At 37.9% G+C, this 119,247-nt stretch overlaps 12 protein-coding genes and 1 long non-coding RNA gene across 31 annotated transcripts; 7 read left to right on the top strand and 6 right to left on the bottom strand.

Annotated features, from left to right (window-relative positions):
- Window positions 1–2,826: 2,826 nt before the first annotated feature.
- Gdi (GDP dissociation inhibitor) lies at window positions 2,827–6,584 on the bottom strand. The gene is made up of 3 exons (XM_018004470.2): window positions 5,767–6,584; window positions 3,811–4,286; window positions 2,827–3,748 (listed from the first exon to the last, which is right to left on the bottom strand). Exons 1-3 carry the CDS (start codon window positions 6,158–6,160, stop codon window positions 3,287–3,289), a joined length of 1,332 nt encoding a protein of 443 aa, XP_017859959.1. The 5' UTR covers window positions 6,161–6,584; the 3' UTR covers window positions 2,827–3,286.
- Window positions 6,585–6,828: 244 nt separating this feature from the next.
- LOC108611610 (phospholipid-transporting ATPase VD) lies at window positions 6,829–44,702 on the top strand. 9 transcript variants are annotated; one of them, XM_089465297.1, is made up of 16 exons: window positions 6,829–6,985; window positions 7,562–7,737; window positions 17,457–18,703; window positions 37,999–38,179; window positions 38,314–38,493; window positions 38,560–38,684; window positions 39,831–40,904; window positions 40,973–41,304; window positions 41,379–41,751; window positions 41,810–41,977; window positions 42,035–42,374; window positions 42,447–42,632; window positions 42,697–42,897; window positions 42,961–43,148; window positions 43,223–43,363; window positions 43,593–44,702. In XM_089465297.1, exons 3-16 carry the CDS (start codon window positions 17,625–17,627, stop codon window positions 43,639–43,641), a joined length of 4,617 nt encoding a protein of 1,538 aa, XP_089321423.1. In that variant the 5' UTR covers window positions 6,829–6,985; window positions 7,562–7,737; window positions 17,457–17,624; the 3' UTR covers window positions 43,642–44,702. The 9 variants fall into 9 exon arrangements, with proteins under 9 accessions (XP_089321423.1, XP_017859831.1, XP_089321421.1 ...); XM_018004342.2 differs by having other exon boundaries at window positions 17,454–18,703; window positions 43,223–43,308; XM_089465295.1 differs by having other exon boundaries at window positions 17,454–18,703.
- On the bottom strand, window positions 43,932–48,489 carry D12 (YEATS domain containing 2 homolog D12). Its single transcript, XM_018004905.2, has 2 exons — window positions 47,316–48,489; window positions 43,932–47,259 (listed from the first exon to the last, which is right to left on the bottom strand). Exons 1-2 carry the CDS (start codon window positions 48,270–48,272, stop codon window positions 45,367–45,369), a joined length of 2,850 nt encoding a protein of 949 aa, XP_017860394.1. The 5' UTR covers window positions 48,273–48,489; the 3' UTR covers window positions 43,932–45,366.
- Window positions 48,490–48,523: 34 nt separating this feature from the next.
- Window positions 48,524–49,293, top strand: Chrac-14 (DNA polymerase epsilon subunit 3 Chrac-14). The gene has a single exon (XM_018001535.2). The coding sequence runs from the start codon at window positions 48,648–48,650 to the stop codon at window positions 49,044–49,046; it is 399 nt and encodes a 132-aa protein (XP_017857024.1). The 5' UTR covers window positions 48,524–48,647; the 3' UTR covers window positions 49,047–49,293.
- Window positions 49,294–49,429: 136 nt separating this feature from the next.
- mus201 (rad2 superfamily protein mus201) lies at window positions 49,430–54,178 on the top strand. The gene is made up of 5 exons (XM_018004799.2): window positions 49,430–49,781; window positions 49,868–50,043; window positions 50,102–52,333; window positions 52,401–52,842; window positions 52,896–54,178. Exons 1-5 carry the CDS (start codon window positions 49,694–49,696, stop codon window positions 53,771–53,773), a joined length of 3,816 nt encoding a protein of 1,271 aa, XP_017860288.1. The 5' UTR covers window positions 49,430–49,693; the 3' UTR covers window positions 53,774–54,178.
- A 144-nt stretch (window positions 54,179–54,322) lies between these two features.
- On the top strand, window positions 54,323–56,974 carry LOC108611949 (uncharacterized). The gene has a single exon (XM_089465309.1). The coding sequence runs from the start codon at window positions 54,654–54,656 to the stop codon at window positions 56,829–56,831; it is 2,178 nt and encodes a 725-aa protein (XP_089321435.1). The 5' UTR covers window positions 54,323–54,653; the 3' UTR covers window positions 56,832–56,974.
- Window positions 56,942–60,779, bottom strand: Aasdh (Aminoadipate-semialdehyde dehydrogenase). 2 transcript variants are annotated; one of them, XM_089465308.1, is made up of 7 exons: window positions 60,625–60,779; window positions 60,139–60,558; window positions 59,738–60,076; window positions 59,390–59,671; window positions 58,865–59,316; window positions 57,462–58,801; window positions 56,942–57,380 (listed from the first exon to the last, which is right to left on the bottom strand). In XM_089465308.1, the coding sequence occupies exons 2-7, from the start codon at window positions 60,516–60,518 to the stop codon at window positions 56,970–56,972; spliced, it is 3,204 nt and encodes a 1,067-aa protein (XP_089321434.1). In that variant the 5' UTR covers window positions 60,519–60,558; window positions 60,625–60,779; the 3' UTR covers window positions 56,942–56,969. The 2 variants fall into 2 exon arrangements, with proteins under 2 accessions (XP_089321434.1, XP_017860291.1); XM_018004802.2 differs by having other exon boundaries at window positions 60,139–60,540.
- Window positions 60,780–61,064: 285 nt separating this feature from the next.
- Window positions 61,065–67,408, bottom strand: Agpat2 (1-Acylglycerol-3-phosphate O-acyltransferase 2). Of its 5 annotated transcripts, none has more exons than XM_089465312.1 (3): window positions 67,248–67,408; window positions 62,314–62,528; window positions 61,065–62,247 (listed from the first exon to the last, which is right to left on the bottom strand). In XM_089465312.1, the coding sequence occupies exons 2-3, from the start codon at window positions 62,487–62,489 to the stop codon at window positions 61,608–61,610; spliced, it is 816 nt and encodes a 271-aa protein (XP_089321438.1). In that variant the 5' UTR covers window positions 62,490–62,528; window positions 67,248–67,408; the 3' UTR covers window positions 61,065–61,607. The 5 variants fall into 5 exon arrangements, with proteins under 5 accessions (XP_089321438.1, XP_017860406.1, XP_089321437.1 ...); XM_018004917.2 differs by lacking the exon at window positions 67,248–67,408 and adding an exon at window positions 66,302–66,443; XM_089465311.1 differs by lacking the exon at window positions 67,248–67,408 and adding an exon at window positions 63,351–64,215.
- On the top strand, window positions 66,832–94,265 carry dachs (unconventional myosin-IXb-like dachs). 5 transcript variants are annotated; one of them, XM_089465305.1, is made up of 9 exons: window positions 66,832–67,175; window positions 79,741–80,200; window positions 80,264–80,475; window positions 87,133–87,431; window positions 87,510–87,983; window positions 89,064–89,768; window positions 90,406–92,086; window positions 92,162–92,331; window positions 92,902–94,265. In XM_089465305.1, the coding sequence occupies exons 2-9, from the start codon at window positions 79,779–79,781 to the stop codon at window positions 93,265–93,267; spliced, it is 4,329 nt and encodes a 1,442-aa protein (XP_089321431.1). In that variant the 5' UTR covers window positions 66,832–67,175; window positions 79,741–79,778; the 3' UTR covers window positions 93,268–94,265. The 5 variants fall into 5 exon arrangements, with proteins under 5 accessions (XP_089321431.1, XP_089321432.1, XP_089321429.1 ...); XM_089465306.1 differs by lacking the exon at window positions 66,832–67,175 and adding an exon at window positions 70,586–70,787 and having other exon boundaries at window positions 87,513–87,983; XM_089465303.1 differs by lacking the exon at window positions 66,832–67,175 and adding an exon at window positions 70,587–70,787.
- prg (piragua) lies at window positions 67,550–69,844 on the top strand. Its single transcript, XM_018004918.2, has one exon. The coding sequence runs from the start codon at window positions 67,879–67,881 to the stop codon at window positions 69,733–69,735; it is 1,857 nt and encodes a 618-aa protein (XP_017860407.1). The 5' UTR covers window positions 67,550–67,878; the 3' UTR covers window positions 69,736–69,844.
- On the bottom strand, window positions 93,771–95,325 carry LOC108609576 (C-type lectin 37Db-like). Its single transcript, XM_018001295.2, has 2 exons — window positions 94,713–95,325; window positions 93,771–94,659 (listed from the first exon to the last, which is right to left on the bottom strand). Exons 1-2 carry the CDS (start codon window positions 94,852–94,854, stop codon window positions 94,196–94,198), a joined length of 606 nt encoding a protein of 201 aa, XP_017856784.2. The 5' UTR covers window positions 94,855–95,325; the 3' UTR covers window positions 93,771–94,195.
- A 1,448-nt stretch (window positions 95,326–96,773) lies between these two features.
- Window positions 96,774–118,775, bottom strand: Dh31 (diuretic hormone class 2). Of its 2 annotated transcripts, none has more exons than XM_018005034.2 (5): window positions 118,632–118,775; window positions 118,444–118,548; window positions 99,175–99,284; window positions 98,114–98,236; window positions 96,774–98,019 (listed from the first exon to the last, which is right to left on the bottom strand). In XM_018005034.2, the coding sequence occupies exons 3-5, from the start codon at window positions 99,264–99,266 to the stop codon at window positions 97,884–97,886; spliced, it is 351 nt and encodes a 116-aa protein (XP_017860523.1). In that variant the 5' UTR covers window positions 99,267–99,284; window positions 118,444–118,548; window positions 118,632–118,775; the 3' UTR covers window positions 96,774–97,883. The 2 variants fall into 2 exon arrangements, with proteins under 2 accessions (XP_017860523.1, XP_017860522.1); XM_018005033.2 differs by having other exon boundaries at window positions 96,775–98,019; window positions 99,172–99,284.
- LOC149269961 (uncharacterized) lies at window positions 104,670–105,385 on the top strand. The gene is made up of 2 exons (XR_016269209.1): window positions 104,670–104,761; window positions 104,846–105,385. It is a non-coding gene; the product is annotated as an uncharacterized LOC149269961 (long non-coding RNA).
- Window positions 118,776–119,247: the final 472 nt, after the last annotated feature.

Here is a 119,247-nt window from a genome sequence, read left to right as displayed (position 1 = left end):
CTGCGCCGATGACGATGGCGACGACGACGACGACGACGACGACCAAGTCAAATTTTCACTCCCTTGTGTATGTGACTTGCATGCTGCGATGGGCGCCAAACTTTTTGACTGGCAGTTGCCCAGTTAACAAAAAGCATCCATAACAAGTTTAAACAGAGCAGTAGAATCATACCGACTACGTAATACTCACCGTGTGAAAATGTGGGAAAATTAAAAAGAATATTCTTATCATCATCATCTGATTTTGTGAGTCACTTATTATTTATGCCTTTCAAATTTATTAGATAATCTATAATACCTATATAAATTGTTTATCAAATTTGCCGAATATACCCCTTTTGCTTTTAAAGAGCGTGTATCGCAACGAGTGTGGTCAAAGACCTGTTCCATTTGAAGGACGTGTTCTGCAGTGTCTGCAATCATGCAGCGCAACGTCGTTAATCCCAATCAATTGCCCAAGGACTCTGCACAACGGTTTTGAACAGAAAACAGTTCGTTTCACACTGAATAACATCGATTCATCTATATTATATTATTATTGTAAACACACTTACGATTGAAATTATTTTAGATGATCTAATAATATCTATGTATTTATGGAATTTGAATGAGATAATTTAACATAACAATTAAGATCTTTTAAGAATTTGGTCTAAAACAGTATTTGGTCTCAACAGTTTTATTATTAGTCGGACAATCTGACACTTCAGATTCAGTTTTTGAGATGGATATTTGGGCACATGAAATTGCATACAATCGTGCATGCTTAGCTGAGGATATTTAAGAAAGATCATGTATTTGATACGATCCATATTTCATATATTCCATGATATTGTTAACAATGGTTTTAGACATCTGAAATGCCTCAATCTATAATCATGCAGAAGCTCTAAAACAAATACTTAATAAACTTCCCATACCAAGACACTTTAATATGAATTTTATGTTTGAGCACCTCTTATCTTTGGAGCTTTTATTTGTACCACCTAGCACAGAGTTTTTATCTCAATATCTGATTTTTCATACCATTAAAGTAAAATCTACGTAATCAACATAACTGTCAGCTATTCCTTTACTGACCTTTCTGACTTAAAGTAATCTACAGTCAGCAGACTAAATTATTTTGATTTTGATAAACCTGAAAGCTGAAGCTTTATTGACCGTCTTAAACGGAAATCGAAAATCTTGGCCTTTGCTCAAGCAAACTGTCAACGACAATATACACGCAGACCCAAACACACACACACACACAGGCCCAGACAGGTAACCGGATGTCGTTACTTTATCCTTTGGGCTATAAATGCAGTGGGTCGCTTTAAAGTAAGCTTTAAGTGAATATAGAGCTCGATAAGAGTCTTTATATAGCTGTCCATTATTTAATAAAAAATATTTTATGTAATTATTTACGTATGTCCAAATGGACAGATTTTAAATATATAAAAAAAAAATAATTAAATAAAAAAATAATTATAGAAAATACACTTTCAGGAAAATTTGTTTTGAAAATACCCATAACAGCCAGAAGTATTCTGCCACGCCTTCTGTCATAGCGGCCAACTGAACCTCTTTTTCGTTGTTCATATGTACATATGTTCTCATATATATTATGAAAATAATACACATGTATATATTCAAATATATACATACGTATATATTCATGCACTAAAAACTGATATTAGCCCTGGAAAACTCATCTCACTTACTTATAACCCCTGACTTGGATCCAAAGCTTGAGGACCATTTAAGCGAAACAACCAAAATTATAAAGAATACATAGGATAAATATAGATAAGGATAAAAAAACAAAAATAAATAAATAAATTAAGAATAAATAAAGTATTTAATTTGGAATTTTAGCTCATTCCATAAGATTATATATTCTTAATGGGATATGAGAATGAATGAAAGGCCAGAATAATAAACCTGTCCTATATAAATATATGGAAAAATATATTTTATATTCCTGTCTCCTAAAATTTCACATCAGTTTATGAACTTCCACCAACATGCTTATTTTATAAAAGTGGAGAGCATGGAAAGGAATTCTTCGTCTAGTTACGTTTTTTATCTCACTTACCCTATACAACAAATGAATTTCTTGGAATTTTTTTTTATGTAATTTTTATTAAAAATGTAAATTCAGAAAATGCGGAATACCATAGTTTTGTAGACCTGTTCTCGTATCGCTGCCTATATATATATTTATACAAATATATATACGGATGCTCAAATAATAATTTCATGTTTACATTTTCCGACGATGCAATTCGATTTGCTTTTCATTTCTTCTTTTTTTCTTCAGCTTGGCTTTGGATTACAAAACTTTATTTGATGCATTTTGCGTGTACATAGAATCGTTTATAATATTTATATATATTGATATATATATATATGTTTTGGGTCTTTGTGGTTTCTTGTGCACAAATCTTCAATCACAAAACAAAACCAAGCAACTATTGATAGCAATATACATATACATATACACATATATGCATATATTATGGGTGTTATAAATATTTATCGTTTACAACTGATTCGCAAGCACATCGAGCGTAGCACATTTCTTTTGGGGAACATTCTCTATATATGGTTGTTTAAGGAGCAGGCGCTATATTGGATAAATCTGGCTGGTTTTTGGGGCACGAGGGAAAGTGTCTGCTAAGAGTGAGTGAGAGAGATAGATAGCTAGGGGTATATATCAATATTTTTCACAACAATCAATTTTTGCTAATACATAATTTGCTCCACGTATGTGACTCGAGATGTATTAGGCTATGTGTTCTATAATGCGCCGTTTGCTGTATATTTCGTATTATAATGTGAGTGTATTCCTATGCATGTATATATATATATATGTATCCAATATTGCGATAAGCAAGCTTTTTTTTTTTTTTTTGTTTTTTTTTTTTATTACATGTCTAAAATTTCGATACACACAAAAATATTATGCGTCTATGAACTGATGGAAAAACATGTTGCGGATTTAATACAATTTGTTTTCGCAATTATTTTGTTGTTTTGTGTTTTTGAATTCTTCGAATTGTTTTTAAATTTGTTTTTGTTTTTGGGTATTTATATCGCTTTTGTTTTTATTGTTGTTGTTTGTTTTGTTTTTAATTCAATTGTCGGGTCATTGCCGCAGAGCGACGCAGATGTTTAAGAGATGCTGGTTGCAGTTGCTCGAGCTGAAAGATGGTCTGAACAGCGTGACCCTTGTGTTTGCTTGAAACGCCCTTCCACCCATCCGTCCATCCATCCATCCACCAAAGAACCGAACCGTTGCCATTTACTGTTCCTCATCGCCGAGCTCGTGCTTGATTTTGGAGAAGTCAAACGTCTCGCCAGTGCCGCGCTTGAAGATGTTTAGAACATCCAGGCAAGTGGTCTCGAAATGCGTGGTGGCATCATACGATTCAGAGATAAAGATCTGTGAGTCGAGCCCATCGTCGACCGGCTCCAAGTAATCCGAAATGGTGACAAACTTTTGTGCAATCGGCTCCAACAGATCGAGGCCGGGCTTGATTTCCGCCTCCGGATTCTCAGTCTCCACTGTGGTGGAGACCATGCCCACAAACCAGCCCTTGGCGGCCACCTGATGAGTGGAGCTGACCAGCGATACATAAATGTCCGATTTGCGACCGACTTGCTTTTGTGGAATGATAATTTGAGTGGAGAGGGCATCCTTAGTGCTTGCCACTGGATGGTCCAAGATGCAAATGCAACGGATGACCTTGCCACGCTTGCGCACCTGTTCAATGAAAGGCATCATATAGAATTTGTAGACGACAATTAGGTCAGAGTTCCACTTACCTTTTCGGGCACATAGCTGGGATCGCAGTACACCTGCTTGCATTTGGCGATCTCTTCACCCGATCGCACGCCCACCACCTTGCCACCCTCGCCCAGCACAATCTCGTCAATGGGCTTGTCCAGCATGTAGGTGCCGCCATAGATGGCCGAGAGACGGGCAAAGCCCTGTGGCAGCTCGCCCAAGCCGTACATCGGATATAGATAGGGCGACTTGCCATATCTCGCCAGCGAATCCGAATACAGTTTAATTCGTCGTATGGTATTAACAGCCGGCTCATTCAAATACTCATCGTCACGGAACAGTGCCAGGGCATGGCCCGTAAAGTCCTGCGTGTTCTTGTCCAGACCGAACTTGTCGTACAATCCCTGCATGTTGGACTTGGTGGGATCGAAGTCCTTCCAGGTCTTTGGGTCATCCTCTCTGAAGTCCTGCACGTAGATCAGGAAATTGCGGAAGCGGCGCTTCTCGAACATACCTGATGTGGATATAAAGCAAATTCAGAGGCAAGTCAGTATTAACGGATATATAAGTAGTATCAATTGGGATACTATATTAACTGTAGGTTAATTTGTTTTTAAATTTTGAATATCTTTATATATTACTTGTTGTATGTTAAGCAATATGCTCTTTCTCATGAACGAGCATAAAATCATCTTAACTGATTTGTTATATAAAGCCTCAAAGTCTTTACATGGAAATTTCTAGAATAACTATATAATCGACTAGTAAATACCCAAACCCACTTTCTTATATGCATAATGAGCTTTTCCTTACATTCAATATAGGAAATATGTCCACATATTTATAATTAATTGAGCTTACACAAGTTATATTAAAAAATACCTTGCTGACTACGAATTTATGATATATGTACTTTATGGGGTAGCATATGCACACAAACACATCAACAACAGAAACCCGCAATATACACATATGAACATTTCGTTGTCTTTAAAACTCTCATACATCCAAATGGGGACACACAATTGACAGTGCTAATTTAAGGGCTAAAACACCACCAGCCGGCCAGTCGAAGTCGGAGTGACGTCATTCTGTCGTGAAGGCTCTAAGTGAAGGGTTCAATGCACCTTGCGAGCCTGCTCGCTATGGCCAAACTAAAGAAATTGGCAAATCAACTGAATGGAGGAGAAATTTACAGGGAAATAAACAAATTATAAAATAAAATAAATGAAAAAATGAAAAGAAAACAAAATTAAAGATAGTCATAAATGGAGCGTGATTGGCTAATTGCGTTTTGTAGTTGGCAACTAGTAATTGTTTAAACAATTTCATGCCAAAACAAAAGCAGCAACAATAGCCACAGAGCCGCAGCCATAACACCACACACAGGTGTAGAAAAATGAATCAGCGCAACGGTTAATTGCCTGAAAGGTATGCACAGGGTTGCCACAGAGCGCATGGCAAACAGCTGGCAACTCCATAATTCTAATTGGACTGCATATATAAATATATATATATCTAATACGAATATACATATATAAATATGTATATATAATTATAAGAAAAGTAATTAAATTTTCTTAGACATTCTATAAATCATTTTATACAACTAAAACTAAATGTATTAAAAGGGGGCAGCAAACAGGAAAAAATGGGAGGCTTTAAATGCTGAAACGCAGACAACACTCACACACACACATGCATATATGCTTAGAACACAGAGAGAGACCCTCTACAAATACGTGTCACAGTCAGAGCAAAAGCAACACCAGCGAGTGCCAATCGCCGCAAGCAAGCGTAGACAAAGAAACATGGAGAGAGAGAAAACGGAAAAGGGGAGCGCGCAGCTAAATGCGAAGTATGTATACACACATACATACATGCATATAAATTTTCGCATGTACTTTCTGCTTTCACAGTTAAAGGTCCAATCGGATAGGGGTCTTCCGGTTCCTGATTCCGCTTAATATTGTTGTAGTTCTACTTGCACTTACCCATGAGATCGGATGCCAGCGCCTCCTTTTGATCCACCGGCACTTTGGCAATTTTTCCACCCTTGTAAACGTAACTGCCCTCAATCGACTTGAATTCCAGATAACGGGTGACGCCCGTGTGTATCAGTAGCTTCACCAGTTGGCCATTGGCCATTAGAAACTTGGGTATCAAGTCCACGTTCCAGTCGCGGCCACGCCCAAATTTCTCACCAGGCGGCTCCAGACCGTACCGCTGGAAGAGCTCCTCCAGCGGCGTAATGGAGGCCGACTCGCCGCCATAGTATTTGTTGCGATCAATATGCAGCACTTTCTTGCCAGAAACGGAGAGCATGCCGCTCAATATGCACTCCTTGAGGCCAGTGCCCAGAACTATCGCATCGTATTCCTCATTCATGTTAGTTTTTTTTTTTTTTCTTTTTCTTTTTAATTAGTAAGCAGCAGCAGCAACTCTTCTTAAAATTGAAAGGTTTTCACTTTGCGACGTTGTCGACGTTTTTACACTTTTCGTTCAATACGGATTTTCTCTACTCGCTAGAAAATGCCAACAACTTCATTTATCATCGACGGATTTCAGTATTTCTTGCAGATGGTCTTACTACATGGAACAGCTGTTAACTTAACAGCTGTTAACTTAACTCGCTGATTTGTTAAGCGTTTTGAATAAGCTTTCGGCTTTAACGTTCATCCTACTATTGGCGCGTTACTGAAAACAACGCATTTTGCTATCTATTCAAAACAAAAACAATACAAATTCCAAAAAATAACGCTAATTTTTTTACAATTTACGTACAAGACATGTAATATAAGAATGTTTAGTAGGTGTGTAACAATATTTCATTTGATTAAAATCGCATACTCCGTTTATATAAAAACTTAACATATTTCTCAACTGAATATTTTTATTCAAAGCATTGATGAAAATAATCTTTAGATTAAAAAAGAAATAATTTAAATTAAATTACTAACACTACTAAATTTAATGTTAACAAGTATCGCTGAGACGAGTATCGTCGATACATCGATATTTCCGACCATTGCATCGATGACTTAAACGAAAGCACATCGATAATAGTAGTTTTGGTCAGTCAAAAAAAAACATTGAACGGGATGGACGCGTTTGTTGTTATTTTTTAGTTCTTACATTTCCGTCGTCGTTTGTTGTTTTCTTGTGTTGCCGAAGATATAAATAATTTTCTGCAAATAAATTACACGTTGCAATGTAAATGATTATGAGTTTTAATCAAAAGCTATAATAAAAATATAAAACTACTGTTTATGTGTGAGTGTGAGAGTGTGTGTGTGTAGCGCGTTTCGCGTTGTGTGTGTGAAAAAGTGAAAATGAAAATGGGCCAAAATTGTATTTAAATTCTTAACGCCAACAACAGCGATCGAGTTAGTTAAGAAATAAATGTACATACATACGTGTTATATGAGCCAGCCAAAGAAAAAAATAAATAAATAAAAAGTGAGCGGCTTGTTCGCGCTGTGTTGCGTGTTATTTGTTGTTTGTGGCGCGATGAAAGTATTGGAGGAGAGGCGCAAACCATAATTAAATTTATTAATTGAAAAAATTGCATCTAATGAAATTTGACGCCAATTTCAAGGAATTAACAACGTCGGCACTTCTCTCACTTCTCATGTCTTGTCTTACGTTATATTGCTCTGGCTCTAGCTGTTGCATTTCTTCTTCTTCTTCTACTTCTACTTCTTCCTCTTCGTGTTGCTGTTGTTGACCTCGGCTATGATTTGTTGTTGCTATGCTCAAAATATCGTCTCATTTTTATCATAAAAATAGCAAATACATATATCTATATAATTAATACGTGTGTGATTGTACAAAAAGAAATACAAATAAATAAAATAAAAAATTATATATATATATATATCTATATTCAAATAAAATCAATTAAAAAGTGACTTAAAGGATTACCATATCAGAACTCTTCAAGAAGATTTATTTATTTTTATTGGGTAAGTTTCGAAAGAGAAAAATACAAATGAAAAACGAGTTTTTATATATTTGCTAAATTAAACATATTTTTATTGCACTGTACGCTGAAGGCAGCAGCGCAAAAAGCAACTTACAAAACGAGTTAGTTGCTTAGAACCAGTTCCACAATCTCAGTCTCAGCCTCAGCAGCTTCTTGCACGCTGCCAATCGCCATTTGTGGCCTACGCGAACTCAGTTTTATGTTGACGGCCTCATCTACTGTGTTACTTTGCTGCCTCTATCTACTTCTTCCACTTCCTCTTATACGTATAAGAGTGTATTTCCTTATGACGATGGGAACTAAGTAGTCAACCGTTTGTATCTGGCAGTGAGGATAACACGATACCAAATTTGGTATGGTGGGCTAACAAAGTTCCACTTCATCTTACACGTATCGGAGTGTATTTCTCTTAGTATCAAGATTTTCCCAAATCAATATAACATAAATTTCTGGTATTCAATAAATAAACTTTTAATCAGATCAGCAACAAACAAATTTCTATTTCCTCTTATACGTATAAGAGTGCATTCCCCTACATAAAGATGAACTAGCTCAAAGTAGAACCAATATGCCCATTTGTGTATGTCAGTCATATGAGGCTAACACGCTACCAAATTTGGTATTTATTTAATAAACTTCCAATTAAGTTTGCAATTTGTTCGAAATGGGAAATGGATTCTTCCATTGGTATTACGGAGCAACCTTTGTGATCCCATAGAACAATGAGCGTGTCCTGTCTACAGTTGCGTGACACGGCACACAAACCGCTTAGCACGAGAGACAAAAAGTCTTGAGCAAATGTCAATTTCTTAGAAAGGCAAGGCTAATACGCTGCCCGCTTTGAAATTAGAAATTCCCGAAAAAAAAATTATAGCTAAGCAATAACAATCGGCATTAGATTGTGTACTGGAATTTTTATGCAGGTATAAAAGTAAATATTTTCAGAATATAAGAATTAATTAATGTTTAGCAAATAATTGCTAAGTAATAAAAATCGACATTGCTTGACAGCAGACGCAATTTATCTTGGGTAATGGAATTTTTATGAAATTGAATATAAGACTAAATACTTTTATTTCTTCCCATCTGCCTCTGTATTAATACCTAAGTTTTAAAAGCTCAGTAATTAACCTATATTCTTATATTATACTTTTTTTATATTACTATCTACAATATAGTAAGTAATTCTCAAGTATTCACATTGGAACTGCTCCAACCAGCTCCATTTCAATGAATTGCAACGGCAAACAATCTGAGTAAATTAAGAATGAAGATAAACGAATAGAATTTAATTTAGTTTACCCAGACGTAATCAATGCCCCCTTTGCGCTATTCGACTGCAGAAGCACGTTTGCAGTTCATTTCACATTCCAAATGTTTTTATTGCTCTTCAGACTGTCCATCTGCACCAGTGCTGCCAACTTTTTATCAAAAATAACTTATTTCTTAAGGTAATGAAAGTGAACATTCTAAAAAAATTACAAAAAGACTCTTGTACACATTAATCAATTACAAAATAATCGAGCTCTCAATTTTGTCATATACATATGTATAAATATATTTCTAAAAATATCCAGATTTCTTGGTTCCCAGTCATAATAAAGCTAGATTTGACGGGAAAAAGCAAAATGAACAACACTGATCTGCACATTGTAAAGATGTCGCTCTCTCCCTCTCTCTCATTTTCTATTTGACATTTGTTGTTCTTTCCATCTTTGGCTATGCAACCTACTTGACGTTATCGCATTCGCATTCGCACTCTCCCGCTCTCAATCTCCCTCGGGCGCTCGCTGTACGCGTGGCTTCGGTAACTGTAAACGTGGCGCTGCCAATTGACTCCAATTGCCGCTGCAGCAGCAGCAGCACACGACAGCCGCCGATTCACATACTGACACACACGGCCACACACACATGTGTATAAATAGAGATATATTAGAAGCGATACGCAGCTCGCATTCGTTCCGTTTTCTGCTTTGTTCAAGTGTTGCGCGCTTTGCTTTAACGTCTGCAATTATTCTTGTTATTCGCCAATTTTAGGTTCGCATTTGCTTAGCAGATAAATACCAAAATAGACAAATACTAATTAAAACCGGCATTTAATTTATTTGTATTTTGTTGCGTTTGTTATTGGCGTACTTCTAACAACCCAAATGAACTACTCAATTCGTCTTTCTGTTTACTTACTGATAAACAGTGCACGAGTAAGAGATACTCTTTAACATACATTAATGAAATAAAAAGGTTTGAATAGTTCTCCTATTTACCTACACTCTATTTCTCCAATTTGTAAAAATTAAATCTCAGTTAGATTTGAAATATTTGATTTGTATATTGCAATAAATTTATTAATTTATATATATCTATTAGATTATATACATATATAGTATATGGACTTTTATTTATTTCAAACTTATTTTTCTAAACTTTGAGATCGTTAATTTTTCATGATTACCCACTACACGTACAGTTAATTAAATTCTCTATACCCTAACAATTATGTGTGTACGGTATACTTGGTATGTTTTGAAATTCGATAACTCGCCTGGAACGAGTGATATGTGGCTGACATTTCACGCGAATTTCCTTATCTGAACAGTTTCACTGAATTCCCTATTAATGTATTTTATAGTACCCGGAGCTGGCGTCATAAACCCTGAACTGCGCTTTTATTGAAATATTACGCATATATATTGCAGTTAGAAACCTGAAAACTGAACGATAATTGATAGTTTTGAGCGATCTGATAGTCATCGGACTAATCTAGTTTGTATTTAAAGGTTATTAAAAATAAAATTAGCCTGGTTCTGAATCCATTGAGAGACATTTATTAATGAGCATGGTTCATCTGAAATTCTGCAGATAAAAATAATAATAACCTCAATTAGATTAATCTGCTCTTTAATCGACTGCTATTTAAGAGTAAGATTACTATAACGGGGCGTCTACAACTATAAAATACCCTAGCTGCAGTAGTCGTAGTAATTTTAAATGTATGTATACATATCATTATATTCTAAATATTTTTTATATTTATGATAATGTTGTTCCTGTCTGCTCTATAGAGTTGAAGCTGTCTTCAGCATAATCTTCTTAAATGAACTAAACAAGCAAACTTGGAAATATCGGCAATATTATAAGAGTATATATAAATTGGAAACCAGAAAAAGTCATGGACTGTCGACTTTTGACATTTTAAAAATAATTCTTAATTAACAAATCCTGTTGACCGGTATAATCAAATATGGAATTGGAAGGAGGCCAGTGTAATTGCATTTAATGGTCATAAAGTTCGCTTCGATTGCATACAAAAAATGTATATTAAACCAGATTGCTGAAGCTGGTATACATATATATGTATATATATAGTATACATATATATTGTGTTTAATAGCTTCATTATATATAGTATATATATCGTATAAATATATCAACTTAATGAACAGCAAAATAATCGCTGATGGCAGGGCACTTTGCTGATAAGTCGAAAGTGACGGAAAATAAACTTTTTAAACTTTTGTTGCTAGCTTGATATATATAAATATTTATACATGTATCTGAGTATATTAATGTACATATATACAAACCACTCACATCCGTTTTTTGTATGATTTTGATATATCCCGTTCAAGTATCCGGTTCGTTTTTTGCCAAACAAGATTAATTGCTGTGGCTAAATCGCAAGACTTGCTTTCAAAGCTTTACTTTGAAATGAAGTTTGCCTAACGGATCTCTTTTTATTTATTTTTTTTTTTAATTTTTTTTTTATTTAGCACACTCTATGCATAAATGACCTTAGCTTCAAATCCGTTAGAAATATTTAAATTGACTTGGATTTTTATCCAATGGGTCATAGCTTAAATAAACTGGGGCATTTTTTTGCATATTCTGTTCCAAATTTTTAATAAAAACAATATAGATTGACATATTTGAGGATGATAGACTAGGAGATACTCAGATTTATATCTGCATATATAGATTTTTATTAAATAAAATATAGCTAGAAATGGGATATCTAAATGGTTCAGCAATTTATATAACTAATAAACTGTTTCTTGTTCAGTGTCAAAGTATTTTCATAATCCGCAATGATATATTGGTTGCTTATCATTTCATCTAAGCTAAACTTAATTGGAAACAAAAATTTATCCATAATTGGCCTGAACTAATACAAGTTCCGTATCCCATGAATAGCTAAAGTAGGATCTGAGTCTTATTGGCAAATAATCGAAAACGAATCGAAATGAAATAATTGAATAATTTTCTAGATTAATTAATTGTACCAAATTGCACGCTTTTCCTCCTCATTTTCCTTCCCCCTTTCCGACAGGTAAACTCGGCCACAATCTCACGCAGTGCCCAGCGATAGTCCACTCGGCGCCTATTGACTGATTGAGCCCCGCCTCCAGACCCGTTCGTAGCAACCGTTATTTATTAGTCGTGCAACTTTTGTGTTCGCGTTTCGTTGTTTTGCCTGCCGCAATGAGGGGGCTCTCACGCGCCCATCAAACAATTATTCTCATGCTCTGTCACATGCGACACCTCGCAGAATGACTCCATTGTGTGTCTGTGTGTGTGTGGGTGGTGGGTTGGCAATTCCGTATTCATTATTTTGCTATCGACAATTAATGGACTAATATTTATATATATTTATATATATACATACATATATTCAATTTAAATTTCTCACAGTTGACAAATTCTTTGTTATTTGTATTGGAATTCTTTTTGAATTTGCATTTGAATATTAAATATATAGATTATTTAATTGTATAAGATATGCAGATACTTTCTTAATTTAATATGACTGAAGTAAATACATATGTAATTAAATCTGTCAAATGATAAATTGTAGTTTTATAAAAAATATGTAGCCAATTTATATACTCAAATGTATATACCCTGTAAATTGATATATCCTCAAGATTCGTCTTAAAGACTTTGACAGTAGTATACAATACTATTTATATAAACTGTAAGTGTGATAGAAGCAAACTTTTTCTAAAAACTTTAAAAAACATTATATAAATAAATATCATATAAAATGTAATATTCTAACTAACGTTGTATTTACCAAATATGTATTTGCCAATTTTTTTCATTTGTTATTTATTTATTTATTTATTTTTTTATTTTCTACAATACAAGTTATAATGTAAATATCCCTATATATATTATATAAATAGCAATATCACCAATAGCAACAATAAAATGATATATATAGATATCGTATAAGCCTGTCCACAATCGTTTATAAGTAATGTTTTCTGTCATTGTTTTCAATGCGGTACGCCCCTTTTCTATATATACTATAAATGTTATTTATTCAAAATATGAGTAATAAAGAGTTATGAAGCGATTTACTACAAACACGTTTTTATTCACACTCAACGCTATTCTATCTGAATCATTCCTAATGGGGTAACAGAAACAAAATATAATAAGCATTCGTTGATGTGAAAATGAATCGCTTGACCGGTTAATGGCACAGCTGGCATAGCTCAAGTGCATTAACTGATATATATATAATAGAAGCACAAAGCCAAGAAGCGTTCAATTACCAAATGTGTAGAGAAAAATGCAAAACAACAAATAAACGAATTTAGTATCTATTCTGTAGTATAAAAACCCAAAATGATTTATTTTTAACGTCGCTAATTATGTTCTTATTTTCTGGTAATTTATTTTCAATTCTACACAATGAAAGATCTAAAGATCATTTTAGCAGAAAATATATGTGGCATACCCTCAGGTATATATATCTCTAATTTGTAACAAACTTTAATTGGAACAGACAGCCAGAGGCAATTAGAACAGCTGTTCTAACAGATGTTTCATCATGGCATATGCCCTCTGCCATGCCCTCATCTAAATTGAATTTCCCTTACACAGTAGCTTTTAGAGTGAATGAGGAAATATCCGAAATGCAATTCAAAACTTTTCATAAGATTGATGGATATAGATCAAAGCATTTACTTGTCAGGTACTGATTATGCATATTTCGTATATAAATTTGAGAAATATATTATGGTAACTCAGATTCAAATATAATACAAATATTAATTTATGGTTTGTCCAATAGTAGTAGAATAGTAGTAGTAATAGCAATACCTGTAGTATTAAGAGTATTAGTATAGTAGTAATAGTACTAATAGTCGTAGTAGTGGTTGTAATACTAGTAGTAATTTTAGTAGTAGTAGTAACAACATTAGTAGTATTTCTAAAAGTAGAAGTAACAAAATTAGTAGTATTTCTAGTAGTAGTAGTAACAATAGTAGTAGTAGTAACACTAACGATTCGAAAAAGCAGTGAACATATTTAGTAGTAGATAAGTAGAAAAGTCTAGGCAACAGTTATTCGACAAATATTAATATGACTCTTAGTAAAAGTAATTGGATCAGCAATAATACAGTTTCTTTTAGTAATTGTAGTAGTGGTAGTAATAGCTGTTAGCTATTAGTTAGTAATTAACACAAAATTGATTTTAACTAATCACAGATAGCTCTTAGACCCAAAATAATTACTCAATTCTATTTTATTGCGAATATATCTTATATATAGGATAGTCAACGCTAGTTGCCTGCCTTAATGTAAACCGACTTTTCGTCGTAAATTCTCTCATATCTGGTCGCACCCGCGCTTTAGTTAATTTGCTCGAATCGTTTTTAATCACTTTGTGGCCTGACTTCAAAGTATTTGGCCCATTTCAACAGATGAATTGGGTTCGATTCGTTTCGTAAGTTTGTTCTGTTCGCGATTTTCCCTTTTGGGGGTAATGGAACTCTATTTTTAGCCGGAATATTGAATACAGAGCACGCAACACCCATGCGAAATAAACTGCGAGCGGTAAACAATGCCGAGAGCTCTGCGAAATGCTAAAACAATATTATTGTTTATCAGTAGGCCAGATGGAATGGCAATTGCTAGGGCATAAATATTTATACAATATTTTTGAAAGACTGTAAAGTTCAATGTATTTATATGAAATGCAAAATTATCGATTTCCAGGCAATAATAATACATTTTCGATACATCTTTTAGTACCTCTAAAATTGGGACTTGGTCGTAGAAGTTGCGCACATACAAAATTAACAAAATATACAATGTGGAACGACTGTGTATAGAATCGTATATATATATACGATATATGCAGTTATACGCTTCAATGCGTAGGTTATTTGAAAACCGATTAGCCTTGAATCGCTGACAATTATAAACTAATCTATACATAAATTAGAATTTATACATAGAAGGAATGCATAAAAAATACCATAAATTATTATCAGAATTGGCCGCTGAAATTTACTATACATTATTCAGATCAAATTTTGAATTATGATATAAAACTGAAATTAAAGTGAGTGAAATTAGAATGAGTTCTATAATTGTCCCAATCATACTATATAAAAAACGTATCTTTATTTTATAAGATCTTAATTAGTAATATATTTTCAGTTGATGATCTATATAGTTAATCATTATCAATAATACGCCTTGCAAACAATTTTAAGCCTTCCATAATTGTTTCTTTGTCTTCTGCCATCTTATCGTACATTCACATTATTTTCGATAATTGCAATAAAATATAAATAAATATAATAATATATAGATGAATCCAACTTCTTATCATTGATCAGCGATCAATCATCAATAAATCAAAAGGCTTTTGCATTTGTATTGCCATCTAGTAAATGTTTATGAGTGTTTTATATATAAGCAATAATATTGTTTTTTAAGTCTCGAATTTTTCTAAATACAACAATAAATCATCGATAAAGTTTCGTATAGAAAGGAAACCCAAAATATATTGATAAATGCCTTAATAAAAAAATGTTGAAGAAGGATACGAAATAAATATATAATATATAACACACTCTGTATAAATTTTATATAGATATATTCATGATATAGAGAGATATCAGAGCATATTTACGTATATATATTTATATATAAAATAATCAAGACAAAGAGGAAGGAAGAATCAACTTTTGTTAAGTAGACAAGCAAATGAATTGTTTAAGAAAAATCTAAAGTAGTTCCTTAGGTGTGCATACATATTATATATACATACATATTCATCATGTTATGTCTATATATATGTATATATATTCAAAATATATTTTGCAAGTGTATACAAAACGCCCAAAACGTGAAGAAAAATAAGCCCAATTTGAATTTAGATTTTCGTGTCGACACGCGGTTCAATTTTATTGTTCGAAATTCGAATAGAGCGAGAGCTGCGTGTATATATACAAATATTTCTTTTGTTTTTCTTGTTGTTTTTTTTTCCTAAACAGTAGCGGACTTAGTTTATCGCCCTATAAAATTAAAATAAGAGAAGTAGAGGAATCAGTGAAGTTAAATCAGAAAATACTCTGTAAGCAATAGCAATACTTACGCTTTAGACACTCGGAATTCATTTTATTATAAAGCTCAAATTCTTACTGAACTATATAATATATATTATATAATATGTACCCAGTTTGGACTAGGGTCAGACAGTTCTCTATGAATTTGCATTCCCATAAGTAATGAGTATGTCATTTGCCAGTAGTTAGACAATTTTAAAATCTTTATTGTTGTAAGCGTTTTGGATATTGATTGTATAATTTTATAAATTTGTTTTTTTAGTAGAATTCCTGCAGCTATTTATAATTCGCAATTTCCACTTTGCCGATGATTAATATGGGTGATTTATGTACATATATTATGTATGAGATCATACGAATACATATATAGACAATCAGGAGAACAAATTAGTTATATTGATCTCTTTTTACGACTCTACCGGAGCTGCTTCTCTTGCTTGTTGATTCGATTCTCTCTACTCAAGCAAAGTACTTCTCGTACCAGGGTTGCCGTACTGTTAAGAATGTGTAGCCAGGATGCCACACCTTACGACAAAGCTCCTTAACTAACTACGTTTATCTTTGTATACTTATTTATATATATACCTCGTCGTTGTGTATACATAATTATAATTTTCATGGGATATTTCATACCAAAAGAAACTCGTGCAATAAGACATTGGCATATAATTCGTACATTGTCGCATTTATTTCGATGTTTTTCATGGGCGTGGGAACTGTTAAAGTTGCAAAATTTTTTCCAAACATCATTATGCAATTTTGAGTGTATTTTATTTAATGTAATTTATTTAAGAACTTGAGACTTGTATTTAGTATTAGTGTAAAAATTATGTAAATTTCATCAATTCACTTTGTAAAGACTTCAACTCATTTGCTAAGACAAAGTTCACACGCAACATGAACTCTGTCGCTCTTTGTTATAAAACGCAAAAATTTATATATTATATAGCTTATGTATATATATAATATATATCCATTTATAATGCCTCTCCACACTGCATGGCCTCGCTTTACTCTTTGACCTTGTCAGCCGTTTAGGTTTTTTTTTGTGTGCGCAGTTTGCTTTTCGTTTTCGTGATATTTTACGCTTTGTGGAAGCTTATCGGAAGCTCGGAATCAAGGGCACGCTTTGCAGCACAGCAGACATCTGTTCGAGTACGGTCAGGGGCGGGAGTGGGAGTGGGAGTGGGCGGGCGGTCGGTCGAGCGTACTGTGGGTTCGACAAACCTTTAGGTGCAATTAGCAGTACTTGTAATCTTATCGCTGACATAAGGATCTGTTAATTATTTTAGTCTAACTAATGATTCCGGCTCTTTTCGTTCATTTTCAGCAGTTGGTCATGACGACCATGGCAGAGGATGGGCATGGCACTGCTTCTATGAGGTGCTAACTGGACTCTTCCCGCTGCTTAAAACACGCAAAGCAAAACACATAAACAAAGAAATAAGAAAGAAAGAATTATCGCAGAGCAAGAGGAACCTCATGGTGTTGACGCTCGAAGATGCCGTCAGCAAACACCGAAGACTTGCGCCGAAAGTTTCTAGTTGTGCAGCAGCAGCGCTCCGCGCCGCCCAACCTGGCCAGCGAGAACCTGGCCCAGGCCCAGGCACAGGCTCAGCTCCAGCTCCAGCAGCAGCAGCACCAACACACACTGATGACGACTGCACCGACGGCGACGACCAGCGGGGAGCCCGAGCGCACCTATGTGTTCCCGGGCACTCATCAGGTGGGCAACACGTCGGCCGTGGGCATGCCGAGTGGGCCGGGCATACCGGGCGTGCCCATCGTCTCCAGCCAACCAACCAGCACGCTTCACCCGGGCGGTCCCTCGCGTGGGGGTCATGCGCGATCGGTCAGCCATGGGGGCGGCGCCATTGTCGCTGTGGGGGCTGGCGGTCGACCCATCAAATCGGCCATGAAGGGCCACCAACGTGCCTTTTCCCAGGGTCAAATAACAGACTCGCCGCCGGGCAGTGCAGCGCCGGCGGGGCGTGGCCACAGTCGGGTGGGCTCCAAGACGGACTTCATACTGCCGCCCGGCCACAAGGACGAGCCGGTCAGGGAGCGTGAATTTGGTCCGTCGGCGCCCAGTTCGGCGACCGGCGGACGTGGCCATTCCCGTCAGGCGTCCCGCTCTGAATCGATATACACGCTGCGTCGCACCGAGGCGCCGCCCTGGTGGAAACGTGTCACCCTGTGCAACTACAACACCAACGACAAGTTCGAGGAGCGCTGCTACCGCATGGTGGTGCCCAATCACACGGTGCCGCCGAAGACGCCCAAGCGGGAGCATCCCAATGGCCACTTCGTGGGCAACAAAATACGCACAACCAAGTACACGCTGCTCTCGTTCGTGCCCAAGAATCTGCTGGAACAGTTCCATCGCGTTGCCAATCTCTATTTCATTTTCATCGTTCTGCTTAACTGGGTGCCGGCCATCAATGCCTTTGGCAAGGAGGTGGCCATGATTCCGGTAATCTTCGTCCTGGGCGTTACGGCCGTCAAGGATCTTTTCGAGGATCGGCGTCGACGAGCGTCCGACAAGCGCATTAACAATACCACTTGTCGGGTCTATGATGGGTAAGTCATATCTTAAATATGAGAATTGGTTGCAAACGTATACGTTTATTAGATAATTATATCATTAGGTGAGGGTGACTAATTTTCTAAATACGAGAAAATGTATATTCATATAAATAATTAAATCTATAATCTACTAAGAATCAGACTAAGTTTCCATTAAGACTCTACTGAATCTGAATCTAAGGCTAGAATTTTCTTTTATCTTCAAAATGCAAGTCAAGTTTTAGTACAATTTTGTTTTCTGGAAATACCTTTGCGGTATCTAAAACCTTTAACACAATTTTAGACCTATAAAATATCAAATTTGGATTTCAGGACGATTATCATATAATTAAATACTAAATCCTATTGGGCTGTGTAAGGTTACTGCTTTATCTTTCAGAGTGTAAAATAGAGTAATGAAATTCTTAAAAATATTTAGTCTAACTGATTCTTGGTTATGTTTCAAAAGATGATTTTTCTCCTTAAGCACACGATTTCAATACATATTTAAGATATTCAAATACCTGAGATAATTATGTAAGTTTAAATAACTACTAACTTTTGATAACTTTTACAAGGATATATAAAATAGAAGTCTGTAGGGCTTGCTTAAATATATTCCATATATGGTATTATAAATATATATTAAACATTCAATAAAAGTATGTTTTCTCAGTATTTACTTAGCTTCACTTAAACTTAACTTTTACAAGGATATATAAAATAGAAGTCTGTAGGGCTTGCTTAAATATATTCCATATATGGTATTATAAATATATATTAAACATTCAATAAAAGTATGTTTTCTCAGTATTTACTTAGCTTCACTTAAACTTAACTTTAATTTTTGATATGATTAGGGTATTTAATTTGGCTGACAGAAGTTTTACAATATCTCTCTCTACTATTACGTCAAAAAAGCTGAAGAAATTTTCAATAGATCGCATTCTCAGTCGTAATCTCATTTTATTACATAAACAATGTTCTCATCCGTCTTATGTTGATCTCTGATCTTCATTTCAACGAATTTAATTGGTTGCCTATGCCAAGAATTCGATACCATTGAAGTATATAGCATCATCTTTTGCTTTGTATATTCCATTCCATTTGAAGACTTGATAATTGCTTCGAGCTGTGTTGAGTCTTGGCAGTCAGTCAGTTCGTAATTTATTTCTCCTTTGATTGTGCAGAGGCAGCATAATGAAGCAGAACAGAGACCTAATATGCCAGAGCAGAATGCTTCGTATTGCTTATTAATCACTTTTGTGCCAGTATTATTTTGCACTGCACTGCAAAATTGATATAAACACTTATCAATCACATAGAGTTATCAACAAACAGTTGAATTTATAGTTGACTAACTTATAATACTTGTCAGGAATATATATAATCTTTCGAAATTCGTATGCGCGTATACATATCAAATATAAGAGACGTTGGTCGTATCACTATATGAATACTACTGAAATCAAAAATCTCAATTTTGAATAAGCATAAGATACCACTGACTATAAGGCAGCTTTTATGGGATCAAAGCATCGTGTTTACTATTCCTTTATTATTATGATGTCTTGTTTGAATAGTTTTTTAATTAAATAGATTCTGTAATAATATAACTGTATAGCTGTATACCTAATAAGCGAATGATAGAATGACTAATTCCATCAGAATCAAGCATATTTTAGATTCCAACCAAAGAATAAATTTTATATTTTCACTCTATTTTAAGGCATAAATATCTCAGAAGGCATAAGAGCTAGAAATACTAAATTGTTCCATATAGAGAATATATATCGGAATATTATATACATATATCCAAGTCGATACTCCCATCCGATATATACAAAAGGATATTAAATGATTTTGATTCCTATTCGGATTGGTTTTCATATGGGCTAAAAAGGTAAAAACCCAAATTATTATTATGCTTAACAGCACTGGATAATTCTTTTGTATATGAATAACTTTCCCTTTGCCGCAAAATCTAAGCCAAAGAGAACAAGCAAAAACGTTCAAGCTCAAAAGTGGCTTGAATAAATGTTTGTCAGGTGCTCGAAAACAATCTGAATTCAGTTAACCAGAAGAAGTTGGAACATGCTTTGGCTTAAACAAGAGTTTGGCTGGCTGGCTGACCTATTGCGCATGCAAAGGCAGCGATATGTTCGCACAGATTATTTTTAAATGCAATCTAGAAATCGATAAACAGACATAAAGCGTAAAGCCATAACGGCGACAACAACAACAATAGCAAGAGCAGCCTAACAAAGTTGGTAAACTTTCCCTCAAAGTTACTTCAAGTGTGCGTGCGTGTGTGTGTGTGTGTGTCTATGTGTGTATGCGTGTGTGTGAGTGTAGCTGCCCCCCTTTTCAGCTTCTTCTGCCATGTCTGCGGTTCGGCTGTGTCCCACATTCGAGTGTCGCCGACGCTCGCCGCACCACCGCCTCTTCGACGCTCCGCCGCAGCGCAATTCGCCGCAAGAGTTCCGTTTATTTATTTGCCTTGCACGCGTCAACTTTCCAACCAAGTGACAATTTAGTTAGTTGCACTGCATTCGCAGCTGTCGCTTAGCCCGGCCTCTCCCTTGCTGCCCAGTGCTGCCTAGGCGCAGCCTTTACCGTTGGCTAATTACCGTTAGCTTCCAGTTTGGTTGCCGCCAAATCCTGTTGCCGCTGTTATAGCTGTTAGAGTTGTACTCTCTATTTATACAAATGTTGAAAAGGAGTATATTGGTTGTGATACAAATTTTGATTTGACCTTTTTTTGTGTATAGTAAATTAATAATCTAATTAATTAAATATGAGTACATGTTAATTACTGAATTACTGAATTAATACATAGGCTTATGTATCGGGTTGTAGTTTTAAAGATATGCAATGAGAGATATTTTAAGCTTATCTATAGTACTCTATATTTATAATTATATCATATTAACATTCATTCAACTTTATCATCCATTCCATATTCCCAGCTGCTCATCTTTTATATTAATTTCTTTAATTGCACTTATCTCTTTTCATTCTCGCTTATTCAATTTATAATCAGCTGCATTAATTTCGAATTACATATGTGCACTTTTAACAGTGTATTCCGCAGTCAGCTACACTCGACCCAAAGAGCTTTTACTTGTTGCTATTGTTTTCTGCTCGGCTGATCAATGAACTTAGCAATTGTTGCTGCCCATTAAATTAGCATTTTCCCGTTTTGCTTTGCACAAATTGTGATTAGCCTTAGTGATTGTATGCCCTGACCCAAAGCTGTTTTGTCTTGAGTCATGAATAATGTCTGCGGTATATCTTAGCATATATCTACTATGCAGTGGGACTATTCCTCTGTTTCTTTTATTTTGTATTAAATATATTTTATATATATGTTGTGATATTACATATAACTGAATTGTCGAACGGAGAAAGCCGGGTTGTATATTGTACATCTTCTGTAGTGCTCATGATATAACACTCTTGAGTGATACACAGAATGGGAAAATCTCATGTTTTGCTAAAGAGCTTTAGCATATCATATGAGATTTTTAAATGAAGAGTTAACATAGATAAGCACAATATTAAATTTAATATGTTCTCTTGTTCAGATTCTACTAGTAGGTTATATATACTCCCTCTTCACAAAGAAATGAGAGTAAACGTTTATGTTTCTGTAGCTTATTTCACGCGTATTAAATTGAGGCGTTTGAGTGTTGGAATAAGTAATTGATGGCATAAAACCTTATTTAGTTGCGTCTATTAGAGGCGTGAAATGAACAAAACTTCCCTATTGTACAGTTTTACAATTAAAATCACAACCGTTAACATTTTTATTTACTCACTCTGAAAGCATAACAAATGCCAAGGAAATAACTAAATCGCGCTCAGTTATAGAACTATAGAGGATCTTTAAAATGAATAACATTTTAGCTATAGTATAAAATGAAAGCTTAGAATTATATAAATATAACTGCAGTTCGTATACCTGAATTGTGGAGTCGCTTACGCCCGACTGTAACATTCTTGCATTGTAATGCATGGCTTTCAAACCGAAAAGGTCTACCCGTACGGGCTTTACTCATGCCTTCCGCGCATCCAGCGCAGTTACATGCAAATCAGAGCCATTCATGCGCCTTGGCATACCAAATGCGGACGCTGAGTGGCAGCCGCAACAGGTAGCAGGCCCAGTGCAAACGCCCACCCGGCCGAGGGCTATATGGCCAATGGTAAATGGTAACTGGCCAACGGGCAATGGCCAATGTCCAGCAGCGGCCCTGATCATCTCAGGGTCTTTGAATTTCGCGCTTGCCATGAAAAATGCTATCGAATTCGTGACCATGTGAAATGTTTGATAAGTTTCAGTGAGTCACTGGCATGAGTCGTGGGGTCGTATCTGAGCTGGGCTCAACTGACATTACTCGGCCATTTCGCAAGTTATTTGATTTGTGGCAATGTCAGTCGCAGAGATAAATTGTTGAGTTGTTTATTCAGTGGCAGGCGTGAGACTTGTACTTCAAACACACCTCCAAAAACCAATTCTCAAGTCTGCCAAATCGCATTAAATGTGATAATTAAAATATGTGGTTCAAACTACACGCAAATGTCTATGAAATTGGAATAAAAAAGGGAAGCAAAATGTTAACACGATTTTTAGAATACTTTTACAGCACATTGAACCTACGTGCAAGAATTAAGAAATAAACCTTTCCAGATACTGTTATTCATTTGAATATTGAATAGCGCCCTAATTCTTAAAAAATTGCCAATGTTGTTTGGCCTATGTAAATTATTCGCTTCGTTCAGAGTTATGCGGATGGATTCGCATAAAACTTTGATTAGATAATGTATTGAAATGAACTACCAAATACATCTACATCTGAATTGATCATGAACTAGCTAAACTATTCCTTTGGCTTACAAATTTATAATATATAGCTGGCTATTCTTGATCAGTTAGCCTGTACCTGTATTCGGTTGACTGATCGAATAAAATCACTCCTAATGGAATTTTTTTTTTTTTTTTTTGCCAATAACTTTCCTTTATGAACTGATCATGGTTGATTGAACTAGTTCATGACTCAAAAATTAGCAATTAGCATGATTCGCTTTATACGTAAGCAAACAGAATGAATGCTAAATTTATATCTGATATTCAAGTCATTCCAGAAGTTATTCTTGGCTGGTTATATATGCTGAGCCCTAAAAAGCCAATCCCCAAATCAACAGGTCTTAAAAAAACTTTTATTATGCTAATGTTGCTGAATATGATGCAGAGAAATGATTTCCTTAGAATATCTAAATATAGTATATGTCGCCTCTAATTAAAACTAATTAAGACTACAGTTTTTTCTTTGAGATAAACAGGCTTTAATCAAGCTGCTCTGTTTTTGACTTAAATGTTGATTTTTATTGCTAGCCCAGACGAGCGCATGACTCGATCCTGAAAGCTGTGAAAATGACAATAAATCACAACATTCGCATCGTAGCAGTGCAATAAAAATCATGTGACAAGATTGTTGTACCTACGTCACATAAGAAAATTCCATTTTATTGTGGGGTTTCTTCGAATCCGCATTGCCTGGGCGTATCAGCAATGATTTTCGCAATCAATTGCGAATAAAAAATTCCATTTACAATTGAAGAAGCTGGAATGGAAGAAAATTAAATAGATTACATTATATATGCAGAAGTTGAAGATGGTCTCGTAATAAATTCGTATAGATTTTTGTAGAAGTTAAGGAATAAAGAAGTATTATTAACTATAAGATATGAAGTTCATTAACATAATTCAATTTATATTTTATTCAATGAAAATTGTGTAAAGCAGGGACCGTAACGATTATAACTTTTATAGGAAAAAATTAAAAAATAATTATTATTTTTTGATAAATTAAAAAAAAATTATTTTTAATAATTAAAATTGATTTTTATGATAAAAATCAAAAATAATTATTACAAAACAATTTTATATAAAAATCAAATCATAAGTCTTATATTTGATTTTTATTATAAAAATCAAAAATAAGACTTATGATTTGATTTTTATTTTAAAAATTGAAAATAAAAATTGAATTGATATATCTCTTGAAGTAAAGGAGCTAGATCATATATCGGCATATATATATGATCTACGCATTATTACCTTTCAGATGATATATAATATGTATGTAAATATGTACATGTATACGTACATATACATTAATTATATACTTAGACGCTTTCCCAGGGCACTTGCGCTGTGCACTTGCTCGTACCTATTCAGCAGATAATGTGAGGGGGAGACAGATGCAGATAAAGCATAATCACTGTATATATGTACATACATATGTTTATATGTATATATACGTATTATTGTCACCTTTCCCTGCTCCCATAGATATAACACTTGGTATAAGTTTACTATTTATTTAGTTTTAAGAACATTATTTTTTTTATAGAGTCTGCACTTAGGTTAGACCTTAAGTCTGTCAGCCCAAGCTTAAGCGCAGAAAATGCCCTTTCCACCGAAACCTGCATGGCAGGCACCGAGTGAACTATCTTGGCAAGACGGTACAATCGTGGATATATAAACTTTTTGTCCTCCCAATAGCACATAATATCCACGTTTAAATCTATTGGCTTTGGGGAATATCCATAAATCTCCGTTATAGCCAATTTGAGTTCCGGTTCGTCCTCTTCCTCAGACTCTTCACAGTCAGACGCAACCTCAATAAAGTTCAAATAGGCGTTTAAAAATGAACATGTGCTTTGGGATGTTATTTCAAGGCCATCGTCCGGTTGAGTCGACGTTGCCTGTGAGGCTTCTGGCGAAGTATCTTTATCAATTGTTTGGCTGTCCTGATAACAAAAGCCCACTGTTCGTATGTCATTATGCTCTAGTTCAATCTATCTCTATATATATATATAAACATATGTATGTACGTATATACAGTGATTATGCTTTATCTGCATCTGTCTCCCCCTCACATTATCTGCTGAATAGGTACGAGCAAGTGCACAGCGCAAGTGCACAGCGCAAGTGCACAGCGCAAGTGCCCTGGGAAAGCGTCTAAGTATATAATTAATGTATATGTACGTATACATGTACATATTTACATACATATTATATATCATCTGAAAGGTAATAATGCGTAGATCATATATATATGCCGATATATGATCTAGCTCCTTTACTTCAAGAGATATATCAATTCAATTTTTATTTTCAATTTTTAAAATAAAAATCAAATCATAAGTCTTATTTTTGATTTTTATAATAAAAATCAAATATAAGACTTATGATTTGATTTTTATATAAAATTGTTTTGTAATAATTATTTTTGATTTTTATCATAAAAATCAATTTTAATAATTAAAAATAATTTTTTTATAAAAAATTACCAATAAAAGTTTATTCTTTTTTTGAACTCGCCATAAAAAAATATCCTTATGTGTGTTTTCCTCTCTCTTTTTGGGAATACTTTTGAGCCTCAATTTTTTTAAATGCGTAACACTTATTTGCGGTCCCTGGTGTAAAGTACTAGTCTTTTTCCTCAAACATCGTGAAAAGCTGAAAGATTTATAAATATAAAATTATATAAACATCAAAGGTAAAGGTAAAGGGGCAAAATGATAAAACAAAAACATTGTTTATTAGCAATATATCAGAAATTGATAGAAATTGTATAAAATAGCTATAGAGCTGAATATATTATAAACAACTGTTAGTTGATGTACCGGTCCACAAAGTGTATAGATCACGATCAGATCGTTCAATGATATACGATCTATGAAAGTATAAATATATCTAAGCAGAATAAAATTATAGCAGATAATCGATCAATTTTTCCCTATAATCCAGTATTATTGAACACGATTAGAGATCATAATGTGTAAGACCCACCCACAGCAATATTGGGTCAAACTCAAAAAAGCGTTTCAATTAATGGATAGCTTCGAGTTATCGATCGTACTCAAACTGCAGTAATATCTGCTAATATATAAATTCTAGAAACTGGAATCCTAAAATGAAGTGAAACAATATTTCAAAAGTACACTCAGACATACGAGCTGTTCCATATTTAGTAGATCACACCCAATTCGGAATAAAATGTTCATACAATTAATTTCAACATGCTTGCCATTAATTCTGTAGGGTTTGAACCCTGTAATAATGGGCTGGACCTAAAACCAAAGTACATTTGTTAATACCTACAATTTTCATATTTTTAATCGTTTCACTAACTAGTTAATAAGCGTGCTAATCATGTCATTACGTAGTTGGTTCTGCTAACTTATTTATGTGAGAATTCCGTGTTAACCACAACATCTGTTGGCTATCCCAGAGTTTAGCGATGTCAAGTGTGGACTTTCACTGAAACCGCATTAATATTCTAAAGCCCAGCCGTAGGGCGACAATACGCAGCACCTATTCGATTCTACTGACAAAATAGCACATATGCCGAGTTCACGGCAATCGGTAGAGTTTGTGTGGGCGAAGGGCCTTGAGTGGCATTTGATATTTGCATAGAGAACACAATTGCATATCGAATAGAGATATTTATAAATATATAAAAAGTATCGCACAACTTGAGCCGGTATTCCCGGCGTTAGCCATGGCAACAGACGGTGCCAATATCCTCCGTATCTTCACATATATCACATAGCTAGAGGCGACTGGCAAAAAGGCCTGTCTGCTTCGGTAGAGTCGTACCGGTTTCTAGCGAAGCCAGGCGATTGACATTGAAAACGTTTTAGTAACTGAAAAACGAGTTTTTCCGAAACCGGTTGACAATCGACTTTATCGACGGCCGCTGCAGCTGATGCCGATGCCGATGTTGTCTAGTAAGAATCGCTAGCGGGCAGCCTCAGATCATAAGCTTCGCTATCGTTGCTGACGGCTGTGATGTCAGCGATTCATATTCAGAGCTCCCAATTGGTGTCAGCTGTGGCAGACACATATATTCGCCCGTAGACTTTTGATTAATCACAATGTTAACAAGCTCAAGCTTATTATACGGCCGGCATCGCTTTTTATACCCTGAACCCATTGAAAATGGGAAATCAGGGTATAATGGTTTTGTGAAAATGTATGTAACGGGCAGAAGGAGGCGTGGCAGACCCCACAAAGTATATATATTCTTGATCAGCGCGACCAGCTGAGTCGATATAGCCCTGTCCGTCTGTCCGTCCGTCCGTATGAGTGCGTCGATCTCAGAAGTTATAAGAGTTAGAGAGCTGAAATTTGGCATGCATACTCGTGAGTACCATACGCAGTACGAGTTTGTTTTATTTTTTCGATAAATTGTCCGATAACTTTTTTATCGAGAATAATCGAAAATTTGATTTTGTTTTTTCAGCCTAATTTGAACATTTTTAGACCTGGAGTCTTCAAATTTGCGTTGTATATAAAGTTAATCGATACAAAGATTTTGTAATTTACAGATTTTGGATACCACGCCCCCTTCTCCCCCAATTTGAATAAAACGCATTTCAAGTACTAGAGACTTGGGCTTTGGAATGTACACACATATTCACCATATAATTACGCTCTGAAAGTTTCATTAAGATCGTATGTCTACAAAAGATTATTAATTAATTAATAATAAATTAATTATTCAACAAATAAACTCTCATAATATTGCCCACACTGCAGCGCAGCCCAAGCGCAGTCGCTGCTTACTGCGCAGTTAGCAGAGCGCAGGCTTATGCGTGCGTGTGGATGCATGTGTATGTATGTGTGCATAAAATAAGTGCGGAATGATTAGAATATCAGCTTGGAGGGTTCAGGGTATCTCCTATTCGAGCAGTCTCGGCTGGAGCTTTCTTACTTGTTTGCTATAACTTGAATTCATTGCAAAGGGGTAAATAAAGGAGGGTATGATGATTTTGTGCAAATGTATGTAACAGGTAGGCTGGACTTAACCCTTAAAGTGTATGTTTTGTGGATCGTGAGTAAGAGCTTAATCGGCTTAGCATTAGGTGTGCATTTACCTAATTCCGTATTTCGAAAGAGCTAGAAAAGAGAGCTAATTGCTTGGCATATTGGTTCGTTTTTAAAAAGTTTCTTTCTGATTCAGCGATTCATGATTATTTGTTTTTTTTTTTACATTTATTCAAATTCGATTTAAGTTTCAGTTATTTAGGTTCATCTCTTAAAGATTTGCTAGTGTTGAAAATTTCACAGAATTCACAAATTTTACGGAAATATTGTATCAACTCTAGTGAAAGCTAGTCCCTTTCATTGAAAATATAATTTCAGAAGATAACTATGTCGGGATTTCTTGAATAAGAGGTACTCTGAAACCTATGCTTTTACAGTTTTTCTATGCATGTTTTTTAACAATATGTGAAATTCATAGCATAAGAAGGAAACAAGATTAAATCAGAAAGCCAGACTACCCGTCTATAAGTGAGCCCCGGACTTATATTTGCTATTCACATTTGAACTCTTTACCAAGCGGACAGAAATCTATATAAATCTGCGCATTTGACTATATCTTCTATTCGATCATTCCCAATCAGCTGTTTCGCTCAGCTCAGTATTCCATATGTTCTATGGTTTCTATATTCCTATCGATTCCAAATACTCGCATACGATATTATCTCGTGATATACGAAGTAGGTGCGACACCTAGCGGACAGACAGTTTGTCGTCCTTTATTCTTATTCTATCTATATAAATCTGTGGATTTCACCATAACTCCTAATTGGTCACTCTCAACAAAATGATTCGCTCAGCTCTTGGTTGTATAACATGGGGTGGACCATGGTAGACCACGGCTGTATGTATATTCCAATCAATTCGATATTATCTATCATTCAAGTGCACGTATTCAGCGTGTAGAGTGCTGACACGTTGTTAAGCTCGTTGCCATAGGTAGATAACATGTTTGCCTTATTATCGAAAACTTAACGCTTTGGACAGTTAGCAGTTCGTTGAGTTGAGTCGAAACACCTGCACTAATATTTGCCGATAGACGCGTCAGCATTTAGAAAAGACACATATGTAGATACCCTATGTCTTATATAATATAGCCAACTCTGACATCTGTTGGCGATTTCCTCCCTCTTTTCATATATATTTATGTATGCACATCTGAATAGCCCATCTTGTTCGTTGCTTAAGTGGCACTAATTGTTGATTTCGACCACTGATTGAACTTAAACAAAGAATGTGATTGTTATGGATGTGTATTTGCATAAGATGTGCCCAGTGTTGGTCTATTTGAAAGGGCAAAATTGTTGATCATTTGATAATTTCCTGGAATTTCGAATTCCGAGAATTCTTATGCAGCTGCCGTAAGGTATATTTCTAGGCGCGACTTGATTCTGACTTCTTCAATTTGTTCAACAGATATGACCTTTTTGCTTGCCTCAGAAAATTAAAAACCTAACACGAAATAGCAATAGTTCAGAGAGTGCAAATTGATGTCAATTTTGATAGATAACATCTGGAGTACTACAGAGACTTGCATACAGGTAATTACCAAGTAAAAGATTTCGATAGCAAATCACACATATGCATGCCACATACAATTACGTGTCCAAGTGCCCTTTCAAGTTGACATATGTAGCAGCTGAAATAGGTCTGGGTCATGGCGCCCTAATAACCCTAATTTGAGGCCACCAGGCATTGGAAATTATTCCCCCAGCGAAACAAAACAATAAACAACAATGAAAGCTTGCCATCCAACCAACTCCTGCCAGTGTTAGCCATGGCTTTGTTGTGGTAATCACACATAAGTTTCGCTTTCCGACTGTGGAACATTCCGTTGCCTGACCGAACGCAACAACAACAACAAACAGAAGAGACTGTGTTATTAATTATTAATCGAGCGTTTCAAAAGGCCCAGCAATTGTCTCCATGTGTGAATGCCTCTGCTTCCCCTTTAGCTCTGTGTCTGCCCCTGTCTCTATATCGTACCTCGGCTGCCACATTGCGTGCAGTGGTCTAATTACTTGGCAAAATTGTCTTTCCTTTGTCGAACGCGATGAACTTAAGAGGGCGGTATAATAGATATGATGACGATATGGGTCTAACGGTAGTTTGTGCTCCAGCGAATCGAATCGAATCGAATTGAACCATACCCAACGCCTCTCGCCTGTCGCCTGTCGCTGAGCAATGGGCAAGTGCTTTAATGGCATTTACATGATTGATTCGTGTACGGGGGCTTTTAGCCAAGTTAATGACGGGGAAGCGAAATGTGCGAGTTTAAATATGGGTAAACTTTTAAAATCGATTACAAAAATTACTATCGTCTGGTTCTGTTATCTTACTGTTAATTGCTCTCGATCCGAGAGAAATGTTCTGTCACTTGTTTTTGATGTGTGGTCAACTAATGCAATAGACAAATCATAGGGTCGGACACTTGGTTGCTCACTTTATGGGTAATTCCCAATGGAGGTTTAGGTGTGGGAGAAAGGTATGCTCTCTTCAGAGAGAGAGAGAGAGAGAGAGAGAGAGAGAGAGAGAGAGAGAGAGAGAGAGAGAGAGAGAGAGAGAGAGAGAGAGAGAGAGAGAGAGAGAGAGAGAGAACAAAATAGCATGAGATGAAACTAGAGAAAAGAAAACTGAGAGGGGAGAGGAAATGAAAAATAAACTAACAGATAAGGGTAAATGTGAATAGTTAAAGTTAGAAAAGGAGAGAGGCAGAGAGAGAGTATGAGAGGTGGAGCGAGACAATGAGAAAGGGAGAGAGAGAGAAAGAAAGGTGGAGTGATTGAAAGAGAAAGTGAAAGAGGGAAATAAATAAAGGAAGAAAAAAAGAAAGAAGAAGGAAATAGAAATCCAGAGAGAGAGAGAGAGAGAGAAAGACAAAGAGACAGAGAGAGAGAGAGACAGAGAGAGAGAGAGAGAGAGGAGTAACAGTATGAAGCAGAGTAACAATTATCCAATTTGAACATTCTACTGATTGCTAATTATATATATGTACATGATAATGATATATCTCTATATCCTTCTGTTCATATGTTATCATATCAGGGTATTATAGTACAAATAAAATACTATCAATATGACGAATTCATATGCCAATGGGATAAACATTGCCAAATAAGTCACAAAAAGTACTTCTGCATTTTTTATTATCTTTGTATTATTATTTCTTTATTTATTGCTCCTTAACAAATTTGCTAAAAGCACAATAGCAGATTGATAATTTAATCGGCCGGACATTTGATAAAAATATTTACAAAGATTAGATTTCTTGGAATTACTCAAATTGTAGACGGTAAATAATTGTGAATATTATTGGGGCAGATTGTATTATCTATAACTGGAACCCTTGAACTAATTTCGCTTGACCTAACTCTACGTATAAAGCAGATCAAATAACTAAACTATTTAATCGTGGCTGCGTAAATATGTAATTTACCGTTGAATAGATTAACCAAATTAGAGTTTAGTTGTCTGACTGACTGCTCATAGCCATAAGCATTAATATATGTCTACCTCCTGTCGACGTCTCAATGGCCCTACGTTATGGGCTATCCTACCCTCACTAACTGCTTATAACATCCATAGGGACCTGATTGGTCCGTCTCGGCTTTTGGTATTTGCTCTGCTGTGTCTGAAATTCGGGAAAGCTTGTGGAGTAAATATGTACAACACCCGAGTCTAGCCAAGGAGCTTAGCCTAGGGGAAAGTTACCCACAGGCAATCGTCCCCTAAGGAGCCCAGCCAGAACATACCTATGGTGTGCATGGGTATTTTTTGTTTTTATTGACCCATTCGGCTGTGAGGCATGCGCGTGTGCTCAGTCGTGACCAAGTCAAATGAACTTTAAGTAAACTGCCTGCGTACAGGGCGTTCTCGCAGCTCATCAATAGCAGTAACAATAACAATAACATTAACAACTCCAAGCCAACCAACCACCCACATGACCCACTTTGGCCAACATGCATATATGTACATGGATTTATATTCAGCATGTACATGCATCACATTTCTATGCTGTGTTGTAACTGTGGCTTTCGCTTATCCATCAAACAATCTGTTTTCCTATAGCAGAAAGTCATGTGCATTGATTGAAAAAAATCTTTAGGTAAGACTCAGTTTTCGTATAAGGCAATAAAGCAAATCAAGCTTGGAAATTTACTTTTGGCTTTTTTTTTGGGCAAAAGATTTTCCGTAATGATTTCTGATTATACATTATATGCACTATAATCAGGCAATAAATAGTAGCATGTCTAAATTGTTGATTTCTTATTCTAAAAAGTTGGATGAATGTTTAATGTGTATCGCCCAATATTTACTACTACTACTAGATATGGGTATGCATAGGCAATACGAATTTGACCAAAAGACGTCTGTTTTACTGCTCATTGCTGCTAATGCAATCATTCCAGACTTTTTGTATACATGTAATTATGGAAGCACAATATGCTTTTTGCTTGGGGGAAATGAATAGATGTATCGATTTTCTTTTGATGATAAATGAGAAAAGTTTTAGCAGTAAAAGCTGATTCGTGTGTATCCCAAAAATATATTACATGTAAGCAATTCGTAAGACAACTCCCATTGAATTGACAGACAGCGTGTGTTCATACAAAATTGCTGGAGTCTACATAAAGTATTAGACATTTCATACGAAATGGAAGATGTACTATGGATATTAATTATAAGTAAAAAGAGCGATACTTTAATTGGATCTGTAAGAGCATAGCTTGATGTTAAAGCTTACAAGGGAGAATATCGCTCTACCAGTGATAGCTCTTCAAATGTACAAGTAGGGCTCGTCCAACCTATGCTCATTCTCCCTGTACTCTGTTTATACACATTCTCCCTATGCTCGCTCTTCGTGTGCCCGCCCACTCTATACGTATTCCTCTTATGTTAATCTTGTTGTGCCACCAACCAGACTTGTACAACTCTGCGCAATTTCGTTATCCTGCTCAGGTGTGGAGAATCTTGGTTTGAGATAGTAATCCATGGCATTACCTGTACTCCCAGAATATTCGCCCAATGATTCTAGTTTAAAATCTTCATTGGGACCGCCAATTCGGAAGTTATTATATCGTATCATATCGAACTTCATTGTGAAAATTCTTGAGAAATATCAACAACTCATGTTGTTGGAATGTTGCAGTGAAGCCGATCGAGACCAATGAGAAATTCTTGATTTAATTTTTTAGGTCAATGCACGAGAATATACATATGTATATAATATTAAATATATATTAATGTTAGGTCCATTGCAATAATAAAATAGTATATTATTCGTATATATACAATTTATATACATATTTATTAAAAGAAATTATAATTTTAAAAAATTAAAATAAAAAATAATAATAAAATAATAATTTAAAATAATAATAAAGTATAAATAATTAAAAATAATAATAATAGTTTTATTTTTAACCGGTGTTACCCTACAAAATTTAAAAAAATCTTTGCAAGCCTGCTTTCAGCAAATACACGTAAATCAATTTAGCAATTAGCACTAAAAACTTTACAATGTTTCCCAGATGATTTTTGGTCAACGACAACAGCTGTGGGGTTTAGCAATTTACTGAAACCCATAAAAATGGTCAGATCTTGAAAGAATGGCAGCTGTAAAAAAACATATATATATATTCTACAGAAATTTGCAATCATAATAAGAAAAAAAAAATAAACACATAGAAGGTTAATAGAATGACCTTCATATTGTTTACGGTTTCAAACAATTTTCTAAGCTTAAGCAAAACAAACAAATCTTAAAAGATTTTGAGTTTACCCAAATTTATTTGGCAGACGTCAATTTCTCCCTATTTGGAAATGGGAGTAAGGAGACGAAGAGAGAGAAAAAATAAAGTGAATAAGAGAGGACAGAAAGACTGAATATTACAGAACAGAAGAGAAAATGTGAGGTGAAGAAGAAGAAGAAAAACGATCATAGAAGAAAAGGGTACAGAATACGAGATGAGAAGTGGAATAAGGAAGAGACAAGGACAGAATACAGCGCGAAATGAGAATAGAAAATTAAGTGAAAAATAAAGAAGCGTACAAACGAAAAGAAGAGCAGAACAAACAAGAGAAAATGAAGAAAAGTGATAACCAGAAAAAATAAAAACAGAACGAAAAATAAGTGTGGTAAGGTAAAATTTGAAAGAAAAAATTAAAAAAAAAATTATATATTATATAAAAAAAAATAAACAAAAAAGAAGAATTAAGAATCGAAAAGAGCAAAATTTTGTTTTAGAAATCGCAAGCTCTAAAATATTCTATATATCAAAAATTCGTATATATAAATAAATATTGATGATTGTTCTCTCCAAAGTTAACTTGAAGGTAACAATCAATCTAGATTCTGACCTTACGTCACAACGGGGACGGTAAACAATATGAAATATTATTATTGCTTTAAGCAAACATGTTTCAAAATAGCCATATCAATATCAGTTATGTGTTTCTTAACTACATATATTTGCAACATGATCAGCAGATAATAGAATAGTTGGACTTGCATCGATATCTATACGTAGCGCAATCAAAACCTCAGATAATGCTGCAAGACATATTTCAAAGGTAATTCAGCACTGTATACTATGCTCAGAGTGGATGGAATGTACGTAGGCAAAAAATCGAAGCATTGCGTGCCATTTGCTCTTAGCAAATAGTAATTCAGCAATCGGCGGTGCTCATTGGCGAGGTAAACAAACATTAATTTTTGATTTCGCTAAAAACGCCCAATAAATCGAGTGAGCTCCCAGTGGGGCCAGTCGAACTTCTTCCCCAGGGCTCATTAAAGATTCAACATTTATCCACTTTGGCGCCGCTGGCAGCAATCGAGCGACGCCTCCAGGCCAATTAGATGACATGCAATATGCACAGAATGCTACATACATACGTATGTATGTATATTCAGCCCTGCGCTGGATTGCTTCTCTCTGGAATATGTTTTCTGTTCTCTGCCTCTTTTAATCGATTTGACACTTGATAAACAGTTTGTCACGTTCCTTAATTGCACGACTCAGCAGACAATTGTTACTCGTACCTTATTTCAAGACCTGGTACCTTAGCGAATAACCCAAATTTCAAGTGAAAGTAAAACACTCATTCGAAGTGCAAAAATGGAGGCTTGAGTCATTGGCACAGATATAAACTCAGCTAAAGCGAAAGTTCTTCTCAGCTTGACGAGTGCTTTGATGTCACACCCAGCTCTCCACAGCATGTTGCTAGACCTGGCAGATTTTGAATGTATTTATAAAAAGTAATTTCCGCTTCTACTCATTCAGATGCTTCTAATAGGTTATTTATATTTATAATTAATAATTGCTTGATTTTGTCTAATCTTCAACTTGAAATTAAAATTTGTTGACAATGTTGCCAAACAGGTACATAAATATTTTAAATCAAAGCTTTTTTGGGCTGAACATTTCTCATTTGAGGAACTTGGGATGTTTTTAAGAAAAGTTTTTTTTTTTTTTTTTTTTTTTTTTTTTTTTTTTTTTTTTTTTGCATATGCCAAATACAAACTGAAGTAGTATGAACAGAAATACACTCTCAAACAGCAGATATTTTAACTGGGTGGCAAGATCTACATTCTTAGCCTAAAAAGGTTATGACTTTCCTTTCATACTGTCAATAGGTAAAGTAAATAGTGATTGCCTCATTCATGACAAGCGCAGATATTATTATCGTTGAACTGTCAATCGTTCAGCACTAAATTAATAAATACATAAAAAAAAAAAATAAAATAAAAATATATAAGAGAACTTTGTCAAGTGGGCGCGTTTCGCTTATTAGTGACGGTACAATCGAATATCTTATCGGGTAGGTCCAAGATAAGGCTCTGGCAAAAAGAAAATGCCACGCAATGGAGTAAACATAACCTAGTTCGTGTAACGGAAAAGTGTTGCCTCCGACTATTGCCAATTAGAGAATTGAAGTTGGAAGTCATCCGACTAAACAACAACAACAACAACGTCACTCACCTACAATGCGACCTAGAGACCCACAGACCCAACGCGCCCCACAAAGACAACAAACAGAAATTTGCAGGGTCTGATAATTATATTTGTTTAGAGCAGAGCTGGAGTTTGTTGTTGTTGTTGTTGTTGTTGTTGTTATTGTCATTATTATTGCTATTGTTGATGTGGCAGTGGTAAATTGCTTTAGAATGCGCAATCTCGCTAATGACCCAATTAAAATGATGGCAAAGGCTTTCACCGGTAAGTCGCGTTGACGTTGATCAAAATTTCAGGCCGCCTGGGTATGTTGGCACATTAATCTGAAATCAGGCTGTACAAGGACATGACAGACAGACACGAACAATGCCAGGGCCTGTCCAGAGCTGAATCGGGGAAACCCTTGACACGCAAACCGCGCTATACACATGGAAAAAAAAGACGAATACGAAAAATACCGCTATAAAACAACAATTTTTAGTCGCAATCACAATTTGCAAAGTGAACTTGGGCGGAAAGTGAAGTGACCCAACACAGTGTGGCTTCTTTCATAAATAGCTAAGTAGATACAATGACCGCATGACGCCATCCGTGACAACACCAACAACAGCAACAAAACTGAAAGCTTTTGCCATGATTCAAGGTCGACAGGTAGCAGGAGTCGCCGATCCTCACTCCCCTATTAGATAACCTTGAACTGGAGCAGTTTTCTGCAATTTTCCTGAATATTGTGGCTGTCCTAATGGGGCTCACCTTGATATTGTGTGTGTAGAAGCCTAACCATTAACCTGTCCCGCTGGCCAACCCATTCGCGTTTGTGTGACATGCAAATTGTCTTGACAGCTCACAGTTGACACCTTAATTGATAACTCGTCCAACTAATGGACACAAAATCCACGTCGATTCAATGCAAATTACCAAAGCTTCCATCTGACATTTCGCGATTTCTAAGAATCTGACCCTTAATCTTACACTATATACGGAAATTGTTAGTAATCGAGGAATCGGAAATCAATTGGGCTTTGTGCACAAGATTATAATTCTGGCAAATTAATTTTATTATATATTATATATATTTACTAAAATAGACCACGACTATTAATAAAAAAAATAATAATGAAAATAAATAAATAAAATATTTTATTAATAAAAATGAATAATAATAATAATAGTTCAAAATATATTTAAAACAAAATAAGTTGATATATAAAAAAATATATAATTATGAATTATAATAAAAATAAAATATTTAATTTAAAAAATATGTAATATAATTTTAAAAATTAAATAGGTATTTATTTTTATATTTATTTGTACCTTTACCAAAATTTATAAAGTAAATAAATACGTCAATAAAATAAAGTAAAATAAATTTAATTTTATAACAAATATCAAATATTTTTGTATTCGAATTTCCTGATTTTCAAAAATTTTTTCTTCTATATGTTCTCTTGCAGTGAGACGGAGCGTTACAAGAAAACAAAGTGGCAAGACTTGCGTGTGGGGGATATTGTTCATCTGTCGAACAATGAGACAGTGCCTGCAGATATTTTGCTACTGCGCACCAGCGATCCGCATGGCGTCTGTTACATTGACACATGCGACTTGGATGGTGAAACGAATCTGAAACGCCGTGAGGTATGTATACTTAACTATCAAAGGGCCGTCCACCTGGCGTATAACTGTGCCACTGTTCTGTGGGGTTACGTGAGAGTGATATGAATTTGTACTCTAATTTTTTTTTTTGTTGCGCTTGTTTTGTGGAATTGCAGGTTGTACGTGGCTTTACGGAAAGGCAGAACATGTTTGTGCCCAGCAAGTTTATAAGCTGCGTAGAGGCGGATGCGCCGACAACAAAGCTGTATAGATTCCATGGGGCCTTAATACATCCAACTGGGGAACGCGTACCCATTTCGACCGAGTGCCTTTTGTTAAGAGAGAGCAGACTGAAGGTTCGTTCGTTCGTTCGTTTGTTCATTCATCTCTCAAATTCTAATCAAACTTTTACGTTCCTGCAGAATACGGACTACATTGAGGGCATTGTCGTCTATGCCGGACATGAAACAAAGTCCATGCTGAATAATAGTGGGCCAAGGTACAAACGCTCCCAGGTGGAACAGCAAATGAATATTGATGTGATATGGTGAGCATTAATACTTGAATACAATTTCTATCAGGACTGCAGAAATACCAAATATCGTAGCTGGGAGGGATCAATATAATACTATATACCAGCAGTACAATTTCATTTGAATGTCAAACCAAAGCTAAACGGGATCGCCAAATCCATTGAAAATCAAGTTTCGATTAAACAGTTTGAATAAGCTTATTGTGAGCCGTAATTAATTCTGTGCTTAAGATTTCAAAGCTGAATTGATAGTCTCTCAAGGTCTACAGATGGAATATTAAGTTTATTGGTCAATATTGTGAGAATTTCGTATTTGTTTTTCAGAATTGTTAATGAAAAATGTTAACGGTTTAATAGATCTGTTGAATGTTTGAGAGAAAAATCTGAATGAAAGCCAAAAAATTCCCCATTGAATATTTTTCAAGAGACTTAAAATTTGCTTCGAGATGTTGAGTTTCAGCAATCGATTCGCAAGCCTGAAAGAGATAAAAAAATAAAATGAATCAAATCAAATCAGAGCTTTGAGTATACTCCTATGATATTACAGAGAAATATGTTACATATAGTTTATATTATTTTTATGTAATTATAAACTGTGCTTTATTTTTTATTAATATTGCATTATATACTTTCAATCATCTACAACTGGACGAATTCTTATAATGAACTTTGCAAATCATGCGTGTATTTTTTTTTACAATCAAGGCAAAAGTATATGAATCATGTCGTTTTACTATCAACAGTTAGTAAGTCATGTGAATAATACAATTACGAATGCTCTAAGCTAATGAGCGGGGTGTAATATATTATTGAGAGGTTATAACAGATGGTAGAGCAGTTAAGAAAATATTTTATTATCAGGAAGAAAACTAATAGATATGCTAGTTAAACTTTCATAAATTACAATTAAAAAAGTCTTGTAGGCTTGAAGAATACTTTTTATGAGTTTGTTTTGGTAAAGCCTAATTTGAAAAGACGATTCAGTTGCTAAAATTTTAAGATTTATATATATTTAGGGCATTACAATTTAATACATATTTAATTGAATTGAGGCTGGGGTTTCATAGATTTAAGAATCCAATCTTTTAAGTTATATAACATATATAATATAATGTTGTAAATATTTTATATTTATTCCTCTGAAATAATTTCCATTTACAGGTGTGTGATAATATTGTTGATCCTTTGTGTTGTTGGCGCCATCGGGTGCACAATGTGGCTGCGATCGTTTGAGAATTTCCCCGTGCCCTATTTGCCGTTCGTCGTGGACGCCGCCTATGAGGGCATGCTGACCTTCTGGACGTACATTATCATACTGCAAGTGATGATACCGCTCTCGCTGTACGTGACCATTGAGCTATGCAAGATACTGCAGGTGTATCACATACACAACAACCTCGAGCTGTACGACGCGGACACCAACAAGCAGACGGAATGCCGCGCCATGAACATAACTGAGGAGCTCGGCCAGATACAGCACATATTTTCGGATAAGACCGGCACACTGACCGAGAACAAGATGATCTTCCGCCGTTGCGTGGTAAACGGCACCGACTACAACCATCCGCCATCGGAGCTGGAGAAGCTGTACACCAAGCCGGGTGCGCCAGCTCCCCCGCTCATACCCAATGAGACGCTGCAGGATGATATGCAGAGATTGGCCGGTGTGAGTGGCGGTGCCTATCTGGCGCCCCATGCACAGTGCATACAGGAGTTCCTTATTGTGCTGGCCATTTGCAATACGGTCATCGTGAGTGCGGCGCCGCATCGAGATCTCATGAATGCCAGCGGCATCATTGAGTTGCAACAAAACAGCAGCAGCCCAGCCACAGGCCCCACGCCGTCCACTCTCAAGCACCTGCGGCCGCGCAACAAATTGGTGACGACGACAACAACGACGACCACTATCATCAATGGCGTGCCGCAGGCCGGACCGATGGCTCTGCCCACGGATCGTTATACACGGCTGGCCGAGTCGCGTTCCGTGACTCCGTCACCGCCGCCCAATCTATTGTTTGCCATGCCCGCACAGGGTCATCAGCCCACGCTCTCGCCGATTAGCAGTTCGCCAGAATCCACGCCCAATTCGGAGTCCCCGTCGCCGCCCATGAAGAGCAAGGCGCTGTCCAACAGTATTTCGCCCACGGGTCGAGCCAAGGCTGTGATCAACTCCAAGATAACCAGCATAGCCACGTTTCTAAATGCCAAGACGCACGGCAAGCGCATGAAGATCGAGTGAGTGTTAGCTGAGGATCATATATAGAGTTGATCTCATATTTATTTATGCCCTGTTCCATTTTCAGCCAAACCAAGACTCAGACCATTTACAGAACTGCCGATGGACGTCCTTTGTACGAGGCAGAGAGTCCTGATGAGCTGGCGCTGGTAAATGCTGCCTATAGCTACGACTGTTGCTTGCTCAATCGCAGTCCCAATCACATCCTAGTGAGCATGCCAACCGCTGGCGCGACTCTGGAGTATGAGATACTCAAGATACTGCCGTTCGACTCAAGCCGCAAATGCATGTCAATAGTTGTTAGGCAGACGGGCACCCAGGAGATTGTCCTTTATACAAAAGGTGCCGACAGTTCCATTATGCCCGTCCTGGCGCCCTGCGCCCAAAACAGTCCCGAAGGTAAAATAAATAAATAATATATGCTTTAAGTAATACCCAATTTATTGTAAACTTTTTTCCAATCTCTCTTGTAGCCATACTGCGTGAACAGACGCAGCAGCAGCTGGATCGCTATGCTCGTGAGGGTCTGCGTATTCTGGTCATGGCGAAGCGTACTTTGAATGCCTCTGACTATACGGACTGGTGGGCTCGTCACCAGGAGATTGAAATGTCGCTGGAAAACCGCGAGAGACGTTTGCGTGAATCATTCGCCAGTTTGGAGAGCAACCTGACGCTGCTGGGTGCCACGGGCATTGAAGATCGCCTACAGGATGGTGTGCCCGAGACCATAGCTTCGCTGATCTCGGCGGGTATTTCCGTGTGGGTGCTGACGGGCGACAAGCCGGAAACGGCCATCAACATTGCCTACTCGGCCAAGCTCTTCACCCAACAAATGGAGCTGATCAAGTGAGTGAATCAACAACATTTTCGTGACCACAAATTCAACCACTTTCCATCGATGTAGACTTACTGCTCGATCTCGCGATGCGGCTGAGACGGCCATCAACTTTTACTTGACTGAAATGCGGAATGCAAAGGCGGTCAGCTCCACAGGATATAGCTTAGCGCCGCGCTGTAAGCCGCGCGCCTTGGTCGTGGATGGCAAAACATTGACATTCATTTTGGATCCCAAGTAAGTTCGTGCATAAACCCAAACTAAGTTCCTGGCTTCAATGCTTGCTTCTTGCAGATCCAAATTGACTCTGCCTTTTCTGAAGCTGGCCAAAGGCTGCGCTTCGGTGCTTTGCTGCCGCTCGACTCCATTGCAAAAGGCATACCTGGTGAAGGTGGTCAAGGAGGAGCTCAATCTGCGCACTCTGGCCATTGGCGATGGAGCCAACGATGTCTCAATGATTCAAATGGCCGATGTGGGCGTCGGTATCTCTGGCCAGGAGGGCATGCAGGCAGTGATGGCATCTGACTTTACTCTCTCACGTTTCCGTTACTTGGAGCGGCTGTTGCTCTCGCATGGCTATTGGTGCTACGATCGCCTGGCCCGCATGATTCTCTACTTCTTCTATAAGAATGCGGTAGGAAAAATAGACAGATTTAAGATCTAAGCATCGGTTCGAGCTCTAGTGGATTTGTATTTGGTCTTGCAGGCTTTCGTTTTTCTTATATTCTGGTATCAATTGTACTGCGGCTTCTCCGGCTCTGTGATGATGGACCAAATGTATCTAATGCTCTACAACCTATTGTTCACATCCCTACCTCCTCTAGCGATTGGCGTCTACGATAATCGTGTGCCGGAGGAGTTGCTACTGAAAAATCCCTATCTCTACAAAAATGTAAGCAACGCAACTGCAGCACATTTATTTATATAAACAATAATATAATATAATAATATTTTAGGGTCGCTTGGGTCTTGCATATAGGCCGCATGACTTTTGGGTAATTCTGCTGGATGCGCTCTACCAATCACTTGTCATCTTCTTTGTTACCCTCTGCGCCTATGCGGAAAGTGAAGTGGGGATCTGGGAATTCGGCACAACTATAACGGCGAGCTGTCTGTTTGCAAATTTAGTGCACTGTTGCATCGAAATACGTTCCTGGGTAAGCGATGCTTGAACACATATTCCCGAGAGCTAGTGACATATCTTCTTTTCTTCTCTACAGACGGTGCTGCATGTCCTCTCGATTGCAATTAGTCTGGGCCTATTCTATCTCTTCTCCGTTGTGTACAATTCTATGTGCGTTAATTGCTTCGGACTGCCCTCCACTTACTGGGTCATCTTTAAATGCTTTGCATCTCCGGTGCACTGGCTGGTTATAATGCTGTCCACGGTAGTTGCTGTGCTCCCTCGGTAAATTAACTGCATAATTGTAACCTTTGTTCGTTTGCTAATGAATGCACTCTCTGTCGACTCTGTCACTCCAGCCTGGTCTTTCGCACTGTGTGTACCTCGATATGCCCCGACGACAGCACCAAGGTCATACTACAGAGTAAACGCGAGCGCAGCAGAGGTGAGGGTTTGTTAGTAACGTGGTCGCGCTCGACGTCAGCCTCATCAATTTATAGGTAAAAGGCACAAATGATATCGCACAGGATTGAAATTGCAAGTTGCATTTGAATGATTTGATTATACTTTAGCAATGCATGCATGCACCATTACGTAAATGCGTTTCATTTTTAATTTTTATTATTTTGTGTCCTTTTATTTATATATTGTAGCTCTCTTAATTAACTGAAAGCCAACTTGTATTTGTTCATCTTAATATAATGATATCTAATGTTTGACTTCTTGCAGAATCGCCGATTATGGGTCTAAGAATCAGATTATAAATACGATTACCTGATCCAGTGCCAAACGGCGAAACTTTCAGCCGCGACATTCAAGCAAAAGCAAACAAACCAACCGTTCAGAACCGTATAACTATAACAAATGTACTTTTAGTTTTAATATGTGGCCTTTCGACACCGATTAGCATAATTTGTATTTTGCAATTAAATAGACTAGCTCTAACTATTTCGTTTATCATAGATACATTTAGAAGCAATTTGAATAGAATGTAAATGAGTTAGCGACATAATCCCCATTAGAGAGCGTAATGAATTAGACGTTTTAGTTCGAATTTTTGCCTTATAATTCAACAACAATTATATGTATGTCTTCATCAATTAATATTTATTTGTATATAAGTAGGAAGTTAATGTATGTATGTATTTGCCTATGCGTATTTAGTGCACTTAGCCACCTAGCCTAGCGCAATCCTAACACTTGCAACGGAACTCTAATTAAACTCAACTGATTAACATAATACCCTATGGATTAATGTGTACGCATACAATGCCATTGGATTAATTAGGCATAGATTACACATATGTATGTACTATACTATATATATATGTATATATTTATATACATCATATGTATAGAATAGACGAAATCTTTAAATACTGGACAATTCAAACATAACCGAACTGCAATGTTCAATGTTCGTGAAAAGGCTGTGATTCTACACTCATGAGAAATATATCTATACATAAGAGACACCAATTTACAATTTTTAGTTTCACTATGTCAAGTATTACAAACAAGCAAAACAAAAAAAAAAATAATGAAAATAAGAATTTTGTTCATAGTTTGATGCGTAAGCAAATGAATTTTTCTATATTTTTTAATTACATAAACGTTTAAGTTAATATAATCATTACATAGCTGTTTTAAACTATTTACCTTAATTATATGTATAACGTTTGATAGAGAACACAATAACAACAATTAAAACTACAATAACATTGTGTGTGTTAAAAAATAAACCTTAGCGGAATATATACATTGTTGAAAAGCAAATCAAAAACAAAAACAAATAGAAAACATTTAAAGCAAAATAAATGTATATTTACTTAAAACCGATTCTACATTTCGAATTTTTATTACATCACAACTCACAAATTTGAGTTTTATGTATATTTCCGGATGGAGAAGGAATACATGCCTTAAATGATCGATTTTCATGTATATTTACCTTTGCTTGTTCCCTTTCCCCGTAGTTCATTGTATTAATTTTTGGTCTGTTTAAAACAAGTTTTTTGCTAGCTTTAGTAGAAACGAAATCTAATTTTGCATTAATAAGTAACAAGTAGTAAATTATAAATGATTTTATCGCATGTTGTCCGACACGAATTTCCGCTCTTATACTTGCCATTTTAATTATTAATTATCTAGTTTTTCTAGCAATGAAACATTTTATATTAAGTTACATGCCTTTTTGGAATAGGATCAAATACATTTGTTGCAAAGTTTTCATTCAGAAATAATTTTCTTTTTATTAAAAATATAAATTTGCTAATATAATCTTGCTCTGCCGATATTAATTAGGCAAAATCGTTCTTTCATAAGAAAAAAAACGAATTTTCATAAGAAAATAAACGAATTTTTAAAAAATGTATAGTAAATTTATTAAATACATAACATACGTATATTTAAAAATAACTTATTTATCTATACCTAATATCCCAGAGGATTTTGAACTAGAGAAATCGCCAGTGGCATCAATGTAATGCATAAATTAAGCAAATTACGCATCGGACTGCGAGTCCTTGTGCTCAACGCCAAGATAAGAGTTGCCGAGAAAATCAAACTCCGCACTTTTTGCGATCACACGGCCGATGTCGTGAGGTAGCAAGGTCATTTCTAGATTAGCCGCCGGCGGTGGCAGCGTCTCGATTGCATGCGGCTGTTGCTGCTGCAGCAGTTTGGTTGCAGCGGAGCGACGGACCAACTTTTCTATGAACATTCGAAGCACGTGGGCCAAGAGCGTGAGGGCCAAAGACTGGGAAACTCCTGGCACGCTTTGCTCTGGATGCAAGATGATGCCAACATCTTTACACATGTCCCGCACCAGCTGCGTGGCAGCATCCAGTTCCTCGGGCGGCGGTAAATATAGCAAATCTTGGTTTAGTCTGGTGTCGAATGCGTTTGCAGGTCGTTGGATCTCTGAGCTGGATGGCAACAGGTTGACCACTTCGATTGGCTCCTCGTCGTCTAATCTTTGATCACGACATTGCAATCCAGCAATCCGGTTTGCTAACCAGCTATCCAAGTTGGATTTCGAGGTGAGACTGAAAAATTGCAACAACTGTGCCTGAGGATCTTCCTGCAGCTGTTGTTGCACTCGCTCCGACAATGGCAACGCCGCCGACTCCGACTTTTGTCTAGTAACGCAGAGCATCTTTAGAGGCGGCGTGTATCCGTGCAGACGTGCAAATGCCACAATCTCTCGCGTACTCCAAAAGGATTCCTTTCCGCTTGTGTGCAGATGCTGCAGACTTAGATGCTGACGCATGCAACGCAGCAACGTGCGCCCGCGCATAAATTCGAAGAACCGCTGACGCAAAGCGGGCTGTGCCTGGAATGTCGCTAGTGTCTGAGTGCCAAAGGGAAACTCATTCCCATTTAAGTTGCCTTTGTCCAATGCGTTTGCCAATGGCAGCCGCCGTAGCAAGAATTCCACAGCACTTCGCATGCTCTGGAAGGGAATGCTGCGAAAGAGTTGTTCGAGCGTCAGGCGCTGGCTCAATACTGCCGGCGCAGGAGGCACCTCATTGCTGCTCATGTTGGCGTAGCCGTGATCGTTTTGGATGCACTGCAGGAGGTGCCATCGCATGGACAACTGTTGTTTTGGCTGCTTGAGCAAACTGAGTTGAGGCTTGAGCAGCGACTGCTGCTTGGCAGCCTGCTTTAGCTTGGATTGCAGCGGATCGATGATATAGAGTTTGCCTTCCTTTTGGAAGACTACGTTTTTGGGATTGCCTTTGCGCAGTTGTGCAACCATTGCTGTTGGCTTTTTGCTGTTTCCATTTATGGTGGGAAGAGCTGCGGGCAGACTGGTACTAACAGCAGGCGCAGTTTCAATGGAGTTGCGGGGGAGTGGGCTTTTATTCGGAGCTGCGGCTGCGGGCATTTGTTTCTTCTTCGGGCTGCTCAACTTTAAGACCTCCGAGACAAGCACCGTCGGCTCAATATGCTCAATGTCGTCGCTCAGCTCGATCTTGTTGATGCCTGCAAAAAGATTATCATCCAGCTCCTCCTTGTTCTGCGTTATTGAAATGGTGCGCGGTTTGGAATTGTTCTCGGGCGAGAGGAGTGCATTTGCCGATGTCGCGGCTGTTGTGGGCGGCTCCTTCTTAATAGGTTTTGGCGGTGGCGTAATGGGAACTGTTGCAGGCACATCGGCACGCAGCCAAACCTCCACAGTTGTCTCGCTGCCCATGGTGTGCAGGCCGCACCTGGTCTTATCCAGCACAATGTTGTGGATAAGCTGAACGGGTTTCTGCTGCAGATGCTCTTGGAAATAAAGCTGAATGCGCATGGGGAACTCGCCCCAGCCCCGACGTGTCAGCCGAAATGGTGGCGCATGAACGTCCACAATGTCGTTGGGCCGGTACGAGTGATGCAGTTGGAAACGCACCTAAGACAATAACTGTTAATGAATTGCCAACAAGTGAATTGACGTTTACAACTCACCTTTTTTATGTACGACTCGAGCGGCTGAGGTAGATTTTTGCCGTGGACATAGACAAGCCATTTGTATACAAGGGATTGACCATTTCGAGTGTCCAGATCACCACCGCCCAGATACTTGGAGGTGTTGCCCACCACAAAGTGAAACTTGTTTTTGTTGTTTAAGCGTGAGGCATTCAGCGCTGATACTGAGGGACTGTCTAGTTCCGTTTGGTTTTGATATGCCTGCTTGCTAGTGCAGGGATGTTCCTCGTGACTGGCCGCGTCTACTTCCCTCTGTTGCTCCTGGGTGTGATCCGTAACAATGCCCTGATCACGTATCTTCCGTTGTCGCCTGCGTTCCGCCCGTCGATTTGCAGGATTTCGTAGGCGAATCGTCTCCTTGGCCAGCGTTGCGGCTGTGCGCTCCGGCAGATGCAGCTGCAGAGGAACTGGCCGCTTGCCAACTATTTTCTTGATTGCCGGATGCAGTGGCAATTGGGCTCCATTTCGTTCAGGCCCTTCGCCGAACAATGTGTCGCTAGATCGCACTTTAGCCACATCCGCAGCTGTCAATGGCACCTGTTGCTTCTTGTAGTACTCGCTGACCACATGGTATCGCAGCTTGTCCAGTAGCTGGCGTGCTTGATATAGTCGTGCATCAATCTCGTTCAGCTGCTGCTCCTTTGTGCTCAATTCCCTCTGGAATTCCGCGCGGACGATTTCCTCAAAGCGCTTGAGTTTCGCCACGCTGTCAACGGTAAAGGTGATTCGGGGTGTACTGCTTGGCTCATTCCCCTGATTCTGGTTGTCATTATTCTGCTGGTATTCTTGCTCGAGCTTAATGCGCTTCTTCTCTTCGCCCGCAGTGGCGGTTGGCGGGCTCTCATATCCGAACCTATAATCGGGATCATGATACTCGCTGCGTCTTCGCTTCTTTGGCGTTGTCGATTTCGTCGGCGACGCCGTCAAATTCTCCATGTGCGTGTGGACGCTATTGTTGGGATTGCACACCCTGAGGCTTTATATCACCTGGGCTCAAAATAAAACAGCTGGAATATATTTGTAAACTGTGTTTTGCACATTTATGCTGCTATTGGCACCAAATGACCAAACTAAATAAATAAACGCGCAAAATGTTTGTGTTAGCTATCATCATCATTGTTGATGCTATTGCGATACATCGATATTTCGATATACCCATCCGATATCCAGCACTCCCGCCTCACGTGCTGCATTATACAGCACTGACTGGGATCATCTGTGTTTAACGCGGGAAAGAACAACAAGACGCATTCGTACGGAATATAAACATTATTGGTATCCTTTCGTCCATTGAAATAATTAGTGTACAATATGGTCGAACGCATTGAAGACTTGAATCTGCCCAATGCTGTGATTGCGCGATTGATCAAGGAAGCCCTGCCCGATGGCTCCAATGTCAGCAAAGAGGCGCGTGCCGCAATCGCAAAAGCCGCTTCCGTATTTGCAATATTTATAACATCGTCCTCAACGGCACTGGCGCACAAGCAGAACCACAGGACCATTACAGCGAAGGATATTTTGCAAACGCTAAACGAACTGGACTTTGAGAGCTTCGTCCCATCGCTCACCCAAGATCTGGAGGTCTACCGAAAGATGGTTAAGGACAAAAAGGAGAGTAAAGCCAACAACAAGAAAGACGCTTCAACTGGAGATGCCACAGCAAGTAGCAGCTCAGCGGTAGTAGCTGTCGATAGTGAAGAAGCCGCCTAATAATGGAATGGAGCAGTCAGCGTGTTTAATAATAAACTTGTTTTATACCGGGTTTATTTACAAATAAGAATACTTAGTGCTAATAATAGCAACGCATATTTCTCTTTAAGTATAGTGAGTCTAGCTAATAAATACATAAATCATAAGATGAATATTTAAGTCATAATGTGTTTGGTACTGATTGTAAAAGCCATAGACCTTAAATCATTGTAAAAACTAAATTTATAATAAATTACTTTGAATAAAAGTGGTGTAATTCGTGTTGAAAGATTATTTTTACAAATTAATTTAACTAATTCCGATATCGCGATTAGCTTACGCATGAACGTGGTCACTGGAACGCATTTTACAACACTTCTGGCACTAGGGCCAAATGGGACGTGGAAAGGTGTGATTTCTAATAATAACATGATTTTGAAATAAATTTAGTACAGTAAATTCATTCATAGTTGAATGTTGTGAAGTACTTCTTCTCTTCGCAGTTTAAAAGTAATTTTTGTATGGTTCACTCCACGTGCACGTGTGTGTGATGGATATAAGTTCGGCACGAGTCCATCTCTAGCAATCGGCATTTATCAAAACTTCTCGAGTTCAAATTGCTGTTTGCTTCATGTAGTACGCCACAAATCTGTTGTATTCAATACAAAATGGGTGTAACTGGCCTATGGAAGTTGATAGAGCCCTGTGGAAAGCCCGTGCCCGTGGAGACATTGGAGGGAAAAGTGCTGGCAATTGGTAGGGATCATTAAAAAATATTGTGAAATTCAATGAGATTGTCCTCCACTTTATTGATGAAATTACCTTGTTTTATATGTTGGTAGATATTTCCATATGGTTGCATCAGGCTGTGAAGGGCTTTCAGGATAGCAAAGGATCTGCATTGAATAATGCGCATCTCCTGGGTCTCTTTCATCGACTATGCAAATTGCTTTATTACCGCGTGCGGCCAGTGTTCATATTTGATGGCGGCGTGCCGCAATTGAAGCGCGATACAATTGTCAGTGGTTTATTGGCTAGTTGTATTGCTACAGGTAGTAAAACTGTTTTATTTGCAGGCGCGTCGCCATCAGCAACGCAACAAGCTGAGCAACGAGGCCGATCGGATTCAAGCACTGCTGCTCCAATCGCTGGCCAAGGAGAAGGTCGTGCAGCAGGCATTGGGTAAAAACGCGGAGCTGCTGTTGAAATCTCCCGGCAAGCGATTAGTCGCAGAAAAATCCAACAAAAGCGATGAAGATGATCTCTTTAAACTGCCAGAGCTTCCAGCTGCAACCGCTGCACAGCTCAACGATTCTAACGAAGATTATGATAGTGAGAATTATGATGGGGCAACCACCACATCAGATAGTTCCTTCGACGAGTCAAATGCCCGGCGTACATATGATGCCAGCTTGCAGGCCATTGATGTGCGTAGCCAGCATTTTAAGAACCTGCCAGCTGACGTCCGCCACGAAATACTCACGGACATCAAGGAGACACGCAAGCAATCGTCGTGGGGTCGCCTCCATGAGCTGCCAGCACGAAGCGATGAGTTCTGCTCATTTCAAATGAAGCGTCTCTTAAAGCGCCGCGCTGTACAGGAGAGCCTTGAGGAAGCGCAGCAAGAGATGGGTGGCCACACTCTCACCTATGCCGAGTTGTCCGAGTTCTTCAGCGAGGAGGGCATAGTCACGCCTACAGCCATCGCCGGAAGTACACGTCAAATAAGTTCCGATGAGCACACCAGGTTCTTATTGGTTCGTGATCTTAAGAAAAAGGCTATGGCAGCAGAGAAGAGCGCCGAAACGAGCAGCAAATGTGAGACCATCAAAGAAGAAATCGATGAAAAACCAAGCACCTCAACAAAAGCATTCGCCTCAACAGAAGCATCCACCGAAGTAGAGAAAAAGAAGGCGCCCGCCAAGTGTGACGTTGATTTGGAATTGGCATTGTCCCTATTTCTGGACGAATCCAAGAAGGTCTATGACGACAAAGACTACGAGTACGATGCTGATCAGAACTTGCGTTTGAATCGCGAGCAAAGCAAAAACTTACGCCATGCTGCCAAGGGACCCGCTCGCTCATATATGATTGAATATGCTGGCATGAACGAGGAAGAAGTTGGCAACATTATGGAATCAACTCAACTGAATGATACTCAAAGCATAGAAAGTTTGCTACAAGATCCAAATGGAAACGATTATATAGGAAATACGGATATGGCAAACAATTCGATTGAGGAAGCGAAACAGCTCGCATTGGCCATTGAGCTAAGTCAACAAGTGCAAGTTAACAGCCCAGATAAGGCTGACACAGTTCAAACCATCGATAGCGACACTGATTCAGACCTGGAAGAAGTTGATGAAGCAACGGTAGTGCCTGCAGGAAATGGTCTTCAAATCCGAATTGACGTAAAAGATGCATTGAATAAAGACGATGATCTTTTTGCGGACATTTTCGATGAAGAGTACAAGGTAAATACCAGCATTAAGCCGGAAACTGATGGAGAAGATGCAGAAATCAAGTGTAAAGATGTATCCAGTAATGAAAACATCCCGCCGAAGGATGCAATAAAAGTAAATGAGAGTATGATAGAAACTAAGAATACGAATCAGTTGAAAGAAAGCGAAAGTAAAGAAGACGAAACACAAGAAGATACAAAGAAAATTGATGAAGATAAACTCGTTGTCTCGGAGGTAGAAGATAACTCTAAGAAGGATTTGCTCAGCTCTATACTTTCTGATCTTAAGAAACAATCAGAGGAAGTTAAAAATATAACATTAGATCTCACAGAGGAAAACGAAGAGCCCAAGCCTCCATTGAGCTCCATACTTGATGAGCTTAAGCGGCAAACGGATGAAGTTAAAAACATTAAATTGGAATCTGTAAAGATAAGCAATAGCATGGTTATCGAACTATCTTCTGATGATGAGAGTGCAAAAGTGGCAACCTCTCAAGCATCTAAAGATGTTATTGATCTTTGTGATAATGAAAGTGAAGTGCGTCGCACATCGCCAAATAAGACACCCAGCAAGACCAAGCCTATAACAGATTTCTTTGAAACTACATACAAGATTAAACGTACGCCCGATAAACCAGATGCCACAAATGTTACACCGCCTGCATCTCCGATGGTAGCTAAGCCGTTCTTTGTTAAGCGCACACCAAAATCGGGACGGAAACGTGCAGGTGAGGAGCCCAGCGATGATGATGTTTCACCCAACAAAAAGTCCAGCAAAGCAGCCAAGTCCCTGTTTGGAAATGAAGCCAATGAACAACCGGAGAAGACTAAGACAGTTAACCCCGAGGTAAGGAAATATGGACCGATTTCATAATTAATCTGCTATATTGAAATTGCTTTATAATTGTACGCAGGAAATTCTCAAGGACGCAGCAGAGGCCTTGAAATCTCAAAAGACAGCAGAGGAACTGCAGGAAATGGCCAACAATTTGGCAGGTGAACGCCGCGAGCTAGAGGCTGAACGCAATCGTCAGGATCGCATGGGCTTGTCAATCAGTCAGCGCATGAGCAGCGATTGCCAAGACCTGCTGCGTCTATTTGGGATCCCATACATTGTGGCGCCAATGGAAGCAGAGGCGCAGTGTGCCTTCCTCAACGCCGTTGGCATCACGAATGGTACCATAACGGACGATAGTGATATCTGGTTGTTTGGTGGTCGTACGGTTTATAAGAATTTCTTTGCTCAAAATAAGCACGTCCTTGAGTTTCGCGCTGAGCAGATAGAGAAAACCTTTAACTGCAATCGAGGGAAACTCATACAGCTTGCCTGTCTCGTGGGCAGTGATTATACGACAGGTAAGTTGCAATAAGGCGCAGCCAACACGAATTAAATGAATTTGATTCCGCAGGCATACATGGTATAGGCGCTGTAACAGCGCTTGAAATCCTTGCATCCTTTTCCACATCAACTCCGAATACTGAATCATCGCCGAACTCTTCGTCATCTGGTGTGTCCATGCAGTCTGTGTTGTCGACATTGGAAAAGTTTCGAGAATGGTGGCAGGCGCATAAGAGCTCCAATTTACCAATTGGCAGCTCCGCACGCCTTTCGCTGCTCAAAAAACTGAAGAACATTGAGTTGCATGAGGGCTTTCCCAGTTCATCCGTGGTGGAGGCCTACTTGACACCTAAGGTGGACGACAATCGCGACGCTTTCAGCTGGGGCTCCCCTGATGTGGAATCCATACGAGAATTTTCTCGTAAATCATTTGGCTGGACTACATCGAAAACGGACGATATTCTTATGCCGGTCATGAAGAAAATCAATGAAAAGAAGATACAAGGCTCCATACGCAACTATTTTACGGCGAAAAGTGCGCTACGAGTGCAGCAACCGAAGGTCAGCAAACGTGTTCAGACGGCAATCGATAAAATGTCTGGCAAGATCGATGCGGAAACTCCGGAGAAACCGACTAAACCAACACGTCGTACACGTGCCAAGAAAACGAAAGCAGCGGAACCGGATGAAGCGAATGTGAATGATGCAACAGATGATAATCAGCCCACTCGACCAAAGCGAGTCAGACGAAAGACAACCACAGCGGCAACTGAAGAAGCGGCTGAATCGTCTTCTACACTCAATGCAACCATTAAGCCGGTGATATCGTTAAATTCACACCATACCAAGGAGATAATACTGCAAAGAGAACGTGATATGGAGCAAATGCGTCAGAATAAGGCAAAGGCGGCAGCAATTTTGAAGGCAAGCGCTAAGACTTCGAAATAAAAATGGTCGCATCCCCACTATGTAAATATGCATGACATAAATATATATACATATATATCTATGGAATTACTAGGCTCAAATATCTGCAAATAGTTTTATAATAATTTATGTTAAGTTAAGATGGAAGCAGAAGTAATAACCTAGTTAAGATCAAAGATCATAGAAAACACTGTTATATGTTGTACTTAAGCAAATTTATTTTAATTTCTTTCAAATCGGAAATGATTATTTCGCGTTCCAGTTTATACACGGAATATAGTAAATTAATATTTTTGTCTGCTTTCATCATGCTTTTCCATTGAAATATTTCATATAAATAAATTAATTGAATACCATTAGACATGTTAACAAAAAACATTTATGTTTTCTGCTACAAATATGAAATGAATTTGATGCAGGAATTAATCGCATGTTTCTGTTTTTATTTATTTATTTCTTTTATTTATTTTATTTTTTTTGCTTTGCACTAATGTAACAGCAGAGTTCAATTTTTAAATACATATCCAGAAATTCAGAGCAATTATACCTCGAATGTATTACCTTCAGATGCTATCAATATTGATTATATCCATCCATATAATCTGTAATTATACCGAGCTCTTCATAATGATTCTTTCATAATTGATTCTTGATTATGGGATTTACTTTTGTTTCTTATATCTTTATTTAAAAAATGATTCGATTTCCATAATTTTTTAAGGGATAAGAAGAAAGATAGTAAAGTTAAAAATACTGTAGAAGCCAAATCTATTCAGCTCTGTCTCTCAACTCTAAATAAAAAAATTTCGATATTATCTTATTAGCTTGTTTAATTTGAAATAAAAGTCAAGTATTTGTAATGCAAATTTTGGTGTACATTTGAAAAATTACCCCTGGGAAAATGGCCAATGCTACTTTCCATAATACACTTAATCGTCAGCATTCCAGCTGCACAACTAGAAGTCGTACATTACCGTTTGCGGAGGATTGCCGAAAACGAAGGAAAGTCTTGCTCAAATCCATTTTTAAACTTTTAGCAAAAGCCGAGGTCAGTGCATGCAATGCGAGAAGTAATGAGACAATTCAATCTATACAGCAGTGTAAAAATTGGTTGGCTGATTTCTTGAAATCATTGCAACAGACGAAACAAGGCTTAGTTCAATTTGGGCCGGTGTCTTCAAATATTGAGGTTATGCCGCATAACTCAAGGACCGGGCGAATATACATTGACAATCTAAGGAAGTTAATACGTAGCTATAATAAATATCTAGATTCTAGCCATCCCAGGGCGCATAAGGTTAAAATGAAAAGGAAATTTAATAGAGTTTTGACAGAAAATGTGGAAGCTATGCGATATGTTATTCAAATGATGGAAGTCTTCATCCGTAAAGCTACTAAAATAATGAAACAAAAGAAAGGAAGTTCGGATTCATTCCGAAGCGAACCGCTAATAAAGATGTTCAAATCGCAACTCAAACAGACAAAGTCCCAAGAAAGTCGGGATTATAGCGATAACAAATCTGAGGATGAAAAACAGAGTGTTTGGTCATCCGCGAACGTTGGGGCATCAATTTATGATTTACATAAAGCTATGTTACTTTCGGGAAATAGGCCATACACTTCGAATCAGGACAGGAGGGTACGTCTTGAAAACTATTATAACGTAATGAAGAGAAAAGAAAAAATCTCATTAGGTTCCTTTGATGAACCGATGCTTGCCGGAAAAAAGCCCATGCTAACGCCGTCTTTCACTAAGGGAACCGCATTCGCGGAACAAGTTGATTTCTATTCAATGGAAAAGGCAGCCTCTGTCATAATTTACTATTTATTTGCTAGCAAAGCAGCGCCTTTTGAGATAATAACCAAAAATTTGCATGAGCCTAGACCAGGTGACGAGCATCTGGAGGAAGTGTGGCGGGATTTGATTACTGAGCATAATCGGATGATGTTATTTCCAGGCAAGCGTAATCTTTCCCAAATGCAAGATGAGCTCACCACATTTTATTTAAACAATTTGCAATTGGCGTTCCAAGCGCAGCTCACTAACCAAACTTTGAATAAAAGCTCTAAAAAATTGGGTGGCGTATTCCATAACAATAGGAATTTTGTTTTGGATATTAAACAAATGCCACTCGGGAAATTAAGTTTCCACCACTTGCTGTGTGACGCACAGATGAGAAAACTAAGGAGATCGCTTTATAACCCAGACATTCCGAACATGCTCAAGCTGCTTATAGCGGAAGAATTGCCAAGGACAAAGTCGACTCAAGAGCTGTTGAAACTGTATGAAAACGATCCGCAGCATTATAATGTACTTCTAATGTCGTGCGACCATAATATCACTCACAAGGGCGCCAGTTTGTTGAATTTTATTGAGCACAAGTTTGCAAATTTAAAGGATAAGTTAGCGCGCCAAAAGAGACGTAGTGGACTAAAACTCACTTGTACTAATCCGGATCGGAGTGTCAACTCTGAAGAAAAGTCTGCCTCGCCCATCACGAGAAATGAGTTTGTTCTAGATGACGAGTACTGCAGAGAGGTGAGAGAGAAGTGGGTGAAGTACTTTGCCCAACTGGAAAAAACGCCAACAATGCTTCATCTCGAAGAGGAACGTCGGAAGAAAATAGAGCGCGCCAAAGAACTGAAAGAAGAGCGCAGGCTTCAGAGACTGGAGCTGGCGAATAGCCGCAGGAAGAGCAGACCCATTACGGCACTCTATACCTCACCCCGTCTCACCCATCGTATGCGAGAGGCTATCAATCGCCTTGCCGAAGAAGCCCGCCTGACTCCTGCGGAATTTGCAAATCTGAGTCAATCCGAACCAAACGCTCCGTCAAACACTTCGGTTGCATCCAGAGAGGAATATGAGACTGGACCAACACTTGCAGATATCATTCTAAACTCGGAGTCAATGACTAGTTGCTGCAGCAAATGTCGCGATCAGCCGGATATTGTGCATTACGGCCCGGTACTCGAAAGATTCTTTCGCACACACGAAGAGATAATAGCTCATGGTAACAAGTTATGTAATTCACCAGATGAAGATACAGATTTTCGTGAAATCCACTATAAGGAATGAAACCCCAAGAAAACAAAACGGTCGTTAAGTTCTTAAGACAGAAAGTGTATTGTTTTTGCTTTGAAAAAATTCATAACGAAAATCGATGTACAAATTATAACACAAAATAATTATTTACAGATAAACGTATTATTTATTCTAAAGACCCATGCAGTATAAAAAGTTATCCCGACACCCGAAATAAACTCGTCTTAGGCTCTCGATGTAGCACGGCGTTGAAAATAATTCGCCGCCCATCTTATTCATCCATTGTATGTGACCATTGCCTAGTTTTGCCACCACAACGCGTCCATTCGTGGCGCAACAAAATACTAAGTTCTCATTGGCCTCTACTGTTAGTATGGTGGGCGTGGCGTATATGGAGCTGCACACATCGACCTTCCAATGAAGCTCAAACGAGACATGCATTGACGCGTCCGTCTTGCAGCGCAGACAGTACAAATGATGATCGATGCAGCCAAACAGCACGAATGTGTGGCCCATGTCAGTGGGCGGGGCCTTGACTACCAGCGAAGAGAATATATTGCCATCAGCTTCATGCGTGGCCAACTGAAAGATGTAAATATTAAATATGTATATATACATGTATATACATATATAGAGTAGAGAAACATATATTCATGGGCTCACAATTTTTCCGCTATTTACATCACAGGCGTGCACTCGTCCAGCTACCTCGGCGCAGAGAAAAATCGTGGCACTCGAGTCCAGCAGGACGGGAGAAGCGAAAAAGGGCTCTTTGCATTTCTGCATCCACTTGACGGAGCCATCCAAGAGTGAGACACACGCACATCCACCATCTAATGTACAAATTATCACAGCTTGTTGCTTGCTCAACTCGAGTGGGGAGGCAACAATGGCCTTTTCTCCTATGCGCATGCACCAGAGCACCTGTTGTCGTTCGGTTGAGAGGCAGAGAACATTGTAGTCCTCCGCATAGCTGCAGACTACGATGCGCTCTCCATCCGATGATAAGAAGGGCTGTGATTTAATCATGCCACCGACATCTACGTTCCATAAAAGATCGCCAGTCAACGGATTGAAGCCATAGAGGCCGCCATCGTAGCACCCCACCATGGCCAGCTGCTCGCTAAGGAATGTAACCTTGCACTCAATGCGATCGGGTAACTTAATTCTGCTATACTCCTTTCCCGTCACTGCATCGAGGGTGCGCAGCTGCTTCGAATGGGCGCCCACGCACACGTATCGGCCCTCGTACTGCGCCACCGGTGAATCGATGCACTTGTAGAAAGTCTTCTTCCAGTGGCACTTAAAATGCAAAGATGGTTTCTCGAAGCGAGTGATGACCACGCCTACGGTGCTTGTGCTGCTGTCCTCAGTTGTGCTCACATCAGAGCTTGGCGGTGGCTTGATGGGTTTCACTTTGGTATTGTGGGTCACCAGCTTGGCTCCATCTAGGAACTGCAATATGCTGCGCAGCGAAACATTTTCGTCTAGCAGCATTTCAAAGAGATGTCGCTGCTCGTCGTCAATGCACATCTGCAAACCAATTTCGCGACACAGAGTAACGGCATGAAACGAGGTGCCGCCAGCATGACGAAAACTCAGATCATATCCGCTGAGATTAGATTGCGAGCATGCTGGCTCCAGTCGCTGTTTCTTCTGACTGCCTTTATTTTGAACGTCCACGCATTCAAGCCTGTCGTGCAGAAAGCTTCTGAGTATGTCTTGAGCGGGCTGCGCTAGCAGTGTACACTCTTTGAGTAGCAGCATTTTGTCCAACTTGCCGTGTGCATTGCATGGAAAGTGTTGCAAATAAACGAATCTGTCCGGTTGTTCAGCCGTCATTAGTTTGGACAGCATATTAAAAGTCTGCGCTCTCTGCTGTATCTTCGTCTTAGGCTCAAGGCTTCGAATACAGCAGATAAGTTTCTGGAGTTCATCGAGCCATAGACATGTAGCCAGTTCGCTGTGAAGCAAGCATGTCTCTATCTTGCGCGTAATGAGCCCTGCAAAGGACGTGGTTAATATACTTGAATATTTTATTAAATTGTAAATTCAATTTGCCATACCCAGGCTGATTCGTGTACCGGCTCGTTTAACTACATCATTCGCGCGTTCTTCATATACTATTGAGCCGTCGTCAAAGCGTCGTACAATATCCCCCGTGGCACGATAGCAGACAGAGGAAGCTTTATCATTGGTATCCATCTGGTTTTCTAGATCATCAATCTCTGGTATGTAGCAGCGACGTGTGGCGCTGCCTAGCCAAAGCTCGCCACAGTCTGCATTCAGATTGTTTCTTTTCGACTGAATATGGATGCGCAGCACAGTCTCATCGTCGATGGGCGTGCCCAAAGGTACGCGCTCGTGCAGAGACTGTAGAACGTGCATCAGGCTCCAGCACGACACCTCCGTAATACCATAGATGTTACAGATTTGTTTTTGGAATAGCACCGGCGGGTCTATCCAGGTGGCCAGCTCTGCGCTAGATGGAAACGGTTCGCCGCCAAGTAACAGCACTCTAAAATTACAGGGCACTTTAATGGAACCTTCGATTAGGTGGATTAACAAATGGATATCGCACCAGCACCCACCTCAGAGTACTGGAACTGTTTAATATCCTCTTCCGTATTGCACTCGCACCAAACTGTCGAAAGAGTGAGGGCGTCATTTGCAACACGGTTATGCTGGGCGTGGTCACACTTGTCGGAAAGAGGTCGTTCAGAACCCGATTGGGAGACTCGCGCATCTCGTAATGACTGAGCAGGACAGCGGCCCCATTTTGCATAGCCAAGAAGAGCTCCACAACCGATGGATCAAATGTGCAAGGTGTGCCCAGGTAAATGATGTCAGCCATTGATATATTTAGTTTTAAACTATGAGAGACAGATAAAATTAATCGAAATAAGACTTTATGAAAAGCTCCCAAATCTTAAGCTCACCTGAGTCCCACTATATTTGGTGCAATGCATTCATACGGTACGTGAATTAATTTCGGCTCTCCTGTGGTCCCAGTGGTTGTAATCGTATAGCACATATTGGATGGCAGTGAAGCCTTTGCCTCGGGCGCAGCATCACTGGATATGGGCTGCAATTTGTAGAGTTTGTACTCGTCGTTGTAGGCGAGAAAGGTGTCGAGCCTTTGAAAGTAGGCAGTACCAACGGGCATGTGTCCGTTGACTACCAGGTAATCAATGCCAGCCCGGCACATCTGCATGTGCAAGGTCTTGGACAGCATCATCTTGTCGTTGCAATAGAAATGGCATTTATGATTCAGTATGCTAGAATTTAATTGGAAGATTAACGGATATGCAGCAAGCATGATTCGCAATCGCAGACTCACGCAAGAATCAAAATGCATGACGAAGGTGAATGACTTGCGATGCGCAAGGCAATGCCGACTCCAGTTGGAACTCTGTTGCGACGCAGTCGCTCCAAAATGGACTCAGCGTTGGTGACGGCCTTGCGATAGCTAATGGACAAATCCTGTGGCTCCATTCGTTTTATTATGAAGGGCACATCACCGAATTCTCGCAGCCTTTGAATGTCATAAAGTTTAATGGATTCACCCACAATCGTAGGCTCTATGTCAACTTCCGACTTAAACTCGATTTCTACTGTAGTCTCCGATTCCGAGTCTTGTTTGTGCTCCATGTGCTGCTCTAGTTGACTGTTGCATTCGGTATCATCTTCAAGCTCAGTTTTAATTTCCACAGCTTCCATTTTGCTCACAGCTTATGATACCCTATAATGCCGGTGCTTTCTGAATATTAATAATTATGCCTCAGAAGTAAATTTAAATGAATTTAATATTCTTTTTTTTACTCACGTCGAACTCTTCGATTTGCTGGTTTCAATGATTTGCAATACATTGAAATTTTATGAAATTATAGTTAGCTTCAAGCTCATTTTAAAAAGAATTATTTCGCTCGCGATGGTCAACAAAATCAGCTGGTTGTTAGAAGTTTAGAATAATCGATACCAGTTATCGCAGTGATACGACCAACAGCAATACAATACACATATTCATCGAAAACCTGTTGCGCTTATCGGCGCCAGATTCACACATTTAAATAATAAAGTGTAACTGTCAGGCGTGGTGTCAGCTTATTTTAATTCAGATTTATATGTATAAATTTTAATGGCGAATAAAAAAACTTATTTCTGAAACGAAAAACATTTTAGAATGCAAAAATATACTGTGCTGTCCTGCTAATTTACCTTCGTGAAAGGTGCATAGCCCCCCCAAAAAGCATATAAGCAAATCGATTTAATAGGTAACATCACCATATATTTCACACAAAGATTTTTCCATAAAACAATGTCTTAGTGGGGTCTGTAGTTTACACAGATAATAATTTGAAAACTCGATTTAATAAGTACGTAGTTAGATATTTGTTTCTCATGATTTATTTAATTTTTTGTTCCTTGTTTTTGCACTGCGTGAAATAAATTTCTCTTAGCTTATGTAGGCAATATTATTATTATTTTTTAAATTGTCGAGTTAGGTTTTTTTTTTATCGTTTGGCGTTGGCATCAAATCTGTTTCAAATGAACGTCTTCAAATAACTATGCATGTAAAATGCACTAACAATAAAATTATTCAAAAATATTCTAAAACAGTAATTGTAATATAGTTATTCATTAAACTTATCCATATCATAATACATTAACTGAATTCTGCCACATATCTACACAATTTTTTTTTTTTCAGAATATTAAGCATTTTGCGTTGTTTCATTCTCTTAAATACCGACAATTTGTATACATAACCTGAGTTTAACATTATAATATATATATAAACATACATATTTATGACTGTTTTTTTGAGTTCACAGCAAGCTGATCTTTGCTCAACCTCGTATATTCTTGTTGCATAGTGGATCGGCAAAGCTCGATCAGTTTGTCCATATCTTCCTTTTCATAGCCCTCCGTTGATATCTCGGGCAGTATTTGTATGATAGCGTGGCCTGGTCGGAAGCTTTTCTTTTCCTCATCGTAGAACGAGTATTTCGATACAACCACAGGCTGTATCGTGCACTTGCTTTGAAGCGCAATGTGGAATGAACCCTTTTTGAATGGCAGCAGAGTATCCTTGGAATTGCGAGTGCCCTCCGGAAACACTAAGATCTTACAATTCCGTTCGCGTATAGCGATCGCCTCCTTCTGCAATGAATTAATTGAATCACTCTTGCGCGATCGGTTGATGTATAAAGTGCCCCAGAGCCAGGCGCCAACGCCAAAGAAGGGCATGTACAGAATTTCCTTTTTGGCCACCACAGTGGGCCGTCCTATCACTGGCCACAAGTAAGCCAGCACGCAGAGATCAAGAGCGCTTTGATGGTTCATAAGCACCACACTGCCGTGTTCCCTTCTCACGTTCTCCACACCACGCACTTCCATGGTGATGCCCATTAGCTTGCACAGCTGTCTGAAGAACCAGGAGGGTGCTCTGTCGGGAGAAATACAGAAACATTAGACACGAAACAGAAGTAAAGCTATGCACCTCTTCACTCACAGTCCATTTCGATAGTCTCTCGGTCGCAGTATCATGAAGGGAATGCACAACAGCACAATTGCACCAGCTCCGAACATTACAATAAACATTCGCATCTGATAGGGTGCCTTGGCCGCAACACTCAAGATAAGCGCAACGACACAGGCCAGGCCAATTACTTCACAGGTGCAAGCCATTTCGTAGGTTAAGGCTGAGGCTGACTTTTTCCAGTAATACTGCAAAATTTTGATAGTATACCACAATGGTATAATTTAATTAAATTTAGATATTCAAATTTCTGAAAACAAAAACTAAGACGACTAACCAGCTCATGACAATCATCTAAATTGTTTTCGGAATATATCTACTTAAGATTGATGTCCCATTTAATTAAACTATACCCACTCAGAGTCTAAGTCGCCCTCAAACGTTGAGCTCGACGCCAGATAATAATAATAACAATAATAATAATATTAATAATCATCAAAAATAAATAGCAAATGAAATTGCTGTATTCATATATATAGTACTTCTTCGGACACAGACACAGACAAACGATGCACACATTCTCATTATGCTATATATATATATAGATTATTAGATGGCATAGGCAGCAGTTTCTTCTGTTCTATAGTTCTCTTATACTATAAGCCCCATGCAGGGTATAAAGGTATTTCATTTAAATATAGTGTTTCGATGTTGTTTAAGTATAACATATAAACATAAGTTGGAAATGGTATTATTTATTACATATGGAATCTTTCACTGAGGAATATTAATGAAAAAAACGAATAACCATATCAAACTGTCTCGCAATAAAGATACCTATGAATCAATAATAAACATTAATATTGTGGTTTTTTTTCCGGTGACTGCTCGACAGCTAATGTCTATATAAAGTCTAATAATATTGAAGGTTTCACTTCGATTGATCGCCGGTCTGCAGTATCCAATTTATGTATGCGTCAATTCGAGCACAGTTAATTAATAGAAAACAAAATGATATCGTTGGTAGCTAATTCGATTTGAAACACTTCTGCCACAAGATAAGAAATTACCTGGCAACGCAGGTGTCTATGTAAGCATCTATGTATATACACTATGCCTTCATAAAACAATTGCCTATTTAATATGGTCTTTGGTCGTACCGCTTTATGGGCCTCCTCACGCTCTTGGCAACTGGTTGTAACGAATCGGAGTTATTAGAGAGTCTGCTCCGTAATTCTTATTTATCCTCCGCCTAGGCACGTCCTAAACAGTCGCAGTACCGAGCAGAACTAAGAGCCTATATCATTTCAGGTAAAGCCTTTAACAGCAAAATACACGCTGATTAATCGCAAAGAGCTTATCAGAAATTACGAATTTAATGGCAAGTTGGATCAGGGCGCTGAACTTTGATATTGAGCTCATATGTCCCATTGGATTTCGACATGTCCAATAGAGCATTACCCACTAGAGAAATACTCTTTAAACAAATTCAACTCATTTAAATGCATTTAAAAGCTTAACACGAGCTTTACGTTAATTATTTTCGTTCTCTTTTCTTCCTGCTCTCTGTTCACTTTTTGCCTAAGCTTTAGCTTTGAATATGATATTTTAATTTGTGAATTAGAATTTATAATTGTAAGTTTGATCCAAGGCGTACACTGGAGTGAATTACCCCTCTAATTTGTATTACTGAATATTTATAGTGTGCTATTATCGTTTAATCACATGTATTGCTTTCATAGGTCAGAAGTACTCCTAGTCAATCAATGATAAACTTTTCTATATATAATCCAAAATAATACAACGTTTGTTCAGCATTTATAAACTTCGTAGGGGTTCCGTTTGCCTTGCATTCTATATAGATTAAGATTTGTTGATCTGGATTATAAAGTTCTTTAAGTAGTTAATTGACATGAAAGCTATAAAATGCAATCAGAATTTCATCAATTTTTAGTTTCTTTTATAATATTTTAACATACAAAAGACCAAATAGGAAACCAATTACACTTCGATTTAATTTGATGATTTTATCAGTAAGTATACCCATTATTTTCGATTTAAGAATATCAAGATAGCCTTAACTATTTATCATTGATTAAATTGGCTTTATTTTTATACATATGTTTCAAACGGCACTTGAACTTTTATTTTCGTGTAATCTCTACGTCTTCGTCCTAATACTTTTAACGATCGAAACGGTAAATGTGTTCACGGTCTTTCTATCTCTACAGCAACAAAGAGATGGGCGCGTGTTGGACACTCGTGCACACGTCACGGAATGACACGACACATCAAATATAATATTAATTTATAAACAAAATTTTGTGGGCAATAGAGCTTGAGAGAAATCTAGTAATATGCTATACAAAAAAAAAACAAAAAATTCTCGTGTTATCTATGCTTACACTATTAGCCATTAAAATTGGGTCAAAAAACTTCCGGTCGAATAAATAGTGTTTGAATCACGAAAAATGGAAAACGCCCTACTACAAATCAGAGGTCGCATCAAATTTCATTTACTCAAAGCAACGCAATGATAAGATTATGGCGTGATTCAATCTAATGTATGTATGTTTATGTACAAGCATATATACATATATGTATATGAACATGCATATATTTATACAAATACTGCCTAATAATAAGGCACTCAGAACCAATTTGTCATATACATATTTACAAACAATTTCCATGTTCGAAGTCAACGAGCACGAGAACGTCAGCTGGTCTACACAAAAAATCTGGAAGAATATATTGACGCAGTCAGATCAGACTGATTCACTTTAACCGTCTAGAGTCAGGAAAATTTGAAATCTAATAATTTCAATTGGCTTCTCGTCTTGCACAGCTAAGCATCAAATTTTTATTCTGGGTATACTGTAGACTCTTCTCAGACTGTTCACTTATTTGCGATGATATTTACGATTGTAGATAATGCAATTTTATAATGTTCAAAAAAAAAAAAAAAAAAAAAAAAAAAATTGACTATAATTATCTATTATATTATACGAAAAAAAAAAATATAACGCATAAATATCAAAATAATATATCTTTAAAGATAATTAAGATTTTAGTAGAGGATATCATTGATTGATTTTTTAAAAATACATGTTTGAAGGTCACATTGTAACTGGTAATACTCGTTTTCCCAAAGTATTTTATGTAAGCATATATTATTATACTGATATACAATAATAATACGAAGTTATGTAAGCCTTTTGATAATACTCAAAAATTTTCTAGTGCCTTTTACGAATAATAATGGTTTACTAACCCCAGAACGGTATATAATCCTTTGACTAAAAGTTGGTCTCTCTTGAACTTTTTTTATATTTTACATGCTCAATTCAACTATATTAATAATTCAATTGTTCTCATCTAATTAAATAAAATTGTAGCACGCAATATAAATAATAAGTGGAATGCCTAAAGTATTTGTTGATATAGTAGGAATAAATGATGACAAGGCCGAGTCTTAAAATATAACTGCGTGCATACAGTGGCTCCCAGCTCGAATGAGCCCGTGGATTGTATGTTAAAGGGAAATTAGCTTTGCTCCTATGTTTTAGCTCTTCATATCTGTGTACCTATGTACAAAAACTAGTTTACAGCCTTACGAACCATTATTTTGCATTCCATCAAATTTAAAGCGCTCATATGGTTGGGTTCATTTCAACTGCGAGTCACTGCTGGCGCTACAGGGTAGGTAGGTCAGCAGCACACGAAACAAATCTACAACCGCCGCTAAGGACATTGAATGGTAAAGGGGGTGGCTAGCTGGAGAGAGACAGTGCAGGGGAATGTAGCACATGACGACATACGCATTGTCTAAACATAAGACAAAATGAGTGCGCAATAAACCAATTGTTTTTGCCAGGATACTTGGAACGTTAGAGTGCACACACTCATACGTATATATGTATGTACGAAGGTGTGCGCTAATATGTTTAACGAATATTAACTATAAAAACACTTTCACAGATGGGAATCACTAATGAACTGCTGGGACATTTCCACTTACTCTGTTTTTAGACTCTGCAGCTGGCTAAATACAAAATTCGTCCACTGCGGATTTTCACCTGCTGCTTCTGCTGGCTGCTATTGTTGTTGCTGTTACTGTTGATTTTACTTGTAGCTGTCGATGTCCGAAGTCGGCATTTGCCGTTGCTTTTCCAATTGTTTTCTATCGACACAAACTGTAATTGAACACAATGCTGTACAACTAAAACTCAAACAGTATTTCACATATCACACGAGCCCTGTGAACAGTTTAAAATTTGACCACTTGGTACTTGGTTTACATTTAAGAGGCAATTACTAATATGACCGACTGGTAACTATATGATCGTGTTGCCTGCCATCCAATACAACTTCTCACAAACACTTGTGTTATTCAAATGCCAGTAAACGACTAGTGAATTAAATAAGCTTTCGCATGCTCTATAATATTTTTCAATGTGTGTGTGCGCGCGCAATTGTGGAAAGTAGAGGCGTGTGCGTGACCTTCCTGCTCGTGCCCATTTATACGTCTCGTGCAATCTAAAGGCTCATATTGACTGCGATGGAATAGCAGACATTGAAATAATCGAATTACACTTCACAGATAACAACGTCTAAATTCTGTTTTTGGCTAATTATTAAAACAATATTTTGCTAAGCGCATAAAATAATATTGTATTCAACAAGTGTTGAAATAATTAAAATGTTTTCGTCACGCGACCATCTCGATATATGTATATATTGTACACGCACATACACAGAGAGAAGCTAAGCCAGCCCTCGTCCTACCGTTGAAGCCGACAACCCCAAGGCATTTGTAAGAGGGAGATAGAGAGGATTTCAACAATTTAAGAGAATATGCGTAGTGTATGTTTGGCATACATTTACTCCCACATGTATGTATTTATTTCTACATGCACAGACATTTTTTGACAGTTACGTTTTAATTTAATATAATTCGTACTTACGAATGTTTGTAATGCGTTTATGCAGTTATAAGGTTTAATATAATCTGTAATGCAAGTACACGTTTTTCTTTAATAATATTAAAATGTATACTGAAATCTATAATTGAGTATAATTTTGTATAATTATATCAGCAGTATATTGCTTTAAAAGAAGACTTCGCCAGTTTTAACATTGAATGGCAATTCAAATGGAACGTTACCATTGCGTGTATTTCAACATACGATATGTAATTTGCGGTATTATCGATTGCTCAAAGTTTCCATACACGCTTGCATTTATCGGTAGTTCAAATCGATGGACCTACTCATTCAGCACTGTTAAGAGTTTGTTTATTTTTATTATTAACTATGTGTTTGACTAGTATTTTTATATTGAAATTATAAGACACTTATTTTAAAATGTTATCATGTTTTGAATATACGAACTTAGTATTTCTTGCTTGCTTAAAGTTTAACAAGCTAAAATCAAAGAAATAATTTCAAGATATGCAAATTTACATACCAGGGCTGGCATATCCCAGAACATGTTTTGGTTTCTGTTAAAAGCAGCACGCCACTGTGAAAATGCTTGCAGTTATGTTACATATTATAATTCGCGTTGCCGCTCGTTAGTCATAACAAAGTGATAAAAATGCTAAATCTAGGCATAGAAGAGGCGGTAGCTCCTGCCGGGGATAAAAAACATGGTGGCACAGAAGTAATGCCATGTCGTCTATGCCATTCCCGTTCAGCGCTGACAAAGGAATCTCCAAACATCTATGAAGCATCTGTGGAGTTTATCAAAGAAAATTCCGAGAATGAAAGCGAAAAGCTGCTGATTGCTGATGTGTGCGAAAGTGTTTGGGGTATAAAGTACAATCGCCACGAATTCCTGCCAGAACTCATTTGTGAGAATTGTTTGGAAATGTTGAAGGACTTCTATGAGCAACGCCGTTCCATGCAACAACGTGAAAACGGTCTGCAGCAGGATTTAAAGAACATCATTTCCCTGGACGCCAGGTATCGACCAGGGCTAAATGGCAATCCTGGTGTATTTGAGTTTAAGGAGGGTGAAGAAGGTTGCGTCATTGTCGACGTGGATCCGGATCAGCTGTGCGAAACGACCGATGATGAGTTCATGGGCTCCGATGGCGAGGCCGAAAATGAAGACGAGGAATGGGACGATGAGGATGAGGAGGAAGCGCCAAATGATGAAGATGTAGAGATACCACTCGGCATGGACGCAGCGCAAATGGCGCTCATGCAGGCTCATCTCTCAGCCGATGCCGTTGTGAATGCCAATGCGCATCCCAAGAGCGCGTTCCTCTGTCAATACTGCGACCTGGCCTTCACCTTGCAGCCGGATTGCCAACAGCATGAGCTGACAGGACACGATCTTGCTGCCCCATATATCTGTAACTACTGCCAGCAGCGTTTGACGACGCGACCGGCATTGATAGCGCACATCAAGGAGCTGCACGACGCCGAGCGTCCGTATGTGTGCGCCCACTGCAACAAGGGATTCGTGCGACGTTCAGACCTGAAGAAGCACACTATTGTGCATACGGGCGTGCGTCCCTTCTCGTGCCACGTCTGCTCCAAGAGCTTCTCACGGAACACAAATCTAACCAAGCATTTGCGCATACATAGCAGCGTGAAGCCCTTCGTTTGCCAGCAATGCCCTCGCTCTTTCCAGACGCCCCTTGAGCTGATGAAGCACAGGCGCTCCCATGCCGAGGTCAAACCGTATCAGTGTGGGCGTTGTCCCGCCTCATTTGCACGCAAGGACAAGCTCTCCATGCACCAACATGTGCACCTAAAGCGCGACGCCGAGCAGCAACAAGGTGTGCGCATGACGATGCCACCAGACCAAGTGCAGCTCCCACTGCATCCTTACGTTGACAACGATGCAGCCGTAGCAGGAGCAGGAGCAGGAGCAGCAGCACAGCCGCAGACGCAGACACAGCCGGCGGCGCCGCCTTATTCGTATCCACCTGTGCAGGCAAAGATTAAGCCATCATCGAAGATGTCACGCAACTTTCGCTGCGATGTCTGTGACAGGGGATTCCAGCGAGAGCGAGATCTTCAGCGTCATCGAGCGCTGCACTTGGACAGCCTGTTTGCATGCAAAATTTGCGGACAGAACTTCAATCGGCGCGAGCAACTGCAACGCCACGAGCTGGAGGTGCATGGCCCCAACTATACCTGTCCGATCTGCTGCATCAACTTCCTGCAGCAGAGCGAGCTGCAGACCCATCTAAAAGTACACGAGCTGCAGCATAGCGTGGCCAAGAGCACCCAGGAGGCTCTCTTAGCTGCCTCATCAGTGCCGCTGACTCATTCCATGGCGGGCGAGCAAGCCGGTGCTGGCAAGCCGCCCGTCATACCGGAACCGGTGCCCATGTCCAATCTGAGAGCTGCGGAATTGTCATTCTACAGCAATATGATACCGACGATGAATTTGGGCTTTTACAGCGAGACACGACCCGAGGAGCGCAATGGAGTTTGATAATCGAGTAGTTAGGCTAAGCGAAAAGAGTATTGATTGTAATAAACATTGTAATTGAGCCAAAAAGTTTGCTACAAAAGTTTCAAATAAATTATTCTAATAACTATGAGACACTCTGCTTATAGTTTTGTTATTGATAGAGCTTGTTGATTGGGTTTACTTTTTCATTGATTTGTTTATACTTCCACAATTTTTACAAAGAAAGAAAAAAAGCGATTTTGCTTGTATATACATCTTTGTGTCAGGAGTAACTGGTTCTCAATCGATACTTGAATTTGCTAGCTGTTTATTTATTTTTAGGATATATAATCGTGATTATATTATTATTATAAATGTATTTGTATAATTTTCTTCAATTGGTGGGCTTATTTAATTTAAAATACTACATCGATTAGGGGCTTATATAGCCGCTATAGAAGCTGATTATTAAAACAAGAAATATTTGATATTATATCATTTATTTGTCAAATTATTAATAAATATAAACTAATAATTAATGAATTTTTTTAACGTAAAAATTAATTAGAAATACATAATACATTTACATTAATTTATATATATAATATTTATTTGAAATTTTGAATATATTTTTGAGCATACATAAAAATATATAATAATTTTAGAATTATTTTTCTTCCAAATTTTAAATTCTGTAAGTAATATATAATAATACATTTGTAGTATGTCACATCTATTGAGTTAATCTATTACCAGGTAGTTACACCCCCGTTGCCTGATTATGCGCCTCAACAAGCCTCACGCCCAACGACTTAATTGTTTTACGCCTGGGCTCAAGAAGCCAGAACAGATACAGACACAGTTGCAATTGCAGTCGCAGTTGTAGCCGAAGCAGAGGCAGACGCCAAAGCAGCTGCTCCAGCTGGTCAGCGTGTATCAGTTTACTCTCTGGCTGCACCGGTTTCACATGTTTCGTCGTGCTTGCTCACGATCAGTTCACGAGCATCATGCGACGAGTGAAGACGTGAGAGCGTGAAGATCGTTGCGGACCGCGAATTCCCGAGTGCAAAACAATCAGTGAGCAGTTGGCAAACGTGGGTTCCACTTTGTTTACATCTTTTAATTTTATATATAGTGGAAATCGATGATGATATGAGGCTTAAGTGAACAAATTAAATATACATACATATATTATGTGTGTTATGAATGTAAAACAAAAATTTGATTTGCCAGCATCAATGCCAAAAAAATGTATAAAAATTATAGAAGAGTCAAATGTGTGCTTTAAATAAAATATTTATAATTTGCATGGGAATAAGTGAAGAATATATTTGAAACAAATTGCAAATTCTATGAATCTATCAAGGTACACATACTAAATACAATAATCTTCAGATGCATGAGAAATCGGACAGTAAATAGATCAAGTTAAGCTTTATCAGATGTTTATCTTATGTGAATCGGGTTGCCTTACACTCCCCCCTGCCGATGCGGCGGAACTTGTTGCTATTGTCGCTATCAGCAACATGTTGCCCGCAGCATGTTTCGGGTTCAGCAAACACCAACAACACAAAAAACTCCCACGGCGCCTGGGGCGGGCACGGAAGGCATCTTTAATGCAGATAGATCCAGTTACATTCCTGATTTATATTTTAACATGTTCTACAAAAATTACTGCTTGTGTTAGCTGAATATTTATGTTGGCCAAGAATTGCGTTGTTAATTGGTTATCAATGGGAAGCTCGGCGAAAACCAGATAATGAATTTACTGAAATAAATTATGTTATATTTAATGATCTAGTATAGAGCATAAATATTTAAAATGTTATGGACAAATTTGAACGCATTTGCTTGCGTTCCGTTTGTAGATGAGTTTACTAGAATATTAATTTTTTTCTATTGTTCAACAATTAATACATACTAAATAATATAAGTTTAAAAAAATGTCGTCAACTACTTCCTATTTATTAATAAAATTTAATCAGATAGTGAAAGCAGCAGTAGTAAAAGCGAAAGCAAAATTAAGATTTGAGCACAAAATGTTCTTCTCATTGAAAACGTAAATCTATTATTTATTAAAAAAAAAAAAAAAAATAATGGTAATTAGTGTCAAACTTGAAATTTTGAAAGTTTGAAATTGATTTGCTTTGTTTTGGCACTGATTTAATTTTCTTTTTTATTTTAAAATATTTTAAATAAAATATGCATATAAAAAATATTTATAAACAAATTTATTTATTTGCCTCTTTTTGGGGTTGTTTTTTTTTATTTTGTTTTTTTTTTTTAAATTAAAAAATAATATTTTAAATATAAATATACCTTTTCTTTAAATATTTAGAGAAATTTATAAACAAATTTATTTATGTGCCTCTTTTTGGCACTGTTTTTTTTTTTTTTTTTTTTTTTTTTTTTTTTTTTTTTTTTTAATAAATAATAGTATTTTAAATAATGTACCAATTTTTAAAAATATTTAGAGAAGTTTATAAACAAGGCTTAAGATTATTAAATTGCGAATTACTCAAAAACTTTTAAGTATTTAGATTAGCCAATGTGAAAGTAGAAATTAGGTAGGTATTACTGTATATATCTAAGTGAAATTTACAAAGTGGCAGCTGAGTTTTAGCCATATTATAGGTAATTAAAAGTCACGAGCTCATGCTGAACACTAAACATCTTATTGTGATCCACTCTAGAGCATTCTTGAAACCTTTCCGAGTGAAAGAGACTCTCACAATGGCCATGTCGTGTTATTATCTAGTCAAAACAATCTGATTTGCAGTATCGAATCGGTTAACCCCATTCCCAACATTGTTTATTGTAATTGTGTGTTTGGCCATATCGAATACATCAATGTCAGCCATTGGCACAGACGACACTTTACAGCTGTCAGCTGTGCCTTGCTCTGTGGCTGTGTTCTTTGCTGTTGTTGTTGTTGTTGTTGCTGTTGCGGCTTGTTGTATCTCTTTCCATATTTAATTCAGTTTCAGCCAAAAGAAATGTTGCAAATTGTATGCATAGGTTGGCTTTCGCATGGTACGAGTCAAAGTTTCGTTTCACATCCGTTTGGCTCGGCATATTTGATTAGCAGCAACAATTCACTTTCTTCTACTGCACTTCTTTTTTATGTTTTGCCTGTAGATTGGTCCAATGTTTGTTTTTGCAGACAATGCAATGTGTGTTTGTTTGTTTATTTGCTCGTGTATATATTACGTTCCACTTGGCTGGCAGAGTCCAGAGTCCGCCTGCCAGCCCAGGTTTTTCATCATCATCGTAGTTAGTCGCCGTCGTCATCCGTTTACTGTATCATAAACATTTATGCCAATTTTTTTTCATTCCATTCGCGCACTCGCGAAACCTGTTCCCTGTGATTTCTTGAGGTATGTATTTGCCTGGCACGACATTTGTTCCTGCGCTTCCAACGTGCCCCCAAATGATGCTGATGCTGCTGCTGACGCTGACACTGACTATGACGCTCTGCCTCTGTCCGCTGTCGTCTGTCTTCGGTTTCGCCCTCAACCTCGCCCTCGCCCTTGTCTCCGTCTCTGTCTCTGTCTCTGTCTCTGCTGCTGCCTTCTCCTTGGACTATGTTGACGTCGGCAGCGCCATCGACTCACTTCATGTCGTCACGCGATCTTCAATCCGTTCATTAATTCAGTCGGCATACGGTTACTCGCTTGGGTAGGCGTAGAAGTAGCTGGAAGTGTTAATTAGTTGTTACTGTCTCCCTTCAAGTATGCACACACACACAGACACACACACACAGGCAGGCATTTAAGGCTTATATGCGAAACTTTGACAATTACTGACAATTGTGGGCGTATATCACTTATGAGTATATGTTTCCTACGGTACTTAAGTCTTACATGGAATTAGTCGTGTTTCCTTTCTTTTCTGTTTTCAGTTAACGATAAGAGCCAACAGGTGTTGCGTCACAGATATTCTAATTTGATTATCTGCTCATCGCTGGGCCTCGCTGCACTCTCAGCCCATTTCCATAATTGTTTAAATTGAGCCAAACTCTGGGGCTTAGCAAACTGTCGTGGGTCGTGTGTCGAATCGGGATATCGACATTGAAAAATTCCATTTGTTATTCTGTAACTGCGAAACGGCGGTGGCTGCTGCGACTGCGATTCCTGCTGCTGCTGCTGCTGCGGCTGCCTGACAGCGGAGACAAGATAAAAATTAGTGGTAGGTGCATCCCAAGGCTTTCAAATAAATTCCTGCGTGCAATTTCGGCCCTGGCTGTCCCGTCTGTCCGACTGCCCGACTGGATGTGATCGTGAATGGGTATGAGAATGGGAATGGCTATTGGTACATGGGTATGGGTATGGGTATGGGAATGGGTATGTGAATGCACAGAGCCCGACTTGGAAATCAAAATCGGCCTTTGCCGAAAAGATGCGCAGGTGATGCGCTCAGCCCGAGGGCATATCAGGTCTGTGGATGCAAACTTCACTTGCTGCCTTGCCTGCCTTGACTGCCTTTCCTCCTCTCTGTCTCTTTCAACTGTTGTGGGTGTGTAACTTACACACACATACACAATCACACAAGCACTCCATATACAGAAATATTTATTTTGTAAGGTATATAGTACTTATGACATGGAGCATTGGTTAGTCGAGGGTGCCGAGTGCGTTAAGATGTCCCTTCGGTAGGCTCAGCCAATGCTGCTCTGCTGAAAGCGTTTGCTTAGACTTCTTGTTGGTCACGACATTTCCAATTTGGCGCGAATCGTTTTCATACTCGCCCACAAAATGGAATGGGGAATATGGGTTTAGGAAACTTCGTTGAGCTGTCTGTATGCCAGCAAAGGATTTAACTAGAGTGAATACTTATCCATTTATACGATCATCTAATATAAAGTTTTAGTGCTACATAGTGGGCATAAATATACTACGAGTATATCTATATATAATATATGTATATCTTTATTCTCTATATTTGACCAAATATAGCAGTAAATATCAATCATATAATGAATAAATGATCTCAATTTATTATTTTTATTATTTTGTAAAAATATTGACGAAAGCAATTTTATTTTTGGCTAGATTAGATTTTGATTATAAAAATATTCTGCAAAAAATTATTTCTTTCTGTATAACTAAATCCACAAATTCGCTCGTTTTTAATTGTTTTGAATATTTAAAAGTTAAAAGTTTATTCTTAGTATCAGGTATACACGTTTGTAAACTATTAAAATGGGGTTCTCTTTCACTAAACAAAATTGTTGAACCGGATTATTTCATGAGTTAAGCTGCAGATTAGCAAACCTCTCTTTCGTCTCTCTTCTCAAGCCCATCTAGAACATCGTTTCCATATTATTTCAATAGTGTGTATGACCAACGAAAAATTTTACTACTGCTTTACGACCCGTTCAGTATGATTAGGAGCTTCTTCTGATTATGATTCAAATGAACATAAAAAATTTCAATTCTTTTTCGACATGTCTTAGAAAAATTTATGAAAGTTATGCTAAATACTAATTAATACTGATAAATTTTTAAATATACAACAAAATGTATTTTCCAGTATATCTTTAAATCATTAGGTTCACCCACACTAGGATAGAAATTCTTCAATATATCAAGCTCTATTTGAGATGTGAACGAGTATTAGACAGTCAGTCGGGCTCGTCTTCAGTTCCTCTCAACTTGTTCTCCGTGCATGGCCATATTCCAGAGATCACGGGCAAGGTCCATATGTGAGAAGGTGTTGATTGATTAGTATAAACAATCTGCAATAATCTTGCTCCTTTTTAAGGAAGTGCATTTTGATTAATAGTGCTTGGCCAGGCAGGCCTTGGGGCGCAATCGATCATGGAAATTAACTGGTTGGCTCGCTCAGCGGGCTAAGGTCAAATTCCTGCTCACCATTCGGTATATTGACTCCTGCTGCTGCTCACTGTGAATTGTAAGTCGCCGATTGTGAATTGTGTAATTCATAAAGCGAAGCCTGCGAGCGGCGACAACTGGAATCGGTTTGACATGCATCTAATTGTTTGAGGCCTTTTACTGCTAACTGATTCAGTGCGAACGTAAATGGCATTGACAAGTTTTTGCTGTAGCTCGGTTCGCCTTAGCGAGGCCTTGCTGCACGTGTTGGCATTCGAGTGCATCCGAACGAAGGAGGCTGGCTCTATCAACAGAACGCATCACTACGCATCTTATGGCATCGCATCACATCACATCGCATTGCCATCATCATATTACATAACATGGACACGAGCAGAAATTTAACGCAACTCTAATTTCAAGTCAGCCTCGACTCGAAGCCAAATGCTTCTCAGCTGTCAGCCTTGTTGGGCTAATGCAATCAAAGTGCGATTAAAAGTCTTTACACGCCTTCCCTCTTCCATCTTTGCCGGCGTCCATATTCCCGCCTCGAGCAGCTTGAGACTCCCACATAAATATCTTCACAGCTCCATTTCCGTTTACATTTGCCATTCTTATTTCCTTTGACTCCATAATAGATATATATTGTATATATTTGTGTATATATATTTAATGCAACACCTTGAAGAACCAGCCGAAAGCGTCTGCTTTGGGTGGGAATTCTTTCATCTTTTGGATGTCTAAGAAAAAAAATTTGATCATAAATTACATTTCTGGAACTTAGATTCTTTGGCTTTCTTAAATGTAAATATGTATACAAGAAATTATAAATTTTACTGAATACATATTTGGTCTGAAATATTTTGGTTATTTATATGTAAATTATTTGATTTACTTATATGTGATTTACTTATATATATATGTACTTGAAACTATATACATATTAAAAACAAATTTTGAATTTTTTGAAATTTATTCATTTAGATATAAAATAAAATTAGGCATTAATATTTACAAGCCCGCATCTTAAATCTAGTATTTACATTATAGAAGATATTTCTCTGAATGGTCGGATTAAGTCGCAGTCTGCTTAGTCTGAATATTCAAAGTAATATCTCATCAAATTTAACATTGGCATTAAACGCTACATCTATGCTAGTCGGAAGTGCCAGATTAGGATATACTACATGGCCCAGCTCCAGATTTGACTGGCCTTAACACACATTCATGCCTGAGTAGGCATAAAAAGCCCATAAAATAAGCGTGCAATGCAAAGGGTAAGGTTTTAGGGCAGAGTTTCATTGAGTTTGAATTCAGCGCCTGTCGAGTCGATTCTCGAAAATATTTCTCAATGTCTATCTGTGGCCTGGGGGCAGGCTGGGCCGACTGGAGAAGTGAGCAACTAAGGAAATAGCCAGACTCCATCTACAGCTCCAGCTCCGGCTCCGGCTCTGGCAAAACAACCACCTATTAATCAAAATCTCTTGATCTGCACAAATGTGTTGTACACTGAGAGAAAAGACGCGTAGTCATAGGCCTCACTACGACGGCCAGCTCTAATTGGGTCATCGGGCATTTTGACAAGTGTGGCGTTGGCGGCGTTGGCCCACCATGATGGACGATGCTGGAGCTTGGTATCGATGGTCAGGCCAGGTCGGGGCAGAAGATATCAGCCGAGGCCAGTTGTTGTTCTATTAGACATGTGTGTGCTTGGCCTGGCGTTGGCCTAGCGTTGGCCTGGCCTGGACTACGTCCAAATCGCGGTAAATCACAAAAGCCAGGCACGAACTGTGGCAACACGACTCTCAAGAGATGCCAGTCGTACGATGGCTGTCCGAGAGATACAGATGGAGAGAGAGAGAGGGGGAGGGGGAGAATTGCTGCGCCCTTGGCTCTTTATTAAATTAAGTTAAATCATGTAATTTCCATGTAGCAAGTCAAAAGGGCAATGAATCGCCATCGCCCAAGACTGCGAGCACTCGCCCAATCGTAGATAATAATGGGGCATGCTCAGCTTTCTGCTCCTTGCTCTCTGCTCTCGGCTCTCGGCTCGCGGCTCTCTGCTGTATGCCGTACCCTATGATCAGCGATCGGCAGTGATTTGTTCTTCTTGGGAAAGGGTTCCCTTTGGCCTTGTGCCTTGAAATTGATTGCAAATGTTTGCCCAATCCACACTAAATACTTAAGAATTTCGATGCCTCGTCTGGTAATAAATTTCTATGCATCTAAGCCGCAGCGCTGATTTGTTTCATGCCAACGCTTGGCACAAATGCAAATTAGTTGCACGGGGTCCACATTGTCTCAGCGGCGGCCACTCAGGAGCGGACCTAAGCGACCTATAACAGCATTTGCGTCTTTCGCTCTGCTCGACGAGCTAAATCTTTGATCGCTCTCGTAGTTAGAATAAATAACTTCAGTTAAGATGCATTGGCATTCGCCACATTCGCCTCGGCATGCCACACGGCTGTCCCTGCCGGACATATTGAGATACATTTCCTCAGGTAGCCCATGCTCCATGGCGACCACAACGACTCCAACTCCAACTCCAACTCCAGCTCCAACTGCGACTGCATATTTATGAGATTTATTTTAGTTTATGCGATTTCGCTACCTGATTCTAACCATGTTCAAAGCACAGAAGGAAGGCCTCCGCTGCTCCTGCCGAAGGTTTGCGTTCATCGATTGCTCGTCTTCTCGTCGAACTGTCTCTAATAAATGCTCCTCGCTGTAGGTTATCATATTTATGGGCTAACTTATCTATTTATATTTGTCTATTTACATAATTCTTAGATCCTAGTAAATGATATCAATTTGGCCAATTCTCATTAACTGATTTGCTGACACGGACTGTTTATATGCACGCCGAGCTCTGTGAGAGGGGGATATTCTCTTTGCATGAGCTTATAATGACATAATAAAATATTACTGATCAGGATCAATAGCCGAGGAGATATCGCCTTGAGAGTCGGTCCGACCATTTTCTCGTCGATCTGTCTGAATTTTAGGAATCAAGTTTTTAAGCCGAAAGTTCTTATAGGCACACAGTGAGGCAGTTAGAGAGTGTATGTGTACAGTGAGAGAGAGACAGAGAGAAAGAGAGAGAGAGAGAAGGAAGAAATTTTTGAATGTCAGCTAAGCAGCTAGATGGGAATATAATGGCCCAATGATTCTGATGATTAATTTCATAAATTTTTTAGTTGCTCTTAATTCATATTCATAACTCATAATTAAAGAGCTTCAAAATTTAATGAGAAGTCTCTCCAGTCCATATCGACTACATAGAATTTCTCTTCATCCAGTTGCACTATCCATGTTGTAAATTATAGAAATGCAAATATTAGCTCAGTCTCTGATGTGCTTAATTAATTATTTATTTATATTGCAATGAGAAAATATGAATTGCTCAAGTCGGCTGACTTGAAAGCGGCTTAGGCCTAGAAGGTGTCAGTTGAGCAGAACTCACGGCTGCAGCTACTTGGCCATATTGGGTAATCGCCATAATAAACGGGAAAAAATGTGGAAGTGACTCAGATATCAGCGAAGTGAAGCAACTGAAGCTTTCTACAACTACTCAAACGGAGCCGCCCGCTGGGCTGACACTGAAAAATGCCTGCGCCGGCGGCAATGGCTCGTGGTCTGGCAGGCCGCGGCCATATGGCCGTGGCATCCACACTTGCAGCATTTTTATGACAATCATTTAAGTTAATTGCGGAAAGCAAAAGTCGAGTTGGGCCGAGAGACCACACGAAGTTCGGTTCGGTTTGGCAAAGTGTGGCATAAATATTGTGTCTCATTTCGGCTGGCAACTCATCTATCTGGCACGGCATGCAGCCAGACTTCTTAGAGATGGAGAGAGAGAGAGAGGGAGAGGGAGGGAGAGAGAGTGAAGCGTGTTGCTGCTTTGCCGTCACACGCAGTAAAAGGCATTAGCGTCCGTGTCTGTCACCTTCGTCATGGTCACGCTAATCGAGGTAATCGCATGCGCCAATAAACTGACAGGTTTATGGGCGATGCAGACGCGGAAGCTGCTTGGCCAACTTGCAACTTGCGACTTGCGACTTGTGACTTGCGGCTTGCGACTTGCAATTGGCCAGAACTGTGTTGGCCACCACTTGCACCACTTGGCACTGTGTGTGCTGTACGCTTGATTTAAAAGCAATTAAAATGCGAATTGATGCTGCGATTGATTACGCATCCAACTCATTTGTTGCAGATATCTTCGGTTAATGGGTCACGCAAGATGTTGATGCTATGTTGCTGCCAGACCAGACGTACGCCGACTACGTGCACCGACATCTGACCAGGTCGGACTTCAAGGGCTCCAGCCATGACAACAACAACAGCAGCAACAGCAATAGCAACAGCAGCAACAGCTACGATCGCACCGCCGACTTCTTTGAGAACATACCCGACTTTGTGGGCGCCTCTCTGCCGGCCTTTCTCTTCCATCAGAGTTCCCAGAGCCATCAGCAGCCGGCGAGCAGTGAGCAGCATGACACGCCAGAGACTCTGCGCACCTCGACACCCAGCGGACCTGCCAGGGAGCCCAGCGAGCCGAGCGAGCCGTCAAGCAAGAGCGAGAACGGCGACGATGTGTTGCGACTGTGCGAGGATTTTCTCTGCCGGCATCGCATGCGTCCCGATTTCTTCTGCCAGTACCAGAAGGCACTCAGGTGGGTCCACAGGTCCACAGCTTCCTCAAATCTTCGCCTCACTCCAACTTCAACACTTTGCAGCTCAACAACACCCTCACCGAAGCAAAGCAAAGCTCTGCCAAACCTGGACAAGCCAGAGCTAAGCGCGTCCAAGGAACTGGAATCCTCGGTGCTATCAGCCGTTAAAGCCAAACACGATGTGGTTGAGCGCTTCACCAAGTTCTCAGCTATTTATACACTTCCGGTGGCCAGACGCAAGAAGAAATCCAATAACACGACAGGAAACATAACTGGTAAGCAAACACATATAGGTCTGCTTATAATAAATATATGATTTATAGTTTCTGTTAGTCTTTGATGAGTGATAAAAGTAGAATCGAAATGTAAGAGCTGAACTATGTTGCCTCATGTATGCCTATTGGAATGCCTTTCCATATTCGTCATTTCCACCCGCATATAAGAAATATTTGAAGAATTATAGCAGTAAATTCTGAACAAATCAATAATATATTTAGCATGATTTACGAAGATAGATTTATTTCAATAATATTATATGACATAATAAAGAATATGTTGAGGTATAACAAAAAATAAATAGAAAATAAAATAATAATACTAATTATAATAATTGCTAGACAAAATTATTATGGATATTATATATAATACGGTTGAGCATAATAATGTTCCTTTATTAGTAATTATGTATATAAATATTTCTATTTATTTATATACATTAATGTATTCATTAAAAAATAATATATTTATATTAATTTAAAATATTTATACTATTTTTTTTCTATTTAATTTAACTACTTAAATCTGAGTCTCGCATGCGTCTAAAGAATTGAAGCGAATTGACTATTATGTGAGGCTGTGGTGCAGCGAATCGATCTGCAGCGAAGAGAAATATGCTATTAGGGTTACCATACCTGCTGCAAGTAGTTGCCGGTTCATGTCTATGTTGCAGCAAATGGGTTGATGTCTAGGATTAGCAAATACTAAGATTTTATATTTATGTACTTATAAAAATGATTTGGCATATCTTAAATGTATTTACTGGTAGAACAGAAAAAATATAAATATTAAAAAACAAAAATAATAATAAACAGTTTCCAATAATTTACATTTACATTTGATATGTGCTCAGTCTATCTCTAACCTCTATAAGCCACAAGGAAAATTCTGGACTAAAGACCTAAAAACAGTTGAATTTAATTTACAAAAGGGGGCTATCTTTACTTCGAATTAAACCAGTTTGGAGTACGCTGGCGAAAATTGATATTTGCATGTTTAGAAAATCGTGTTCGACTGTTAAAAATGTGGCATGAATTAGCATGCAGCTGTGCAGGTCGAGACAATGATTTGCAAACTGCAATGGAAATGGATGTGGGAATTGCGAAACAAAACAATAATAGAGGCCAAAACACAAGCATACACACATACATACAAAAAACCAAACCAAAAACAATAAGCAATCATCACTAATTAACACGCGACCAGTAAACGAGACAGCTAAGCCAGATTCATAGTCAGAGCCAGAGCCAGAGCCAGAGCGAGGCGAGAGACCCATAGTTCAAATACTTGACCCCATATTTGAGCGACTGCACAGACAGAGTAATTGAAACTGAGGAATAAAAAAGAGACCTCGGGCCTTTTACCTGTTTGAAAAATTTACCTGCGCCAGCGCACGCGAGAGCCGCTCTGAGCGCAGCGAGCGCGTCTCGATCACAATTTCTACATCCAGCGTCTGGGAGCGTCGGGTTTTTAGCGTTCAGTCTGCGCCTTGGTCTGACAGCGAGCGAATGAGAGTCGCGGCAGTTCGAGAGGAAGCTGTGAATGTGGCTAGCTATAAGAAGTTTAAGTGAAATATATATAAGCAACACGACAAAACAAATCACAGTCAAGCCAATAAATGTGTTAAAGTTTAATCGAAATATCTAAGAGTTCTGCAAAGTCTATGTACTTCACACATATATAAATATAAATCTGCTCTACAAGTGTGTGTGTACCTTTAAGGTATCTAAGCATCTACATCGAGTTCCAAGTCTGCGCTGCTGCTGCGAGTTGAAATTGGTGGTAACTCGTTTTTCAAAAAGAAAAGAAGAAAAAAAATCAAACAAAAATGTCTGCAAACGCGCGCGACTGAGCCACTGAAATAATAATAAGAAGCATAAGAAAGAAATATATATATGTATGTATATACATATAAACATAATAATACGTAGAGTGTAAAAGCAAAAGCAAAAGCAACAGCAACAGCAGCACACAATTGCACAACTCCGAAAAGTATCTGGCAGATACTTTCAGTGATTTGGCTGCTGCCCTTCTGCATTCTTTTCTCGCGTTTGTTGTTGATTTTTTTGTTGGTGTTGTTTCACTTGCTGCTCTGAGCCAAAAAGCCAAAGCAGCTGCATACGTCCCATACGTGCGGTTCGGTATCGTTGCCCAGGCCCAGTTTGTATGCCACACACATACACATACACAGAGACATATATACATATATAGAGAGAGAGACATACACACATACGGACAACCTGGTCAACCTGGACAATGTTTGCCTTCTGTAAGCGTCTGTGCGGAAAACCTGTTCGATCGGGCGTGTTTTGTGCTGTGTATCTGTATACGAATTTATTCAAATAAGAAATATCATCGCCGGTGCCGACGGACCTCGCTTCTCGTCCTTTTCGTCGCCAAAAAATAAAAATAAAATAATAATAATAAAAAAAATAAATAAAATAAAACAGAAAAGAAAATATCGGATTTGAAGTCGAAACTCGTTTTTCGGCGACTGCAGTTGAAATTAGCTAGTTTCGTCCTCCGCTGCGGCCACACAAATGTGCATCTACGATGGCCACATTGGGCCTGTCAAAAGTGTTCATACTGGATAAATACTTTACGGAATTGCAAAAGTTTTGGGAGACCGAGAAGAAGCTGCAGGGTGAGTGCCACAGTGCCACACGGCCATACGATCACACTCCTCGGCCATTTCCAGTTTGTTGCCTAAGTCTTTCGTTTCTCTGTGACCACTATTCATATGGGCCCCCCATTGTTTTATAAAGAAACAAAGCACATTATCTGCTTGTTGGGAAACTCATTTATCGAGCATTATTAAAGAGCTTTGAACTTTAATAACTGTTTGCCCTTCTAAAAAGAAAAGTTTTGCATGAAATTCACTTGGAAAGTTAATGGTTAAAGGGTCTTACAGAGAGGTATATAAAATATAAATATTCTTCGAAATCTAAGTATTATGAAATTTATATGGGTAAATATTGATGGACTTGATGTACCCATAGACATTTAGGTACAGATGAACTAGAGTACATATTTACATGCATACTTCTGCGCATTAATGTGCATGTACCTCTACATAAATTTAGGTACGATTACAAGCACATACGGACATTCATGTAGGTACATGTACCTACATTAAAGTAATTCCGGTGATTTATTTACATACATATCTGTTGGCATTTATGTACATTACGCTAAGCTTGTAGCTAAATAGATGCCCATATATACATATGTATATACATCAAGCATATATTTATAATTGTATATACCATATAGGGTATGCACCACATATGTACCTATTTTATACGTAGGTACATCTAGCATCCGTCTGCCCGTCCTATATGGGTCCCTTGTTAGTGGCGCGCAGCTGTATAACTAGAGAGAGGTTTAGCTGTAGTTGTATAATTGTTTATAGGTATGTGTAAAGGTGTGTATAGCTGTTGGAACATGTCTACGACTCAAGTCGGTTCGGCGTTTGGGTGTATAGGTGTGTGTGTATGTGTGCCGTACGACTTGCAACATATGCCCAGCGCCCGCCGTGTCGCAGCCTCCCCGCTCGCCCATCGCTGACCAGTTTTGGTCGCAGGCGATGCCGCCAACACATCCGTTGAGATCTTTAAATGTGGCCGTCGTCTCTGGGTCCAGTCGGGTTTGTTTTTTATTGTCTGCTCTTTGGTTGGCAAAGTCTATGCGCGCTGATTTCAGCTTCCAAGAAAATTTCGCGACTGCAAGCGAGTCAGACTACAGCTCGTGTGGCAGGCAAAGAATAAGTTCAAAATGAACAAAGGCAAGAAGAGGAGGGCATTAAAAAACCGACACAAAATTAAACAAATTGATTAATATTTATTGCGTGATGAGTTTTATTTTTATTTTTGAGATACAATAAGTTTTATTAAACAATGCCTATAGATTTTAGAACTGAATAGATTTAGCTGTATATACAAATAACTATACAAACGTTTTTTAAGTAGCCTTACTTTAAAATAAAAGTTATATATATATTAAGTATATATCTAACATTTAAAATGCATTAGGGTTTAAATATATAGTACATAATTTACATAAATATTTATAATTCATTTTGTTTACATATGCATGAAGCAGTAGTTGTATGTTTGTTATTTAAGGATAGAGTGAGACAGATATATGCATGTTCATAAACCAATTATTATTGTGGATGACACATCAAATATAATATAGTAGGTCCCATCATAATTTAATATAATTTGAAAAGCAAACAAAAAAGTATAAACTTGCATGATTCTGTAGCTCTGAATTTATATTAGTTATTGAGCAGGGCTGATATAATAAATGTAATGTGTATCAGAAATATATAAATTAATATTAATGTATGTATGTAAAAATAAAAGCCAAATTAAAAATGTCGATATTAAACTGTATGAATATAGTGTGTAAACCTGACTGACTGATTTTATTTCGTATCCTCTGCTAATATAAATTACTTATTTATTATTATTATTGATTTTAATTTAATTTTAATAGCTGCATAGTATAAACTCACAATAAAAAATCTTAAACCTATTTCTACAATTAGTCACAAGAAAATGTTATTGAACGTTTTCATTTACCTCAGCTTCTTGTAGGCAGCTTAAAAAACAACAGAGAAACTGGTTTCTATCATCAAAGATATCGGGTTTTGACGTCGTTTGGCTCTGGGTACGATTGAAAATAACTTTTGTAATACTTTTTGTGGTTAATTAAAGAGAAAACTCCAATTAGATTAAAGTTTTTAGCTACGTTTCTTTAGGTTTATGGGTAGGGTATATACATTCCGATGGATCGCATACCAATGTGTATATAGACCAAGACTCTACACATGTTATGATATTATACTTGTTAGTCATTTTTTACTGTCTACAGCATATATTATTATAATATTAACACTAATTGTCATCAATTATAAGCAGGGTATCAACTAGTCGTTTCCCATTGCCCCAGCGTATTTACTCTTATTTTATTTGAGACTATCTCGTGTGGTTTTTTATGTCATCATTTTCGAAAGTTCGCTTCGAGCTATCTATAATAATCAAATTTCAGCTCATTGAGATTTTATTCGCTTTGTTTCAGTTAGTTGTGGTCTTTATCTTCTTCTTCTTCTTGGCACCTGTCGCCAGATTTCTGTCTCTGTTTCATCTTAGCGCACGTTCTGCGCTGTCGACCGATTAGCGGGCGAAATTAGTTCATTAACATTTCAAAGATATTCTTAATTTCAACTTGTGTTTCTCAGCTCGTGAATATTTAAATATTCCAACGGTTAAAGTAAGACAAAGTTTTGTCTACATTAAAAAGAAATTAATTATAAATACTAGCAATGGAAAACACAGTGGGTGTGTCGTAGAAATAAAATATACAACTATATGTCGAAATTTCTTGTTTTCATTTTATAATTATATAGAAGAAATCGATTGGGAAATAAGCGAAAGCGTGTAGACAAATGTATCCAAAGGGTAGAAAGATAATTCCAAATAAGATATAATTTCCTTAACAGAACAAAAAATTGTACGAAGAAAAAAGAAACAAATTCGTTTTCATTCATGTCATTCACAGAAAAATTGGTATTCATTTTTATTTAATAAATAGGAAATCACAATTTTTTAAGCTAAGCGGAACAGACGCAATGTTTGATAAATATAGGTTTATAATTATGTATATGAAAAATTAAGTTGGAACTGCGTAATTTAAATGCCTAATAAGCCTAGAGGGTTTGGCTGCGCCGTTGATTAACTTATGAATAAATATTACATGAAGCATAGCACGAGGACGACTTAAGATAATCTATGCCAAATTTGAAATTCATTAGATTGTGACGCCAATCGAATATCAGCAAAGGCAAATTACGTATATTCATTGAAGAGATAATCAAAATATCATTGGACTCACTTTTATTTCTTGACCAAATAAGCAAATCTGGGTTCTCAACATTCACATATGTATATGTTAATCGCTTTATGACTGATACAGTTCAGCCTATGAAATTATTAGCAGTTTGCTTTTGGCACCCATTGAGAAGAGTTGCGACCGAAAGTGTTGGGAATCCGAAATGACTATATCAATTTATAAATATGTCTTTATAAGCTATACACTCCAAGGATAATATGAATATGATGAATATGATTATGTGCTACTGCCTATCATAGTGTTTCTGTAATGGTTTCCCGATAAATCATATCAATCTGAATTGCTTTTGGGAATACTTGATTTTCTTAAGATTCATAAAGTAAAAGATTTCCTTTTCTTAATGTGCTTAGGATATTTTATGATTTAGGAATTGAAAAGAATGCTTAGGAATGGATGCTCTTCCCTTAATTATTGCAGAGTAATGTACAATTGAATATTCTGAAATAGTTAAAATAGCAATAATAAAGATCAAATAGTTTTCAATATATTGAACTTATCTAGATTTAATACATATGCTTCTGCTGAATTTAATTTGAATTTAATTACAAAATTAATAAGAATTTGTAATTATAATATTAATTGACACAAACAAATTAAATTCAATTAAAATAATATAAAATATATAAATTTTATATAATATAATTAAAATAATAAATGATTATAAATATTTTCAACATTATTCCAGGACAATTTTCGATTTTTGATTTTTTCCAATTTGATTGATGTTGCTTCTCTTTCAGATGCGTCATCCTCCAATGAGGCCGTGCACCTGCAGCAGCGGCTCAAGAGTCTGAGCACTGAGCTGCTGGTGATGCGCAATCGGCTGCATGTGGAGAGTCAAGGACATGGCCGAGCCAACGATGTGCAGCATCACAGCATTGGGGCGGGTGCTGGAGTTGCTCTGGGCGGAGGCGGGGCAAAGGCAGCCAACTACGACCTGAACGCGTCCAGTCCGAATTTGAATCTGGGCAGTGGTGGGCTCTCGTCCAGTGCACTGCAGCAGCATGCCAACGGAAATGGCCAGCATACCCTGCCCAAGGTGAGCTCGGAGATCTCTTTATTTATGCTTTCCCACATAGGCGATCTGGGTAATTGTGATTGTTAATTTCCTTTGCAGCAGCATGCGTACAACTACAGTCAGACGCTGCCAAGCAATTCGGGCTCGAACGCTGTCATCTCGGCTCGGAACACATCCATACCGCATCCGCTGCCGCATCAGCTGAGCGAGAAGTCCGCGGTGGGTCATCACAAGGGCAACGGTGCGGGCTTGGGTGCCACATCCACGTTGCCGCCCGTCCCATTGCCACACAGCCTCAATGCCCGATCCAACACACTGCCCATGCGCAGCTCCAATGCCAATTCTCTGGCTGCCTCGTCGGCTCTGCAGGCGAACGGCCAGCAGCTCGATCAGTCAGCCAAGCACGTGAATCCTTGCCAGAGCGTGAAGACGCTGCCCTTTGGCTTTGGCCAGCAGTCGCAGGGCAGTCGCCAGCCCAAGGACATGCAGGATCTGATTCACCTGGCTGGCCCACTCACCGAGCACGCCGTCATGCACACCCTGCAGGCGCGCTTCAACGAGCAGCGCTACTTCGTAAGTGTTATTCAGCCCACTCTGATGCAGAGCTGTCATCAGCTCCCCTCATTTCCTCCCAACACCTAACCTAACACCAAACCAGTTTAACCATCATCAGATTCACTTTTAGCCCAGTTCAATTATGGCCAGCAGACAAACTCCATCCGCCTCTCCAACAATTATCTTAATAGTCGGTCTCCAAATTGAATATCCGCTCTGCACTGGCCCCAGATTAACTGTTAATTTCGACAATTATATGCCGTCGATGGCACCGACAACAGTTAGAAATTAAGCGATTGACAACTGATTAGAGTCACTCCAGAGGCTATTATCAATTTGATATCACACGTTGAATGGGTCTGTCTGCTCGTTTATCGGCAGTTAACTGGACTATTACTTAATTACTAAACTGTACTTATGTTTATCGATTCTCTGTGAGAGCTGACTCTATGGTCAGCATATCGATAAATAAGAACCTCAAGGCAGGAGGCCTTTTGCAACGCGAAAGCTAAGGGCTGAAAATGTTAAATATTAACATTATATAAATATATATAAATGTTAAATATTAACATTATATAAATATTATTAAAAATATAATTTATTTAAAATATAAAATATTAATATTGGAAAATATTATATTGGCTTGCTTCTTAAAAATCAAAGTTAAATTTCATAAAAGTCATATTTTAATTTCGATAAATTTATTTTATGTTAAATTTAGATTGGATACCAGAAAATATGGAAACATTTGATTTATTTTAGGGATTATTATAATAAACATAGAGATATTTTGTACTTCGGTAAATAAAGGTTGAATGAGTTCTATGTCAGCAGGGTTCAGGGTATCTACTAGTCTACTAGTCGAAATTAAAGGATTTTAAAACCATTATTATTTATTATAAATTTATTCAAAAATTGAATTTTTGGTAACGTTTTAGCTTCTATTCAAGAAATAAGACCTGAACAGTCTCTATCACTATCAGCGATTTCCATTTCGTCTAAATTTGATACTTAGGAAGAAAAACACTTAAATTTTATACCTTTACGCATTTTAAGTTTATACATTGACTCTCACATATTTCCTTCATCATTTGCCAGACAAATGTGGGCTCAATTCTGCTTTCGATCAATCCCTACCTGGACGTGGGCAATCCGCTGACCCTCACATCGACGCGCGACCTGCCGCTGGCGCCACAGCTGCAGAAGATTGTGCAGGAGGCGGTCCGTCAACAGAGTGAAACGGGATATCCGCAGGCCATCATCCTCTCGGGCACTAGCGGTGCCGGGAAGACGGCGAATGCCATGCTCATGCTGCGCCAGCTCTTTGCCATAGCCGGTGGAGGTCAGGAGACGGATGCGTTTAAGCATTTGGCCGCCGCCTTTACAGTATTACGCTCGCTTGGCTCGGCCAAGACAACGACCAACTCGGAGTCCAGTCGCATCGGCCAGTTCATCGAGGTGCAGGTGACGGATGGCGCACTCTATCGCACCAAGATCCACTGCTATTTTCTGGACCAGACACGCGTCATTCGCCCGTTGCCCAAGGAGAAGAACTATCACATTTTCTACCAGCTACTGGCCGGCCTGAATAGAGAGGAGCGCCAGAAGCTGCACCTGGAAGGGTATTCGCCGGCAAATCTGCGCTATCTCCGTGGCGATGTCGCCCAGAACGAGCAAGAGGATGCGGCACGTTTCCAGGCCTGGAAGACCTGCCTTGGCATATTGGGCATACCGTTTCTGGATGTGGTTCGTGTCCTCGCTGCTGTGCTACTGCTGGGCAACGTGCAGTTTGTCGATGGAGGGGTAAGTTAATTTCATGTACTTTTAATGGTTAAATGACTCCATTTCGAGGATAACTATTTATATATATGTATATTATCATTAGCTAAAAATAAGCTAAAAGTTTGTTAAGCTGAAATAACGTATACTTGTTTTTTTTAAATACTTGTAAATAAATGGCGTGTGATGCGACAAAATTGCCGTTGTATTGCGCCATCTATTGTTCATTTTATATTAGTAGTGCTGCGAGTATGAGTAAGAGCGCCATCTATCTATTAAATCACTGAAACTTCATGTGCGAATACTTATTTGATAGTAATTCACCCACCCAGCGATGCTGAGATGGTGCTTGTAGTAGAGTGTCGCTCTGTTAATCAGAAGGCTGTGGGTTCTTTTCCCGCTTGCGTTAAAATCTCTTTCAAACTATTAACTTTTAAATTTCTTGCGCTGATGTGACTTAAGGGTAATTTACGTCTGAATTACGTTGTGTACGAAACTTTATAAATTACTGAGCGAGAAATTTTATTTTTCTCAATAAATATATTACTTATATGATGATATTTATTTAAGAAATATAAAATTATTTTTTATATCAATTTAATTTTTACAATTTATATATATTTTTTATTTAAGCAAAGTTTTTTCTTTATTTTTCTTGCAGGGTCTCGAGGTAGATGTGAAGGGCGAAACGGAACTCAATTCGGTGGCCAGCCTCCTGGGCGTGCCACCTGCGGCGCTGTTTCGTGGTCTTACCACACGCACGCACAATGTGCGTGGGCAGCTGGTGAAGTCGGTCTGCGGCGACGGCGATGCCAACATGACGCGCGACTGCCTGGCCAAGGCGCTCTATTGCCGGCTGGTGGCCACGATAGTGCGACGAGCGAACAGCCTGAAGCGCCTGGGCTCCACGCTGGGCACGTTGAGCTCGGACTCGAATGAGTCGGTGCACAACCAGGCGGACGCAGCGTCCCAGCACGCATCGACCATTGGCGGCGGCAATGCGGGCTCCAAGTCGATGGCCGCACTGAACAATGCAGTGCGACATGCAACGGATGGATTCATCGGTATATTGGACATGTTTGGCTTCGAGGAGCCAACGCCGCATGCACAGCTGGAGCACTTGTGCATCAACTTGTGTGCGGAGACGATGCAACATTTCTACAACACGCACATCTTCAAGTCATCCGTGGAGTCCTGCCGGGATGAGGGCATCGTGTGCGAGACCGAGGTGGACTATGTGGACAATGTGCCGTGCATCGATCTGATCTCCTCGCTGCGCACTGGGCTGCTGAGCCTGCTGGACATGGAGTGCTCGGTGCGGGGCACAGCCGAGAGCTACGTGACCAAGCTGAAGGTGCAGCATCGCTGTTCGACACGCCTGGAGACACGCACCGCACTGGAGCCTGACGACCCGCGACTCTTTGCCATCCGCCACTTCGCTGGACGCGTCGAGTATGACACCACCGATTTCCTGGACACCAATCGAGACGTCGTGCCGGACGATCTTGTCGCCGTCTTCTACAAGCACAGCTGCAACTTTGGCTTCGCCACGCATCTCTTTGGCTCCGAGCTGAAGGCGCTCTATGCCCAGCAGCAGGCACCGCGCGGCCTCAGCTTCCGCATCTCACCCACCTCGCACTCGGATCTGCTCAACGGCGATGAGCCCGTCTCGACGCTCACGCAGGACTTCCACACACGCCTGGACAATCTGCTGCGCACTCTGGTTCATGCTCGTCCACACTTCGTGCGCTGCATCCGGAGCAACATGTTCGAGCAGCCGGGCAGGTTTGATCGCGCGACGGTGGTGCGCCAGATCCGCTCGTTGCAGGTCTTGGAGACGGTTAATCTGATGGCCTCCGGATTTCCGCATCGAATGCGCTTCAAGCAGTTCAATGCGCGCTATCGCATGCTCGCGCCCTTCCGGCTGCTCCGCCGCACCGAGGACAAGGCTCTGGAGGATTGCCAGCTAATACTGCAATATGCCATGGGCATGGAGCAGCTGCCCGTGCAGGACGGTTCGGTCACGCTGGCCTGGGCGCCGGGCAAGCGGCATGTGTTCATCAGCGAGGGCATACGCCAGCACCTGGAGCATTTGCGCACCGAGATTCGCCACAGGAGTGCCACGCGCATGCAGGCCACGTGGCGTGGCTATTGGTGGCGCAAGAAGATGGGCAGCACTCTGAAGCAATCCTGCCGTCCAGACACCGGCCTAATCGCTGCCCTGCCCGCCATCGCCAGCACCTGCGCCAAGCTCGTCAATGCCCACAACAATCCCAATGGCAAAGCCACCTCTGCAGCTATGGCCGCTCTAGCGGCTGTGACCAATGCAGCTCCCAGCACGGGTAAGTGGCTTTCAATGGATAATCTCTATATCACTTCTAATGCGCCTTCCTCTCTCTCTCTCTCTCTCTCTGCAGTGCCACGTCTCTCTGCAAAGTCCACAAATCAAGCTTCGTGCCTGGGCATCGGCGGCACTGTGACCCGTCCGCGACCTCAGCCCATTGCCGGCACCCCACCTCCAGATCCGCACGAGAAGTGTGACCAGAAGATTATCCAGCAAACATGTAGCCTGTTCGGATTGGATTTGGTAAGTGATGAAGTTTAGACAGCCTGCGAGGGGGAATTGTTGGGGAGGAGAAAGAAAAGTGAAGAAAAATGCTGAGGTGAGAGGGAGAGCCTTAATCTCTGTATGAATGCAGGTTATTCCAAAGAAATAAGCATCCCTAAACAATGCCAAAAACCAAAAATTTCAATTAGATTATGTACATAAAAAATATTTGTAGAAGTATTATATAAAAATCCTTAAATGAAGTAAATTTTAGTGTAAAATGAAATAGTTTCAATTTAATTTAATTGAATAGATAAACACTTACAGAGAGAAGACAATTTATATCTCTATAAAATCCAATTCCATTCTTAAGCAAATTGAGTGTACAAAAATAAAATTGTTTAAATTTCATTAAGTTTCATAGATAAAGATAAAGAGTTAAAAAGAGGCAAGCAGAGAGAAAACATTTTGAGCCCCAACAAAATCCAATTCCATTTGGCATCGCATTCATTTGCTTCGGTTTTCTCACGCAGATAAATTTACTATTATTTCATTTTCTTTATTACATGCAAACTATCACACTTGGTTTGGGATTATGGCGCTGTGCAGGAACGCCCCCCACCCGTTCCACTGTCACGGGCTTACACAATCACGGCCAATTCAAAGAAGCTGGGCTATCCGCAAAGCCGCATCATGAAAATGAATTTTCCAGAGGACGCACTGGCTAATCCGGCTCCTGCTCTATCGCCGACGGCCTCCACTGAGCTGCAGCAGTTGAAAAAGGGCGACACCGTCACCGTGGTGGGCGCCTCCAGCGGTCGAGGTCACCTGATTGTCGAGCACAAGGGTCAAACCTATCATGTGCCGTTTCAGTATATGGAGCTAGCGTCTGGCAGCACTGCTCCCAGCAATGCCAACCTGACCATGCAATCCGCTTTGATGTCAGCTGGACCGACTAACGGGGTGAAGATATGATAAGTTAACACTGGCCAGCGAAATTCTATAAGTGAATTAGATTAAACTTTTCTGAATCGGAATCTGAATCTAGAATAATATTCTTAGATTCCGGGGTATCTGTATATTCTGTAAGCTTGAACATTGAATGATTTATTTATTCGATTCGAGGGTATCTTTGTCACATACACTTTTCTAAATATTCTTTATGTTGTAATACTTACAGCTATTTTGATTTTGTTTTCTTTTTCTAAAAAAATATCCAGGGTATGTCTATCACTCAAAGTTTACCTCGAATAATCGAAAGTAACTTTCTTCATCTGCATTTTCTTGAGATATTAGAATATTTTGAATACACCAAATTTTCGAGACATTTATTCATTCTTAAAAGCTTAGTCCACTTCTTATTAATAAATCTAGTTGGCCTGTGTAATTTATCCCATCTAGGTGCGAGTCCAACTATCAGCATCAAAGACTGTAAATAACTGACAATAGCATTAGTATATATCATATAAGAAAACTCATTGTTTTTCTCCTAGTATTTTCTAGACTATGTAATTAGGCTTAAGCTGATGTTCATTAGTATTATTCGATGCATATTACGATAGGTTGTAGCTTCCAGTGCCAATCAAGAGAGTTCTTCCAATAACTTTATTAAGATCAACTTACACACATTCCTCTATAATAATTTTATAAGCCGCCTAGCATTAGTCGCTTCTGAAGCCTCACATACCACAATGTTAAATTAAAACTCTGCGGTTCTTTATTGTTACTCAAACACAGCCTGATTCATGTCCATATATATTAAATATATCCAACACATAAGTGGAATATAATTATTGCTAAGTGCATTTCCAACACATAGGCATGCATATATTTAGCCACATATACTTTGTGCTCCATTTAGTATATACGATCTAGATTAAGTATACATTCTTCATAAGGTATATCACCATAATAAAATGGATATTGTGGTCGGTTGTGTTGTCTCGCAAATAAAGTTCTTTTTTTTAAAGCAATTGTGTTTGGTTAAATTAAAATTGGAGTTGGATGGATCATATTGAATAAGACCGCACATATTTTCTTTGTGATCCGAACGATCGTTGAGCATATTTGCCACTCTGCCTGTAGTTAGCGAGAAGAAGATATTCCTTTTAAAGAGATTATTTATATCCGTCCAGTACTCCTGGGAGCTACTTAGCTTCGGGGCCACATTGAGCAGTTCGCCTTTGTTTTGTAGATTGATTAGATGTCCATCGATCTGACGACACTTTTCTGCAGCTCCAAACCAATTTTGAGTCTCCCGATTTTCGAAATAATAGTATTTCTCGCCGACCTTTTCAAAAGATTCCGGGATTTTCTCATGGAAATTATCCCTTATACCATGCTCAATGAGCTCTCTTGTATTTGTGCCTGAAAATGTATGGTTAGTTATGCAATAAAAATAATTTTCTTCGGACCAGAACCTTCCATCAAGCCTATCACCGCTTGGACATTACGCAAGCCCAATAATATTAGAGCAAAACTTGAAAATATAAAAGCGATTCGCTGCGTCATTATAATGCTCAAATGTCGCTTGTGCCGCTTGGAAAGAAACTGATTAAACATTCAGTTGCCATTTGGAATTTATAGAGGCTGTTGCTGCTTTTAGTCAGAGAACTCAAGAAATCAAAAGTACGAGAGAACATGCGAGAAGGCAATTTCAAGAAATGCTCCCAGTGATTAGAGGCTCTCGTTTTTTCGGCTGCACCTTCGGGTCCCTTCCGGTAATTATGTATGCTTACATTGCGCCCTCTCCTCTCTTACTATGATTTCTTTCCTTCAAAGAGAATATACCAAATAAACAAAAGGGATTTTATTATCAACTAATCTATATTAACATTATAACGGATTATATTTTTTGGAAGAGCAGATATTGTAAAAAAAATAAATTTCCAAAAATTTTGAATGAGTTCAGAGTTTAAATGTTAACTGTGTTAAAACATATTATCTCAAATAACTTTATCAATAACAATTAATTCTTGTGATTAAATTTGCTTTAACACTTATATCTCCCCCAGTCCCCTTTGCCATGCAAATGGAGTAATTGATTTGTGGCAATAAATGCCAGGGGAGTACAAACAAATTACCAGGTCGGGCAGTCCAATATCTACTTCACCTAATGGCCTTATCTGCGTTACACACACATGTTGCTATAAGTACTGTGCATCAGTTTCGAGTGGGACTCGACTGTAAGCAAACATATTCAATTGCATTTGTAGATAAATCTTCCATGTATTTACTGCGCTGCTGTTGCGCTTTTGTTATTCCCCCGTGGAACATTTGTTGCCGGTCTGAATTAGGCAAATGCGACTACAAGAGTTGGACTATGGGTAGTCCTCTATTATTTGCAAGAGCATATACTCCCCTCTCATGCACAATGCACAATAAAGCAATAACAGTTTAGAGGCTTCGCCAATTTAAGCGAAGAGCGATTGCCTAGAAGCATAAACAAGAAATCTGTAAGCAACAATTTTAAGAGAAATCTTAAAGAAATCTCTTATTAATGTATTACAACATATAAACATACAGCATATAAACATAGCTAAAATTAAATTTTATAATATGTTTTAGTAATTAGTAAGGCTGCAACAATTAAGAAAAACCTTGATTTGCATATTTCAATATACTTCAATAGGTCAGTTTTCGCTTCTGGGAGAAGAGGATTTAGATTGGAGCTGAATGGCAGAGAGCGTGCGCCAATCAGTATTCGTCATGAACCATCAGTGGTAAGCAAAGTATTATTTATATGTGTTATAGTAGTTGTATAAACTGTGTAAATTTAAAAGCCGATAAATAATAAAAAAAAATAATTTTTATCAATAATCAAACTGAATTTTTATTTAACAGGGTCTCTTTGCTGGCAAAGAATTGGATTCAAAATCCAACGGCCAATAGATGGACAATAGAAAATATTGTAGCATAACTTAGGGGGCCATGGCTGTGGTAACAGATGAAGAGAAATGTTAGCTAAAATAATTCTGTTACGTTGCTGTTATATAACAGTTCGTAAACATTACACTGCTACTATACTGCTAAATAACATTTTCGCCCTATGGATCACTTCTATGCGCCTGGTACTTCGCCAAAATGCCTGCTTAAGTGCCCGAAGTACCAGGCGAACAGAAATGCGTAGTAGGGTGGAAAATGTTACCTAACAGAGCATTAACAGGATCATGTTCATCCACTGTTATTTAACACGATTCTGTTAATTAACATGATTATGCTAAAATTCTGCATACTAACAGTGCTGGTAACAGTGTACTTTTACTGTGCTGTTAACTAAGAGAGATGAGTAGTAGCTAAACAACTCTCATGATAACTAGAGTTTCTCTCATCCTACTTGTTATTTCTGTTCGCCTGGTACTTCAGCAGCCTCGAAAGCCGACTTATGAGGCTACAGCTGACGGTCGAACAGACGGACATAGCTAAATCAGCTCATCTTGATGCCCTGATCTGGAATACACATACCCTGATATCTCATATTAAAATAAAACCCCTTTTGTGATGTTTCTCTAAATGTAAATTTATTTAATTTTGTTCATTGCGATATTAATGTATGTTAATGTTTATAATAGACACAATATTCCGTATATATATATATTATATATAAGTATATATGCAGGCGCATCTCGTTAGATATTTGATGTATATATAGCAAAATATGCACGCGTGATTCGTATTATTATTTACAGGAAATCCCTTTAAAAGAGTTTAAAGTTCAGAATGAATGGAATTTTGGCACAGATAGGCGTGTTCAAGCACAAAGCAAACCGTAATGTATGCATATATAATATAGTATGAAATAGTTCCCAATGAAAAGAATAAAAAATCAAAAATATTTAAATAGCTACTGTTACACGTATTCAAATCAAATTTTGAGGTGGGAAACTTGCTTGAACTAGCTTTGGATTCAAGGGCCAAGACACGTGCACATATAACATATGTATATATTATAAATGTATATATGTTTGTGTGTGTGCTAATACTAAGGCATACCTATTAAAAGATTTTTTGCGCGAGTTCCATTACAGTTCATTTGTTTTATATATTTTTTTTTTAATTTTTATTTTTTTATTTGTTCTTAAATTGTTACTAAATATTTGATTACTTTTTAAATTTGTTAATACTCTTCTTTGTGTTGGTATTTTTCTTTGGCTTTTGAACATTTAGACGAGCGAGAGAGCGAGAGAGGATCATGATCTTAACATTTATAGTTTGATGGTGCAATAACTCTTTCAACAGTGTAGCAACAATTTGCAGTATGGTATACATATATATAGTATATATAAGAAAATTTTAAACTCTTTGTGCTATGCAGACAGTGTTAGTGTAAGTTATACATAGTAAATCCAATATATATATTTCCGTATATATATATATATATATATATATATATATATATATATATATATATATATATATATAGTTTGTTGTATAGAAATTTAATCGAATCGAATCGGAACACGACTAAAAATTCAACATTTGCATAAAGTCAATGGAAATTGTAGTTTGCTTTTGTAACTTCCTGTAACGTGTTTGTAGAATTCGCTTGAAGTAAGAGATTATCGTGATTATCGTGTAGTTGTTGCCCCAATTTAAGCATCGGTTTCAGATCGTCGCCTCCGGCCAGGACCACCCGGAAAATTGGCCGCGGCCAGGCCCATGCGATGCTTTGCCTCCTGGGTGCCCGAGTAGCCGCGCGCCAAGCCAAAGTCCACCGTGCGCTTCGAGCTAACGAGGGGAAAGAGGAAGGAAGAACAGCATAAGAATAGAATAACAACGGAAGTGCTAGGACTATATACATGGGAATATATGGGATACTTACTTCTCCAGATCGTTGCGTGCTCGTATTATGGTGCGACCGAAGCGCGTCATCAACTCCATCAAGAGGTCGTCGGGCACCTCCTCGAGTTCGTTGTAGCCGCCATAGCCGCCGTTCGAGCTTTGACTGTTTTTTGTGGGGAGGAGGGGGTCAGTGAAGCGAGTTATTAAAGTCTCTATAAATGCTCATATTAGGCTGCCCTGATGCTTCTATAAATAATTAATGCAATGCTATGCCAAATCAAAGCTGTTCCAGCCGACCTGGCAAAGTAATTAAACCATCAGGCTCCCTAATTACTTTGCCTTGTAATTTACATTTGTTGCGTATCTGGCATTTGCATGGAAATCGAATGTCAGCATTCACTTTACATCTCCCTCTCTCTATATCTCTGTGGAGAGAGAGTGTGAGAAATGTCAATGAATGTAATTTTCCATTCGAGCAGTCGCCTCGTTGAAAGAACTCTAAGCTTATCAAGAGGTGTGTGCACTTCAGCTGTCGTCTTAGTGAGAGTTTGAAACACGAAAATACAATGTTTGCAGCTTAAAGTGTCGCATCAGCACGAGTTTACATTTAGTTAATTAAAATTTCTACGAGCTGCGAGGCATATTAAAAATGCTAATGCAAAGGGGAACTCCAAGATAACAAAAAAAATAAATAAGGAAAGTGTGCAATTGACAAAGGACACGCGCAGCCACACATATATACACGCTGACACACATGCATACATATACATATACAGTTTTCTATATGCGTTGTTGAAATTAGCATCATCATCTCAGCTCTCAGCTCTCAGCTCTCAGCTTGCCAGCTCTTGGCTGATGCCAAAAATGCTCTCTATGCTGCCGCTAGCCTTGCCCAAGTTGAATTCCCCTCAACCGACTCTCTCCCTCCCTCGGCCTCTCCCCATCTACCACCCATCTCGTGCTCTCTAAACACTCTCGGATAATTGGCTTTGGCAAATATTTTTATACAATATTCAGAATTCGCAGCTTAAGTGGCAGGAATTAATTAGTTCGTGTGCGATAAAGATAAATGGCGTACAGCTAAGGTTATTCTACAACTACCTGGGCATGGGGGCTGCATCGGTTCGCGAGATGGCCAGCAGGCAGATGCTCATCAACGCCAAGGCAGCGAACGCAATTCGGTTTGTCATCATTGTGCTGTGATTTATTTGCTGAAAATAGAGGGAGAGAGAGAGAATGAGAAGAGAGGGATTTAGAGTGTGTGAAAATCAATTATCAGAGGTCTGATTGATAGAGTGTTTTAGTTTAAGCTACTTAAAATTAAGCTCCCATTTTCATGAACCACCTTGCGTATGAGCAATATGCCCCAACAATTAAAAATCGATCGGCAGAACAGCCGCCAGTCATAGTCGGCCACAAGCGGAAGTCCGAGGTATACCATTTCCCATTAGGTGATTCATTAACTACTCAACGAAGCAGAAGTCCACTCTCCTGTCCCCTGCCCGGCCCTGCCCGTGGCTTGACTTCCTGTCCATTTGGCTACTGCCCAGTCGTTCGGCTCGTTTGGCCCCTCAGTTTTGCATTCTGCACCCACTTCCTGTCGTCGGCTGTCCCAGTCGTGCCCCTAATGCTGTTGTCACTGTTATGTTTACAGTTGCGAAAGTTTTACAGCTCTGTGACAACTCCCTGACATTAGTGGCCAGGCAAAACGCCCCCATCAGCGGAGCGCACTTCAGTCCGCACACTGAATTGGCTCACTGCACCTGTCCGCCTCTGGATGACCGATGTCCGATGTCCGATGTCCGATGCATGACTCTGGCATTCAACTCTGAGGTGGGCTCTCATTTAATCATTTGGCACTTCGGTCGTTTGCCCGGAAGTGCCCCCAGGCACATGCACATGCACATACAGGTGCACATACACTTGCACATTCAAAGTGCACTCTCGTTGATAGACGTGGCGATATTTGTCATCCCACAGGCCCTTCAATGTGTGTGATGAACTAAACAAAACTGAACTGAGGGGATCGCAGGCAATCAATCGCATGTGTTCCGAGCCATTTTTAATAGCAAAATAAAATAAATTGCGTATAATTCGTGCATCCAACGTACCAAGGATCTGAGCAATTCCAACTTGGAAAATGATTTATTTAGTTATTTATATGCATATCAGTGGGTGTTCAAGAGGAAGTGGTGCAAAGAGTAGAGCAGATATACGGAATAAACTGGCTCTTAAAAAGCATAGCGTATGCCATAGACCATAAAATATTATTTAAGGCTTATTCCGATAGCATTAAACTTACATTAAATATAAATTATTATATTTAGTATATATTAACAAGCTTAAAAAAATATATATAAATAATAATATAAATAACAACAAATATTATTAGAACAAACTTTAATATTATTAAACTATAAATATAAATATTTAATCTAATTTAGCTAAATATACAATCGAGCTCTGAAAGGGCATATGCATAATCATATTTCAAAATGATTTCCATTGCAGAACTGACATTAATTGTATTTAATATATTTGTCCAAACTAGCTCTTGCATGTCCCGTAATTATATTGAAAACTTACTCAGAGTTAATAATTAGGCATTAAATGTAATTTAATATATTTAGCTACAGGTGAATATTAAGAGCTGTCGCCAAGCACAGAAGCACTTGACTGGGCTTAAGACAGCCATGAAATGGAATGAATTCCACTTATTTACTTCACATCTTCAACTAATTGAATTAGCTCACAGCCAAACTACCATAGACTAATTAATTCGTGCATTGGACAGAGAACGCAGCCAGCAAGAGGTCAAGTGCAAAAAAAGTGCCCGATGCGTGAGTGGGCAATTACGAGGGGCAATTGCTTTGTGCAGACCTTTAAGTTATTTACAAAGGGAATTAAGAGAAATCGCTTTAAGTTTCAACTGGTTGGTTCGAGGAAATGCTCGGTCATAAAGGACCATTTGCCATTTAGAGATAAGAAGATGTGCGGGTTTCGCTGCGAGTCTTAAGTCCGTTTTAAAGGCTGATTCCAAATCAAATAAATTGGACCAACATTTCAAAGGAAAGCCAAACGAAGTCATATACGCGCACAATAAGATCAATATGTGATTGCATTTTATGACCCAAACGTTTGCCGCTTCACTCTGACTGTGACTTTGACTGTGACAGTGAGTGTGACTTTTACTGTGACAGTGATTGTGACTGGGGAAAGCTACAGGTTGCTGGCTGTGTGCCGTCTCCCAGCCTCGGGTTCTCTTATCGAACCGCAGCAACAAGCGGAAAGTGCTCAACTGAACTAGGGCACATCAAGCAAACGAATGGACACTCATCGCACTTTTAACAAATAAAGTAATAAACCGATTTTACGCCGCTCCGGACAAATTCCGTCCATCTCTGTTTCATTTTATACCCTACGAGTCTCTGAATGGGGTATGTTAACTTATGTACAGGGAAGATTTGAAATCAGGTATTAGTTAATTATTTTTGTAAATCAATAAACTTTGAAACTTTAAACTTTGAAACATTGTAAAACAAAAAAACTTAAAAAAAAAAAAATAAATATTTTTCTTAAAAATAAAATAGACTACCCGGCGCTAAAATTTAATTACACTTTAAACTTGCCAACATTTTTCAAATATTTTATTAAAGCTAAGGAATAATTTGTTCTAGATAACTTCATATATTCGGTCCTTCATGGAATGATAAGGCAGCCAATGTAGCTCAACAAAATCTACCGAAGCTAGTATTTTCATATCTTTGCATTGCTATACCACTTTGCTTTTCCATATTCCGTAAAAGTCATGATTGATATTTTAAATTATGTTAAGATCTGGAGAAGATAATGTGAACATTTTCATCCCAATCCATGGGAGATAGATAGAAAGATAAACAATATATGCATAGACTATATAAAACAAAAGAAGAGAAGCATAATCAGCAACCAAAAAGAAGAAAGCTATCATAGGTATTTCTGCTTGAGTTTGCATCGAATAGTTAGTATAAAGGTAAATTTTGTTTTTATGGAATTCAAAATTTGTAGTAAAAAAATACTGAGTGTATCTAAGTACCAACTTAGATTCCTCTATGCCATTAGCCGAGAATGTGCTTTTTAAAAGCAACCAGTGTCTGTTGTTTAGTTGCCATTCTCAAATTTCATTGGTAGCACGAGGCGTATGATTGTGGCTTGTGGCTTGGAGCATTTGTTGTCCAGGCGACGACTGCTCAGTGATGCGATGGGCATATGAATGAGCGAGTTTGTCTGACCAACCGTTTATCAATCATTTTCGCATTTGATTTATGGCCGCCTGCGCAGCTATAATGAGTGGTGCGTAAATATATCCATACATACACACATATATGACGTATACGCCCCGGGTACCTGCAGCAGTTGCCCCGCTCAGTGGAGTGTAAAGCAGAGCGCACATAAATTTCGATTATTTTTTCCTATATACGACTATGGATTTGTTTGCTCCTGGGTCTGATAGCAACCGTGAGCCAGTTCACGAGCATTCGATTGTATTTGTATATGATGAGGCTTAAAGGCTTAGCACGAATGCAAATAAAAAATAAAATATTATCCGAAAATAATAAACATATAATATTATATTTGCGCACAAATAAGCAGATAATCAACAATTGTGGGGTCAGTGCACAATTCTTATTGCGCTCGATTTGCGAATAACTAAATATTTATAATGTTTGTTCGCAGCAAGCTGCAGGCCCACACACACACACACACACACACACAACTCCTGCTAGCCTGCCTGCCTGCCATCTGACTTCACACTTGGCTGAAATGAAATGTGTAGTGGCTGCAACTTCTGCTTCAGCTGCCGCAGCGCTGCTGCAGTGGTCCTTGCTATCCTTGCTATCGCGCATTGGAGTGATTCGCTGATTCAGTCACATGAATTTTATGCCCTGAGCCAGCCAAGTGCCAGACGATTAATTATAAAATGCAGCTGATAGTTGATAGTTGGCTCAAATGACGCTCGCAGCTAAGCTTGACAACGAATTACACTGAATTAATAAACACTAAAAATCTTGACAGGCTGAAAAATAAATTATCTTAAACAAAAAGTGAAAATTTTATTTAAAAAAAAAATGATATACTTGAACAAAAGGTATATATATACTTATATATACTTTAAACAAATTTATTGCAATATAATAATAGAAAATATATCATTTAGATTGTAAAAGAGCTTTACATATTTTGTTCTATTCCTCACATTAATATACAATATTCAAATAGGATATTTTAGCTAACGATCCCTCACATAATGAGATTTTTAATTTATTTTAGTGATTAAATAGAATATATTAGGGCTGCAATTGATTTTAAATCAATGAAACTCTGAGAGCAGAGAGTCTCAAAACATATTGACATATTTCTAATGTTTTTACTTTTTTACGATCATCTCCGCTCATCTCATCTCATCCCTCAATACCGCCGAAGCGTTGTTTTTTTGTGTTCTCAAACATCACACACAAACAAATTATACAGCACTGCACCTGACACTGATATGAAGATTGAAATATATGTATGTACGGGAATTCACTAAAGAACTAAACTATTTAAAACTTGGAGGATTAACGCACAGTTGTAGTTGGGGTTCGAGCTATCAATTTTGGACTTTAAATTTACCAAAAACAATTAATAGTTAGTTTATGGCAAAACTTGTTTGTTGCTTCTGGAAATAGTTTTGCTGAACACAAATTTTCCCGTCACTTAAGCTCAAGAATAATTATAACTTGGCCTGCACGCATGCTGCTGCCTTGACAGCCTGCAGTGCCACTTGGCTAAAGGTGTCGCCGTGTTGCTTTAATTTCCAGCATGTGCCAGAACTTTTGCTTGTATTAAAACAAACATCGTTAACCCATACACACATACATATGTATGTGGTGCATGTAAATTGCTTTGGTGAAAGGAAAAACAAGAAAATATTACGATTTGCAGATATAACGAAAACTAAATACCCTTCAACTTGTTATTATTTTGTAATAATTTTGTATGAAATATTAAGTTCACTTAGCTATAAATCAATAAACTTTATATGCTATAAACATATATTTTCAGTTTTATAATAAATATTAATTAAATATTTTAAACTGAATTTTCTGTAATTTTTAAATTCTTATTTGAAATATTCTTATTTGAAACTTAATAAATTCTCAAATAAATTATCTGGTCTTAGTCTTTGAGCCTTATTTGGACTTAAAGGCGTTTCCTTTTGCTATATATTCCCATAAAAGCCATCACTTATCTTTAAAATTACTATATGATATCCCCATGTATTCTATATAAATAGGAAAAGTCTAATAGTCCCATTAAATTATTTTCTAGTATTTTTCTTTTAAATTAAAAATTAAATATATACAATGAAAGTACGACTGTTTAGAAAACCATCAAGTATTATTATTCCTCCCCGAAAAAAAAGGAACTTTTAACTTCAAAACATAATAGATTTGTATAAGCTGAGTCACTAACATTTATCTATAGAACAACAGAGAAGCATTAACAGTTATATGTATAAATAAACAAAGAATAGACAATATGGTATAGATCAACTTGTGCTCTGTAAACACTTCAAATAAAGCAGGTCTAGTGAACATTTGCCTATTTATCTATAGAAGAACAGAGAACAGTTATATGTATAAATAAACAAAGAATAGACAATATGGTATAGATCAACTTGTGCTCTGTAAACACTTCTAATAAAGCAGGTCTAATGAACATTTGCTCTTAATTCTTGTTTATATTTCAGTAACCCTAAAGCGTTGACAAAATACCTGGTGCGCTCGCTCTCAAAGTAGACAGTCGTAAAACGTATATACTCCTCTGGACATAGTAAACAGAATATAAAAATAGAAATTAAGCTGCAGACCAGCCCCATCAGAGTCCTTGACAGTGTGCCTTGGGTGCGGTTTGTTCTGGCCAAAGTGAAACTGGAGACGCAGACATTGAAATTGCATTGCGTTGATTATGGTCAACACCTCGACCCGTTTCACTATGCTGTTCCAATGTGGACATAGATGTGGATATGGACGTGGATGTGGATGTGGATGTAGATGTGAATGTGGTTGGTCACCTGCTGTGCTGGTAACTGAAAACGTACTTATGATTTTATATACCTCGGGCTGGGGCTCGGCGCCGACGTGGACTTGGGTCACAAGTCTGAAATTGAATTTGGGTCATTCAATTGCTGCTAGCTGGTCTCTGGCTAGCTCCGACTCTCTGACTGACTCCAAAGGGGAAAATAAACGAAAGCTGCACGTGATTGTGCTGCTTTGATTTGAATTCTCTATATACTCGTAGTTCTGAATTGGCTTTAATATATAGGCCAAATCGCAGAAAGCCAGCAATAATTACGAAAATTACCTACACGAGTGCCAGCACTCTAGTTTTTGCATTAAATTTTCATAATGCCAAATGAAAATTGCGTACGGCACGGGTTGCCAGGCGAGAGAGAAGGGCGCAGAGAAGCTGTCAAGCTGCCGCTTGCCGCGTTGTAATTGGATGCTTATTGAATTAGCTACAAAGACGCCGATGGGTGGCCTGTCAGACTGCTGCCCGAAGCCCGAAGCCCGAAGCCCGCCTCCTGCTGTGTCTGTGCGCTGCCATTTAGATATTTATCAAATTATTTCGTTTGTCAAATTAAGCAAACAAGTCGTTCAGCGTTCAAGCAATGGCAACAGTAAGATTGATTCCGATTCTCATTCGCATTCTCATTCGCATTCGCATTCGTCTTGGCGAAACGACAGAAGTCGCTAATCCAACCATTTTATTTGCCCAGATTTGTGATTTGCTCTGCCAATCAGTTTCGACTGTCGATTGCGCGACTCTGCCAGACCGCATTCATTTTGTTTTCATTGACAGCAGACAGAGTCAGTCACTATATAAAGAAAATTACTCTAAATACTATTATTAGCATAGTATGAAATAGTTTCAATATTTTACAATTTTCATTTGGCAACTTTTGGCATGCGGAAGTGAAGCAACCGCAGCTCTCACGTAAACTCCCCAAATCACAAAATTCTGCAAAACTTCCCAAGAAACTTCTTGCTGGACATTAAAGTTAAAAGGTTAGTATAACGTGTGCAGGCGTGTGTAAAAGGTAGAAAAAGACGGCCACGACTTCAATGTCGCAGTCGCATACATTTCCAGATAAACCATGTCCGTTTACATTATACAGCTTTCATACGAACAACGTGTTCATAAAACTTTCATATTGCATACAGTTAAATTAACTTGGGGCTACAACGAATATACATAATCCCTAGGAAGTCCATTTGTGTTTGCCGTAAAAGCTAATTGAAATAATTAAAGTAGTACAGCATCTAAAGTTGCTATAGTAAAACTTAAAAAAAATTTATGAAAATACTTATAATCCCAACTGATTATACCTTCAAGGCTCACTTAAGTGAACTCAACTATGAACCATAAATATTTCTAAGCACTTCTCAGAATATCTGAATTGAAGATTACTGAAATCCCAAGGTCCTCAGGCGTTCCACTGTAAAGGTAATGCATAGTCAACTAATAGATTCTTATGTAAGTCAAATGTCAACTTATATACTTAAGAAAACGAAATCAAATTTAAGAATATTGATACTGAAGTTCTTCAACAATTAAATATTTTTTGCGTATATGTATAACTTCAATTTGTTAAAAATTTTAATGTTGATATTTATATAAATAGAGAATTAGTCGACAATTGAATTTTATTTACTTTTGACTACAATTTTGAACGTTTTTATACATTTAATTTAAATATAATTTTAATTTTATTTATTTATTTATTATTATAATTTATTATTTATTTTATTGATTTATAAGGTTTTTATTAAATATATTTTTAAATTATTATAATTTTTTTATTTCACATTTTAATACTTTTAATCAATTAATTTTTATTTATTTATTTTGACTTTATTTATTTACTTTTTTTTTTTTTTGTACTATACATATATATATTTTTTCAATATTATATTACATTATTATTATTTAGCAGGTCTTACTATTACAATAATTATTCATATAAAACATTTCATAATTGTATAATTATCATCTAGTTTATCTTAATTAATCTTCATTATAATTAATTCAAATGTTGCAAAGTAATAAATAAAATAAAAGCAAAGTTATCTGGCTTCCGTTTGAATAATTCTTAATTCCTTACTAACGAATTGGACTCTGAAGGCTTTTACTTTTACTTGCGCACTTAGGAGAAGACAAAAAAGCAAAAAAAACTGACGTCAAGTAATTACAACCTCTAATGTAGCTCCCGAAACTGGGATCCAGCCCTGGGGAATAGAAGTTCTTAGCATACAAGAGAACGTTACGACGAGGACAAGGACGAGGACGAGACCTAAGGTACCTCTTAGAGAGCGAACAACGAACAAGGAACAACGAAATAACGAACTGCGGCAGCGACTAGAAAAACGAAAGACGACGTCATCATTGGAAGAGCACGCGCTGCTCAAATGCCAAAACAAAAAGAAATTGTTGTCCTAAAGCACATGCCGCATCCTTGACGAAGAGGGGCAGCAGGAGTCGGGAGGGAGCAGTGCACGACGTGCCACAAGACAATGTTAAGCAGGACGCACAAACATTTAACGTTTGAAGCTAAAAGCATCGCACGCAACAGGACGAGCGTTGAGCCGACAAAAGCAACTTCTGGGACTCGGTTTGGGCCACACAAAAAAAAAAAAAAAAAAAAAACATTATGGAAAAGTTGGGAGTTTTGGGGTTTTGGTTTTGGTTTTGTCTTGAGATACGGATTGAACCGTCGTCAATGTGAGCAGCAGCTATGTACCTGGGCGCTCTTTACATTAACTTAAAAATTCATTGCGACCCAACTAATACTTTTATTTAGATTTTCGTAGCGCCTCCTGCACCTTTGCGAGTCGCCTCCGCATCAAAATGATGGAAAATTATGCGAGAAATGTCCGACACAGATTAAAATAATTGCACAAAGGTGTTCAGCGCGCAGAAAATCGCAAATTGCGGCCAATCCAACAGGTATTGGCCATGGCCTCATCCACTGGGATTTCCCTCTCGAATTGTTTATTTATTTATTTAAAGTGAGCATCTCGTGAATTAGCCGCAGGTGATTTGAATTCTTGAATTCGGTTTGAATTGTGGCCAAGCCTTTGAAGATTCTACTCCCAATATGGACCATCGGATCGAATGTTGTAGAATCCCAGCTGCAATTGACTCCTTTTCGCATTTGCCAACAGTTTGGCTAGCTATGCAGCATATTTAGGCTTTGAAAATACTTTTCTGTTCTGACGCTGATAAAGTTTTGCGTACGTCACAGATGAAGGAAAGAAACCCACATGTGCTAAGCGCTCTCAACTGCGTCACTGGGCAAAACAAAAGTGCAAAATATTTAAATAATGGGCCAACTATGCTTTTGGGAGCAAGCACAAAATATGCTAGGCAAAGTTTTTCAGCCGACCCAAAGCACAGTGGGCCTCGGCCGGCAAAACATGGCAAAAATCAGAAAAGGATTGAAAAATCTATTTTTAAAATTTTTTGATGCTATTTGACAGATAATTAACCAAACGGTCAGTCATACTTAAATTAAATTGAAAATATATTAATTTAAAGCGTTGTTATAGAAAAAATTTATCATTTAATTAATCAAATTAACATTAACATTATATAAAATTAAATTAAACAAATTAAATAAAATTAAATTAAACTAAATTATATTATATGCATTTAAATTGCATAAAAATAAGCGAAGAAATATGAACAATTTTCCCATTTGTGAATTGTATTTTGTTAAATCTATGTTAATTTGGTATCCTTGGTTCTTTTCCAGCAAAATTACATAATTATAAATTTAGGATCTATTATTTTTAGGAAACCTCTAATTTTAATAAACATTTTTAATTTTGGTCGACTGCATCTTCTTTCCCCCAAGTGCTCGCGAGTGATTTTTATAGACGCGTAAAGGAAAATCGCCTCTATAATATTTATTGCCTCAATCATATGCCATTTGGACCTTTAAAATATGTGTCCTGCTTGGCTCAAAAGTTATGAGGAAAATGAGCACGTTCCACTGTGCGTTGCACCTACGGCCTCTGCTGCGGCACTTTGTATAATTGTTGCATGTGGCTTGGGTTGCCTTGCCTCGAATACTTTGCCATCATGTAAATCGCGAGCACATATCGATGGTAATGTGTATGTCACTCCGCTCCCCATCTCTCCCCTTCTATCTCAATCTCTCTCACTCTCCCCCCTCTCTCACGCTGGCTTCATTAAATTGCCATTAGAGATCCGAGTCGAGTTCAACTGCCGTTCGCAATGTCAGCCGCAGTTTCAATTCCCTGACTAGGTCTCAATTGTTGTCGGTCGAGCTGCTGTATGTGCCGCTGCCACATTCACAATTGACATTTGTTTGTTTATGTTTTCCGAGTATTGTTAACACAACTTTTGCCAAATCAAATAGAAACCCTTTCTTCAGTCAGCTCAGTTTATTTGAATATCGAGTGGGCAACTTTTTTGCACTCTGACATTGCGGCTGCAAATGTAAATGTTTTTCTATTAAACGACCTTTGTGTTCGCTTTTACGATACCGACCTACCGGCATCTCACACACACACACACACACACATCTATACATACATTTATACATTGTGTTGGATATTTTCCAACTTTGTAAACACCGCAAGGCTCAAGGACTATGTAATTTATATACTTTGTTTACCAATTGAACAGCAAAGTTAGATATATTTCAACATGAAAGCTGCAACGTTTAATTACTGATTTTGAATAGGCATTTGCAGTTTATAAACTAGAAATCTATGCTGATTTTGCTTTGATAGTATTGATATTTATATTATATTTGCTTTAATTTTAATAATAGAATTGGTATTTCTTGGCTTTCTTGTTTATAATATTGCTACTATGTATATTATATAATTTAGCCAGGAATATTATATTATATTAAATATTGATTTTAACAATAGAATTACTATTTCTATACCTAGGAATTTTCTGTTTTTAAAACTGGACAGTAAAATTTGAAAATCAATCGCTTGTTTTTTATACCCTGAACCCATTTTCAGATTACAGATTTCATATTGAGTACTATTGCAGTCCCTGGAACTTGGAGCACTGACTGTGTTTACGGTGACGATGAGTCTGTGGCCACAACTCGACACTGCTTACAGGGTATCTGCAATACTGTCTCCTCTGGCTAACACTCACTCACCTCTTCTAGCTGTTATGCTATGAGTCGTCATTTAAATGGCTGCACGAATGTTTCTGCTAATAGCGCCACAGAGAATGCCGAGACTCGTATTTTATGACACAGCAGAGTCAGCTGCTGACAACAAAAGCCGAAACCCGAGTCCTTGACTCGTCTGCTTTCGGCTCGGGTTGCGGATTTCGATGTTAAGCTGAGTATAATTTATAGGATTAATACGAATACAAATTTCTCTGGACGGAATATGCGGATGTTTTAAATTCAAATTTGAACTGTAGCAAGTCTGAGATTAGAATGCGCTAATATATATGTAGATAGCCGCTGACAGCTTGAAAGATAGATTAAAGTAGAAAATAGAGAGAGAATACATAATTGATGGCAAAAAGTATAAGGAAATATTCAACATACGATAGCTAGATTAAACAGAACTTATTATCTTTATTGTCATTATTATCTTAAATTTAGTTGTAAAAATTGCATCCTCATTTAAATAATCATTTTCAATGTTTTCCACAAAGCACAGCAAAGCTTCATCATTTTCTTTCTAGCAATATAAATCTTCTGCTCAATTCCCCTTTATTCACATTAAGTTGAATCTCTGGCAAATGTCATGCAAACTAAATCATTGTTGCTGATAGAACTGGAAAATAGCTACAGAGACTACAAAGGCTGTTCATGCAAGTTGCCCGAATTATTGAGTTTTGGTTATTGAATAAAGTTAATCGAGATTGACTTCAACTAAGCTGGCACACGAGTTGAAATCTATTCCCTTTTAAAATATGCGCATGTTGCCCCAAAGTGGAGCACTTGAACATTGTTCGATTCCTGCTGCATGCACTGGGGCATAGCAACGATATTTAATTTTACCCAAGCGCCTTAATGCTTCCTTTTTGCAAATATTTATCCGCATTTAAAAAGTATTTTATGTTACAATTCTTTGCCGGAGCCAAGGAGAATGCCAACCTACTCCAGTGATAAGACATGTATGCATTCACTTGACTCTCATCCCCCATTTGACGACATCGCCCCTCCTTCCTGTGAATGAGGTCGGCCTTATGCAGTCTTCGTTTTGTTTGCTTAAAGGATTCCAAATTGTTTGCGTATGACAAAGTTTGCATTTTGTAATAAATTCGTTTCATTCAAAATATTTCAACATTTATGATCGGCATTTAAATTAAAATGCCAATTGCCCAAGTACCCAAGTACGTGCGTGTCACCTTTCTAATATCAAATTGCAAATTTATGAAGTTGCAGCATTTCATTTTGCAAATATTTTCCATTAGCATTAAATATTTGCTCTTGTTTCAATAAGTAAGTATCTGTTCTTTATGTGGGTTGTGCCTAATGAGAGAGAAAATTTATTTTCTTGTGATATATATATACGTATATACATCGAAATGATCTATAATTATCAGTGCTACAGTAAACAAAATTCTATGTGGAAAGTTGTCCTCAACTCCTCAAATTGTTTGGCTTGAGTGCTCAAAAGATATCCTATTTTCAAAAGGAAACCAGTTTGTTATTCAAATAATCGTAATTATGAAACACGTCATAGTTTTATTATTATATGATTACTAATAATTAACTAATAAATATTTTCGTCAAAATATGCTGAACTTGAATTGCTCTGGTTATCTCTAATCAAATACTATTTACTATATGGAATGCATTGTTTACTGTAGTAGAACTGACTCAATAACCTCTATATATCTCGATTCATAAGTTCTACGGTAAATCCAATAAAACTTATCTGGAAATTGATTATAGCGGATATCATAAAATCAGAGCAAATAAATTGGTTTTGCCTTGCCATGAAATAATGACAAATTACTGAAACTTCTAAACGTTGGATAGATATATGTCTATATAAGTATATCTATATGATGGGCAGTTGCCCATAAATAAATACGGCTGTTAATAACTGCAAAGCCAGCAAATCAATATTTACAAAAATAACAAATACAACTTTTTATGGTTTCTCAGTAATTGTGGTGGATTAAGTACGTGCTAAATTATTTTTTGTTTGTTTTTAATAAATATTTAGAAAGTTCTCCGCTACCTAATATTCTTGTATATATTTTCATAAAAAAGTGCTTCGAATTGAAGGGATATCTATATAAAATTTTTATTCAAAATATGGATGATATGAAATCACCTCTTTCACTCACACTCTGATAAAAAAAAACTCAAAGAGCACCTTTTACGTCGGATCATCAACCGGCTCGTTCGTCATCCGCTCTGGATTCTCCCTGACCTTTTGGATTAGTATTATGATACAAAAAGTATATTTGTATGTATAGATATGTATGCGAAGGTTGTGCTCGCTGAGCACTTCAATTTCGTACGTGAATGGGTGTGTGCATGTAAATATAAATATGAAGACCATTTGCATAGATTGCTGGATGTATTGGCTCACGTACTTAGTCTCATTGTGCGAGCGTCAATCGTATCGCTCCCTAAACGATGTTCGTTAAAAGAGCGTAAGACGAGCGTAAAGAGTTTTTAGTTATTTATTGTCGAATTTTGATGATTTGTAATAATACTTTATTAAAGCTGAATACTTTATAGCTTTGAAGTTTATACGATCAACGGTCACTTAAAAACTCAGTTTAAAGCTTAAAATGAAAGTAAAGATCCGTTCATTTTATATGCTGTGCTTTACATTCCAAATTTAGTTCCAGCCAGAAATGTTGATCAATGTTAAAGTTTTATTTTTGCTCCACTATTATGTATTCAAACATGTCTTTCCCCAACAGATTTCTACATCGATTACAAATAATAAATCAGACTTTTAATACAATAAGTATACATTTAGCTATTAACACCATGTTAGTAGTGAAACACGCTTATATAGAAAGGCATTACATCTTCGTTCTTGGCTTCATTTGAATGCCTTCACGCCTGCCTCCTCACATAATATTTATACGCATTTAAAAAATATTTTATGTTGCATTTTCATAAGCATTTCTTTACTACTGGGAAAATGCCAATGGCATGCAGTTCTTCGTCTCCCAAGGAGCGTCCTCTGCTCCTCAATTGGCCTCCGACGAAGGCGTTAAAGTCGTCTTTATGTGTCTCTCGTTGGTTTATTTGCTCAATGGCCTTCAAATTGTTTGCGTATGACAAAGTTTGCATTTTGTAATAAATATGTTTCAAGAACGCTAAATATTTTTGTCTTTCTTGTACGTACAATATATCTGTTTCTAAAAAACTTTGTGTTTACAGAAAAAGACATGTAAAATTCTAAACAATATCATAGAAATTTGAGAAAATGTTTTATCATATTTACATTTCAAACTTAAAGCAAATATTATCTGCCCAAAGGCATAAAATTGTCAATTTTAAAAATAACATGAATTTTCTACAAATAAGTTAGATTAGATTTATGATTCAGCATTTCGAATATGCTGGTGATGGCGTTACAATTCCTAAGAACTTAACTGAAATTATAATCTAAAATCAAGAAATTGATCATGTTAATTTTAGTACTTTTATTAGAATATACAAATAAATTATAAGAAAAAGTCTTTTATTTTTATACCCATTCCTTATATACTTCTTGGTTTGCTAACTCACCTAAGCAAATCAGGTCCCGCTTGGTAGTCCATAAATAATATACCCGTAACGCCGTTCATAGGCATTAACCCATAATCCGCAAAAACAATCCAATTAGACATAAACATTTTTTTATTCAAATTTCGTGGCCAATTCGAATGAGCAAAAGTCTATGGCATATTCCATGGTCCAGAATAATAATAATAATCATCACAATATCCATAATAATATAATATGGCGCAATGCTCGGCGCCACTCGAAATTTAATGACATCCACGGGTAAATCATAATGAGTTCATGGTGTGCGTAAAAAATTATAATTTTGCAATTCTCTCTTGACTCGAGAAAGTCCGGCGGACGGACAAATAACTAGAGAAATGTTTAATTTGCGACAGTTGCAGCAGAGCTCGAATTGGGAAACAAAATGTTTAGAACTTTTAGCTCTATGGTAATTCAAGAACATGTGTGTGTGGGTGTCTAAGAGTGTGTGTGTCTGTGTGTGTGCAACCCAAAAAGCGGCAACATCAAGTGCCGCTCGTCCAAGTTTCTGCGGGTAAACATTGCGTAAACAATTTAATTAATAAAAATATGTAAATTTAATGAAAAGAACAAACGCCCCAACAAAAAATATAATAAAACAGAAAGGCTAGCAATTAAGTTGCCGAAAAAAAGAACGAGGGATACTACAGTGCCGGGTCTTGAGTAGTAGTTTTTACGGGCTCTTACAGCTGACCGTTTAACTTGAGCGTCATAAATGTATTTTAATTGGTGTTCAGGTATGCCTTAAAATGCAAAAGTAAAACTTTTTTATGAACTAATTGAAAGCGAAAAAGTTTGCGATGAAAAGCAGATGCCCTGTATTATGTTCCTCTTGTTTTCCTTTCCTTTCTTTTTTCACATTCTGGACAGGCTCGCACTCAGCCAAGCCACACGCAGAGAGGGAGCCAAACTGAAATCCAGTAAACTCAATATTTTCGCCGTTACGCGCACTGCTTTCCTTCCATCTGAGGTCTTACTGATGTTTATTCATTGTAAATTTAAAGAAAACAAAATTAGGCTGGCACAAGAAAAAACCAACAGTTTGTCACCATTCACAGCCGCAAAAAAATAACTGGAGGCGTGGCCGGGCGTCGTAAATAGTTTTTGATTTCCAGCTCTGTACGAATGGACACCTGTGCGCATAAGCGTGGTCAGAACATGGTCAATTTTACAAATAAATTATCTTAAATGTTTATGAAACATTTGTCTCTATAGCCGCTGGGAAGACATAAATTTAATATGTGGAATTGCTTCAATCTTTTAAGTGAATATTTCTAACTTTTTTAATATATAATTAATAATATAACATTTAATAAGTTGACTGATGTTTTAAATATAATCAATTTTGGTTTTTAGAGTTTGAAATTAAGTCTACATAAATTGGATCAATTTTTGGAATCTTTTTAATGTTTGTATATTTACATCAATAATATAAAATTAAATAAATTAAAGTTGAAAAATTTATTTATTTATATATTTAATACAACAAGAATTAGAATTATTAGAATCTGTATTAAATTTGCATTATAAGCAACTTAAAACAGCTAAAACAATTATTACTTAAACTCTGATGCAAATTCTAAGAAAGTATTTATTTTATGAAATATAGTATTTTATTTTATTTAGGGCTCCCTCATATTCGACTTGCCAATCTCTTACTCCTCTTCCCTAAGTACTTATAACATTTAATTCAATTGAAGCTTACTCTATCAAGAGTAGTACACTCTATGCTTGTGTGGATTTTATGTCCTTATTTAACTTTAAAATATCATTATATGTAATATTAAATGAATGACGAATATATACATATATAAAAGCAATACACCCTGATTTCCCATTTTCAGTTCAGGGTATAAAGAAAAATATAAGCATTATCTGAATAGGAAATACTATTCACTATAAAAATATGTTTATTCGGATCAATATTACGATACGCGGTGCATGAATAGCTTTAATATTTTGGACATTTCAAAAGCTGAGGGAAGCTAAAAGTAAATTACAATTTGTGTTGTAGAATATTTGGAAAGCGTCAAGTAAATGCTATTTAATTTATTGTGGAGTATTTGCTACATTAGCACACATAGAGCACCTATACTATTGAATATTTTTTGATTACTTGTTAATTTTGTTTATTTATTTATAAAAAATATATATATGTATATAAAAAAAAAATCTTAAATCTGATATTGATGCAATAAATTAAATCAAATAAAACTTGATATATAATATGCAAACAAGTTTTAACGAGTTTATAAATTTATATCAAGGATTATAATATACTTGAATACTATTTATTAAAATACTATTTTCCTTAAAATGAGCAACTATACTTCATGTTTGCTCGGGGCTGATTCAAATGATTTTTTTATTATAACGGAACGCCCACATTTAACATCAAAAAGACATACAAACTGATATTGCAACCAGAGTTTTAGTGCCAAATTCACTGATGCGAATCGCTGAGCAGCAACATAAGAAATTCAACTAAATGCGATTTGTGCTTATATTAATAGTAGCAGGAGAAAATGTTGCTCAAATGCGCACCAAAAATGGCATCAGCGGCTTAGTTTCAATTTTAACAGAAGCGAATATTTTTCTTTTATCATTCTTAAGCTCTATAATATAAATTTAAAAGCCACATTTCGTTCACTTTGGAAGATGTCGCTTATTGGAGCTTGCAGTTTGCACGATAATCCCGAAGACTTTTCCTTTTGCCCGGCCTTTTGCCAAAGTATAAAATAATAAAGGTACAAAATCTACCTTAATTTCGCAATATTCAGTAAAAGATTTTTGCGATATTAAAAGGGTCGCATGAACGAATTTGGCAAAAAGGCAATGTGAGAACAAAATGTCCTTAGCCGAGCACACATCCAGGAAGGGCCAAAGGACCACGTGTGAGTCCGTGTGACTGGCAAGAGCTTAGGACAGTTGCAAGCTAAATTCCAAAGAGGTTTATTACGCCTTTCTGGAAAGCAGAAGCTCAAATACCATACGCCTTTGCCATATGTCGGGAATTTAATCTTTAGCTCTGTCTGTATATTTACATATGCAATTTTCAGTTCATTAAACAATCCCTGTGATATAGATAGATGTGATTACAATAGGAGATATTTAACTATGCAAATAAAGAGAAATTTTATAAAATTAAAAATATATATTTGAGTATGTCTCTGTAGGTATCTAATATTATAATTTGTATTACCAACTTTAACTCGCTTGCAGAGCCAATATACTCTTTTGGCCTCATTGGCACTCATCATAAATGGAGCCTTTACTGGCTGTGCGGCTGTCTAAAGCCAAAGATTTAATGCTCTCAACATATGTATACATCATGAATGTCACTCGGTCTTATTAAATTGTAAGATTTGTTACAAGTTAAGTTAACTTGTAAAGACTGTTATCTAGAAGGACGTGGACATTCAAAGGCTACTGTATTGCAGCGTACTTTTTATTTGAAGTTCAACCTCCGAAGAGATATGGATTCACATCTTAAAGGCTGCACAGCAAAGCTGAGTTTACATGTGGATTGCTTTTATTTGTATCTAGGCTTGACCTGGAATACTTATAGATATATAGGAACTGAACAAATAACAACTTTAACACTGTTACAGTAAGAAGCATTACAAAATTTTTCAAGTGTAATGTTGCACTGTTGGTCTCTGATACAGATAAATTGTAAATTATGTGTTTTTTTAAGCTCTTGGCGAATCGAAAAACATTAAGTTTAAGGAATTTAGCTATCTTTGGCCATGAATTGTGTGGCACAGCCAACGGGGTCTGAGTAAAGCAGTCGAATTCCTTTGACAGTCACAGTAGCAAAAAGCGAATTACTTTAAAAATGTATTTTTGCTGTTTTATATCTAATTTGTATTTTTAATAGAACGACAGAAACGAGCTATCATCTAATTGAATATCCAATGTTATATTCAATTTCATGTGCAATAATTAGATGATTAAAAGGGCCTTTTTATCGTATTTGAAATAACGGTAATTATTAATTATTTTGATTTTATGATTTTGTTTTCTGAAATATTTCTAAAGTCCCATTTAATGATGGAGGAAAATATAAATGATTTCAAATAAGTACTGACTGCATATACATATATGTATAAAGGCTGTAGCAGGAGCTATATTGCATCTGATGTTCCTATTTATCACAATAATATTAAATTTATTCAAACAACTTTCTTAGATAAACAGGTGTAGTTTAAGGTATTGAGAAATGGTTTAAAAATATTAAATAAATCTAATAGAATATTTGAAATAGAGCTTTAATCAATTTCAAAAAGAACAACGTTAATAATTGTTTAGAACCAGAATCTAGGCACAGTTTCTCATGAAGCACTAAAACAATTTGTATAGAGGATACAGCCTTCCAAAAGTAAAAATAAAATTTCTAGAATATTTTTCCCCTATCCCTAAAATTAAAAGACAAATTTTAATGAATGTATGTAACATTTGCATTTTACTGAATTAAACTCTTTTTGTAATTTAAAATATTTATTCCAAACAGCACATTCGCTAATTTTATTTTTAAAAATCTCACTTACCCTTCTTTTCAAACGAATAAATTGATAGAAATTTGATTTAATTTTGTCTTTGCAGACTCTGCTTAATTGTCAGATTTTAGCAAGTTTTTTATGAAATTTCAAGAACTGCACAAAACAAGAAAAATTCATTAAAAACTGTGAAGCACTTTGAAAATGTTTTTGAACTAGAATTTCTGATTTGAATTCACCGTCGCTAGCTGCTTCCACTGCTGCTGCTGTTGCTGCTGTCGCTCAGGACTTTCCGCTGCTCCGATAACTGCACCGCTTTGGAACTGAAACGTAAGTGAAAATCGGCTGCCAAGGCGCACTCGATTTATACGAGTCGTTTGTTCAGTTCGTGCCTCCAGAGTTCGTATCAAAGTGGACGAGGATTCGAAAGATTTCAACGCAATGAATACATCTGTATACGTGTGTGTGCATGTGTGTGTGTATGTGCGTATGTTCTTTCAGGTAAATAGCGTCGGCACGAGTAACCAAACGAACGCCCACGACATTGATGTTGCCCATGCAAGATTATGCGCAGTCATTGTTGGACCACACGTCGTATGAGCAATGTGCAACACGTGGTACGCGGCCAGAGCCACGGGTATTTAGCAGAGTGCGTTATTTTAGCGGTTTATCAGACAGCAATTACGCACAATTAGCGCTCGCCTCACACACAGTGTGTCACGCGATCTTATCAGCTAATCATCGAATCACTCTAATCAGCCACAGATTATTTTCAATTAGTTGCACATATATTTGGCAGCCGTCAGCTAAAATCTAATATGCATATAAATCCTTGGCTCCTCGCACTACAAAATG

Source organism: Drosophila arizonae, chromosome 3 (genome assembly GCF_054131065.1).
Source record: "Drosophila arizonae isolate 15081-1271.41 chromosome 3, UAZ_ARI_1.0, whole genome shotgun sequence".
NCBI classification, from domain to species: domain Eukaryota; kingdom Metazoa; phylum Arthropoda; class Insecta; order Diptera; family Drosophilidae; genus Drosophila; species Drosophila arizonae.
This window is presented reverse-complemented; position numbering and strand designations above follow the sequence as displayed.

Coding starts and splice junctions, on each gene's coding strand:
- Gdi (XM_018004470.2), bottom strand. CDS start 6,160: ATGAATGAGGAATACGATGCGATAGTTCTGGGCACTGGCCTCAAGGAG. Junction 4,287..5,766: donor GCTGGCATCCGATCTCATGG/GTAAGTGCAAGT, acceptor TATCCACATCAG/GTATGTTCGAGAAGCGCCGC. Junction 3,749..3,810: donor CCAGCTATGTGCCCGAAAAG/GTAAGTGGAACT, acceptor TTCATTGAACAG/GTGCGCAAGCGTGGCAAGGT.
- LOC108611610 (XM_089465297.1), top strand. CDS start 17,625: ATGCCGTCAGCAAACACCGAAGACTTGCGCCGAAAGTTTCTAGTTGTG. Junction 41,752..41,809: donor CAACAAATGGAGCTGATCAA/GTGAGTGAATCA, acceptor CCATCGATGTAG/ACTTACTGCTCGATCTCGCG. Junction 42,633..42,696: donor ATCCCTATCTCTACAAAAAT/GTAAGCAACGCA, acceptor ATAATATTTTAG/GGTCGCTTGGGTCTTGCATA.
- D12 (XM_018004905.2), bottom strand. CDS start 48,272: ATGGAGAATTTGACGGCGTCGCCGACGAAATCGACAACGCCAAAGAAG. Junction 47,260..47,315: donor TCGAGTCGTACATAAAAAAG/GTGAGTTGTAAA, acceptor TTATTGTCTTAG/GTGCGTTTCCAACTGCATCA.
- Chrac-14 (XM_018001535.2), top strand. CDS start 48,648: ATGGTCGAACGCATTGAAGACTTGAATCTGCCCAATGCTGTGATTGCG.
- mus201 (XM_018004799.2), top strand. CDS start 49,694: ATGGGTGTAACTGGCCTATGGAAGTTGATAGAGCCCTGTGGAAAGCCC. Junction 50,044..50,101: donor AATTGAAGCGCGATACAATT/GTCAGTGGTTTA, acceptor TTTTATTTGCAG/GCGCGTCGCCATCAGCAACG. Junction 52,334..52,400: donor CTAAGACAGTTAACCCCGAG/GTAAGGAAATAT, acceptor AATTGTACGCAG/GAAATTCTCAAGGACGCAGC.
- LOC108611949 (XM_089465309.1), top strand. CDS start 54,654: ATGGCCAATGCTACTTTCCATAATACACTTAATCGTCAGCATTCCAGC.
- Aasdh (XM_089465308.1), bottom strand. CDS start 60,518: ATGGAAGCTGTGGAAATTAAAACTGAGCTTGAAGATGATACCGAATGC. Junction 60,077..60,138: donor TCATGCATTTTGATTCTTGC/GTGAGTCTGCGA, acceptor ATTAAATTCTAG/CATACTGAATCATAAATGCC. Junction 59,672..59,737: donor CCAAATATAGTGGGACTCAG/GTGAGCTTAAGA, acceptor TGTCTCTCATAG/TTTAAAACTAAATATATCAA.
- Agpat2 (XM_089465312.1), bottom strand. CDS start 62,489: ATGGCTTGCACCTGTGAAGTAATTGGCCTGGCCTGTGTCGTTGCGCTT. Junction 62,248..62,313: donor AGAGACTATCGAAATGGACT/GTGAGTGAAGAG, acceptor TTCTCCCGACAG/AGCACCCTCCTGGTTCTTCA.
- prg (XM_018004918.2), top strand. CDS start 67,879: ATGCTAAATCTAGGCATAGAAGAGGCGGTAGCTCCTGCCGGGGATAAA.
- dachs (XM_089465305.1), top strand. CDS start 79,779: ATGTTGCTGCCAGACCAGACGTACGCCGACTACGTGCACCGACATCTG. Junction 80,201..80,263: donor CAGTACCAGAAGGCACTCAG/GTGGGTCCACAG, acceptor AACACTTTGCAG/CTCAACAACACCCTCACCGA. Junction 89,769..90,405: donor TGCAGTTTGTCGATGGAGGG/GTAAGTTAATTT, acceptor TTTTTCTTGCAG/GGTCTCGAGGTAGATGTGAA.
- LOC108609576 (XM_018001295.2), bottom strand. CDS start 94,854: ATGTTTAATCAGTTTCTTTCCAAGCGGCACAAGCGACATTTGAGCATT. Junction 94,660..94,712: donor GGTGATAGGCTTGATGGAAG/GTTCTGGTCCGA, acceptor ATACATTTTCAG/GCACAAATACAAGAGAGCTC.
- Dh31 (XM_018005033.2), bottom strand. CDS start 99,266: ATGATGACAAACCGAATTGCGTTCGCTGCCTTGGCGTTGATGAGCATC. Junction 98,237..99,171: donor GCAGCCCCCATGCCCAGGTA/GTTGTAGAATAA, acceptor CACAAAAAACAG/TCAAAGCTCGAACGGCGGCT. Junction 98,020..98,113: donor GCACGCAACGATCTGGAGAA/GTAAGTATCCCA, acceptor TCCCCTCGTTAG/CTCGAAGCGCACGGTGGACT.